General features: G+C 33.3%; 6 protein-coding genes and 1 pseudogene across 8 annotated transcripts in view; 2 read left to right on the top strand and 5 right to left on the bottom strand.

Annotated features, from left to right (window-relative positions):
• The window catches only part of LOC25486891 (RNA polymerase II C-terminal domain phosphatase-like 4), a 4845-nt gene extending 1186 nt beyond the window's left edge, over nucleotides 1-3659 (bottom strand). Inside the window, exons 1-5 of the mRNA XM_013608719.3 lie at nucleotides 3514-3659; nucleotides 2665-2741; nucleotides 2015-2112; nucleotides 1074-1254; nucleotides 128-417 (exon numbers count right to left, since the gene is read on the bottom strand). Of these exons, the coding sequence (XP_013464173.3) occupies nucleotides 128-417; nucleotides 1074-1254; nucleotides 2015-2112; nucleotides 2665-2741; nucleotides 3514-3659 (792 nt within the window). The remainder of the gene's footprint in view (nucleotides 1-127; nucleotides 418-1073; nucleotides 1255-2014; nucleotides 2113-2664; nucleotides 2742-3513) is intronic.
• Nucleotides 3660-9476: 5817 nt separating this feature from the next.
• On the bottom strand, nucleotides 9477-12239 carry LOC25486889 (protein GAMETE EXPRESSED 1). Its single transcript, XM_013608717.3, has 6 exons — nucleotides 11668-12239; nucleotides 10896-11483; nucleotides 10683-10809; nucleotides 10396-10582; nucleotides 10002-10149; nucleotides 9477-9880 (listed from the first exon to the last, which is right to left on the bottom strand). Exons 1-6 carry the CDS (start codon nucleotides 12141-12143, stop codon nucleotides 9619-9621), a joined length of 1788 nt encoding a protein of 595 aa, XP_013464171.2. The 5' UTR covers nucleotides 12144-12239; the 3' UTR covers nucleotides 9477-9618.
• Nucleotides 12240-24050: 11811 nt separating this feature from the next.
• Nucleotides 24051-120695, top strand: LOC11445788 (protein FORGETTER 1). 3 transcript variants are annotated; one of them, XM_039830623.1, is made up of 33 exons: nucleotides 24051-24549; nucleotides 25281-25346; nucleotides 25451-25624; nucleotides 25718-25848; nucleotides 26015-26091; nucleotides 104825-105006; nucleotides 105160-105237; nucleotides 105333-105465; nucleotides 107239-107299; nucleotides 107395-107476; nucleotides 108157-108282; nucleotides 108387-108530; nucleotides 108627-108726; nucleotides 108818-108949; nucleotides 110153-110209; nucleotides 110672-110745; nucleotides 110832-111001; nucleotides 111185-111278; nucleotides 111502-111599; nucleotides 111679-111814; nucleotides 111983-112089; nucleotides 114464-114559; nucleotides 114648-114735; nucleotides 114841-114961; nucleotides 115130-115232; nucleotides 115314-115437; nucleotides 115533-115610; nucleotides 115693-115811; nucleotides 116678-116731; nucleotides 116801-116903; nucleotides 118275-118403; nucleotides 119176-119287; nucleotides 120345-120695. In XM_039830623.1, the coding sequence occupies exons 1-33, from the start codon at nucleotides 24088-24090 to the stop codon at nucleotides 120374-120376; spliced, it is 3843 nt and encodes a 1280-aa protein (XP_039686557.1). In that variant the 5' UTR covers nucleotides 24051-24087; the 3' UTR covers nucleotides 120377-120695. The 3 variants fall into 3 exon arrangements, with proteins under 3 accessions (XP_039686557.1, XP_024632388.1, XP_024632387.1); XM_024776620.2 differs by lacking the exons at nucleotides 24051-24549; nucleotides 25281-25346; nucleotides 25451-25624; nucleotides 25718-25848; nucleotides 26015-26091 and adding exons at nucleotides 101616-101960; nucleotides 103124-103189; nucleotides 103288-103461; nucleotides 103555-103685; nucleotides 103856-103932 and having other exon boundaries at nucleotides 108821-108949; XM_024776619.2 differs by lacking the exons at nucleotides 24051-24549; nucleotides 25281-25346; nucleotides 25451-25624; nucleotides 25718-25848; nucleotides 26015-26091 and adding exons at nucleotides 101616-101960; nucleotides 103124-103189; nucleotides 103288-103461; nucleotides 103555-103685; nucleotides 103856-103932.
• Nucleotides 44541-44622, top strand: LOC112417589 (uncharacterized; annotated as a pseudogene).
• Nucleotides 54139-58975, bottom strand: LOC25486886 (putative disease resistance RPP13-like protein 1). Its single transcript, XM_013608714.3, has 2 exons — nucleotides 55022-58975; nucleotides 54139-54525 (listed from the first exon to the last, which is right to left on the bottom strand). Exon 1 carries the CDS (start codon nucleotides 58844-58846, stop codon nucleotides 55046-55048), a length of 3801 nt encoding a protein of 1266 aa, XP_013464168.2. The 5' UTR covers nucleotides 58847-58975; the 3' UTR covers nucleotides 54139-54525; nucleotides 55022-55045.
• LOC11419585 (metacaspase-5) lies at nucleotides 120631-122785 on the bottom strand. Its single transcript, XM_003595881.4, has 2 exons — nucleotides 122385-122785; nucleotides 120631-121642 (listed from the first exon to the last, which is right to left on the bottom strand). The coding sequence occupies exons 1-2, from the start codon at nucleotides 122737-122739 to the stop codon at nucleotides 120792-120794; spliced, it is 1206 nt and encodes a 401-aa protein (XP_003595929.2). The 5' UTR covers nucleotides 122740-122785; the 3' UTR covers nucleotides 120631-120791.
• A 1679-nt stretch (nucleotides 122786-124464) lies between these two features.
• Nucleotides 124465-125191, bottom strand: LOC11424682 (17.8 kDa class I heat shock protein). Its single transcript, XM_003595880.4, has one exon. It carries the CDS (start codon nucleotides 125065-125067, stop codon nucleotides 124543-124545), a length of 525 nt encoding a protein of 174 aa, XP_003595928.1. The 5' UTR covers nucleotides 125068-125191; the 3' UTR covers nucleotides 124465-124542.
• Between the last annotated feature and the right edge of the window lie 18988 nt (nucleotides 125192-144179).

The raw sequence follows: 144179 nt of genomic DNA, 5'->3' as shown, positions 1-144179 counted from the left end.
TTTATTTGATTATAGAACTGTGTTTAATTTGTTCATACATATAGGTAAAAGGAAAAATATTATGAGATTATCATCCACATAAATTAACTATCAGCAACTATTCTAATGAGTACTGACATGCACTCACCTCTTCTTTGTCATCAAGAATTAAGATAGAATTTTCTGTCCCCAACACAAGATCCAGATCTTTCACGTTCTTTTGAGTCCCATCATCTCGAGAAATTACCTTATCTTTGAAGTATTCCCCTTGAGGATCAAGCAGCCTGGCCATCTCTAACGAGTACCGCCGATCACCCATGGTGTAGATGTACATTTCAAACATTTCACTTGCTTCTTTAAGAAATGTGCGGACAAAGGGCCTCAACTTGGTCATTACTTGCACATGCTCCAACATGAAGAGGCTACCTTTAGAGATATCTATTGTTTCATCGTATACAAGTTCAGAAAGAAAGCCATAAAAACCCAGAACATCAGGTGAAATCAAGAAAGAGTAGTAAGAAAATGCACTCATGATGATGAAACATATAAATGAGTTTGAAATACCCTAATTTTACTAAAATGTAAGAATTTGAGTAAGTATTTCAATCTATTTAAAAACTTATTGTCGATATAGGAGGAGATGTAATTTTGAGGAGATGAATCTACTCTATATATAACTTATGATGTTCTATGTGATGATGTGCAGCATGGTACTTGCAAATGCAGAATAATACAATGATATCTGTCTTTTAGCAACCAAAGAACACGAACGAATGTTTATTCTGCAAATTTTTCAGTGTAATCGAAAACAAAGAATGCATAAAGCTTGTTGCAAACTTTCCAAAAGCATTTAACAGACACAACTGCAAACCAAGAAAGCTGTATAATGCCAGCATTTCAGCCTTTCAGCAAAAGATGAAAAAAATAATAAGATCGAGGTCTCATGCTCTATGACAGTAAGTTACAATGAAAAAATAGATGAACTTTAACGTCATAAAAACAAAAATGATGAGGAAATGCATTAAATCAAAACTTCTAATAAATACTAATGATGACAATTACGAAAAGAAAAGGTGCATCGGTTGGCATATTACCTTCTAGAGAATCTGTATGGGTTTTTAAATGCATTTCTTCTGGGCTCAAACGATGAAGGGAAGTGGTATTTAGCAGTGTGTGATCTAAGTCCAGAACCAAGCAAAGCTTTCTACGATTTAATAAATTCTTCACGTCTCTGCTGCGCACTCTAGAAATTTCCTTATCATCAAGTTTTAGTCCCTGAACATACAAAAATTTCCATATTTAATAATTTGTTGCTTGGATAAATTATGCAGAATAAATAGTTGGGTTGTGTATATGATAGGATACAACAAGAATTCAAAGGTAAAGACAAAAAAGAATTTAAATGATATTATATGAAATTTGTTTGAATCAATAGTGCTAAATTCTAGAGTGTCCCAATTCTGACTTACAACAATGACCTGAGCTCATCAAATCCTTAATCCTAATTCTAGTTGGCTACCAAATTATTCTCCCTCATCAATAACAGCACCTTGCTCGAGTGGTCTTGGTGAAAAATATGGGTCTTATGACTTGAAATATGAGGATGTCATAAAAAAAATTGTAGAACAAACTTACTCAAACAGGGTCTTATGACTTCATTCATGACTTAAAATTTAGTTAATTCCGTGTTATGGATTCGATTCAAAGATTTGAACACAAGAACAAATTTAATTTGTAATGCCTTATTGTGGTGTACTTTTATAGGCTCAATGTTTATATTTACTTATGGAACTTCTTTGTTGCAATGCGGTTAGCATGTACGAGGACCGACACTACCTATTGCCATCCTTAACCAACCATTCAGCTGTATGCTTATATATCAGGAATACTTGTTGGGCATGATCACTGAATCAGGAATCAGCTTTTAAACAAATATTTCAATTTGATCAATTGAAATAGCGACATGTGGCAACAACAACTATCCAAATCTATGTTATTAGTACCCCGCAAGATAATCATTAGAAAAAAATTGTACCTTATGTATATACCCAAATGACACACCAGATTCCCCATCCACCTTTTGCCCACAATGTATACAAATGCCTCCAAATGATCCAGGATGCATACATCCATCTACATTCACAGATGATACTCCAACAATTAAGTATTAATATAGAGAGAGTGAGAGAAAGGGAGAGTTACAACATTTTTAAGACAGAGTGACAAAGTTGTATGTGATTCATAATCATATTTTCACAAAAATTTGGAAGAGATTTTGCGTAATCTAAGAGCCTTTAGAAATAAATTTACGGTATTGTTATACAATGGACTAAAGAAAAGGTAGTATGAGGTGTGAAATATTTGATTGTGCATGCATCATTAGTTCATTTCTCTATAAGAAACAAAAGCCTCCGTAAATAAAAAAATCAATATTGTTTAATGATGAAGTGAAGGGGGGAACATATGCTTAAGAATGCAAGTCTAACAAGCTTAAGGCTGTACCAATGAAATAGTGCAAAAAAGCATTAAGGCAGAGAAACTGTTTCTTAAAAATGTTTTGGTTTACTTGCTCTTAAGGAGAAACTGTGTGAATAAATTTTTGGCAAAGTTACATGTACTTGATGTGGGATTGAATCTTGTTCCTAGCAAAGAAAATGAAAGAAACAACCACAACAATAAAATTACCTAATTTTTGTTCCGCGGTTCCTGCTGAAGTAGACGCCTTAGTTTCACTGGTGCTATCAGACTTAAGTCTTTTAATTCTATTTAAATTTGTACAATAAAGTGTAGCAGAGTGAAATTTGATCAGAAAACATGAATCAAAGAATACATTATAGTCTCTTAGACAAAATCAACATAAATAACCAAAAAATAATAGGAACCCTACAACCATATTTCTCCCATAGGTTGATGCTAATTGGTTCATAATTCCACAATAACAACAAGAATCAAAGTGTTTTCCTAATAGTTGGAGTCAAATACATGGATCAAACAACACAAAAATGTTATCTTATGGAACATGTCTAAAAATAGGTCATTTGAGTCCATATATCTCACAATAGTTTGAGCTATATAATTTTCTAAAACATTCCTTTATGCTTAAATGATTCACAAATCCACAAACCAAAAAAATAAGTTTTCACACAGCAGTGAAGATACATAAGCAAACCATAGCTAAAAACATGTTATCATTTGACTTAAGAAGAAATGACATAATTAGGTAATATTCAGTGTTCCTTTATCTCGTAATAAAGGCAATGCCTTAAATGTAATTGAAACTTGCATGACAATCTTTCATGAGGTTTTGGAAACAAGAATCACTCTATCAAAGTTGAGACCACTACAATAATAAACATTGTTCCTACTGAATAGAGTCATTGCACTTTATAAGAACCAAATTTTCAGATAAATTCATTTATATAAGCACCACAGTACTCTTTATCTAAACAATGTTTAGTCTTCTCACAAATCACCAAGGCAACTGCTTAACTAATATTGTAACACATGTAATATGAAATAGGTGATGGAGAGCACCTGGAATCTTGGCTTTCAGCTTCTTCATCTGACGATGAGTTGTCTGAACCATCATCATCTAGTTCATCCTCAAGCTTTTCAATTAACTCATCAGTACTGCCAGATGAATCGGTACTGTCAGGAAATTCTGTCTCATCATCACTCATCTGTATTACAGCCATCCAACAAAACCAAATCAGAAACAATATCGATAAATGAAGAGACTACAAAAACAAGATATAGCAACTAGAAAGCTGGCCCATCAAGGTGCAACTTTTCAACAAAGTCAACACAAGAAAGCATATAAATGTATGCAACCAAACAAGACAAACAGAATTGTGGTTACAGTAACAATTGAGAAACAGAAATCAAGGTACATATACCAAAAAGCGATCAGTCATCAAAGAAGGAACTGCATGATGCTATACAATGTCTCGGCAAGGGATGTAACACCTTATATCAATAGGGAAATTATGGAATGTGTAAGTCCCAAATCAGATGAAATTACTCAGTGAAGCACCTAAGTTGTTAGATTCTTTGGAATTCATGTAGTTGGAAAACATACATCCAACTTTAATTAATTCATGGGATAAACTATCAGATGAAATTCAATATTAATTCAAAGTAGTTTCAATGAATATGAGGAATTTCAATGAGAAGAGGAATCAATCATATAAGAAAGAAATTTCTTAATCTCAAATCAACAATGATATACAATTTAAAGGACTCCATGAAGTAGCTAAATTGTTACCCATTAGAACGGTCCAAAATCTTATCAATCGAAACATTCGCAGAAGTAAAAATCAATATAAATTTAAAGGACTGCATATGTTACAGAAACACTATGAATGAATACTCTTAAATATGAAATTTGTTAATTCTTCGCATAATACCTTTACTCGTAGAGGATCACCAAATTCCAAAGATTGCTTTTCTTTTCGTGATTCGACGCAGGGAAACTCGCTGTATACAACCAATTGAAAAGAAGAAAAAACACATATTCACATTTTCTCAAATCAAGATTAAACTTAAATCATTCCAAAGATTGCTCAAAAACTATTGAAAAATCGAAAAATAATATGCATCAAGCGATATTCAAATTTCATTCAACCATCGAAACTGCATTTTATCAAGAATGTATTCAAAATTTCTCCGTTTCAATGTTAAGAGAATCAAAACAACAAGGACTATAAGCGAAGATCATTCAACCACTGAAACTGCATTTTATGAAGAATGTGAGATCGAAAACGCAATTCATTGCAATATCAAGCAAGAATTGCACACTGTTATGTTACTGAAAACACAGAAAAACAATCGGAAATACCAGTGCTCTGAGAAGAATGATGTTGGCTTCTCCGGCGAGAATGCAGAGACAGTTACGGTGGTCCGGCGAGGGACGGTTACGGTGGTCGGAGAATGGCGCGGTTAGTTGAAGTGTTGGTGTTTGGAGGGAAAGGGTTTTAATATTCGATTATTTGAAAGTCGTGTTCGTTAACCGTTTTGAGGGAAATCCAATAAATAACCATATGACTCAACCCAACCGGTTCAAAATAAACTCGCCGGTTCACTCTTCTTTTCTTTTTACCATTCACAATCAAAACCAACTTATTTTACCATTCACATTTAAAAACTTTTTTATTAGATAAAAAAAATTGTAAATAAATAAATTTAAATTGATGTAAAATTAAAACAAAAAATACAAAAAAAATATTATATTTGAGGTGGGAATAGGTTAGGCTTGCTTATATGGACATACGACCTAACCTGCTAGAGCTGTCAAAACGGGCTGGGCCGTATGGGCCGGCCCGTTTACCCCGATTAAATATAGGGTTTGGGCCTTAAATATTGAGTCCGAATTTTAATAGGGCTTTTTAACCCGGCCTTAAAAAGCCCGCTACCCATTAGGGCTAGCCCGAACGGGCCGAGGGTAGCCCGCTAGCCCGCATAACAAAAAAAATCCTATAAATTAGATATATTTTTTACTTAGTTGATTATCAAAGTAATAAATAAAAGTGAAAATTCAATGAATTAGCATAAATATACATGTAATATAAAATTATATTTACTCGTTTCGTTATTTATAATTTTAAAGATCGAATATATAAATATCTATAACCATAACGTATCTAATTTATTTTAAATTGTTTTCCTCGCCGTTTTAGTTTACGACGTTTGTACGAAAATGTTTACGATTTATTTTTGTTCTAGGCATTATTTAAACATATTAAAAATATTATTTATAAAAAAAAATTTATAGGAGTATTTTATAGTACTTTTTAAAAAAAAATATATATATATATATATAATTTTTAATACGGGCCGGCCCGTTAAGCCTGCGTTCCGTGTAGGGCCGGGCTCGGGTATTATATTTCAAGCCCGTTTTTCAACTGGGCTTTTTGGCCCGGCCCGATAAAGCCCGAAGCCCATTAGAGCCGGCCCTAAACGGGCGGGACCGCCCGTTTTGACAACTCTATAACCTGCGAAAAATCCATTTCAGGATTTGATTTTTTTTTTTCATTTTTTTTCAATAGAGAAGGCTTAGGTTTGTTTAGAAGGATATTATTTTCATTTTTTCTTCTTGTTGAGCTCACAGCCATTCATAAGGGATTAGGATTAGCATTGGGATTGGAAGATTTAGTCTGTTACTTGGACTCTCTGCTGTCCGTCAATAATAATAATAATGCCAAGCTTGATTCCATAAAAAAAGTCTTTTAAATCTATCAAGTCAGCCTACCTAAGTAAATATAACAAATATTATTTATTTGATTATGTTTGATGAACACCCTTTCTTTCCATCAACCCCTTGTACCACCTTCACCTGGCATCATTTGCTTTCTTAGAAATTAATTTAATTTTAATTTATTTATAAGTAAAAGAAAAGAAAATTAAATTAAAAGAAAAATCAAACAAGTCGTTCCAGTTTCCCCACATTCTCTCTTTTCCTCTCTCTCTCTCTTTCTCTCACGACCAGTAAAACGAGCAAATCCATTTTTCTGTTCTTCTTCCTCTTGTTTCTGGATTCTGAGTTCACGGTGGTGCGATGATGGTGTTAGATCTGAAGCGACAGTGGTGGTGAGAAGGTTAGACGGTGGCTGAGAATGGTGGTGGTGGCGAAAGAGGATGAGAAAGTTGTTGTCTTTGGAGGAGAGGGAGGTCAGGACGAAGGTTTTGAGGTCGATGACGGTGGAGACGCATGCACACAGTCTTTTATGCATCAATTATAAATGATTACCATCATTACCTATGCACATAGCATATATCATATACCCCTACTTTCTGCAACAGGTCACTTTAGGTTGGTGATATGTGACTTAAGTTAGATTTTGGAAGATTTTGCTTCGTTGGAAATCTCCTAGCGGTCATCAGAAATAAGTAAGTGGCATGCAATTTTTTCTTTTGGTTAAATAGAATTTTCCTTTTTAGCCATTCTCTTGTTACGAGTTATACTAGCACAAAGTTTTTTCATTTTGGGGCGTCACTAACAAAATATATTTATTGTTTTTCCCCTAAACAAAATTCATTTATTGTTTTTTCCCTAGTTATATAAAAACCAAAAACTTCCTATATTTTTTTTAGTACATTCACATTAATCTCCCATCTTTTTTTTTTAAGAAACATTAATCTCCCATCAGTTTCAAATATGTTCAAATGACATAAGCTTTTAAACGGGTTAGTAATTCATATTAGACTTTCAAAAGGTCAAATTCAGGGAAAAGGAAATTGCTCTTATCACTTTAATTTGTGTTCCCACACACCATAAAAATACCAAAATACCCCCCACAATAGTTAACTGTTGCTCGGAAAATGATGTTGTGGAGCGATTTGGTATCTTTGCGGTGTGTGAAGAGCAAAAATGAAAGTAAGAAGAGTTGCTTTCCAGGCAATAATAAGCCTATGATAGGCTCCAAGTGAGATTTAAGCCTTAAAATTTTTCATAGAACAAACTATTAGAAAACCTAGGTCAGCCTAACATATTCGCACTCATATTCACGTCTCTTCATATATAAGTAGATTTTTATTTTTTAAATTGGTGAATGAAAAAAATTATTAATAAAAGTGACACTATCTTGTCAAAAAAAAAAAAAAAGTGACACTAATAATTATTTTTACAACTATCTTCAAGGTAACTTAAATCGATACTTTAAGATTACAATGCTAAATTTAAAAATTTATATGCATTTATAAGGTAATAGAATTGTTCAATTTTAAAAGTTTTACAAAGGATTTTTCATTGAAATGAAAGAATACAAACCCCCTCTAATAACACTTATAAGCAACTATAACTTTTTTAGATTCATTTAACAACGATGTATTTGTACTATATTACAGTCCAAATATACCAGATATTTAATGAACTCAAAAAAAGAATATTTGTTCGTAGATTTGACTAAATGAAGTACATATTAGAGTACGTAGTCTAGTGCATGGTGTTATCCGCTCTAAGCCAAACAATGCCTTACATGTCTAACTAAGGGGGTGTTTGGTTTGCAAGCAATAAGTACTGGACAGAACAGTACAAGACAAAACAGCACAACACAAGGCAGAACAGCACAGGATAAATTTTTTTATGACAATGAGTAATTTTTTGTTTTATACGATTTTTGGTATTTTAGACAACTTGTACGTAGAACAAAAAGTTTTGTTGTGGTTTGGTGAGGGACAAAAATATGAGTTTTTGTCATGTCATTTGCCTCCCGTTTGTCTTGTATCTGGAACAGTTTTACAAATCAAACACTGGACAACTGGAGTTGTTCTGTTCTGTCCTTCATTTTTTAACTCTTTTGTAAAAAAAAAAAAAAAGTGTAACGAACTCTGCTGAGTCATCACAAAGTAGCTAACTCATATTCTAATAAAAGAAAGAAACATTTCTATCAATTCTCAGATTTTAACTATACCGGAAACAATTCAATGAAAAACCATAGAACAAGAGTAATTGAAACTAAATTGTTGAAATTTAAAGAGAGAAGGGTAACTAAGATGACACCGAGATTTATTCTGATTCAGTCGCATATCCTATCTTGTTACCTACATCTAGTCCTCAGGTTTAATCATATGAGATTTTCATCCACAAAAATTGAATCTAGATATATAAAGATGGAGGAGATAGACTCACTAATGTGGGATGGGAACAAGGAGCTGGAGTGTACTTTTTGCCGACCCTGCCCCGTTGACATCTCCTGTCATCTGAGATATTTTGATGGTGGTGTTGAATGGCCTCTAGGTGTAGGACCTTCGTCGGCAATCTTCTTCTTTGACGGCAAGGAATAGTATTTGCGAACACACTCAATACTTAAATTTGTATTTGTAAGCATCGCGGATCTATTAGGTAATTTAGGATGAAATGTGTGCGTATTTGAACCAATGCCCCTGAGTTAGTATTTATGGTGTAGATTTAGAGTTTTTGTCCTTGAATCTTTACCTAGACAATTGTTAGCTGTAAGCAAATTGTGGAAGATATCATTTGATTCGGACTGGATGATCCAGATGGTTTGGACTGGACTGAATGCTACCATATTTGTGGGCGTTTTTGGTTCGCCCAATAACTTTCCATTTACGGTGGATGACACTGCCTTCGACACTGTCATTGTCGTCATCAAAGCCTCATAAGACTCAAATGGTTGTGATATTTTGCATTTGTTCTTCTGACAACTTCAAGTTTCTAAAATCCCCATGTTTTTCCCTTGGTTTCATCTCTCGCATTTTCAGCTTTTTTTTCTTCAATTTTTTATTTTGTGGGTGCAAATTATAAATTCAAAAATTGAGAACAATCAAACTAAAATAAGGAATTATGTTCATTTCAATTTGGTTAGAAGTTGTGAGGAGCAATCATGGTGTATGCATTGTCATCAAATTTTATCTCTACAAACTGGTTATAAGCTCAGTTTTCTAAGATGTTGCTCATAGAGTGAGTATCATTATTTAAGTTATTCTAAACTGACAACTTTAACTGAAGTGTGAGTGTCCAGAATGTCAACCTTCACATATGATCACATGCATACATATTCATTAGTATATATAATCCATAGTCATGAAAATACATTAAGGAAATAACTTGCTGTACATAGATTATTTCAAGTTTCTAATTACCAGTTCAAAATAGTAGTGTGCTTGTGGTGGTAAGAAAAATCAATGTAAACGATTGCGTGAGCGCAAGTTATAATTTTTTGTTGTGGAGGTTGTGATTGAATTCTCTGCAACTTCTTCTGGAATCACAAAGTCCGGATCATCAAGGCAATTGACATCATCAGGTAAATCAGTACCTATCAACTGAGACCAATCCACATAATCAGTAGTATCGAAATCCCAATTTGAATCCTTCAATTTTTCCATGTTGTTTATCTTATTAACTAGTGTTAGGAGCATTTGATGGTTCAACCTTTCATAATCCCTGCATGATTAGCAACCAATTCTCTATTATTATTTATTGTTTTTACAACCAAAATTGAAATGAGTTTTGGATAGATTTAAAACTTAGATATGAATGAAATGTTTATTAGTTGTATACTTACCTGTATGTGACAATAGCATACGTAAGTTGAGCCGAAGCAGCTACCGTAAAAAATAATCGGACCTTGTTTATTATCCATGTTTGTTGCTCTATGTCATCATTCGTTAAACGAATAATGAATACTTCCAAAAATAGAGCAACACAAAGCTCTGTAAATATAAAATCCATAACATGTTATGTTTAACCAATAATTATTTCAAGGTTTAAGAAACTAAAGACATAGTTTGCAAATTTGGCTACTCTAAAGTGAGTTGGAGAGCAGATGAGAAATTTAAATAGTTGACGAACAAATCAATGGTTGATATTATATGTACATGCATAACAAATCATGAATGATTACAATATCAGCCTTTAATTTTCTGGATTTAGGAGACAAACTCCTTGCTGGTACTTACCGATATAAAGTAAGGGTCGAACATTGTAGGTTTGCTTCGTGCTAGTCAACATAAAGATGACAAAGATTGATATCGCATAAATGAAGAAAGCTTTAATCACTCTTGATTCGAGCAACATGGCATTTTGCAAAGCAAATATTTTATCCAAAGCAACAAACATGGTAGCCTGTTTTGCTTCGAAAGTTTCCTATAAAATATAAGTAGAGATAAAGTATAAGTAGATGTTCTTAATCAAAGAAATTATTAAGGATGCATGTGTATAAGGATTCAACACTATAGTTGCAAACCTGAGCAGATAATATTGTTTTTGAATTTTCCATTAGCCGATCGTGAAGACCTTGCATCTGCTCTTGACGTTGTAAAAGCTCTTCTTGTTGCTTATGTCCATATTCAGAAAAATATTGTAGGCTTTTCCTACATTTCACCAATTATGAGGTTAACACTTTGCATAATATGATTTATGAATATATTACAAATTTATAACATTTAACCGATCCTACCTGCTTTCCTCCAGTGCTTTGAATTGAACCTCGTTCAATGAATTTAGTCCCTTGAGCGCGGTGGATTGTCCGTCTAAAAGTTCTTGTTGTTTTTCTAAGGAAACCCCTGCCATATTTCCAATATCTTCCGCCTTAGTTTGTAGAGTGTTCATCTTTGATGACATAGTATCTCCAACTTTGATAACTTCATTCTCAATCTCAATGGCTTCATCTCTTAACTTTTCTATTTCTTTTCCCAAATAACTATAAGATTCTTTGAGCAATGCTACACCATCCTCTAACTTCCTCTTCATGTCCTCTTGACCTTCTTCTAATTGCGATTGTGATGCTGCAATTTTTGTAGTTTGTTCGTAAACACTTTCGGAATGCCTTAATACCACATCAATATGAGTTTCAACATTCTTAACAGTTTGAGCAACTAGCTCTGTGTGACTACTAACCGATTCAAGAGAATCAAAAATCTGTTTTGAGCCTTGTAACAAATTATCTGATTTTTCTTCAATACTATCTAACTTGTCCTCGACATACTGAGCCGAACTTTTCAATTCAGTCACAAGTCTCTCAGTTTCATGTTTGAATGCATGTGTCCTGAAAAAGTAGACAATACATTATTCAGGTTGAGACAAAAACACCACTTCATAAAATAAATGAGATATATCACTAAGCGTTTTTCGTTCACTATTTTTTTTCTTGGACAGCGCAACAAAAACATAAACAAGAAAATCAAATGAAGAGTTAACAAATAGTTTGGTAAAAAGCAAATGCACTTAACTGTAATTGATAACAAATAGAGTTGGTTTCGAGGTAGAACTCAAGGTAAACCTTATGAGCGAAATCGTCCAAGTTTCTAAGGCATGTCGCAATTGATGTTTTCGTGTCACAATGAGGAAAGGAAACCCTTCCAGAATCCCTTTGAAAGCAATCACTTAGATGCCAAGCCAATCTCGACCTTTTCTCATCAGCAGCCAAAATTTCAGAACATCCAGCAAAAAGATGTTGATAAGCATTTTGCCAACAAGTATTTGATCCAACCATTTTGTTCTTAGCATTCTCTATTAGCTTCATTCCCTTTGGATCATTGAAAGCCTCGATCGAGAACTCAGCACTCGAACCTCTAAAACTTCCTTGGTTACCATAAGACCTATCATTAGAGTGACTCTCCTTATTTGATGAATACCAACCCCATGATTCACATCTTAATGAGAAAGAGACCAAAATAAGAACAAGAAGATGAACTCTAAGACCCATTTGAGAATTATCACACTTTGAGTTTGAAGTTCTACAGGTGAAGATTAAACCTGCATCAAACAAAATTGTAAATTAACAATATTTCAACATGCTACCAATTCTAACATACTACCAATTATGTTGCATACTTTTTTAGGTTGAACACATGAAAACTAAATATGAAGAAAAACAAGACATATACCAAATATGTTTATATATGGAAAATATATGCAATGATTTTTTCCAACAAAGTAAAAGTTGTTTTCTGTGCAATGGACCTAACAATATTCATAATGTTCTTGTGAGCAAAAAATGAAACAGAGAGCTAAAATTCAACTTAAAATAAAAAAGGCAAATTAAATCTCATTGTGATTTTCCAATTAGAGTAAAAATATATGAAGAAAACTATACTAATTTCCCTTGTGTATGTCTTTAATGAAAACAAATTAAATCAAAATTTTTACCTTGATAGGTACCAAAGTATTGATCATATGATCGTTAAATATCAAACAAAGTTGAAAGGGATCGGTGAAAAGGAATATATTATATAAAGAAAGTGAAACTTGGGATTCAAGGTCCGTTAACAAACAAAAAAAAAAAAGGAACTTGTAATTCAAGAAATATAAAGTGTTGTCCAAAAGTAATATATTTTTTTATATAAAGTCCAAAACTAAGTCATAAAACATTTTTCCTTATTTTAATTTTATTCTCTCAGCATGACATTTTTCCTAAGTCATAAAAGCAATTTTTTTTTTTTTTGAGGGATAAAAGCAAATATTTTCAGATCTGATTTGAATAATAAATTAAAATTAAAATAATTTACATCACTTGGAAGGGACTTCATATCCTCTGTAAATATAGTATAAAATCAAGTATTTTATGTACTAATGAATGATGCATAAAAATACAAAGAAATTATTTGTGTAAAGAGAATGAGTTCCCAATATTCATCATGAATATATTAAAGGATTTTATTTTATATACAAAGAGAAGTTAATATTTTTTTAAAAAAATAATAATGTTTTGAAGATATTGATCCAATTTCTATTAAACGATTACTATGTGCTGACTTTCAAAATACATGAATTATGGAATAAATTATATCATTGATTGATATTATTTTTATCCAATCATTTTCATTTATCATTGATATTCTTCATCATCAGAAAAAAAATATATTATCATCATTATTAGAAGATAGATTTCAATGGGCAAATAACAAGTAAATTAACGTTACGTAACCGTTGGTTTGCTGCTATATCCAGAAGACACCAAGAAGAAAGTACAAGAAGAAAAACAAAGATGGAAAATGAAAGTTTGGAATGAAACAAAAAATAAAAGAATTTCAAGCAAAACAATAAAAATATTGAAACCTGGAAATAAGAGTATTTTGCAGTTAAAAGTTCACATACAATTACGTTCATCATGATGCATGACCAAAGTAATAAATTATGCAATTGACAAAACTATACATTCAAAATCCCAGATGAAGAAAAATGAAGAGAAAAAAAACAACTTAGAAAAACATACCTGTAGAATGGAATGGTTGAATTGTGACAACATAGAGAGTGTTTTGTTTAGAGAGTTGTAAAAGATACTTGTGTTGCCAAATGAACCGTTGCAACCCTTCTGAATTGTGTCAACTTGCTCTACTTTAATTAAACCAATTTATTATTAATTTATTTTTTAAATTAGAGAAAATAGGATATTCACCAAAAAATCATTTTACATTGTCATCCAATAGCAACCGTGTATTTTGTTAAATCACCCATATACTCTTTTTTGTTGTACAAAACAACCATGCTTTAATAGTATGATATCCAGAAATAATCGATTGTTTTTAGATGTTAAAGTAAAATTAATTTACATACATAACATATTCATTAAGAGTGGTGCTGGTCATACTCTCTTTTTAATACTTTCTCCACCACTCACCTTTGTATTGGCTTATATTGATTTCATTTAATAAAAAAATGAGTGTTAAAAAAAGAGCGTCCTTAGCATATGAAACAAGACTACTCACAAAATTTCCTACAATCATTTATTTGGTTCGAACACATGTCCTATAAGCATGATCCCGATGTCTCTTAACTCCCCACTGCCTTCTCCATTAATTGATGATCAATCGGTAAACCTCTTCCACATCCATTATGGTTGGAACACGATGCATGTTTGTGTGTAAATAAATTGAAAAAAAAATATTCCAAAAGTAAATAATTTATAATTTTTTAAATATTCTGTATCATGTAATTCTCACAATAATTTGGCAATGAGCCGATGATGAGTGCTGAATAAAAAAAGTTTCATAAAATACTACTCATCATCGGAGTAATTAATATAAGGTTTCGGGTGTTCCTGTGAGCTTGGTTCAGTTGGCAGGGACATGCATTGCTATATGCAGAGGCTGGGGTTCGAACCCCGGACACCCAGTTATTCACTTTAAAAAAGGTTAATTCTAACCACTACGCTACTTGACAAAAAAATAAAAATATACATATATATATATATATATATATATATATATATATATATATATATATATATATATATATATATATATATATATATATATATATATATATATATATATATATATAAGGTTTCGGGTCATTAAAAAAATCACCATGCAACTCAAAGCTAGATCCAAATAGCAGCGGCATCGCGTGGTGATTATGTTGAGTGTGTCATCACCCGTGTATTAAAGATTGGTATATTTATGACTGTTCAAATATATAGTAATATATAATGTAATTCTCACCAAAATATATTGTATTCTTTATCTTTCGCTAATTTTTTTTCCTACTAATCCTCGTGAGCATAATTCGGTTGATGTAAAACATAAATTGAAATATGCAGAGAATGAGATTCAAAAACTCCAAACTTCTTACTTTTTTTAAGAAGATAAACTAGTTCATTCAAATTGGCACGGAGAAAATTGAACTAAGACGTTAAAGTCACTTATTCATCTTAAAGGTGAAAGGCTACTTGTCAAATAAATGTTAAAAATTTCTACTAATTTTCTTTTATCTTCTTTCAATGGGGTGTTTTATACGTCAAATAGTCCATGGACCGGAGTAAATGCAGAATTCGTGCTTCGAAGAGGACCGTTACACATCACAATCTTCACAAATCCTTACAAAGAAAACTTTACCCTATTACCCCTACATTGATACTTTCACCCCTACAAATTATCAAAAATAACAATATTACCCTTCTTGTCATTATCGCTGACTCCATAATGCCACCAAACTGATTTTTATTGATTTTATGAATCCTTCCCGAGCAACACATCTTACCACTATAAAGCAAACAACGCAAGGGAAAAAAATAGAAAACAATGTTTAAGTTTTCCGGTATATCTTCATAAATCGACAAGGATGGTTATGTTTTTCGGAAAACATTGTTGCACCAGTAAATCATAAAATAGGGCCACACTTGTAAACCAAAACTATAAGAAGGCCAGTTCCAAAACTGAAATCCAGAAACGTGACATTCAATAGGCTAAGTCATAAATTGACATGCCTTATTGACAGAGAAACTGATATCAGGTCAAGTGATTGTGGCATACTATAGCTCCAACTATAGATTTAAGGATCAGAATAGGAAGAGGAGACTTGTTTGGTTATCTTAGAGCCAGAAACCATGGAAGATGTAAGGGGTTTTATATCCTAAAGATTAGTGTTAGCAAGTAAATCCCTCGAGTATTTAGTCTGCGACAAAATGAGGCATCATGGCCGTATTTGTGACGGACCTAGCACTGCAAGAAACAATAACAAATGAGCAAAACTCATATGAAATAATTTGGAAGCACACATCCTCTGGAACTTGTTATATTTTTATACTATTTATTATATTTCAAAAGCTATAATTTTCATGCTTTATTTCATACTGATATGACCAAAAAATTAATTATGTTTTACTAGGTAATGAAAGTTAATTTCCAACGTGTTAATGCATTTTATATTCATTTCCATTACTTTTAAATAGTGTGGTTAATGTGTAACAGATTGGCTATTTATTAGCAACGATATTGGCATATAAGGAAACACGTTTTCCTCACTTCTGTTATGCTATCGGTATCAAAACAAAAGCAATTGGTTTTCTACTTTGCTGACTACCTCACATAAGAAAAAAGAAAATTTGTTTTCTTCTCCTCCAATTTTCTAATTCCTGAATAAACATCTACCTGATAAACTTATAGTTCTTGCTGTTCTGTTACCTCCATCACTAGGAGAAGGACCTGTTGTATCCTGGAAAGTTTGCGCACATTGAGGCGGATAAATCCAAGGACAGTCTTTGTGACGCCTCAGGTTAATACTAACGCATTCAATTTTGCAGGTTTACTTTCTAGTTTGTTTTGCAGAATCTGGTTCGGTGTTATTTGAAGTTGCGGTGGCTGCGGTGTTATTCGAAGTTGCGGTTGCTGCGTTATTACTTAAAGTTGCGGTGTTGCGGTTGCTGTTTACACATCAGGTACAAGAATCTTGGACAAGTTAAGGTTTGGCTGATTGGAAAATTAGTGCAGACCTTCTACAAGGTACACAACTTTCATTCAATAATTAATTGACGAAAATATTGCGTGAACCTAAATTGCCGTGAACTTCTATTTGTTATATACTTTATGAAATAGAATATTCACGTTATCTTATTTGGCTTCACTACACTGCAATTTAAATTATTATAATTATTATTATGGAATCTCCTTTGTTGAAAAGCCCTTACAGTAGAATTCTTAAATCAAAAATTGGACACATTATTGCTCAATATAGATACAAAGATGGAACTAGACAAGCTTATGATTCTCAATTGAATTTAGTTTTGTCAGATGATATACATGTGAATGTTATTTCTCATACAATACTTTCAATGAAGGAAAAACCATGGGTGCTAGACTCAGGCTCTACCTCACATATTTGTGCAAATAAAAATATGTTCACATCTTATAAATAGCGAAAGGAAAGGAACATATCATTTTAAGTGATTCGGGAACAGTTGATGTTCTTGGTATAGGAAAAGTGGATTTAAAACTTGCCTCTGGAAAAACCATATCTTTAAGTAATGTTTTATATGTGCCTCATATGAGTTATAATTTGGTGTATGTGTCTATATTGAGCAAAGCGGGTGTAACAGTCACTTTTGAATCAAACAAAGTTTTACTTTCAAAATGTGGGGGCTTTGTAGGCAAAGGATTTTATAGTAACGATTTATTTGTGTTGGATATCTCTACATTTATGAATAAAAATATTCCTTCTGCATGTTTGATTGATTCATATGATATTTGGCATGCTAGATTAGGACATATTAGTTCTTCATATGTTTTTAAATTAGATCGTCTTGGTATCATTTCTCTTGGTGATAAACAACATGATAAATGTGATGTTTGTGTTGAATGTAAATTAACCAAAAAGACAATGTCCACATGTGCAACGTGAATCTAATTTGCTTGATTTAATTCACACTTATTTAGGAGATTTAAAGCAAACTCCAACAAGAGGTGGTAAATGTTATTATGTGACTTTTATTGAAGATTTCTCTAGATACACTAAGGATTTATTAAGGCATAAAGATGAAGCGTTTGACATGTTTTTATCTTATAAAGCTGAAGTAGAGAATCAATTCAATAAGAAAATTAAAAGAGTTAGATCTGATCGTGGTGGTGAGTATATCTCTTTTAATGAATTTTGTCAAAAAAAAGGCATTATACATGAAATAACTCCTCCTTATTCTCCTGAATCTAACGGCGTGGCTGAAAGGAAAAATAGGACTTTAAAAGAAATGATGAATTCTATGCTAGTTAATTCTCATGCTCCAAATAATCTTTGGGGTGAAGCTTTATTGTCTGCATGTTTTTTATTAAATAGAATACCTCATAGAACTACAGGTAAGACACCATATGAACTTTGGACAGATTATCAACCTAACTTTAAATATTTAAAAGTGTGGGGGTGTCTTGCTAAAGTCATGTTACCTGAACCTAAGAAAAGAAAGTTAGGATCTAAAACATCTGATTGTATGTTTATAGGATATGCTCAAAATAGTGCTGCCTATAGGTTTCTTGTTTTGAAAAGTGGTGTTTTAGATTGCAATACAATTATGGAAACTAAGAATGCTGAATTTTTTGAAAGTATTTTTCCTTTGAAATCTAAATCTGAAGTTAGCTCTAAGCAACCTTTAGAAATCAATTTTGAAGGTCCTAATGAGGAATTAAGGAGAAGTACACGACAAAGAAAAGAGACATCCTTCGGAAGTGATTTTTATATTTATCTTGTTGATAATGAGCCTAAAAATTTTCATGAAGCTATTTCTTCTTCTGATTCAAAATTTTGGAAAGAAGCTATTAAAACCGAAATTGATTCTATTACCAAAAACAAAACTTGGATTTTAGTCGATTTACCTCCAGGATCAAAAACTATTGGTTGCAAATGGATTTTTAAAAGAAAATATAATCCTGATGGGTCAATCGATAAATACAAAGCTCGTTTAGTTGCAAAAGGTTTTTCTCAAAAAGAAAACATTGATTATTTTGATACTTTTGCTCCAGTAACGAGAATTTCCTCAATTCGGATTTTCATAGGTTTAGCTTCTATTTATAAACTTGTTATACATCAAATGGATGTAAAAACTGCATTTTTAAACGATGATTTAGAAGAGGAAATTTATATGGCTCAACCTGAAGGATGTGTAGTTTCTGGTCAAGAGAAAAAGGTTTGTAAACTCCTTAAATCTTTATATGGTTTGAAACAAGCACCAAAACAATGGCATGAAAAATTTAATCAAATTTTGATTAGTGATGGTTTCTCCTTTATTGAAGTTGATAAATGTGTTTACGTTAAATCTTTGGATGGAGAACATGTTATTATATGCTTATATGTGGATGACATGCTCATTTTTGGTACTTGCATTGATATTGTGATCAGAGCTAAATCTTTTCTTTCATCTCAGTTTGATATGAAAGACATGGGCGAAACAAGTGTTATTTTGGGAGTAAGAATCATAAGGAAGGGTGATAGTATAATACTATCCCAACAACATTATGTTGAGAAACTTCTTAAAAAGTTTGGTCATTTTGACTCTGATCCTGTGAGTACCCCTTATGATGCTAACTTTAAATTGGTGAAAAATAGAGGTGATCCTGTTAACCAGAATCAGTATTCTCAAGTAATTGGGAGCTTACTGCATCTGATGAATTTTTCTCGACCTGATATTGAATATGCAATAGGTCGTCTGAGTAGATATACTCATAACCTGAGTCAGGATCACTGGCAGGCACTTGCTAGACTTATGAAATATTTGAAAGGTACCATGAATTATGGTATTGTATATAGTGGATTTCCCGCTGTACTAGAAGGGTATAGCGATGCTAACTGGATCTCTGATTCAGATGAGACAAAATCTACTAGTTGTTATGTATTCACACTAGGTGGTGGTGCAATTACATGGAGATCAGCTAAACAAACAATCATTGCTAGATCAACTATGGAGTCAGAGTTTGTAGCTCTAAAGTTGACTGGTAGTGAAGCTGAGTGGTTAAGAAATTTTTTGGTAAGTATTCCTTTAGGAACAAAACCAACACCATCAGTGTCAATTCATTGTGATAGCCAATCGGCTATAGCTATTGCAAAAATATGGAACTATACCGATCGATTATGTGAAGTCAGAAGTGAATCTAGCTGATCCACTGACAAAGCCTCTAGGGATGAAATTAATATGTGGAACATCGAGGGGAATGGGACTTGAGCCAGTTGAAAACGACAAGTAATGGTAACCCAACCTTTGTGATTGGAGATCCCATGAAGAAGGTTCAATGGGAAAAACAAGTTACTTGTTAGTTCTGTTAGCACTGAAACTTTTTCGTCCCTTTCCTATGGTGTATGATATTGGATGTAAGAGTGTTAATCTATATAAAATTGATGGGTAAGGTTAAACGACTTTTAATGATTACCATAAGCCCTTATGGGTGGTGTGTGGTTGGAGCATGCACTAGATGGAATCATCTATATGAGTGTCAAGTGGGGCCGCTTGCATGAGACCGTGGCGGGTCTCTAGAGCATTCATGAATACCAGACACGCGCATGGCCTATTAGCGCACAACGGCGTAACAGCTAGATTTGCGGGGGTGTAATGTCATTGTGAGACCTCTAACACATAACAAGTGTCTTGGGTTCCATAGCTTGCTAAACCAATTCACTGTGTGTTAAGTCTTATTAGTCTAAGACAGGTTTAATAGCTTGCTATACTATTCCGATGCATTACATCTACCGATGTTTACTCAGGAAAATTCTTTTATTCATTCTTTTTAACTTTTGAAATATGTGGGGGATTGTTATATTTTTATACTATTTATTATATTTCAAAAGCTATAATTTTCATGCTTTATTTCATACTGATATGACCAAAAAATTAATTATGTTTTACTAGGTCAATGAAAGTTAATTTCCAACGTGTTAATGTCTTTTATATTCATTTCCATTACTTTTAAATAGTGTGGCTTTCCTTCAAAAAAAAAAAAAATAGTGTGGTTAATGTGTAACAGATTGGCTATTTATTAGCAACGGTATTGGCATATACAGAAACACGTTTTCCTCACTTCTATTATGCTATCGGTATGAAAACAAAAGCAATTGGTTTTCTACTTTGCTGACTACCTCACATAAGAAAAAAGAAAATTTGTTTTCTTCTCCTCCAATCTTCTAATTCCTGAATAAACATCTACCTGATAAACTTATAGTTCTTGATGTTCTGTTACCTCCATCATTAGGAGAAGGACCTGCTGTATCCTGGGGATTTTGCGTACATTGAGGCGGATAAATTCCAAGGACAGTCTTCGTGACGCCTCAGGTTAATACTAACACATTCAATTTTGCAGGTTTACTTTCTAGTTTGTTTTGCAGAATATGGTTCGGTGTTATTTGAAGTTCCGGTGGCTGCTGTGTTATTCAAAGTTGCGGTTGCTGCATTGTTACTTAAAGTTGCGGTGTTGCGGTTGCTGTTTACTCATCAGGTACAACAGAACTTTGTCCTTCAAAGATGCTTTCATTTTCAAATTTCACCATTCTTAGCAATTTAATTCGGACAAGTTAATTTGGTGCCTCCTTCAAAGTCATTGCTAGTTTGGAGATTAATGCATGACAAAATCGTTGTTGATGAGAAGTTAAAAGAGAGAGGCTCCAACTTGCCCTCAATTTGCAACTTTTGTTTTAAAAATGAGGAAACTTCATTTCATCTATGTTTTGAATGCCCTCTTGCATTCAAAATTTGGTGTTCGCTTGCTTCACTGTTCAATATTGCCATTCAAATTGAGTTCTATGATAGAGGTGGCTTAAAGCAGTGCAAATTGGTGATCAAATCTGCTTTGGTTATCATTTTCAAAATCATTTGGCGACCAAGGAACAATGCAAGATTTAATAACAAGCTCATCAATTGGAAGTCGGTTATAAATCAAATAATTTAGGGTTAAATGTGTTTTTGGTCCCTGTAAATATGTCAACTTTTCGTTTTAGTCCCTCTAAAAAATTTCTTCAACTTTTAGTCCCTTAAAAATTTTCCATTTTCACTTTTGATCCCTCCTTTATAGTAAACTCATATGTAGAATTTATTTTTAAATGAAATTTTGCAAAAGAATTCATAATATTATAACAATCTCTCCCAAAAAACATTAGAATTTTTTAACAAAACATGAATTTTTATATTTTTGAAGGTTAAAAATTCATATTTAATTTGTCTTTTGTTAAAAAATTCTATTTTTTTTTACAATATTCTACTCATTTCTGCATAATTTCATTTTAAAAAACAAAAATTAACTTAATAATAGGGACCAAAAGTAGTGACTGAAAATTTTGTAGGGACTAAAAGTTGAAGGAAAATTTTAGAGAGACTAAAACGAAAAGTTAGTATATTTATAGGGACCAAAAAGATATTTAACCGAATAATTTATAATGTTTCCAAAGAGCAACTCAAATTTGTCTGCAACCTCATCAATGATAGATTTTTTTTATTCTCAAAGCTTTCAAAGTAACAATTCACCCTAAGAGCTCCAATCATTAAGGAAATCATCTTGCAACCTCATTTAATCAACTAGTATTTCAGCTTGTGGTGGAATCTTCAGGGACGATCAAGCTTATTTCATTCGCTGTTTTGCAAAAGGATTAGGCATCTCAAACTCTATCATTGTTGAGTTTTCTGAGCAATTGAGATTCCCAGAGACAAGAAATGGAGAAGCATATGGTTAGAAATTGATTCCATGATGGTTATACATGATTTAAAAGTCGATATTCAGTGCCTTGGGAAGTAAGAAACATATGGAACAACTACATTCTTCAAAACATATCGATATGAATTTCATTGAATCACACATTTATAAAGAAGTAAATAGTTGTGTTGACAAGTTAGCCAATATAGGTTTAACCTTAAACAGTTATGTTCATTTGGAATTAAGGCAAGAATATGTATGGAATATACTAGGTTTGCCTAGTTTTAGATTATCTTCCTTTTCAAAGGGTTTTGGTCTTATCTCCCTCTCTTTTTTTGTATCAATCTTTGTTCCGTGATATATTGTATGAGAGCTAGCATCATGCTACTCACTTGGAAAAATATATATAAATAATTTCATTTTTTCATTCTAACTATTTATTTGTTTCTCATTCATTAAATGTAATTTTATATTATATCAAATTTAGCATAGATTTTTTCAAATTTTAAAGATGATTCATGTTTTAAATAACAAATAGATAATCATTTGATCAAACCGTTTATTTTAATAAATTTTATATAGTTATAAAGAAACATTTTTGTTTTTGTCTATATGTGCTCATTACTTTCATTCTAAATAACCATATCTTTAATACTCCCTTTGTTAAAAATTTTGAAAGATATTATATTGTTGGTATCGATGAAAAAATAAGTATAGTTTGTTATAATATGAAAGTATAAAATATCTATTATCTCTACCTATTATTGTGATCAAAATCAAATTAATTTTAATCAAAAGCTCATAAAAAATATCGTTGATAATGTATACATACTAACACCTCGTCTAACATTAGTAATAATCTATACTATATATAAAGAAAATAGACTTAAAATACATGAGTTTAGACTGACTTTTCATTACCTATTTTATCCTTCATTTAAACTATCTTATTATCTATTTCATCTTTTAATAATATTATTTTAAATTTTAATTAAAAAATTAAATCCCTTTAAAATAGGAAATATCTCCCTAAAATAGGAACAATATTATCAATGTTATATATGAAGAGGATCGAGATTTTTGACTGAATTTTTTATAATTCCAATTATACCCTTAAACAAAAAAATTTATATTAATGTTATATTGTTGGTGATATTAAAAATGATAAGAATTTATATTATATTTGATAAGTAACTATTGTTATTGAAAAAGATAAACATGGTTTTTTGGGTTTGTTACAATTTGAAAGTTTCAAATATTTCTACTTATAATCTTAATCAAAATAAAAAAAATTCATAAAATATTGTTCATAATTTACACGCGTTAGCGCAATAAAATAAGCGGCAAGAGAGATATGTATTAATAATAATAATAATAATAATAATAATAATAATAACAATTAGAGTATTCGGACGGTAAATCCAACTTTGACAATATTTCCTAGCTTATAAACTTTTGTAATTTTTATTTTTGTCCATGTGTGTATTCTTGTTGTTCCTTAGGGACTTTCTTTCTTAGGGATTAGCTAGATTTTGTTTGGCGTTTTTCTTTTTGTCCCCGTTTGTGTTTTTCTTGTTTTCTCCTTTTCCTTTTGCAACCAAAAACAAAACAACAAAAAAACTTTTTAATGAGTTAACTCACCGGAATTTCTTATAAATAGAATTGCCAATCTAATTAGAAACTCTTTTACTTTGCATAACCTTTTTCTCTCTTCTCTCTTCTCTCGTTTTTTCTCTTCTTTAATTCATCGCTATTCTTCTCTTTCTCACAACAACAATGAGTGGAATGAATAAAAAAAAATCACCGAATCTTGAACAACTTCGTATGGAACTAAAAACTAGAAGATACAGAAGACATAACCCATATACAAGACCCCAAACCCTAAACCCGCCAACAAAACCGTTTTCTTCAAGCTCAAGTTTCACCTCTTCAACTTCTCTCCCTCGCTCTTTTCCTAACAGAAAGCATCATCAACCACCACCGCCACCACCAAAACCTCCCGTGGCACGCAAGCAGCGATGTACCAATTGCCGGACTTGCTTCTCCGCACCACCTGGAGTGGTGCAGTTACCTTGTCCTATATGTCAAATGGCGTCGTCTGCGGTGAAAATCCAGTGTTTCCACTGTAAGGCGCTTGTGAAAGGACCGAGTGATTTGGTGCAGTTTCCGTGTCCGCTGTGTTTTGTTATTCTTGATGTTGGTGATGCTGATCGTAAACAAGAAGAAGAAGTTAACGAGGTGAAAAATTGCTTTGGATTTTTTTTGTGAATCATTTGATTTTGACCTAATTTTGTGCTCATGAGAGAGTGATTTAATTAGTTGTTCTTGATTTAAGTGATGAGTGTGTGTGTGTGTGCAGTTTATAACTTAATTTTGTAGCTTATAAAATAAGTTATTTTCTTAGGTTCTTGATTTGTTGCTTTCTAATGATTGTTGTATTGCTTAATATTTTTGTAACTTAAATTGATTGTTGTATTGATTAGAGAATGATTTTAGATTGTTTATCTTACTTAGTTTTGATTAGTTGCTATTAATTAGGGGATTGTTTGGAACTTATTTTGCAGCTTATAAAATAAGCACTTATCGTTTAAGTGTTTACGAATAAGCTATTTCTATAACACAAGATTAAATTAAGTCAAGCTTCGTTTGCATAATCTATAAGCTGTTTTTGTAAGCCATTTGGAGAGCTTCTAAGATGGAAATAGTTTCTAAAATGTCATCAGTTGTTTTCATAAGTTTTCCCATAGAAGCTCAAATAAGCAAGAATCCAAAAGAGACATTGGAAAACAATGTGTGTTGGAGAAGGATTTAGAATAAGAAATGAAAAGAAAATCAATGAATGACTTTGTTAATTTCCATTCAAGGGTTTGATTGATGTCGTTGGATATTTCAATTGTATATCTAATTATTTTTGCTATCCTTGTATTTGTATCTCATTTTTTTTTATCGTCAACATTAAAATATACCAGCTGGTTGAAGAAGTGGAGCAGGAAGAAGGTGATGGAGGTGTCGCCGGAGAAACATTTACAGATTATGTGAGTTAAAAGACTCTAGGTCTAGGGAGCAAGTTATGTTAACTTCGTTCTGTTAATTTATTGAATGGTACATTTAACTAATATCAACGTCTCTCGTTATACAGCGACCATCCAAGCTATCTATCGGACCTCCACACCCAGATCCGATTGTAGAGACATCTTCTTTGTCTGCAGTGCAGCCACCCGAGCCTACTTATGATCCAATGATTAAGAATGATTTGGAACGTTCAAAGGCTTTGTCATGCTTGCAGATTGAGACATTGGTCTATGCTTGTCAGGTTTCTCTCACCACATGATTGAATATCGATAATAAATAATTATATAGAATTACAATTTAATTTTCATAAGTGTGATGCTTCTTTGCATGGTAGAGACACCTTCAACACATTCCCAGTGGTGCTAGGGCAGGATTCTTTCTTGGAGATGGAGCTGGTGTAGGTAAAGGTCGAACAGTTGCTGGGATAATCTGGGAGAACTGGCACCATGGAAGGAGAAAAGCCTTGTAAGTTTAGGTCACAATTTGTACATGTAATCATGGGCATGCTTTTATGAATTTAGATAAACATTCACTTTTCAATGTGCTTTACTATGCATGCATACATGTTTGTAATTTCAACTTGCAGTTGATCTTTTAATTCAAATTTTCATGTTCCATTGATCTTACGCAGGTGGATTTCTGTTGGTTCAGACTTGAAGTTTGATGCGAGAAGAGATTTGGATGATATGGGTGCAAGTTGCATTGCAGGTATATATGTGTTTTGGGTTTGCAAATGAAAGTCCTAAGATATGGTTAGCTTTTTTGATAGTTTGATGTAATTATCATATTATTAACATAAACTTAATGCTATTAATCACCGATAGAAGGGGTTCAGTGTCAGTTGTAAAGGAATGAGTTAAAAGTTAGTAATAATGAAGTGAAAAGGTTATTGTAATTGTTTTTTCACTATTTTGTATATTGCAAGATTTATTATGCATTTAAATATATTTCTTTCTTGAATCTGTCCAGTGCATGCTTTGAATAAACTGCCTTATGTTAAGCTTGATTCGAAATCTGTTGGAGTTAAGGAGGGAGTTATTTTCTCGACGTACAGTAGCCTCATAGCATCATCTGACAGAGGTCGTACCCGTATGCAACAGCTTGTGCAGTGGTGTGGACCCGAGTTTGACGGTCTTATAATTTTTGATGAGGTATCAGACTTTTTAAAACGGATATCAATCCTATTGTCAATTGGTAGTTCCACTGTTTAATTTTGAGGGATATATTTGTTTAATCTTTATTGCTGAAGTGTGTCGGCTTCATTACAGTGTCATAAAGCAAAAAATTTGGTTCCAGAAAAGGATAAGAATCCAACGAAAACTGGTCAAGCAGTACTTGCTATACAGGTTTGTACACTCTAGTTGTGTTAATGTTCACATCAAAATGAAATAATCAGTTTTGAGTGTATGAATTATTCCAAGTTCTTTCTTTAAAATTTGACAGGCTCAACTACCTGAAGCTCGGATTGTCTATTGCTCAGCTACCGGTGCATCTGAACCTCGCAATATGGCTTATATGGTTCGACTTGGCCTTTGGGGAGCTGGGACTTGTTTCCCTGATTTTAGTGATTTTCTAGGTAGTGTTCTTTCTCTTATCTTTACTTTTTGCTTTTCAAAATATTAAGTTACCCTATAATTGTTTAAAGTTAATAAACAAGTGATGAATCCAGGTGCGCTTGAGAAAGGGGGTGTTGGAGCTCTAGAACTAGTTGCAATGGATATGAAAGCAAGGTTATAATAATTCTTCAAACATATCCACTCTCAGCCATATGTACCTATATGTATCTGAAAGATATATCTGCTTCATTTTCTAATTTCAGAGGGATGTATTTGTGTCGCACGCTTAGCTACAAGGGTGCTGAGTTTGAAATTGTTGACGCGTCATTAGATGATAGAATGACGGTATGGCCAACTAATTTTTTTGGGAATATTGATGGCAACTCTTTACTTGTTCTTTCTCTGTAGATAATTAAACGAAGAGAAAAAATATAATTGCCTTGCTTTATTGATAGTAATTACCATTACTTGTGTATTAAGCTATTGTTATAATAGAATTTTAACATCATGGTCTAATAGGTAGTTCAGATCTATATTTTGTTTTACTCATTCATTTGTCTTTTTAATTCAGTATTCTCATCTAGTAATGTATGTTCTTATCAATTTTCTTTTGAATTCAGTATGCTTGTCTGATTATGTTTTCTTTTTTTTTTCAAATATTGTAGCATGCATATAAAAAGGCTACAGAAGTTTGGGTGGATTTGCATGAGGAGTTGCTGTCTGCCATTGATTTATGTGCACAAGTATCCACCAACAATATTAATACTAGAAAAATATGGGCATTATATTGGGCAAGCCACCAGGTAATAAGTCTAAGTTGGTTCCTGGAGACAAGTTATTCATCTCTATTAGAAATTTATTATTTATTGAAGTTTTTCGATTGTCCCTTTTCCTTTTGAAACTGTAGAGATTCTTCAGACACTTGTGTATGTCTGCTAAAGTCCCTACTGTAGTGAGACTTGTGAAGCAAGCATTAATGGAAGACAAGTGTGTAGTCATAGGTCTGCAGAGTACAGGGGAAGCAAGGACAGAGGATGCTGTTACAAAATATGTGTGTATTTGAATCTATTTTCATTTAACATAAAATCATTTTTCCTCGTTTCAGCTGCATTATGTGTTATTTATTATTTTGTTTAGGGCTCTGAACTTGATGACTTTATTTCTGGACCTCGTGAGTTGCTGCTAAAATTTGTTGAAGACAATTTCCCGTTGCCAAAAAAGCCTGAAATTCTCCAAGGTATCTACATGCCGTGTTTTGTTATATAAGTTTCATTTATTTTCATAATTTTTCAATTATTAGTTTTCATTTTTAACTCTATTATAGCAGACGACGGTGTGAAGGAGCTTCAAAGGAAGAGGCACTTGGCAAGTCGTGACGTTTCAGGAAAATCTAGAGTCAGAAAAGTAGCCAAGTGTCAGCCTCCTAGTGATGCTGAAAGTGATGAAGAATCTAAAAGTGAGTTTCAAACAAATTTTTATTAAACTTTTGCAACTATCATTCTGTATGTTATTCTTCAGTTACATACGGAAACCCTTTCTCATGCATCAATGCCGACTTATTTTTTTCAGCCTTTATATGGGGTGAGAAAGGGTGCAGATCAACTACATTGATTTTCAAAAAGTTATTAGATATATAAAGATACAAATATTGTTTTTAAAATTCTCTAATTATTTTGTTATCATTTCTCAATGAGAGAATTTATTCAAAGAGGATATATGTGGAACCATTTGATTTTACCATTGTTTAATGCAGTTGTCTCTGGTCTTGAATCTTCCGACCCTGATTATGAGTTTCCGAAATATGAAATTAAAGAGGTAATTTTTTTATTAATTTTTCTCTGAAAAAACTTTCTTGAATTTCCTTGATGCCATATGCGTAGGATTCACATATTTTTCTGTGCAGGAAAGGGAAAACTTGTTGCAGTGTTCCCTCTGTGGAAAATACGCTCATCAATCATTCGTTCCCCCAATTGGTGATTTTGTTCTTGAGAAATGGGCTTGTGATTTGTGCAAGGATAAAAGTGACAAATATCTCCTTCCTGGACCAAACATAATTGAACTCCATAAGAGGTTTAAAACTTTTATTTGTTTTAATTTGTTACTCTGGTTTCAATGTCATAATTTATCATTTTATGACAACAACAATCAACAAAAAGTTAGATAAAAAGAAGAGTATGACAGCGATGATTATTTTCATGGGATTACTGCAGTTATGACACAGCCATGCAGTCTAGGCACAAAATATTAGAGAGGATTTGTGCTTTGGATCTTCCAAACAATCCGTTGGATGATATTATTGACCAGGTAATGATCATTTGTTTATTCATCCCCGTCTTCTTCTTTAATGGTACCTTCCCTCAACGATTCTTATCAATCATAGTTGTTTGTCCAATAGCAGTTAAGTAACTGCTATGAAAAGATGTCTGTAGAAATTTTATGCTGCATAATTAATGCTATACGCCAAAGTATAGTTCTTTACCGGATTCTATAAATGATTTTTTTTTTAATGCAGTTAGGAGGCCATGACAAAGTTGCAGAAATTACTGGAAGGAAAGGAATGCTTGTGAGGGCCCCTAGTGGAACGGGTGTGTTTTATCAGACTCGAAATTCGTAAGTTGCAAAATGTCACCAATACCATATCTACTTGATAAACATTGTTTCATGCTAGCTGAATTAGTTGGGTTTTTCTTTCCCTTTAGAAAAGATGTCACTGCCGACATGGTCAACATGAATGAAAAAAAGCTCTTTATGGAAGGTACGAAGTTAGTGGCTATCATCTCTGAAGCAGGATCAGCTGGCGTTTCGTTACAGGCTGACCGAAGAGTAAAAAATCAGGTAATCAAACTTCTTGAAATATTTCTATCCCTTGAATCACTATGTTCTCTCTGTCCTATTATTTTGATGGTTTTTTGCAAATAGTCTGCTCAGAAGCTAGTAATATTATACTATTTTGTGAACTTTTCAATTGTTTGTTTTATTCTTCTTTTGCTGTTCTTACCTTTGACCTTTACAAAATAGAAAAGAAGGGTTCACTTGACTCTTGAACTTCCATGGAGTGCCGACCGAGCAATTCAACAGTTTGGAAGAACTCATAGATCAAATCAAGTCTCAGCACCAGAATACAGGTCACTAAGAATTATTTATTAATTTGGTTTGTGAATTTCGCATAATGATAAAAAAGTTTCGTTGATTAAAATACAATAACTGAGAATATTGCTCCAGAAAATGTAACAATGCTTCATTGGTTACTATAAGATCAGAGAGAGTAAGGTCGAAGCACTTTAAATCTGATTTAAAATGGTTGCAGTGACGGTGCTGTTGTTTGACGCGATTTCATATCCTTATAAATTTTCTTCAGGTTACTATTTTCAAACCTTGGTGGAGAACGCCGGTTTGCATCAGCTGTTGCAAAGAGATTGGAATCCCTTGGAGCTTTGACTCAGGGAGATCGTAGGTATGTTAGATTCATCAGTTGTGTTTTCAATGAGCCAATATGGAAAAAATTTATTTATCATCTTAGTCAATGTCGTTCCCGACTTCCTGTGAACTTTACAGGGCTGGACCTTCGTTAAATGCATATAATTATGATAGCGAGTATGGAAAGAGGGCTCTAGAGCTTTTGTACGGTGGAATACTAGGAAAGGTATCTAATTTTCCTTTAAAATAATAAATCTTCATATTGGCTATATGTTTAATAAGAAATGAACAAGTCCAATCTATCAACTGATAATGTAATTATGTAGGATCCTCTTCCTGTTGTACCTCCAGGATGCTTATCTGACAGACCAGATACAATCGAAGATTTTATTATGCAGGCAAAAGCTGCTCTTGTTTCTGTTAATATTTTTAAGGACGACGGTCTTGGTAATCATTGTTTTCCCTTGTCTAATATTAGATTGAATATCTAATCAAAATGTATTTATGGTTTCATCATTTACTGATGTGAAGTTTATGATACCACAGTATCTTTATTTTTCCTCGTTATTAAATGTTGGCTTCTTATATTTAAAGGGGGTGATATGGATTGCAGCATGGATGATAAATATAAACGCAATATTCGTCGATTTCTTAACCGGCTTTTGGGAATAGCTCCTGAGATTCAGAATAGGTTTGTATTTTGTGAATGAATTGATTTGATACGTCAACTTTGAACATTTGGTTCAATACACTAAATTTTTGGGTATCAACAGGCTTTTTGAGTTATTTGTGAATATTTTGGATCTTCTTGTTCACAAAGCTCGCATTGAAGGTAACTTTGACACCGGCATTGTTGACTTGAAAGCTACCGTCATTGAACTGCAAGGGAATCCAAAGGTATTTATTTTCCTCCTAAACTTCTGGCTGCCAATCTTTATCGTATGTTATTGCATAGCAAATTTAAGACTGAAGATAAATTTCCTTTGATGCAGACAGTCTATGTTGATCAAATGAGCGGGGCTTCAGCTGATCTGTTCGCATTCACCTTGGATCGTGGGGTTTCGTGGGAGGTGCATATGCTTTTTCAGATGTTCTAACTAGTTAGTGCTTTACTCTAACATACATATTTTGCTGACATCATTTACGCATCAGTTGGCAAATACAATGCTCAATGAGAAGCAGAAGGCTGGATTTTGTTCAGATGGTGACGGCTTCTATAAGTCTAACAGGGAGTGGTTGGGAAGACATCATTTTATTTTAGCATTTGAAAGGTATCATTTCTAGTTTTTGTCGTCCTTGTTGTGTAAATATTCAATAGAGTTGAATTTGGTGACTTTTGCTTATATATGAGGCCAGAGGGAGTACATAATAAAGCTTTCTAGTTTCATTTACTGATGTCATTATGTTTGTTCTTGGTTCTGTTTCAGTTCTGCTCCATCTATGTGTAAGATAGTTCGTCCCACTACCGGAGAATCAACTCGGTATGTATTTGAGTTACTTGGCCTTCTTTTAGTTTAATTTTCTTGTTTACCCATTTTCTCTTGCAATTGTAGGGATATGAATCTGGCAGAATTAACTTTAAAATATTCAAAAGTTTCATCTTTGAAGGAGGCCCAAATTGGTTGGGAAAACGAATATGAAGTTTCATCTAAACAGGTATATATACATGTTGGTGTGCACTCACTCATTGGTCATGGGGTGAGAAACTATGTAGATTTTTCAAATTCACATTTTGACTTATTACTTTTGTTGTCAGTGCATGCATGGTCCTAATTGTAAGAAAGGCAAGTTATGTTCAGTTGGCTCAAGACTTCAGCAAGTAAATGTCTTAGGTGGTGTCATTTTTCCTATTTGGGGAAACGTATTAAAGGCGATTTCTAAGAAGGTATTTCACCAACTCATAAAACATTCATGAGAAAGAACATATTTTGCAGATGCTAAAATTATCAATTCGCGTATGATGTATCAATTTGTCGCTTTATGATATCCTCTATATCTGATCATATTTTGTGGAAATCGTAATAGTTAGCTTTTGTTGTGATATAGTATGACAAATAACTTTTTTAGTAACTTTTTAATGAAAATATGTGTTGATTTTGTTGAGCCTCTGGTTGATTGTTTACTCATTAAAGCATTATAATAGTCATTTTATCATATGCAAATTACTTCTAATTGCAAATAAAAATATGTACAGTCCCAACAAATTCTTAAGAGGCTACGTGTTGTTCGTGTGGAAACTACGTCAGATAACAACAGACGTATCGTAGGGCTTTTTGTCCCTAAAGAAGCAGTTGACACTGTACTTCAAGGTTTCTTTCTTTCTCTCTCCATCCTAACACCTTTTCTAAAGAGCACACCTGCACATGTACCAGCTTTGATGGGTTGTTTTCACAGAAGAAATATTTCCCATTATAATTTATACTATGTTCAAATACGCATCAGATAACATGCATACACATATGCAAAGGGCTTAAGAAGTTTTTCTTTTTATGATGCTATGTTTTCGATAGTTTCTGCTGGCTCCCAAAGGGTTATATCGATATATGCTGTTGGTGTGATGGAAAGTTTCAGTTTAGGAATGAATGCTTACTAGAATAGTTGATTCTGAAAAATCAGTGTCATTTTAACAATCCTCATAAAAGTCATGCCCAAACAGAAAGGATTGACTTTTGTTCCATGGGAAGACTTCAACATTAAAAACTTATAATCTTTTTTCTTAGTTATTCTTTGTTGCAAATATGGCTTAGAATTCTGTTTGAATTTTGGTCAAATTCTTTTCTCCAAGGTGATGCGTATACTTATATATTTGCTTTTGACATCTGTAGATTTACAATTCGTTATAGTACTGGATGATTGACCTGAGGCACCCAGCGTCTCCCTTTCGTGAAGATCACTAGCACTTTGTTTTATGTAAAGGCTTAAGTTTGTTGATAGATTTGCGGAAAGGAAAGATCATGTGCTCATTGAGATGCAACACAATTGTGCAATCTCCATTTCAATTTTTTGATTATATCATCCAGTTTTGTTTATAATTCAAAGTTGTATATCTTCATGGGTGATCTTGACATAGGGAAATGCTTACACACATTATTAATTTTTTGTTTGAAAAATCATATTCTACATATTATAACAAGAGGTAAAGTACATATTTCTTTTTTGTAACACTTATTGTCTCAAACTCATAATAGTACTTGCAAACAAACATAAGTTGTATCACTATCATAAAAGGAGCATCAACATTGTAGTCACTACAATAGATCCTTGGCATCTGAGTCTTGCCTTGCCTATGAAGTTTCTTTCGATTAGTAACGACATCTTTTCCTGCAATTATAGCATGTATGGCATATCTAAAAACTCCATAAGCTTCTTCAGAAATTCTAGTTTGACAACCAATTAGTAGAATTCCACTATCGACAATGTTTTCCTTAATTGATGTAGCAAATGCTGCTGGTGCGCTCTCCTCGTCATATTTGTATCTATCTATTATTATATTTATTAAATTAAACCCCCAATTGTCTACATGACATGTCACCTCACATACACAAAAAATCCTAGAGAGATTGAGGGGTTTGCAGAATTTGTTTCCCTTTCTTTGGTTACAAAAACATTATAGCTCCTAATTATGCACAAACCGCCTCTCCTAATTATGCGCGGGTCTAAGTCTAGTTCCCCGTTATTTCATTCAGTATATGTTTGAGAAGCTCTTGCGCAAGATTGTTAACTAGCTTCAAGATTCCACTATGACCTTGACTCTCACCACCATGAAGCTTGTACAAGACAAACTTAATGAAGTTCTTCACTTAAGGACTAGCATCTTCCCCGAAGATATATAAAATAGTGTAGGTTGTAGTTCTCCAATTTTTATATCATATTTCCCTGCTTTAGCATGTCAATAAGAGTTGAAAGAGGCATAGACCTATTCATTACATAGCTGTTGTTCACATGATGAAGTTCAACGTCTTTTTCTCCAATATCAGTCTTGTGGCACATGATTGAATATCCATACCACGAAAGACGGTATCTTTCACATTGCTGTGAAGGAAGTTTTTGAATCCTTCCTTTGTGCTTTCTGTTTGTTCCATTTCACTTCTATCAAAAATTATAATATGATATCAGAGTCTATGAATTCAGAGCATCCACCATTTATATTATAGACCTACCGAACAAGTAATTAGACTAAAATAAAGTTTTTAATTGAAATTATATCCAACTAGTATAGTGACCCGTGCCAGCACGGGGAAATAAAAAACTTTTTTGATCAAATGTATAGATTTTAAATTCGATATGAAAAAAATATCATCTTAATTTTGTATATATTTTGAAATATCTAAACATTGCATATAACGATAAAAATATTTAGATTATTATACTTGTACTAATTATTTGTAGTATAAGATGCATTCATTGTTAAACTTAGCATATGTAATTTTCTTGCAAAAATACGCCGACGTACTGTGTAATAATATTTGTTGACAAAATGTATTTTATTAATCATAAAAACTAAAAATTATGTATTTTTTTTTATATAATAGTCATTGTCACATGCATACACGTAGTCGGTAAATGCAAACGTTTAATTTTTACAGGTGTGTATAAATATAGTTTGGGCTACAGAAACATTGATTGTTATTTGTTTTTAATTTTTACAAAACAAATGGTCTAATGTAAATATTGTATTTTAGGGGTAACAACGATGTAAAAAAAAAGGTTCCGCGGTTTGTTAAACCTGAAAAATGAATTAATTAATAGTCAATGGCAGGAAGATCTGCTTATATAGAAATTGCATGTCTATAATGACCAGTATGCCTTACAAAGAAATTGAAAAAAAAAAAAAAAAAAAAAAAAAAACAACTTTCAATCAATGCGCAACTTTAGTTTTCTAAATTATAGCAACAACAATTCTAAAACATAACCAATGATCATACTTTTTAAAAAACTTTTGTAGAAGTAACTCGAGAGACAACGACATAGAGTTGCCCATGCGTGAACACGGGCTTAGGAAGATAAACTCCCACTCGAGATAAAGATTGACCCTGACTTTTATTTATTGTCATTGCAAAACAAAGCGTCAATGGAAATTATCCGCGCATGAATTTGAAGGGTAGTCCTGGATCACTCGGAATAAGATTCATCCTGGGAATGAATACCTTGGTACCTGCCCTTTTTCCTGTAATTACGGTAGCAGCTATCGTGCTCTTCCCTAGATGTGTAACTGTCAGCCTTGTACCATTACACAATCCATTGGCTTGATCGATGTTTCTCATCAGCATAACTGGACATTCCACCTTTAGTTTCAACCGGTGATTTGGAATTTCAGAGCTCTTAATACCATTAAGGAATTCCGTTGTGAACCACTCACTTTGGACATCAGAATTTTCACCCGAGCGACAAACATAATCAGAGTTTAAATACTCTTTCTCTTCACCTAGAATCAGTGACATCATATATTCGTTAACATGTTCAACTGAATCAAGCGTTGGTGTGAGTATTCCCCTTTCTTGGAAAAATAATCTTCAGGAATTTCTACCTTCATTTCACCATTCTCATCCGAAGCGTTGTTGCCGTTTCCAATTCAGAGTATCCACTTGCCAAAATTAGCAATTTCTTTCTGCTCTGCAGGTACCAAAGATGCACCCAATTTCATATTAACAGTAAGTCTCATTATATTAAAATAAGCACATATCTTTGATGAATTGATTGATGCATCAACAATATCCTGCCTCGTTCCTTTTCGGACAACAGGCAATATCTGCCTGATATCACCACCTAAAACTATTGTCATTCCACCAAATGGTTTAAACTCGTTTAGGGGATCATTCTTGGACATGATATCACGCATTGATCGGTCAACTGCCTCAAAACACCATCAGTGCATCAATGGAGCCTCATCCCAAATTATCAACTTTGCAGCACGCACCAGGTCTGCCCTAGGACTATCCTTTTCCATCTTAAGCGATGATGCCTCATAATCTCAATAGGGACTGTCAGCGTCGAGTGTGTGGTTCTTCCTCCTAGTAATAGAAGAGTCATTATACCGCTAGATGCAGCATTCAATACAATTAACCCCTTCGATCTAATAGCAGCCGACAATGTTTTCATATAAAGGTTTTTCCAATACCACTGTAACCATATAAGAAAAAGAAACCATCGTCGTCAGAACCAACGGACTCCATGATCTTTTCATGCACATATCTTTTTTCATCAATCAACATTAGTAACATATCAGCATGTGTCTTTTACAGTTCATCTTTGTTGTAATTTAGCTCATAAACGATAAGCTTGTTTGTGAAAGTTGGCATGTCTGCTGCATTTGGCCTGGGTATAGATTTGAAGTCAAGCGACTCTCCGTTTTCCTGAAGCAGCATTTCAATTTCAATCAAACAAAGGTTCTTAAAGTCATCGTCACCGATACGCAGATCTGTATATTAAATGTAAAGTAACGAAATTAATATTAACACCTTTGCATGCATTTGTGTTCACATTGAAGAGAAAGAAAAAATATTAGCTTTATATGGAAATCCTTTATATTTAAAGTTATCAGCCTAAAAAATGTAGAAAATGTTGAATGGTATCGTAGAGTTGGTAACTCTTAGTTTTTTCTTTACTATATCCTAAAAAAAGTACCTTTTAACTACTTAAACTACTCTAATCAGCCTTTAATATATCCTAAAAAACACACCCCTCGAAAACAACCCTGTCATCAAGGTTGGAATGTGCTAAATTTCTTAATGTGTAATAGTCTTCATATGTATCACCCTTATCCCTATTTTTTATTAGTGAAGTACTGTTTTGATTCTCACTTTAATTTGAACTCTTTGGTTCCACCAAGATTTTTTACTCCTAGCTAGGTCCAAAACCTATTAATTCTTCCAGTGTCTCTTTTGCTACTTTTCTAATCTCATATGTCATCTTGTTCCACGTATCATTTTCACTTCTATGTAGCTTCACACAACCTTCCTTCAAAATCTTTTGCAGAAAAACACTTTAGTTTTGATCCTTTAAATGTCACCACTTGATCCTTGTTTCCCAACCATGGCCTCTCATCTCCGCTCTTATCTTAACCCTTACATCCATAACCAATATTATATGTTGGATGGTCAAACTCTCTCCATGTAAAACTTTAAATTCAAACAAATATTTCTATCATAATTCCTAATAAGAAATAAATCTATTTGAGAACATGAAATCCCACTCTTGTATGTAATAAATTTCCTTTTTATTTTCCTAAAGTAAGATTAAAAGACAAAAAAAAAAAAAATCTAGGATGAATTTACCCAATGCATTTATCTCCCCAAGGCTATACCCTCATTCAAGCCTTTAAAACTTATTAAGCACTCCTTACATGCCCATTTAGATCCCCTCCTAGAAAAAGATTTTCTCCTTGTGGTATATCTTGAATTTAACCTTTCAAATTTTAACTTTAGAATATTCTTCCAAACCTACCTAAGATGGGTAGACACTCATAACATTAAAGATGTCTTATTTCCTTTAAAAAAAATAAAAAATAAAAAATAAAGATGTCTTATTAAACTATAAATTTGTGGGATACAATCAAATCTCACATCCTCTTTACATCCACAATATCCTTTTTCAATTCCTTATCCACAATAATGCATACATCATTTCTCAATCTAACTTTTCTAGTTTATCAATGCTTATATCTTGAACTATCTAATTCTTTCGCCTTTTCACCTACCCACATAGTTTTTTGCTAGCACATAAAATTAATCTTCATTTTAGTCATAGCGTCAACTATTTTCATATATGTGATCTAAAAAAAAAAAACACTATTTCCATATATGTTCAAATAAGAGTACCTTTATTCTATGTTCTAAAACAGATCATACTCTCATTAACTAACTTGATTACCCACACTCGTTTACAAAGATGTGGAGACCCTTGCTTATTTTTTACTGCATTCAGGCATTGATGTATCCATCCTTGCTCATTTAACATTGTATTTGAGCTATACAACGCGTTTCTTCTACGCATTGACCCAGTTTCACACTATTATATACCTGGTCCATGTCATAGAGATTTAAAGTGTTTCAATTAAATTCAAGTGTTCAAATTTTAATTAGTAGAATCTAGTCCAAGTCTTGAAATTTTTATAATATAGAATGTAATTTAATTATATATATTTTTAAGATTTGTTTAAAATAAAGTTACGTGTAATTATTTATCGATCAAACCTAATGAAACTTGATTGCATCGGGTAATAGATTATACTGAAAACCGACTCATCCCGTGAACACCTGTAGGCGTGGATGCTGAAGCATGTTTGCTTAATTTCTTTTTAAATAGTTATCATCATCCATAATTAATTTTTTTTATACCCATGACGATCACAAACTTATGTTTGCTTAAATTTCATTTTTTTTTTTATTGAATGATTTTTCTTACAAACGACGAAGGAATTAAATGATTGTATTTCCTATGTTAGTGGTCATTTACTATTGATTGACTTTAATTTCCTCATCAATGAAACTCTCTTCAGTTCTGATGAGATAAAACCGCAAGTGCTCGATTCTATCGAAGTAGTAAAAATAGAGTATCGTTCCGACAGGGAGTTATGAATTCAATTAACTTTAGATAATGATTGGACGAAATAGTTTTAGATAAAAGTTTGGATTTTTAATTACAAGAAAATAAAAGAAAAGAAAAGATAAAAGCCTTGGGATTATTGGTTCATCTAAATGACAAGTCCTTCACAAATCAAACTAAAAGCTTATAACTTTATGTTAGACCTAATTTCTCAAGACAGTTTCTCTTTTGTTCCTCTAGCAACCAAGCCTATATCGCTGATTTGATTACTATTAGATTTTGGTTCCTCTAACAACCAAGCCTATTTCGCTGACTTGATCATTATTAGTTCCCTTGAAGATCGAAACTATATGTCTCAAAGATTTCAAAGACTATTTCGCTGCCTTTGAAACCCTTGTCTAAATTCACTTGTTCGAATATCAAAGCTCCACTTTCGTTTTATGAATTGATATTTGAGATGATGGATAAACAATTATCAAAACCCTCCACTTTCGTTTCCACAGTTTGATAATGGTTAATCCATGTTAAAGCGGTGAATTTAAATAAGAAATTAGGGTTACATAAGATTAAGGCTTAGAGCTTGGTTTGATTAGGATTATGTCATTTAGACTTATCCAACAATCCCAAGACAAGAGAAGTCTACTCACTAATGTTCATCGTAGACAAGGAGAAGAAGAGAGAAAGCATAAAAGTAAATAACAAGAAAGTAAAAGAACTTTTATTAGAAAGACAATTGTCACATATTGCATTCCCAGAAAAGATGAATATTTGTGATGGCTAGCTACTCTATTTATAGTTTACATTCGACTTAAAATCTAAGCAATCACTAGAATGTTCCACAAGTAAACTAAAACAGAGTAGCTTAAAATCTAAGCAAAAGCAGCAAAAGTTGTTCTGGGAGGTGGCACGGCCGTGCCAACCTTAGCACGGGCCGTGCCAAGCTTCTGACTTTAGGGAGATATATTTTTGTCTCCGAATCTTCATATTTTCGTACCGAATCAGCTCCAAAACCCTTTTCTTTTGCTCCAAGACTCAATCCATCAAATATTCGTTTCTGAAATATAACAATATGCAATTGTAGTAAAATAGCTCGAAAAGGAAATAATACTAAAATAAAATAAACTTAAATCTAATTAAAATTAAACTAAATAACATATAAAAGTAGATAATAAATGACTCATCAAACTTCCCCACACTTGAATTTTTGCTTGTCCTCAAGCAAAAGGCATAGACATAGCAGCAACAAAAAGATTAATATATGACAATTCAAATAAAAGCTTATGTCTCATTCGAGGTTTCATTTCAATGTACACTAATCACAACTTCAAGTATTCCTTGTGAACTTATTCAACCCAACAACAAGTCTTAAGTGAGTGTGTGTGTGTGTGTAGTCCAACCCTTTTCTTGCTCCTGTATAAGATATATATTATGAGGAACAGGTTCTAACCTTAACACTAAAGTGACCGAGAAAAATCCTTTCTTCATTTCATATAAGAGAGATGGGAGTTAGCTTAGATAGATTTGAAAATTTAGATACTTGGAGGCTTGTAGATGCCTAGGGGCTATCATTTCACATTGGAAGTCCGTGAGGGGGTATCCTTTCCTCCAAGTTTCCATGATCACCCTAAGTAGTGCTACAACTTATTCATCTTCACTTAGGAAGTTCCTCTTTTTAGAGGGTTTAATTTAAGCACAATTTGTTTGAGAAGTCATCACCACATTTAGGAAGTCAGTGAGGGGGTATCCTTTCCTCCACGTGCTGGTGATATTCTCCTGCCCCATTTTGGTTTACACATTATAGCACATTAGAATTATTCCCACACAAACTTATACTACTTTTACTCTGAAGATTTTTAAGGGTCCAAGTTACCATTAAAGTTAGAACGTGTTCCTTAAAATACCTATTCATACACTTACTCAAGGATTGCAACTAGGTGCTTTTATCATTGGAGAATTTTCACAATAAAACTTGATGTGGGTATAGCAAGAACACTTACAACACAAGAAATCACTTTCATGTACAAGAAACGACCATTGAAGAGACAACAAAAAATTTATGTCATAATAAAACAATAAAAACAAGTTGCTTATTCATGCCTTTTACAATAAAACAAAACAAAAGAATAAAGTTCAAGGGAGTTTGGAAACACTACGACTAAAGACACTTTATTAGGCTCCCCCCATACTTAGGAGAAACATTGTCCTCAATGATTTAAAAGAAGAAGAAAAAAGAAGAAGAAGAAGAAGAAGAAGAATAAGATGATGAAGAAAGAAGAAAAGTATAGAAGAGTAGAGGAAGAGGAGGGCTCACAATTGTATTGAAGTCCATAAGGTGGACCTTGGAGGTGAAGTTGTTGCATCATGTTGATGAGATCAAACCGCAAGTGCACGGTCTTACCGAAGTAGTATAAAAGAGTATCGTTCCGACAGGGAGTAGTTCAATTTAATTAACCTTTAGAGATGATTAGAAGAGAGAAGAGAATTGTAAGTTGGGGTTTTTTTAAGCGTTTGAAAAGATAATAATAAAAAGAGCCTTGGGATCGTTGGTTTCCTCTAAATGACAAGTCCTTCTCAAACCAAAACTATAAGCTTATAATATTATGTTAGACCTAATTTCTCAAGACAGTTTCTCTTATGTTCCTCTAGCAACCAAGCCTATTTCGCTGACTTGATTACTATTAGATTTTGGTTCCTCTAACAACCAAGCCTATTTCGCTGACTTGATTGTTATTAGTTCCTTTGAAGATCGAAACTATATGTCTCAAAGATTGCAAAGCCTATTTCGCTGACTTTGCAATCCTTGTCTGAATTCACTTGTTCGAATATCAAAGCTCCACTTTCGTTTTATGAATTGATATTTGGAATAATGGATAAACAATTATCAAACCCTCAACTTTCGTTTCCACAGTTTGATAATGGTTGATCCATGTTAAAGCGGCGAATTCAGATAAGAAATTAGGGTTACATAAGATTAAGGCTTAGAGTTTGGTTTGATTAGGATTATGCCATTTAGACTTATCCAACAATCCCAAGACAAGGAGAAGTCTACTCACTCATGTTCATCGTAGACATGGGGGAGAAGAGAGAAAGCATGAAAGTAAATGACAAGAAAATAAAGGGAAAAGAAAAGAACTTTAATTAGAAAAGCAATTGTTACTTATTGTATTCCAAGTAAAGATGAATATTTGTGATGGATGGCTACTCTATTTATAGCATTTGTTCGACTTAAAATCTAAGCTATTACATTCGGGCTAAAAATAGAGTAGCTTAAAATCTAAGCAAAAGCAGCAAAAGTGACTCTGGAGGGTGGCACGGCCGTGCCAAGGCTAGCACGGGCCGTGCCAGGCTTCTGACATAGGGGAGACATATTTTTGTCTCTCAATCTTCATATTTTTGCATCCAATCGGCTCCAAGTCCCTTTCTTTTGCTCCAAGACTCAATCCATCCAATATTCATTCCTGAAATAAAATAAAATGCAATTTAAAATAAACTATCCTAAAAAGGAAATAATACTAACGTAAAATAAAATAAAATCTAAATAAAACTAAACTAAAAGGCATATTAAAATAGTCAATAAATGACTCATCACATGTATCGGAACATTTGATTGTTTTATTCATGTATTTCAATTGCCCCTTAGGACATCGTTTCTTAGCCCGATCATTTCAACACCTTATCTTTGTTGCTCGGTGCATGTTCTTTGAACTTTGGTTTGCATCCATGCCCACCGTTCATCATTATAGTTTCCACCGGCTTTTTGTGCATGGTGTTGTGCACCTACCTCCTCTTCATCACCACCATCATCATCACCATCATCTTGTACCTGTGGGTTAGTACCAACATAAAGCAAATTTTCCACCACCTCCGGATTAGTAATGTCCGAATTAGGTAGAATAGTCAAACAATTAGCTCTAATAATTCTCCATTCATATTGGTAATTGTGAGGTTGATGAGTTTAATGATGGAGATTGGTGAAGAATTTTTTTTTTTTTTTTGGGTTAGGGTTTAATGGTTTAGAATTTGGTGTTTGGATGGATGAATGTTGGTTTTGATTGGTGGTAAATGTTTGGAATGATGAATGGAGATAGATATGGAGGTTTAAAGGTTGATGTTATGGAGGTTTAGAGAAAGAAGTTGAAGGATGAGGGAAGTTTGTGTTTGAGAATGAAGGAAGAAGAAGAAAAGTGGAAAAAAATGGTAAAAGAGGGTCTGGGACCATGGCACGGCTGTGCCACTACAGGCACGGGCCGTGCCAACTTCCTGGAAGTTGGCGAAGTATGGCTAGGTTACAGGCACGGCCGTGCCATCATTGGCACTGGCCGTGCCAAGCTTCTGGACATGCAAGACTCAATTTTCTTCATTTTTCGCATCATATTTGGACAAATACCTACAAAACAAATTAAAACAACAAAAAACAAACAAAATAAAAGCAATTAAACCCGTGGGTTTCCTCCCACGAAGCGCTCGTTTAAAGTCATTAACTTGACAATCAAGGGGTTTCTCTACCCTATACCCAATCTTTCCCAAAGGGATAACGGCGTCAACCTGACATTCTCTCCCAAATCACACATGGCTTTCTCAATGCTTTCGGATCCTATGACACAAGGTATGGGAAAACTTTCTAGATTCTTAAGTTTAGATGGCAATTTTTTTGGAAGTATTTCAATAAAAATTCTAAATTGGTCATCTAACTTGGATTTGACAAAACCTTGTGCTAATGGATTTTTAGGCTCAAGAGTTGGTGAAACAAATGGCTTTTCATTCTCTCCTATAGTTTTCTCACTTTGAGGCTCATCACTTCCTATCTCTCCCTCATTGTTCTTAATTTTCGCAACGGGGTCCTTTAATTGGTTACCATCCCTAAGAGTAATAGAACTTATATGGCCTTTGGGGTTGGTTTCAGTTTGACCTGGGAAGATCCCGGTGGTTTGAGAGGAAGCAGTCACGTGTTGGGCCACTTGAGAGATTTGGGTTTCAAGTATCTTATTGTGAGTTTCTATAGAGTCTACCTTGGATGTGATTTTGGCAAGAGAGTCATTCAAAAATCCAGTTTGGTTTTTAAGCTCTTGGAGTTGCTTGGATTGATTTATAACATAATTTTCCATTAAAAATTCCAAGCTGGATTTTTGAGGGACTCTTTGGTTGTTTGCATAACTGGGTGGTGTTGTTTGTTGTCCAAAAAGATTTTGAGGGGTTTGATAAAAAAATTGGTTGTTTCTAAACCCTCGATTATATTGAGCATAGTTTACTTGCTCAGGACCTCTAACAACACTACCTAGTTGGCAATCAATGCCAATATGGCCAAATACACCACAAACTTCACAAGGAGGTGATACAGGAGCAGGTGTGACAGCACTAGTATTCATTGTATCAAATTTTTGTGTTAGTGCGTCAACCTTAGCAGTTAGATGATCAAGGGAGGAAATTTTGTACATACCTGCCTCTTTTTTAGAGGGTGAAGAAGCAGTGATGACTCTCTCACTTGTCCACTGATAGTGGTTTTGTGCCATGCCCTCGATCAAATCATATGCTGCTGTGTAAGTTTTATTCATCAAAGCTCCACCTGCAGCTGCATCAACATAAATTTTTGTGGTATACGAAAGACCATTATAAAAGGTGTGGATAATAAGCCACTTCTTTAAACCATGATGGGGGCAAAGCCTAAGCATTTCTTTGAAACGCTCCCACGCATCGTAAAGAGATTGACCATCTTTTTGAGTGTATTGAAAAAGCCTCGCCCTTAATTGAGCGGTTTGAGAAAGGGGAAAGAATTGGGTAAGGAAAGCTCGTCTCATTTGGTCCCATGAAGTGATAGAACCAATTGTCAATGAATGAAACCAAGCACTAGCTCTATCCCTTAAGGAAAAAGAAAAGAGGTGCAGCCTTACGGCCTCTTGGTTTGCCTTCAAAGTTCCACTGAGTTTTAGAAAAGTTGAAATACGAAAATTCGGATCCTCAGTGGGTGATCCGAAAAATTGATTTTGCTGCACTAAGGAAATAAGTGCAGGTTTTATTTCAAAATTATTACCCTCAATCGTTGGGTACACAATAGCATCGTATGGCTCATCAGAAGATGTGATTGCATACTCTTTGAGAGCACGTTCCTCAACCATATCGTTATTATTATGTGTTTGTCATCTTCTTTTATGTAAGAATCTTTCGATCTCGGGAACGAATTCACCAAGACTTTTGTTTCTTCGCATAAAAGAATGAGAACCCAAGAAGTTAACGGTAAAAACTAAGAAATAAAAAGAGGAAGAAAGAATAAAAATAAAGAGAAAGATTTTTTTTTTCTTTTCAGTCTAATCGTTAAAAAAAATTTAATCAAATTTAAATAGCTCCCCGGCAGCGGCGCCAAAAACTTGATGAGATAAAACCGCAAGTGCACGATTCTATCGAAGTAGTAAAAATAGAGTATCGTTCCGACAGGGAGTTATGAATTCAATTAACTTTAGATAATGATTGGACGAAATAGTTTTAGATAAAAGTTTGGATTTTTAATTACAAGAAAATAAAAGAAAAGAAAAGATAAAAGCCTTGGGATTATTGGTTCATCTAAATGACAAGTCCTTCACAAATCAAACTAAAAGCTTATAACTTTATGTTAGACCTAATTTCTCAAGACAGTTTCTCTTTTGTTCCTCTAGCAACCAAGCCTATTTCGCTGATTTGATTACTATTAGATTTTGGTTCCTCTAACAACCAAGCCTATTTCGCTGACTTGATCATTATTAGTTCCCTTGAAGATCGAAACTATATGTCTCAAAGATTTCAAAGACTATTTCGCTGCCTTTGAAACCCTTGTCTAAATTCACTTGTTCGAATATCAAAGCTCCACTTTCGTTTTCTGAATTGATATTTGAGATGATGGATAAACAATTATCAAAACCCTCCACTTTCGTTTCCACAGTTTGATAATGGTTGATCCATGTTAAAGCGGTGAATTTAGATAAGAAATTAGGATTACATAAGATTAAGGCTTAGAGCTTTGTTTGATTAGGATTATGTCATTTTGACTTATCCAACAATCCCAAGACAAGAGAAGTCTACTCACTAATGTTCATTGTAGACAAGGAGAAGAAGAGAGAAAGCATAAAAGTAAATAACAAGAACGTAAAAGAACTTTTATTAGAAAGACAATTGTCACATATTGCATTCCCAGAAAAGATGAATATTTGTGATGGCTAGCTACTCTATTTATAGTTTACATTCGACTTAAAATCTAAGCAATCACTAGAATGTTCCACAAGTAAACTAAAACAGAGTAGCTTAAAATCTAAGCAAAAGTTGTTCTGGGAGGTGGCACGGCCGTGCCAACCTTAGCACGGGCCGTGCCAAGCTTCTGACTTTAGGGAGATATATTTTTGTCTCCGAATCTTCATATTTTCGTACCGAATAAGCTCCAAAACCCTTTTCTTTTACTCCAAGACTCAATCCATCAAATATTCGTTTCTGAAATATAACAATATGCAATTGTAGTAAAATAGCTCGAAAAGGAAATAATACTAAAATAAAATAAACTTAAATCTAATTAAAATTAAACTAAATAACATATAAAAGTAGATAATAAATGACTCATCAAGTTCATTAAAAAACAATGACATATTGAAAGTGCTCATCCCACTTTTACTTTAAAAAAAAAAGAAGTTATTTTTTAGGACAAAAAACAGGTATATTTTTACTTTATTTTTCAGGAGAACGAGATGGTTTGCATGGTATAATATGAGTTAGACTACCCGTTGTACTCTCTTTTATTATGTATTAATTTCCTTAATAAAACTCAAACTTTTTTTTTTTTGAACAATTAAAACTCAAACATTTAAATATTCAATTGTCATTCTTTATCTTTTGATAAAATATCTTTTTTAATTATGATTATTGCACATTAGGATTATAGAAATCAATACTTTTTTAATGATTTCAATAAAAAAAACTATAAAAAAACAATAAAAATTAAAATTACTGTAAATAAAAAACTATAATAATCATTTATAGGTTTGTTTGAAGTCTAATTCGAAATGTTTTTGAGGCAAAATATCATATGATCCAAATATAAAATCAAACACGGTTAACTTTGACTTGGATGAATCTTTTGAAGAAAAAAAATCCAATCAAATATAATGCACTATAATTTGGATCAATATTTACATATCCAAAATAAAGTAAAAGAAAACTCTTTTAATGTTAATAATATAAAGGAACAATAGATTAATAGGTTTGATAAAAAAAATAGATTAAACTAATAAGTATTATTAAAAAAAAATTGGGAACCCTTTTCATTTCATTTTATCACAAGTTGATAAAATTTGACACACACACACATAAGAGTAAGATGAAGTATCAAAAAATTAAAATTAAAATTAGCAAATAATAGATTAATGTAATAAATTTGTAAAAGTTTAGTCTAGTGGTAAAAAGACATATCTTAGATATTAAAGACATATCACCAAATTAAATCAACTTTTGATAAAATGAAATTAACCGCTTTTCCAAAAAAGATGAATATAATTATTTTAAAAATGTCTTTAGGTTTAAATTTTTTAAAAAAGATCAAAGTATTTTTATTCATAAATATTTCTTTTTTTTTATAAAAAAGTTAGTAAACAAATAAATCAATTTATTCATAAAAAATTAAATACATTATACATAACAATTATTATTAAAATTTGTCATTAAGGATAATCTTCTCATTAAAGCTAATTATTATTTGAAATCTTATAATAAAATGACTTATTTGAAGACATCATTATTCATTAAGGAAAATATTCTCATAAAAATTAATGTTTATTCAAAATATTACAATTTGATGACTTGTTTAGGAAGTTTGTATCACGTTAAATTTTTTTTGGTTACAGAGGAAAATATCGCATTAATATATTTTATTAAATAATTATATTTTTATTATTACTTTGTTACTTGTATTTATTTGATTGGTTGTATATAACTTTTTTTTAAAGAAATATTGGTTGTATATAACTATTAATTATTATGTGAGAGTTCACCTTTGAATTTCTTACGTGAAAAGTGTTACCGAGGGTGCCGATAAAAACTCGTGAAAAAATAATCTAAATTCATGCACATGTATTAATATACTTGTATTATTCATGTACATGTGATATACAATAAATTAATAATTACAAATCATGAAGAAAAAGGGGCATTCACGACACGCAGCACTAAAATTTCCAATATAATATATACAATCTTCAGTTTCTTTGTCATTCTTGTATTTGAAAAAAAAATATTAAAGAAATAGTGCACTATTTCTTAATACACTAAATTCAAACGCCTCATTATCAATGTCTTTTGCAATGTTCCATCATATGACTCTTCTTCCTCATAAACGACTTTTTGTGCGCCACAATTTCTAATCACTTTGTCTCCTTGTCTAAACTAAAAAACAATAAAAGATATAAAAATAAAAGCTTTATGTAATCTAAATTAAAAATGAAAACGGCAATATATGTTTATTTTTTTATTTTTTTTTGGATAAGCAAGGAGAAAGGACAAACATCAGGAGACATCGTCGACATCCCAACTAGGTTGGCACCCCGAGACATCTCCATCCTATGCCGCCAGACTCGAAGAAAATTTATTAAAAAAAAAGGGGAAAAATAATTACAGAAGGAGGGGGGACTAGGCCAAAACCCTCCAAAAGAAACAAAGCCAAAAACAAAAAGAAAAAAGAAAACAGCGAATAGACAAGCAACAGATTACGGAAATCTGTAATTAGGCCAACCACTTCTGTCCCGAAAGAAATCAAAGCCCAGTGCTAGAGGAAGAGAATCTAGCCAAACCGCGCCTACCACCGAGTGACCCAGATTCGCCAAATAGTCGGCACAGCAGTTACCTTCACGGTAAATGTGAGAAGCAATCACCTGAGTCCCAAGATTTCGAGCATTGTGTCATCTATTACGTAGCAACACAGGCACCAATAAAGGGTTCGAGAAGATCATGAGAGCACTTGTCGAATCACTTTCCAACCAGAGATTCCTCCAACCATGGCGGGCAGCAAACTCAATGGCAAAAATCATACCCAAAACTTCCGCATTAAAAACCGACTGTATCCCAACATTACAGGCAAAAGCACCGCGAAACGTCCCGCGGTGATCTCGAAACAGCCCCCCACATGACGCATGTTCCCCAATTACCGAACCATCTGTGTTAACTTTCAACCATGGGGCGGTGGGAGGCTGCCACAAAACCGGTAAAATATCCTTAACCTTGCGGCAATGCGGTGACACCGCAAAAGAATCCAGCAATACAAAATCAGATGGTAAGCTGTGGCCTTTTGAAACATTTCCGGACATTGCAATAAGAGCGTGAATACGAACCTTGGCTGAATGTACAGAAGGTACAACATCTGAGAACCTCAAAGACAGAAGGGAGCCGACCGTAGAACAATCAATACAACAGTTCAGTTTAGCACCTATCCAAGACCATAAATGAGTGGCGAAATTGCATCTGAGAAACAGATGTTCCGAAGACTCCTCTGTAGCCATACACAAGCTACAGACCGATATCACTATGCAGTCGCGTCGTCGAAGATTTTCATCCGTCGGCATTTTACCGTGGTGTAACCTCCAAAAAAGACAAGAATGGGAGGGCGGGATAGCTGAGCTCCAAATCAATTCTGCCCAAGGCAAAGATGGAAACCACAGACACAAAAATTCAAACGCATGCTTTGAGGTTAGTTTCCCATCTAAAGTGTGCCCCCACACCAACACATCAGGAAGCGGAATTGTGGGAAGAGTTATATCATTGACAAGGTTCTGAATGTCTCCAACAGCTGTTAGGACTGCTGGTAGCCTCAAAGTGCCGTTGTCAATGACTTCCGACACCGTTCCTTGCAGATGAGCATGAAAATCAGCATCTAAATTAATTAAATCCACCAATGGTTCGCCCAACCAATTATCGGTCCAAAAAGAGATACTCTCTCCGGTGCCAACAACCCAAATCGAATTAGTCATAACAGTAGCAATATGAGACTTAAGTCCAGACCATACGGATGATTTACAATAACGCATGTTAGGATGACCATGAGTGAAATACCGACGCTTTAAAAGAGTTGTCCACTGATTATTCTTTGCTCGAAGATCCCAAGCCAATTTCAGAATTAAAGCTTCATTTATCAATTGTGTCGGCTTAATATTCAACCCCCCTTCAGCCCACGACCTGCACATAATACTCCATGAAACCGTGCATACCTTCCTCGTTAAAACATCCCCGCTCCAAATGAAGTTACGGATCCAGGAGTCCAGCAAGCGTAACAATCGTTTAGGCCACAAATAGATATGAAAAGAATAGACAAGCATCCCATGAACAATAGATTTTACCAGCTGCACTCTACCCATGATTGAGAGAACGGAGCCCTTCCAAGTTGCTAGCTTAATTTTAATGTTGTCCGTAATTGATCTGAAGTGTATGACTTTCGGCTTCCCTTGAAAAATAGGACAGCCAAGGTACATAAAAGGCACAGCTCCAACATTGAAGCCTAACAGATTAGCAACCATGTTGGTACGGGTAACAGACATTGAACCAGTATAAAAACGGCTTTTTGCGGTGTTGATAACTTGGCCAGAAACATCCGAATATTTTTTAAAAATACTGAGCAGCTCCCTAACATTAGTCTTCAGACCTGTGCAAAAAATCATGATATCATCAGCGTATAAAATATGTTAATGAGAATAAGAGATTAACATTTTTCAATCACATATAAACCAAAGTCTAAAAACAAAAACAATGAAAATTGAAATTATTATTCAAATAGGAGTCATAGAAAATAATAAGAAAATAAAGAACAATTCAACAAAAAATTTGAGTTTATAGAGACTTTCAGAAAATTTGTGTTGCATTTTCCATGTGATGTAAAACTTGTGAGTATCATAAACAATATTTATAGAAAAAATCATCATGTAATAACAATAATCACTCCCTTGATTTCTTCAAAAAATGTTTGTAGCCGAAAATAGAAAATTAATAGGTCATAAGGTTGTTTTTTTTTTTTTTTTTGTTCGGATTGCAAAGAAAGTTTCTCAATAGGTTGTTTAGTTTAGAAAATTTTAATCTGATTTTAATAACAATAAATTCCAATAACCCGTATTTATTTGGATCAAATAAAAAAGCTACAAATCAAGAGGAAATAATATCTCTTGCAATGTTTATTCGAGAAAGTTTCAATTTGATTTATAACTAACAATAAATTCCAAAACCTATTTATTTTCGGTCAAACAAAAAGAGGAACACATCTATGATAAACTAAAAAATCAACCTATTTATTTGGGTCAAATAAAAAAGCTGCACATCTATGAGAAAAATATACAATTTGATAGGGTATCAATAGGTCAATGTTACAATAAAATTTTGTATTAGATAAACTATTATTAAATTTATAAAATATAGATTTTACTACTTAATAAAATAAAAAATTCACGGACTGGCAAAAAAAAAAAATCAATTTGGTAGGGTATCAATAGGTCAATGTTGCAATAATATTTTGTATTAGAAAAATTATTATTAAATTTATAGATTTCATTGGTTCACAAAAAAAATCATCGATTGGCCAAAAAAATAACCCGTATAACATTATTTTTGTTTTGTTTTGAATAAACACTATTATACGGTATTGTTTTGAATAATAAGTGTTTTTTTCTTCTAACATTATTAATAAAAAACAAATATTAAATTTTATATTAAAAGTGTAACTTTTGCAACTTTTAAGAGATTAAATGCACAATTTTTTTTTTGAATTAAATTTTATATTAAAAGTATAACTTTTCCATATTTGTTTTGCAATCATTAAAATTAAAAATATTATAATAGCTCACATTATTATTGTGAATATAAAAATGAAACAATTTTACATTTCATTAAATTCTTTCAATATCAATACTTTTAATCAAATCGTATTTTTATTATTTGACATATATCAATGATTTGATCTCTTTGACATTAAAATATTTAAATTTTATTATTTGTTTTATTATAATACCTAAAATTAAATATTTAAATTTAAATTATTTGATTTAAATCCGTATTATTTGAATTCAAAATGTTTGATTTTTAATTTGATATGAAATATTTGAATTAGAATTGAATATGAATTTGAAAAACTTCCTTTTATTCATAAGCATTAAATACAAATTTGTGAGGTTGAATGTGGTGAGAGTATTTGTGAGGATGAATGTGGTGAGAGTATTTGTAAAAACTCATGAAAATGAATAGGTTGAGAGTGCCACATGTTATATGAATAGGTTGAGAAAAACATTTCCATAAAAAGCTATGAAATAGGTCCTAAATTTATATTATATAGATTAAAAGAAACGTTAAACCTTTGTTAACCAAAGATTTATCTAACCATAGTGACTTTCAATTATAAATTCAAATTACGTTGTTTAACAGGGTAAGTTGCGAGATTCTTCAAAAGAAAAAATGGGGCTAAGCTAAGAGTGATACTCCCTCCTCGTCCCAATCTTTCAAAATATTTCTCACCTCATTCTCCGCCATGAGGAGATTTTCGCTCTCGGCCCCATCCCTGCATATCCACTATCCACACATATCTTTGTGGAGATGCTATCAACATAAAAATATAGAAACTATATATTATCTTTTAAGGTGAATTTCAATTTACTTTTGATTTTATGGAGAATAATAGGAATAAAAGTAATTTGATGCTTTACTTTATTCTCTAAATTGTGTTATTTTTTAAAAATTTAAATATTCGGAAGGGTAGGTCATGGCAAAGGGGCATAATTTATATGCCCATTTCCAAAGTTCTATGACTCTGTTTGGTAAAAATAGCGGATAACTGATAAGCTAGCTGAAAGTTTATAGCTTATTGCTGATGGCTGATAGCTTATAGCTTATGGCTTATAGCTGATGACTAGTAGCTGATAAGCTACTTGAAGTGTTTGGTAAAATTAGCGGTTCAATTAGCTGATTGATGTAAAATTACATAAAAGGACATTTTTAATTCATAATAAAGTTTATATCAATTAATGTTTAAAGTGTTTAAAAATTAAAATGTTAATTTAATATTATTATTAAATTAATTTTTAATTCTTAAATTTTAATTTATATTTATTTTCATTTGCCCAAAAAAATTAGATATAAAGTGTAAAAAAATTTAAACGTAACAATAAATAAAATATAGTTTGTACAAATATATATATATATATATAACATATATAGTGAAGGTAACGTTCTCATTTTTTTTTGTTGGAGAAAATTATTGTCCTTGTTCTTACTCTCTACAATTATGATATATCACACAAAAATAACGTGTCATTTCGCAATAAAAAATGTGACATTAAATATTGAAATAGTCCAAAAAAAAAAAACGTAACAATTGTAACGGAAAAAAAAAAACTTAAACGTAACGGTTAAAAAATATCTTTTTCTATTGAGAAAAAAAAAGATTTTTCATTCATAAAAGAAAAAATAACATTCATATTTAAAACATATGTATTTTTATTTATAATATAATAAATGATTAAGGGTAAAAAATGGAATTTAGTTAGAATAATAAGGGTAAAACTGGAATTAAAAGTGAGAAGCTATAAGATATAAGCTCAAACGCTACTTGGAATAGCTTCTGAAAAATAGCTTATAAGCTCGTGAAATAAGCTATAAGCTCATGGTGAAAAAGTGTTACCAAAGAGAGTTTTTTTGTCAAACGAGCTTATAAGCTATAAGTTAAGAGCTAAAAGCTCTTTTTTGGGTGTTACCAAACAGACCCTATATGGTGATGTGGATATCTTTAGAGGTGAGGATTCTTGAAATAGGCTATTTAAAATAGAAGTTAAAGATTGGGTCATTGTGAAATTCACATATAATATGTTACGTCAAATTAAAAGTATTTTCAAAACTATACTAACACAGTTATTGTCCTCGAGAAAACTTAGTTAAACATAAACTTAAATCAAAAGTATTTTGACACACACATAAATAATAAAATTTAAAAGATAAATAATTAAGTCACGCCATTTAATAACATTTCACTTTTAAATTTTATTATCTATGTATTTGTGTTCAAATGAATTTAATTTAGGTTTGTCTCTCTATAAGAGTTGCTTGTTATCCTCTGTCTGATTTAATCATTTCATCTTTATGAAAATACAAATTCCTTACATTTATGGTCTTTTATATTACTCAATCTTTATGCTTTTTTTAAAAGGCTAAGTGAAAATATTAATAAACCAAAATAAACCCTTCTAGCACAAGATACACCAGAGGAAACTTACAAATCCAGGAATTGCACAAAATCAACCAGGCTGCAACAAGCAGCCAAAAAACAAAAAAATACAAGATTTACGAAACAACCTTTAAATACAACAAAGGGTTCATCCTCTAAGTAGAGTGATAAAAATTGAACAAAATGTAATACGATTTTAACCACCAGAAAATTTGGAGTTTAACCTTTTCGGATAAAGAAAGAAGTTGTTCCGTCCTATCATGAAAAATCCTTCCATTGCTCAATCTTTATGTTACTCAAACAAGTTTCCAATATTTAGAACCATAAATGGAAACCATACATTGGGCTCCTCTCAAATAAGTTCACCTGATACAATCATTTTTCTTCGATTCATCAAGTGAGCTGATTTTCATCAACTTAGGCTTTGATCTCCTGAAAAGATCAAATAAGCATTTTTCTTTAATTAGCTCCAAAGACATGATTGTCAAATTTTTATTGTTGTAGAAAAAGTTCTTTAGACAATTCCATTTAGATTTCAGTTTACAAAGTCAAAAAACAAATGATCCTGTGATAAATGTAGCAGTACAACATTATTCAACAAATGTGCATGAGATTTGATTCTGTGCAAATATTATAGTTTTCCAACATGACTTTGTAACATGACTGTAGTTCTATATCAAACTACCTAAACTACATCAATTGATTATGATAATTAAAAAACATGAAAAATATTATGTGTAAAAAGTATTAGAAAAAATTGAATTATGAGAGATCAAAGAATCTCATACAGAGGACACATCAAAAAATTAACCACTGAGAATTTGTCTTTAAAAAGAAAAACATACGTAGCAGAGGACCCATGAGATACTATGAACGTGAACACAGATAAACGCGTACAAAATACTAGAGAGGTAAAAGAAAAACGTACCTAGAACGGGAACACAACTTATCCTTATATTATGACTTGTTGATTTATTTGTATGACAGGGATGTGAGCAATTTTGGACCAATGTTCCTTCCTTTTGTACCTTTCTTCTAACAATGGGCAAGATGACATTTCCAGCATCTCAAGAGAGTCGGGGAGGCTGTCTTCTGGTAATGACTCAAGTTTCTCACAGCCATAAAATTGAAGATATTTCAGCGAGGAAGGGAGGCAGTTTTCTGGAAATGACTTGAGTTGTTCACAATTAATAAAGTGAAGATTTTGGAGAGAGGAGAGGCGTCGAAGCCCATTTCCATCAAAGGACTTCATTTCATAGAGATCCATGATTTGTAGAGAAACAAGGGAGATGGGTAGCAACAACTCCTTCATCAAGGTGTTAAATGTATCATGACCCTCTTTGATAGTCAATTCTGAAAGAGTGGTTAGATCTTGGAGACACCATTCCGTAACAGACGGTGTTGTTATTTGAGACCAAAGGTCAATTGATTGTAAGTTGGGAGGTAGACAAACACCTTCACAAAATGACAACTCTCGACAGTCCAGATACAACTGTTCAAGATCTGTGAGCGTGTCCATCCGAAGCTTCACTTTAAATAATTCAATTGAATCATGGGATTTGATTTTAAGTGATTCAAGGCTTGACGGCCGATGTGAAGGAGTTTCTGAAATATAAATGGAATCCACACTCCTACAATCGTAAATTTTAAGACTTTGGAGAGCAGGGAAACCATCAAGCGGAAATGATTCAAGTGCATCACAGCTATGATATAACTCAATGTTCACAAGTGATGTGTAATTGCTCCAGGTTTCAAGAGGTAGGAAGGATAAATTCTCACAATCTCTTATACAGATTGAATGCAATGAAGTTGGTAGACCACTTGAGGGAAATGTAGTGAGAGAAGGAAGAGAATAGAGTTTCAAGTGTTGAAGACATGTGCTTCTCAGAATCAATTTTGGCAAACCTAATAGCCCAACACAATTTTGAATCACTACATCTTGCATCATACAGGGAGAATCACTCTTAAGCAATGACAATATGGTCCTTTTACCAAGCCCATGGATATTAATTTTCGGTATGGACGACACCCAATGTAAAGTAGATGGTGTTTCCAATAGATGATAGCAACCTTTTATTACAATTTCTTCTATGCAAGGAAGGTTGCTAGGCAAAAGTCCTTTTAGTTTTGGACAATTATGCAACTCAATAGTTCTGAGTCGAGGAAAAGAAAAATTCATTCCTTCAAAGGGAAGCCATTGATTCCAATTTGGCATGTTGTTAAATTTTATACGCTCAAGGGATTGAAATGGTTGGAAGGAAAAATTGGAGCCTTCCTCAATCTGGACATAATAGTAATCTGGGCCAATTGTCTCCAACATTTTCATACCATGTATTTCTAGGTCCTTGAGAAAAGGTAGTTGTCCTAGGGGTGGAAGTGTTGGGCAAAATTCACAATTAGTTATGTGAAGGGACACCATCTTAGAAAATGAAGAGTCTCCCAACCAACTCGGGAAACTTGTCCCACCATACAAGTCAATTTTCAGGCTCTTCAGATTTATTGGTGGATGCAACATATCAAGCACAAATTTCACTTGTAGTGAATCTTCACTTTGTTTTCCCCAAAGCAACTCTAACTCCTCGATTTTCTCTTTTCTTTTCAAGTTGGCATCTTCTGCCTCTGTGGCATCAACGACATTATGCAGGTTCTTAATGGTAAGTTTTCCCTGTAGGTTTTGAAATTTTCTGAGCTCTTTGATACTTAACCCTACATGTCGCTTACCCACTACAAAAACTGTCAAAGTTTGGAGGTTTTCTAGTGCCACAATTTCCACAGGAAACTCACTTATGTTAGTCCCTTTTATATCAAGGTGACGTAACTTGACTAAATTTCCAATATGTAATGGCAATTCAGTGAGAGCCTCACAATTTGATAAAATCAAGGTTTGCAAATTGTAAAGGTTACATATTGTATCAGGCAATCTTTTGATTTTAGTGAAGGAGAGGTCTAAATACCGCAATTGCACCAAATTACCAATTGAATCTGGTAGCTTTGTGATGTTTGTATAATTTAATAGTGATAACACACGCAACCTTTTGAGTGTTGGTATCAAATCATCAATCATCTTAAAAGATATGCTATAGCCCCATGCAGGGTAAGTGGGTAGGAAGCTTCGCAAGCATTTGAAACTGTAGAAAGGCTTAAACTTCGTGAAATGGTCATACTCTTCTTGATTATATGAAACATGACGAACCTTTTCAGTGTCACCACATTCAAACCTGCAACAACTTTTTCCAGATACGATTGTAGCTAAATCATTGACAAGGTCATGCATGACAAACTTTTCCCCACGAGCATCATCATTTGATTGTTGAATTAAGGATCTGGATAGCAATTCAGCAAAGAAATCATCACCTAACTCCTCTAACTCTTTTCCCCCTTGAGAACAGTCAAGGAAGCCTTCTGCCATCCACAACAAGACCAATTGCTTTCTATCAAGTGGATAATCCTTTGGAAAAAGTGAACAATATGCAAAACATCTTTTCAAATGAGAGGGAAGGTATTGATAACTCAAATGCAAAGCTGGAAGAATATTATCATTTCGTAAGTTCCATACGTCGTTGTTCAAAATTGAAGTCCACTCTGTTATGTCTACCTTTGAACGTAGAACTCCTCCTAGTGTTTTAGCAGCAATTGGCAATCCTCCACACTTTCTTGCAATCTTCCTGCCAATTTCTTCGAGGGTTGTGTTAATACTATGGTGAAACTCTTTACTTCCCAATGCATGCTTTGAGAGTAAAGACCAACAATCTTCAGTTGATAGAGGTTCTAATTTATGTATAGGAAATGTATGTGCCACCTCTGCAACTTTTTGTTGGCGCGTTGTTATAATCACCATGCTTCCAGGTTTTCCATGAATGAAGGGACTTACAAGTTCTTCCCAATCACTATAATTGTCGTTCCACAGGTCATCCAACACAAACAAAAATCTTTTCTCCCTTGAGTTTTTCCTTAACTCAACTCGAAGGACATCAAGATTATTGGTATCCCAAGTTCTGGAAGTGACCGATTCAAGGAGAGATTTGGTTACTCTCATAATATCAAAATCCTCAGACACACAAACCCATGCCTTCAAATCAAAATGCCGTTGAACTTCTTTATCATTGTAAAGAAGTTGGGCAAGGGTAGTTTTTCCTAAACCTCCCATGCCCAAAATTGCAACAACACCTATATTATTATGGGTTGTGTCTCTCTCTGATAGCAACATATTCATTATTGTCTCTTTGTCATCCTTCCTACCCACCATGACAGATTCATTTACCACTGAACTTGAAGGTGTTCTACGAGAAACTCTAGCACTTTTAGTTTGCAAACCAAGGATATCTTTATGTTGTGCAAACAATTGCAGGCTTTCACACATTATCTTCATTTGAGAATTGATCTCTCTGTAGAAGCTATTAAAAGGAGATGAAAGGAAGTTCAACACCTGATTAGTTTTGTTTTGAGCTTGTGTATTCTCGACTTTGCATCGCAGGGAATCATAACTAATTTCGTTGAGCAAGTCCTCAACATCAAAGATAGCATCTTTCAAGTCATCAAGCCATTGTTTGACAGCAGGATTGTTGATCTGTTTCTCCTCTGCATCATCCAGCACAACCTGCAGAGTGAGCAGTGTTGTTTTTAGCTGCCTCAAGAGTGAGACATTGAGCTTGGTGTTTTTGATGTAATCAAGAAACTGTGTTGAAACAAGTTTCTCAACTAAAGTCTGAACAATTGCAGAGAGAAAAGCTTCTCCTATCATAGCTGCAGCCATCTTCTATTGAACTTGTAAGAAACGTCTAGCTAACAGCGGAATTTTGAAGGAAATCAAAAGCTATCAAGATTCAAGGATAGAAATTATTTCATCTAATGTGAATGAATGGATAATTGTGCTGTTTTTGAATGGTTGGTGGTGGATATTACAGTCAGGGAAGGAGTACATAATATCATTTAAATATATTTTCTTAAGGCTTTCTTTGGGAGTTTGGATGGGAAGGAAAGGAAAAGCTTTGAGGGGTGCAAAATATGAGGAAAAATAGAGAAATCTTTCAAAAAAAAATTTAAAAGAATATTAGTTTTTTAGAGAATGATAATTTAATGCATATGATTACTTTATTTTTAATTTTAAAAATATTATAACAACATAGATTAAATTTGAAAAATTCTTATTAACCCTCCAAAACCCCCCAAAACCCTCCTCCAATACAATTTTGTAGTTCCTCCAAATGAGGAGGGTTTTGTATCATGAAGAAAAGTTAACCCCTCAAAATCCTCCTCTCCCATTTTCCTTTATTTCTTCCACTTGCTCATTCTTTTTTTCCCAAACCTTCCCCTCATTTCTCCTCCAAACTCACAAACAAAGTCTAAGAGAAACAAATTAAAGACTCAAGAGGAACACCACCACAGTCAATGCATATTGTAAAAGCGTAGACTCAAGAAGACTCACATACATGTGAATGAATAGTAATAATAATAATACTCGTTTGTTGGCTCATTAATGAATAATGGTAGGTGGTTTGTCTCTTCAAAAAAAAATAGTAGGTGGTTTTGTCACGAATAAAAAATATTTAAGCATACTTGCGTAAAAGAAGAAAAATAAATAAAAAAGAATTTACTCATAATATTGAATTATTTTTTCTTTTAATATTTTTAATTTATGCGTGTGTTTAATCATAGTTTAGGGTGAAAGGAAATTGAAGGATGATCATTTTAATGCTACTGAACCGTAACGGCTACTCAAGGTAACCCCACCCAGCCGTAACCGCCAAATTCCTGACCGCCTGTCATCACCGGCCCTCATCGGTCAACCTCCTGATGTGAACGGCCTCTCTTTCCATCCTAACGGCCTCCGACCACCCATTTTCCTGGCTTGATTAGAAGTTAAATAAGCTTATTGTCAGTATTGTAAGTAACGATTTCCAGAATTTCAGTCTTCTATATTTTGTGAATTTGATGATTTTCTCTCCTCTGTGAGATGTTGTTGATGTCTCTCCTTTGTGAGATGTTGATGGTTGTCTCTCCTTTGTGAGAAGTAGTATATTCAGAGATCAATTAAAAAGAATTTCATTTCTGTGTTGTTAGGGGTTCTGTTTTTTGTACGCTCTAGTTGCTAGTGTTTTTAAAAGGTTTTGAGGTCTATCAACTAATTGTACATTTGGGTATTTGTGAGTCTGCTTATCTTGGAATTGTCGAGGTTTGGGGAATTCGCGTGAGCTTTGAAGGTTTTAATTGATAAAGATCCTAGGTGTGTGTTGTAACGGCCTCTTTGAATTATTTAATTTATTTGATTGTTTTAATAGGTTTAGAATATATTTATATGATTATGTGATTTATTAAGTGGTTACTTTTATTATTTAATAGAATAAGTGAGAATTATGATTTAATTGGAGTTTTGGGGTTAAATGAGAATTAAGTAAATTAAGTGGGAGTTAATTAAATATTGGAAGATTATATTTACTGAGAAAGAGGAGAAAATAGGGTTAGAAGCAGTTTCATGTAAAAACAGTTTTTGAGAGAAAAACCAAGAGAAAGCTAGGAGAAGAGCCAAGAGGGGAGAATCTGATTTTTGTAGAGCTTTGTTCATAAATTCAAGGTAAGGGTGATGCTAACTCTCAATAATCATAGTGTATGTAAATTCTGAAATTGATTTAACATGTAGTTGTTTATGAATTTGGGAATTAGGGTTAGAATGTAGAATTGAATCGTTGGAAGAAGTAGGTAATCTGATGGATTAGGGTGATAAAGGGTGTTTAGATTGTAGATTAATCATGGACTAAGTCCCTAATCAGTTTTGGGGTTTGGGTTGATGGAATTGGAGTTTTCGTTTGAAAAGTCGAAGTATAAACGTTTTGCAAATAAGAGATTATGTGAGGTTTGGGAAAATAATTTTTGGGATGGTTGAGACTTGAAATAGCTGTAGGTTATGATAGAGCCAAGTGTCAGGGAGTGTAGGCGAAAACGGCATCAAAATCCATTAACGGTTGGAATTTTACGCGCGAAATGGTGAAAATCGCACTTTTTGAGAAGCAGATTTCTGGACCTGATGATGTTAAAACGTGTCACGATTTGGCAAGCGTGGCACGATTTTGTTGGCCGAAAGTTCAATGGTTCTTGGCACAAAAACGTGGCACGATTTTCTAAAATCGTGACACGATTTTTGTGAATCGGATCCTTCCTATTTCACTATTTTTCACCCCTTTCCGCTTTGAACTGAGTTTTGGTGTAAACATGAAAGTTTTAGATAATTTTGTTAGCTTTCCAATGGATTTGGTTTGACTTGAAAATGATTTTTAGTTTTTGAGATATGATGAAAATACTCCAAGGAGGTCTTAGTGAAATCTTATGAAAATTCAGCACAACCATTTCTAAGTTAATCCAAAACTTATGGGATAATTCCAAAGCTCAAAACTAGAAGTACTAGGAGTTCAATTAAGGTGTTTAAGAGTATTTAACCTATATTGTGAGTTGGTCATTGGGGTAGAAACGAAGTTGTTTATATTACTAATGTTGTTCAGAGAGTCTGAAATTAAGATGATTAATTTGAAATTAAGATGATTAATGTTGTTAGTAATGTGATATACTTATACATGCATTATGTGGAATATGTATGATGTTGATGTTGTGGTTGTTTATCGTTAATATTTATCATACCCTAAATTTTGACCACTTTTCTCTATTTTTACACATTTTGTTCGTACTTTTAAAACCGAAAATGTCCATCGTTTTAGACGAAATTTCGGCAGAGATACCCAATTTTTGACCTAAGAATATATAATAGGGGTACATAAGTGTGTGAACGAAGTAAGCACTAGAAAAAATTTATTTGGAAATGATAAATTAAATAATTAATTTGGTCATTATTAAAAAGTGCTTTCTTGGTCCCCAAATCTAGAATATTTTGGTAAGCAATCTAATATATTTTAGTGCTTGATCTGAAATATATTTTGATATTCAATAATATATATTTATGTACTGAATAACATATTTATGTACTGAATAATATATTTTTGTACTCAATATGATATATTTTGGTAGGCAATCTAATATATTTTAGTGCTTGATCTGAAATATATTTTGATACTCAATAATATATATTTATGTACTGAATAATATATTTTTGTACTCAATATGATATATTTTGGTAGATAATTGGCATATTTTTGTATTAGATGAATTACTTGTTCCCAAAGTTTCTCACCTATTAGTTGTGAAGTTTCTCTATAAATAGAGGGCTCACACAATGCATTCTGGACTCCGAAATTCACAGTTGATGCTTCCTGTGCTTTTTGCTCTCTTCTCCCTTCTTTGACTTGTGTTGACGTGTCTTTGTTCTTTTTCTACTCCTTTCTGTCCCTTTCAATTTCAAGGTATTTATTTTTTTATTTTGCTCTTATGTTATAAAAAAAAATACTAGACTTATTAATCAAATGCTTTTTCCTTTTATTTTCTTAATCAAATGCTTAATTGAATTAATATTCATACTAGACTTGATTTTCTTGTAATTAAAATTTGACCAACCTCACCTTATTTTCTCTCATGCCTTGAGGCCTCTTATCCCTTCTTAAAACCATTTTCTAAAATTTAAAATCAACCAACCCACCAAAAAGAAACTTTTTAGGTGAACTACATTGGTTTTGATCCCTTTTCTTTAAGGGTATGTAGGCAGAGGACTTTTATCCTTCCAAATCAAATAAAAATAACCAAAAACATACTTCTTCTCCCTCCATTCTTTCACTTAGATTTTTAGGTAATAAATTTTCAAGTAAGCAAATGAATTTAGCACAAGATAATCTAGGTAAGAGGTTCCTATGGGATACCATAGATGCTTAGGGTGCTAGCACCTTCCCTTCGCGTAATCAACCCCCGAATCCAAAGTCTCGATAAGGGTTTTTACTCATTTTTTCCCTTCCCACAAATAAAAATTGAGAGTTCAAAGATTGACGATTCAAATCAATTAATGGTTTGACATCCAAAAATCACGAGCACAATATTGTTATGATGTGAATTGTTTGTGCTGTTAATGCTGATGTTGATTATTAATATCATTGAGTTGACCAAGTTGTGGAGTAAGTCATAATTATTTATCCACAGTTGTTGTTGTCGTTGTCTACGTTGTCGTTGATGTTGCTGAGTTGTATGTTGATATACACAAATGTTGAGTCCATTGCATACTCATTTAAGTTGAGGGATTGATGCCCTGTAATGTATATTTATACATATTATGTTGAGGGCTTGATGCCCTGTAAGTTGAGGACTTGATGCCCTGTGAGCCTAGTTACGCTCAATACGTTGAGGGCTTGATGCCCTGGTTGGTACCACATGCATGATTAAGAAGTTGAAGTTGCATATGTTGAGTTGTCGTTGTTGTTGGTTGCATTGTCGTTGTCATCGTTGTTGTTGAGTGAGTTGTTGTCGTTGCTGTTGATTGAGTTGTCATCGTTGTTGTTGAGTGAGTTGTTGTCGTTGTTGTAGAATCTTGTTGTTGTCGTCGTTGTTGGTTGAATTAGTAAGTGTTACTAAAGTTAAAGAAGTAAGAACATTATTATGATGATTTGTTGTTGTTTACATTATTATAAGTTGATGGTTATGTTGTGTTGACTATGTTATTATGAGGTGATGATTATGTTGTGTTGTCTATATTATTATGAGAAGATGTTTATGATATGATGAATTATGTTGTTATACAATGAGGTTTATGATGTGATGATTATGTTGTTATATGATGAATTTACATGATGTGATGAATATGATATTAACGTTGACTAGAAGTTGATTGATGATTTAATGAAGTACTATACGAAGAATTATTATTATAAATTGATAAAGTTTAAGTTGTTAAATGTAATTAATGAATTATATGCTTATTATTATTGTTTGTGAATCTCACCCCTTCTGCTTGGAAATGTTGCCCTTCGTATGGGTAACTTGCAGGTGATGCAGAGTAGTAGCTGTTAGTTATTGTACACATGAGTCTTAGGTGCTCTGATACGTAACGGGATGGGGATCTTTATTGTTTTCCATATATTACGTGATTTATTATGACTTTTATGTTGAAGACTGTTTAGACTGGATTTTTATTAAGTTGTTTAAGTTGAGGCCGTTGTGCCAACATGATGTTTTATTAAGATATTTTCCGCTGCATTGAGATTTAATTTTGATATTATGAAATGATTGAAATAAATAGTAATTTTGCTATATTTACGTTTGAAAGAAGTGTAGCATTCCGTTTAAGGTGTTTTACTCTGATTTATGCTAAAAAAATTCAAGTTGAAAAAACGGGGTGTTACATGTGTTTCTGTCAGAGACTAGAAGGAATGATGTTGAAATGAACTCTTTTTATAATTTGAATGGGTTTTCGGGGATTTTGTCAGTGAGTTGTTGAGGGGAAGGTAGAAATAGAGCTGGCTGAAACACACAGTTTTAGTAAATGGGAAAAAACAAAATAAATAAATAAATAAGTAATAATAATAATATAATATATAAAACTTACTAGACACACGTGAGTAATAACAACACACATTCACATAAGAAGAAAAAAAAAGTCTACCCTTTCCCTCATTCTTACTTGGCTATCAATGAGAGGTAAACTCCCTAATTGAAAATGTTTTACACTTTATTTTGAGTCGAGAGAAAAGAGCTATCCGTTATATGGAGCCGCCCCATTGGAAAGGCCACCATTAGGAGGAGAGGGCTATTAACGAGATGGAGCTTGTTCTCGATTCACCCATTTTGATTATTTTCATTAAATTGAGTTTACTATACTTCAAAAGCATTTTGTTTTGAGTCGAGAGAAAAGAGTTATCTGTTAGATGAAGCTACCACTAAGAGAAAGGCCACTCTTAGCAGGAAAGAGCTATCAACGAGATGGAGCTAGTTCTCGATTCACCCATTTTGATTAGTTTCACTAAATGGAGTTTTCTATACTTTCTTTAACACTGTGTTTGGTAAAGTTGATTTATGAGAGAGAGAGAAGTAGGTGAGAGAGAGAGATACAAGAAGTAAAGCCCTACACTCATCTAGCAACTCCTCCTCCCACTGCCATAACCTACGTCTCCACCTCCACACCTTCCCCCACCGCTCCGAAGCAACAGAGAGCAAGTCGGTGACAGACATAGACTTATTCTCTGTTAACTCAAACAACCGCCTAAACCGCACACAAAGAGGAGCCTCCCCTATCCACCTATCAGACCAAAACGAAGTGTCAACCCCATCACCAACTCTCCTCAACACCTGATCCTCAAACCACCCGCTACCACCATCGCCTACCCTATCCCTAAGTCGCCTCACCTCCGACCACCAGCAAGAAACACTCCGGCCCCCAACCTCCAACCTGCCACCTATTTCGCCATACCTGGCGACTAAAACCCTATACCACAAACCACCTATGTCCACCAACATCCGCCAACACCATTTTCCTAACAAAGTTAAATTAAACTCCTTCAACTTCCGCACCCCCAAACCGTCATACTCCTCTTTTAAACAAACAGTTTGCCAACTTAACCAAGAAATTTTCCTATTATCCTCACTCCCCCCCAAAAAAATTTAATTAACAACACTATGGCATCCTCAAAACTACCATTGTTGAAATTATTAAGTAATCGAACAAAAGAAGAAGAAGAATTTATGTTTAAAATGAAATTTCAATTGAACAATAGTAGGAGAGTATTTTAATAAAGATGTTTGGAAAAAGAGAGAATAAGCCATGTTGTTGTTATGGGAATTGAAGAAATTGAATGTGTAAGAAATTTGGAGTGATGGGTATGAAAAGATATTGAGGAATATGCTTCATATGATGATGAATGTTGTTGTTTTCAAGATTGTTAATGATTTTGAACAATTTAGTTGATGTTAATCATCCACCATTTCCCTAATTTTTTTCCTTTTTCAACAAAAAAAATGTTTTATTTTTCTTTTGAAAAAAAATCTAGTAGTGAGGGTCCACTATAAAAGTGTGCTCTCTATTTGATCTAGAGGTCGAAAAGTGCCTTTCCCATGGTGGGAAAGAATTCCTTCTACCCACCCTAAATGCCACCTGACTTACCCCTTTATCTTATATTTTTTTTTTCAGATTTACAGTCAACTTAGTGTAAGTTTCTAGAAGATTAAAGATCCAGCAATGTCACTCTTTGGTAGGCTTCCTCTCTTTGATGAACTACTCTTTTGTATATGCATATCTTGAGTCATTCATGTATCTGTAGCTATTTGTGTAACGATTTGATGATAACTTTTGTGACAACTTTAAATTCTTTTTTATTGTTCAAAAGTAATAGAGAAAAAATGAATAGAGATGATAAAAATATCGTGTAAATATGAGTAAAAAGAATGGTCTAAAAGTTATTATAAAATAATTATAAGATAGTGTTAGATATAGCAAAATGGAGTTAGTGAATGTGTTCCCGAGTGAGGTGGCAATTTAGTGTCTATTGGATGTTATAAGAATTTGACTCACTTAAAAAAAAAAAAAATTGATTAACAACAGATATGCTGTGTTTGCTGGCCAGGTGCAACTTTGATTGGCTACTTATTATTTTGCGGCCTCTTGTGATAGAATTGTTCGGGACATATAGCACTGCTCATACTTATACAAACATCATTACTCTTTTTTAAAATAGGTTTAATTATTCTTTTGGTCCCTTAACTTATTTTTTGGTTTCGTTTTGGTTCCTTAACTATTAAAAGTTTCGTTTCGGTCCCATAACTTATTTTTGGGTTTTCTTTTGGTCCCTTAACTATTAAAAGTTTCGTTTTGGTCCCTTAACTTATTTTTTGGTTTCGTTTTGGTCCCTTAACTTATTTTTTGGTTTCATTTTGGTCCCTTAACTCTAATACATTCATCCTAACATAAAGGACCAAAGTGGTTGACGGAGGAAGAGTTAAGGGACCAAAACGAAACCAAAAAGTAAGTTAAAGCACCAAAATGAAACTTTTAATAGTTAAGGGACCAAAACGAAACCAAAAAGTAAGTTAAGGGACCAAAACGAAACTTTTAATAGTTAAGGGATCAAAACGAAACCAAAAAATAAGTTAAGGGACCAAAAGAGCAATTAAGCCTTCAAAATATATCATTTAGTAAAAGAAGGTTTGAACGTAAATGACATTTCAAAACACAGACTTGCTAAGAAAATATGATATAATTACATGGACCCCAGGCTGACACATTCTCATTCAATTATGGGCTTAGAGAAAATAATATTGTGAATTGTTGTTATGTGAGGTCATTTTCAATTATTTACCCTTCCCTTGCCCCCTTTAAATAAGATTATTTATAAAATTTATGGATATTAACGTTGTTAGAATAATAAATTTGTCACGGATGTATGTGATTATTATTAAACTATTTTTTATGTATAAAATATATCTAACATTAACTTTTCATATTTTTAAATACATTGATAATACTATTAAAGACTATATTTGACAAAAAAAAAAAAAAAGAAGTAATATATAAATTTGTAAATAGTTTTATATTTAAAGACTTTTTTTTAAATGATATTACAGTTAGAGATGGAGGGAAGGAGTACATAATATCATTTAAATATATTTTCTTAAGAGAAACAAATTAAAGACTCAAGAGGAACACCTCCACAGTCAATGCATATGCTAAAAGCGTAGACTCAAGAAGACTCACATACATGATACATGTGAATGAATAGTAATAATAATAGGGAAATGCTAACCGGTGCCCCCGGGACACTGATTAAGGATATAAAAAAGGAAATTATATATTAGTTAATGCATTGAAATTGTGTAATTAATTTATAATAAAGTCAAAAATAGTTTCCTTTTATGGTATGCTTAACTAGTGTCTGGGGGCACCGGTTAGCAGGACCCATAATAATAATACTCGTTTGTTGGCTCATTAATGGATTATGGATCTACATCTGACAAAATAATAAGTATATAAAGAAAGAGTTATGATACATAGCCACCCTTAGGTGGCAATACACCCCTAGACACCCACACAAAAATCTGACATGTGGTCACGTGGACCTCGAACAAGCACATTTTCTCTTTCCTCTTCTCTTCTCTCTTCCTAATATACAGGGTGTAAAAATGTGTATGAAAATTAAGGGTGTATATGTAACATTTTCCATAAAGAAACGTTGCACACGTAAATGCAACTTGCGTGTACCATTTTGGTAACTGGTCAACTATGGATGAATAATAGTAGGTGGTTTGTCATGAATGAAAAATATTTAAGCATGCTTGCGTAAAAGAAGAAAAATAAATGAAAAAGAATTTAGTCATAATACTGAATTATTTTTTCTTTTAATTTTTTTAATTTATGCGTGTGTTTAGTTATAGTTTAGGGTGAAAGGATATTGAAGGATGATCATTTTAACGCTGCTGAACCGTAATTGCTACTCAAGAGTAACCCTACTCAGCCATAACCGTCAAATTTCTGACCGTCTGTCGTCACTAGCTGTCATCGGTCAGCCTCTTGATGTGAATGCCCTCTCTTTCCATCCTAACGTCGGCCGTCGCCGGTGCCGCCGTGACCAGTGGTTCATCCGACCACCCATTTTCCTAGCTTGATTAGAAGTTAGAAAAGCTTATTGTCAGTACTGTAATTAACAATTTCCAGAATTTCAGTCTTCTATACTTTGTGAATTTGATGATTTTCTCTCCTCTGTGAGATGTTGTTGATTGTCTCTCCTTTGTGAGATGTTGCTGGTTGTCTCTCCTTTGTGAGAAGTAGTATATTCAGAGATCAATTAAAAATAATTTCATTTATGTGTTGTTAGGGGTTCTGTTTTTTGTACACTCTATATGTTATTGTTTTTAAAAGGTTTTTGGGTATTTGTGAGTAATGATCTGCTTATCTTGGAATTGTCGAGGTTTGGGGAATTTGCGTATAGTTAGAGCTTTGAAGGTTTTAATTGATAAAGATCCTAGGTGTGTGTTTCTGTCAGAGACTAGAAGGAAGGATGTTGAAATGAACTCTTTTCGTAATTTCAATGGGTTTTCAGGAATTTTGTCAGTGATTTATCGAGGGGAAGGTAGAAATAGAGCTGGCGGTCTCTCGTTGTTGTGGAAGGAGGGGGTGGAGGTAGAGGTCCTGTCTTTCTCTCTTCACCACATCGACTTTCTAATTTCCTTGGAGGAAGGAGAGGATAAATGGAGATGTTTTGGAATTTATGGCTATCCGGAATCTCATGAGAAACACAAGACTTGTGAGCTTATTGATAATCTTGCTACAATAAATAACACATCAAAGTGTGTTCTTTTTGTAGATTTTAATCTCATTCTTAGTCGAGATGAAAAGGAAGATTGCAATTTTGGGAATTCTTCTATAATTTCTTTATTCCGAGACACTCTTATGAATCATGGTCTAGTGGATTTGGGGTATGAGGGAGACAAATTCACATGTCATAACTACCAAGATGGTAATGCAAATATTAAGGCAAGACTAGACAGAATGGTAGCTTCTCATGATTGGCGGTTCACTTATCCTACTGCCTCGGTCTCTCACTTGACAAGGTACTTTTCTGATCACATGCCTCTGTTGTTGAGACTAGGGCCCCGAAAACCAAAAATGAGAAGACAAAGAATAAAAGTACTACATTTTGAAGATTGGTGGTTACGAGATAGACACATTACTGATGCAGTTAAGGAGGGTTGGAACAATGAAGAAAATAATATTCACAACAAAAATTCTAGTTGTGTAAAAGATCTCACTGAGTGGGGGAAGGATGGATTTGGAGATATCTCTAAACGAATTGTTAACACGAAGAAGAGACTTGATGAGCTTAATGGTCGGTCTAGACAAGATGGGATTATTATCGAAATTAGGAGACAACAGGTGATATTGGATGATTTGCTTGAAAGTGAAGAAATATGGTGGGCACAACGTTCAAGAGCTATGTGGTTGAAACATGGCGATAAAAATACAAGTTTTTTCCACCAAAAAGCGTCTCAAAGGAAAGCTAAGAATTGGGCAGAGACCATTATTGATGATCATGGGAAAGTTTTCACGGATGAAAAAGAAATTGCTCGTGTGCTAAATAATTTCTTTCATGAACTCTTTACTTCAAGTAATCTAGAGAGAATTGATGAAGCGGTTAATGTTTTCCAAAACAGGTTGTCAAATGCCATGCGTGAGATTTTAGATGTTGAGTTCACAGCGGAAGAAGTGTTTTGTGCTGCCAAAAACCTCAAACCGCATTCAGCTCCCGGTCCGGATGGAATGACAACTTTCTTTTTCCAACAAATCTGGAGTATCGTAGGGAAAGATGTAACTACATTCGTGCTTGGTGTTCTCAACAACGGTGTTACTCCAGGTATTGTGAATCAAACTCATATTTGTCTCATTCCCAAGATAAAGAAGCCTAGAAAAGCAGGTGATTTCCGACCTATTTCTTTGTGTAATGTGGTTTATAAAATAATTTCTGAAACCATTGCAAATAGATTGAACATTATTTTCCCTGACATCATTGAGAATTATCAAAGTGCTTTTGTGCATGGAAGGCTAAATACAGATAATGCGTTATTGGATTTCGAACCATTTCATTGGATGAAAAATAAAAAGAATGGCAAGAAAGATTATGTGGGGATAAAATTGGAAATGTCTAAAGCATAGAGTGGAGTTTTCTAATTGTTGTACTTGGTTCTATGGGATTTTCGCAGAAATGGTAAAATCTAATTTTAAACTGTATTTCTTTTGTTTCTTTCTCCGTGCTACTTAATGGTAGTCCTTGCCAGACTTTTTCCCTGCAACGTGGGTTACGTCAAGGGGACCCCTTATCACCTTATTTATTTATTTAATGTGCAGAGGTATTCTCAGGTCTCCTCACTAAAGCACAAGGGGAGAATGTGTTACATGGTCTGGAAATAGCATGAGGAACCCCAAGTATAAGTCATTTACTCTTTGCAGATGATAGCCTTATTTTATGTAGGGACACTTTTCAGAATGCTCGGACGATTAACAAGGTGCTAAATCTTTACTAAACAGCTTCCGGTCAACTCATCAACTTATACAAGTCTGAAATCTCCTTTAGCTGAAATGTTCTTGAAGAGAAAAAAATCATGTTCCAAGGTTGGATGTAAATTAAGGCTGTGGAGTGTCATTCAAAATACTTGGGTTAACCAGCTTTTGAGGGGAAGACAAAACATCAAGTGTTCAAAACATCGGGTTTGGAAGAAGCTTAAGGGGTGGAAAGGAAATATTATGTCTTTTGCAACAAGAGATGTATTGATTAAAGTTGTGGTCCAAGAAATCCCTACCTATGTAATGAGTTGTTCCAAATGGGTAGTGTGAGCACATTGAAAGTATGATTAGTAGATTTTGGTGGGGTAGCAAGCAAGGCGAAAGGAAAATACATTGGATTAGATAGGATGAAGTATGTAAAAACAAGAAGGTTGGAGGAATGGGGTTCAGAACTTTCAAAGAGTTGAATCTTGCGATGTTATCTAAGCAGGGATGGCGTATATTGCATAATGAAGAGTTATTGCTTTCTTAGTGTTTGAAGGGTAGATATTTTCCAAGAGGGGACTTTCTAAAAGCATCAGTGGGTTTTAATCCCAGTTACACTTGGAGGAGCATAATGCATGCAAAATTTGAGGTGATTGATAAAGTTGGTGTATGGAGAGTAGGTGATGGAAGAAATATCCGAGTGTGGAAGGACAACTGCTCCCTTCTCAATATGGTCACAAAATTTGGACTCCTAAACCTCTTGACTGTAATGTAGAGCTTGTAGCTTATCTGTTTAATGAAGAGAATGGAGAATGGAATTTCCAGCTGATAAATGGTCTCTTTCTCCCGTTTGAAGCGCAAAAAATTACACAAATCCCCGTTTCAAATAAGCAGTCGAGGGATATCTTCACGTGGGGGCCCGACAAGAACGGTTTTTTATCTGTTAAATCTGCATACAATTTTTGAAAAAGAGAAGTGAGGTAATTAATTCCAGCAGGTCTGTTGAAGTGAGCGAAGAGCCGGTGTGGTCGAAGTTATGGAAAATCTAAACAATACCTTGTCATATTCAGTTGATGTGGAGAACTCTTCATGGGAAACCTCCAGTCAAGACAACTCTTTTTAAACGAGGTGTTAATTGTCAACCTATTTGCAATTTATGTGACCAATATTGTGAATCCATAAATCATCTTTTCTTTCAATGTGAGTAGAAAAGGTATTATGGTTTGCCTACCCACTTGGAATTACAACTGAGTTTATGCCTGCACCTATTTCCTTTGTGGAATGGATTAAAAATATTATTAAGCAGGGTGATGATGAAACAAATAAGCTGATTATGGCAATTTGCAATGAGATTTGGTTTGTTAGAAATAAAAAGATGTTTTGAAGGAATTAATGTGCCAGATCCGGTTGTGAGCTTGAGACATGCAATGCTAGCGGTCCAGCAGTACAATAATTCTAGTGAGATACTGATGCAAGTGCAGAATCAAGGTTGTCCCATACCTACATCAAATGTACGATGGACGGTCCCTCCACCTGGTTGGTATAAAATCAACACCGATGCAGCTAGACAGAATGAGGATGGAACATGGGGACCGTCAGCAATTGTTAGGGACTCTAAGGGTGTTGTTGTTGCTGCAGCATGTTGGAAAACAACGATTCTTCCAAATTCAGATATGGCTGAAGCTATGGCGATGAAAAAGGTGTGGAATTCGCAAAGGATATGTTATTTTTGAACGTGATTGTTGAATCTGATTCGCAAAATGTGATATCTGCTGTCACAGTTACCCAATCACCTCTTTCATACATGGGTACCATTGTTGATGATTGTAAACTCTTAGCATGTCATTTTCAAAATTTACAATTTGTGCACATTAGGTGTGAAGCCAATCAGGCTGCGCATTATTTAGCAAAATACGCATCATCTCATCATGAGGATGTATGGATTGAAGATGCTCCTAATTGTATTGATGCAGTCTTGGTGTTTGATTTATTGTCAGACACCTTATAATGAAATTTTTTTCCTTGTAAAAAAAAATCATAGTTTATTTGTGTTTGTGACCAAGTAAGTTTTCGTCTATTCATAGAAACATCGATGAGGATAAAAAAAAAATTAATTAGAAGAGTACAATTATGTGTCTATGAGTTTAACTCAATTGATAGACACGTTGCATATTATTGAGAGAATCATCCTAGCTTCCTTGCCTCCTCTCGATCCCACTCCAACAAATCGTTTCGTGTAGTAAACTTCTGTTTGATGGTAAAATATTCTCGATGATCAATAGAAACAACAACATTTGGAGGTACAACAACTGGAGAAGCATCCTCTACTTTTGCATTGTCGGAAGGAATGTCAACTTTCGGTGGAGGATCCTTGGCTTTGACATTTTCCAAATCATCTATAACTTCAAGTGCAACAGCCGACAACACAATAGGAGATTCAATCTCATGTGGCAATTCATTGTAGGCATCAAAGTGAACATCCATTACTGAAATAGTGTGAAAGCGTGGTAAAAAATTGCAACCAGTTTCTATATTTGTGCTTTTCGAATTATAGAATCCGAATAACCTTCCTGGTCTCCGGATTTTAGAATCCGATAGTGCTAGTACAGATTCATTGACGTGATCAAAAGGAAAGCGCCTAGAAATTAAATAAAGGAGGTTTTATATAAATATTACCTTTGCATTCAGACGAAAAATGATGTTGTAAACGCCCCTTGATGACCAGATTATTACTCCAAATCACGTTTTCGCTCAAAATGGTATGTGTAGGGAGTGTTTGGTGATAAAGGTGGTGAACTTCTACTACGTTTTGGGCAAACCTTATATAATAGAAGTTTTTGGATTATACAATCTGAAAATATCGAAGCATTTTCCCGCTTTTTTAAAAGTTGGTTTTTCGAAATATAGAATTCAAAATATCCAAATAAAATCCAGATTATACATTCCGGATGTGGCTTCACCCTACTTTTGTCAAGGATGGGTCTCAGTCATGTTTGTAACGCCCTAGTCGTTATTTTATTATTTTTAGAATTATTTAAAGTCTTTTGTGTGTTTTTAATTAATATATGTGATTTATGTGGTGTGTAGTATTTATTTATATAATTTATTTAATATAAATAGAATAATATGAGTAATTGAATTATTTAGGAGGTTGGGGAATAATTAGAAATTAATAGTAATAAGGGAGGTTTTAATGAAAAAGGGGGAGTTATAGTTTTGGAAGTAAAAGGAAAGAATAAGGAAAAAGTCAGAAAACGGTTTAACGTGAAAACAAGTTGAGAGGAGAAAAAGCTAAGGCAAGGAGAGAAAACCAAGAGAGAAGAACTTAGGAACGGATTTGATGTGCTTTTTGTCTCTGCAATTCTAAGGTAAGGGTGGGATTATCTTTCAATAATCTAATGTATAATTTCTGAAAATTAATCTAATGGAATAGTTCTTGGAGAAAAAATTGAGAATTAGGGTATAATGCTAATTTTGAAAGAAAAGGTGTAAGAATCATGTTGATGTAAAGTAGTTTGATGTTTTGTATGATTTCTTAATCTGAAATGTTGCTATGTTTAGAATTGGAATGAAATTAGGGATGATTGAATGTTGGAATGAGTTGGATTGATGTTGTTAATGCATAATTTGTGTTCCTTTCGGTGCCTAGTTGTGTATAGGACCTGTAAACATTGCTGGAAAACGTTTTGGGTGATCAGGGGATTAAAATTGGATTTTTGGAGTGAAGAGAAGTCTGAAATCGTAAGTTTTCATCCTGCCCAGATGAGTGATCGCTTAAGCGAACATCCCATCGCTTAAGCGAGCGATCAAGATCGCTGCCCAGAATTTGTTGAAACCGGGTCGCTTGAGCGACCCGTGAGCGAGCCGTAAGCGAAGAACACTTTTAGATACGACATTGTGTTCGCTCAAGCGAACTGTGAGCTAACCGTGAGCGAGCGAGAACCTCAACCTTTTGTGTGCTGGTCGCTTAAGCGAGCTACCCTTCGCTTAAGCGAACTGAGCCTTAGTCAGCCTCTTTCTGAACCTTGCTTCGTGCACTAGGGGACCCTTTTGAGTATTTTTAAATGTTTCTTTTAGCTTGTATAACTCTTGTATAGGCATCAAATCCTACTTAAAACGATGTTAATTGATTGGTTAATTTTATGAATTTTGGAAGATGTTGAAGTACTTGAATCAAGTGAATAAACATGTTGCATTAAAGGGGTGGTGAGTCATATAAGTACATATGCATTTGTTGTTGAGTTGTATGTAGATATACACAAGTGGAGTCAGTGCATAAGCATAAAAATGGTGAGGACCTCGGTCCTGGAACGCCTTGTCGTTCAAAGCGGTGGAACACTATGTTGTTCAAAGCGGTGTTAATGGGAGGACTCATGTCCTGATAAAAAGAATGCTTTAACCATTCTATAACGGTGAGGGCCCCGGCCCTGATATGGTACCACATGCATAGTTGCATTTGTTGAGGAGTCTTAGTGGAGTTGTCATGTCCTGCATGAGTCTTAGTGGTGGAGTCGAGTTGTTGCATGAGTCGTTGTTGTTGGTTTTTATTACCATTTGATGTTGATGTTGTTAATGATGATATACTTATATAATTGATGAATTATTATGATGATAGGGTGTTACATTCTTTGATGTTATTATATATTAATATTATTGTTTGAGAATCTCACCCCTTCTGCTTGAAAATGTTGCCCTTCCTATGGGTAACTTGCAGGTGATCCTGAGTAGTAGGTGGTAGCTCAAAGTGTCTAGGGCTCTGATACGTGGGATGGGATTTTGTTGATTAATTTCTTTCCTATGTATCAATTTTTGAAACACTGTTGTTGTAGCCCTATGGATGATTTGGTTTCTTTTGATGAGGCTTTTATGCCAAGAACAATTATTGGAGTTTATTTTAGTTGAAAAATATTCCGCTGCATGTTTAATGATGGTTTTGTGAAGAATGTTTAATTAAATAGATTTTTATATATTCTATTTAAGAAATTTTGATGACGTAGTGTGACATGCCCGTTTGGGTTTTACTCTGATTGTTGAAATATTATCATTTAATTGATTTTGGGAAACGGGGTGTTACAATTTTGGCCTTGTTTTGATGCGTTTTGGATTTTAGAATCCAAACTTGATTCGGAATCTAAAATCCAAACAAACTGTAATTTTGAAGAGGAAAAAAAGGGTGTGCGAGAATATAATAAGGTGGGAAAAGTAAAAGCCTAAAATTTAAGCCCACTAGTTGAAAAAAATTATTTTGGCTCAACCCACTGTATACTCTATTTACTTGTGGGCCTAATATCAAAGTCCTTAAAGGCCCTTATCATAATTATTTTTTTAAAAAAAAAAAATACTGACTTCGGCACCACAGTCGGACAACCACCATGTTGCCATCGGAGCGCCGCCGTAGAACCGCGTTGAGAGCCGCCGCGTGCCGTCGGGGAACCGTGCAGTCGCCATCGTCGGTAACTAAAGATTCGTCTTGGGTTGTCGGAGTGTTGGCGTCGGACCATCCGGTGCTCCGGTGTTAATTACAACAGTCAATTAAAAATCTGGAAAAAGAAAGAAAAAAGAAGAGAAATTCTTTTTAACAATTAGAGCTTTTGGGACTTTCGGGGCAATTGTATATTTAGTGGTCTTAGTATATTTGGGGCCTATGTGGAAGAAGACCTATTTTATCTTGATGCTTTTTAAGCCTCCTTAACATGTGGGTTGGGGCTCAAAAGTTGAAGCTCGTCAAATTGACGGCTCTACGTGAAAGACAAACTTAATCAAGTTATTCACTTTAGGACTAACATATTCCTCAAAGATACAAGGCTTAAATATGATTTTCGTCCATGTAATTTGGGTCCGTTTTGATTTTCGTCCCTGTAAAAAAAAAAAGTTTGAAAAACATCCCTGTAAAAAAAAAATTGTTTGATAAAGGTCTCGGGCCCCACATTTTTGATGATATGGCATGGCTTTTGCCACGTGGCAGTCCACGTAACTAAAAAATTAAAATTATTTTAAAAGTTTTGAAATTTATTTTTTTAAATTAAAAAATATGAAAATAAATTTAAAAATCATTAAAAAAATTCGGAAAAAAAACAGTTAAAATTAAATTTTCGACCATTAATTTTTTTAATTTGAAAATTATATATTTTCTTCGTATTTTAAAAAAAAATTAAAAAATCATTTCATTTTTTTCGAAAATTTATTTTCAGAAATTTCAGATTTTATAATTTTTTTTAAAAAAAATTTTGAAAATTATATAATAAAAATAATTTCAGAAAATTATTTTAATATTTTAATATTTTTATATTTTTAATTTTTTCAGATTTTTTAATTTTTTTATATTTTTAAATTTTAAAAGTTTAATATTATGTGGCAAAAGTTGTACGGTCAGCAACTGCCACGTGGCAAAAACCATGCCACTTCAACGTTTTAGCGGGGTCAGGGACCTTTTTCAAACAATTTTTTTTTATAGGGATGTTTTTCAAACTTTTTTTTAACAGGGACGAAATTTTAAACGGATCCAAATTACAGGGATGAAAATCATATTTAAACCAAGTGTAGGTCTTCTCCAATTTTTATGTCATCTTTCCCTGATTTAGTATGTCAACAAGAGTTGAAAGACGCAAAGACCTACTCTTACATATATATGGACCCCATTTTAAAGTTCCTTTAGTTTTTCTCCAATGTTACTCTTGAGGCAACTAAATGAATATCCATATCACGAGAGTGTATCTTCCACATATATGTGAAGCATGTTTTTGAAGCATGAGGATGATCCTTCCTTTGTGCTCTCTTATATTAGCTCATTTTCTATATTTTTCTCTCATCTATAAGTTTTATCAGAAATTATCGTATGATATCAGAGTCTATAAATTCGGACAACCCACCCTTTATATCCACCAACTAAGCTTAATAGCGATGGACGTCAGAGAGTGTATTGAAAAAACTAAGTATCACATAAGCTAACGATAAAGTTTTACTTGAGTTTAGAAAAAGAGACACTGTCCACATTAAAAATTGGTTTCATAAGATTGAGTTAAGCCAACCTAAACTCCAAAATTCTTTCTTAATTTTGTCTTTATCATTATTCTCATTTCCTTGCGTTCTATTTGGGGTAACCTTCAATAACCTCAATTAGGGGTGGTAATAGGCTAGGTTGTCTGACATGGGCCTACGACCAAGCCTATTTAAAGCTAGTTTGGCTCAGCTCGTTTAATAAAAAAGTTAGGCTCAAGCTTTTTATAAATCTTATTTAATTAAAGGGAATGCTTATTTAATAAGAAATTTTGCATTGGAAAATGTACCAATTTATTTCACAAAAGATTAAAATTTAATGTTTTTCAATAAATATTTGCTTTTTATAAGCCTAGGTTAACAAAACTCTAAATTAATAACCTAGGTTAAAGCTTACAAAAAAAAAAGCCTATTAAGGCTATCAGGTCAGCCTATTAAGATTTTTATATATAATATCTCTTCCATTATTAATATTGTTGAATTTTTTTGTATAAATTCAAGCCTTCATATGACTTGGTTATTCATTAGCAGTTATATTTGTGTGATTAGACCTTCATAAGATTTCGTTATTTAGTAGTAGATATATTCGTGTGTTTTAGGCCTTCGTAAGATTTGACATATTTAGTTGTAAACTTATAGGTATAGATAGGCATTAGTGTAAAATATACTTTTAAATAGGCTTTCAAACTTTATCGATCCTTTAAAAAGGTCATGTCAAACCTTAAGAATGAGTCTATGATGGGCAATAAACTAGATTCAAGCGTATACGTTTTGAAGTAGGTCAAACTTAAGCTTTAAAAAGCTCGGTCCGGCCTAGCCCATTTCCACCCCTAACCTCAATTCATGTGTATTTTTTCAACGGATTTTATCCATTTAGTTATTTATTATTTTTTTCGTATTCTTTGAAAAATAATTCCTAAATGACACTCAAAATCATTTATACAACTTTTCTGCAACAACATTAGATTGACTGCTAATTCTTGGATCAGAGATTTTGTTATTTTCAAGGCTTTCAATGTCATCAACAACCACCCTATGCTTACCATAATCAAAGAAATGATATGGCAATTGGCAACCTCTTTTACTAGATTGGATTAAATTTGATACATATGATGCTTCTTTGGGAAACCCTGACTTATATGCTTGTGTTGGCTTTTTTAGAAACTGCAACTATGATTTCTTAGGAGTATTTGCTCTTAATATGGGAATTTCTGATGCACTTGAGGTTGAATTCATTGTTGCCATGATTGCTATGGAGACTGTTGGAACAAAATGTGTTTCACAATAAACCTTAATGAGTTTTGATGATAACAAGGTATTAAAAATTGTCAATTGGTTATTGCTAATAATTGTTCAAGTGTACAGGACCAAAGGCAAGTCAAGTAATTTCAATAGGTCTTGGAAGAACAATGGAGAGCAAAGGAATTCGAAGCATCTGAAGAAAACTGCGTCTGAAGCTAAAGTGCTTTTGAAGCTGGAGTGCTTCTGAAGTGATGACGTCATCAGAAGCAGAAGCTCATCAGAAGCAGAAGATCATCATAAGCAAGGTTTTCATCAGAAGCGAAATCACCACCAGAAGTTACATTTGATCAGTAAAATTCAACCTGAAGATTCAAATTAGCTGTTTAACATTTCAACCTCGTCTAAGAAGAACGAAGAATTGAAAGGGAGGTATCAACGGTCATTTGAAGAGCACTGAGTACTTATCCTTCATTAACAAAGTTGACAAAGTACAAGTGTACAACCACTACCTCCACTACTCTGTTCTTGTCCACGCTACAAGACAAGACAACAGCTATGCCTGCAGAATTGTTCCTTCAAGATGGGAATGAATTTGAAGCTAATTCTTCAAAGGACTACACCCAAATCAGACAAAGGATTGCTGGTGAATGATCAAAGGAACTCAACGACTCTTTAGACGTGCTAATCATCTCAACGTCTCTTTCACACCTCTATATAAAGGAGTGAAGACTTGAAGATTGTAGATAGATATATACAAGTTAAAAAAGCGTCAAAACTCTGTCAATTTGATTCAACAAAGCACACTGAATTTCTGCACTTATTTGATACATCTTAGAAATTCACAAGTCTAGAGTCTTTATTGCATTGTATTGAGAACACCACTGATTGTATATCAAGTGTTCAAGTCAAACATATTTCCCTATATTTTTTGTTTGATCAGAAGACTCTTGCCTACGTGCTTGAGCATTAGAAAACTCTTGCTTAGTGCTTGAGCATTGGAAGACTCTTGCCTATGTGCTTGAGCATTTTGAGAAGTCTCATACTTAGAGAGTATTGAGCATTTGTAATCTTTGTGATTATAGTGAAATCTCCTTGGAAGTGCAAGGGGGACTGGACTACTTCCGTTTTGTGGAAGGAACCAGGATAACTGCTTGTGTCTTATTCTTCTTTTTTCTGCTTTGATCTTATCCGCTGCATATCTGATTCTGGTCATTACATCAGAAGCATTCCCAAACTGCTTCTGAAGTATTATCAGAAGAAGTATTTTTGAGAGAAAAAGAAAACACAATTCAACCCCCCCTTCTTGTGTTTTTCTCATCTTCAATTGGTATCAGAGCTTGCTCTGTTATCATAAGCTCTTAACCGTGTGACAGATCAAGATCCAAGAAAAACATGTCTGATGGAGAGGAATCAACTACATCTATAAAATACAATAGTGTCAAACATGACTATGATACTACTGAAAGGAAATCAGATTCTGGAAAAGCTCCAAAGTTCAATGGAGATCCAGAAGAGTTTTCATGGTGGAAAATCAATATGTACAGCTATATCATGAGATTGGATGAAGAACTATGGGATATTCTTGAAGATGGAGTTGATGATTTGGATTTGGATGAAGAAGGAGCTGCTATTGACAGAAAGATACACACTCCTGCTCAGAAGAAGCTTTACAAAAAGCATCACAAGATCAGAGGGATCATTGTTGCTTCTATTCCTCGTACTGAATATATGAAGATGAGTGATAAATCCACTGCTAAGGCAATGTTTGCATCACTCTGTGCCAACTACGAAGGAAGCAAGAAGGTTAGAGAAGCAAAGGCTTTAATGCTAGTTCATCAGTATGAGCTGTTCATGTAACACCCCGTTTTCCCAATATTTAAAATTTCTTTAAAAACATAACATTTATCAGAGTAAGCATCAAGCAACGGGATATCACATATAACGTAATCCAACAGTTAAATAATAATTTAACCAATATCTTAAACATTTGCAGCGGAAAATCTTAACCATAATTCATGAAACGTTTTGGCACGCAGGCCCATCAAATATCTCAAAAGAGTTAATCAAAACAGTAAATATTCATGGCAGTTCACGTAAAAGAATGAAGCATATTATAGTATTAACCCCATCCCGTTACGTATCAGAGCGACCTAGACGACACAGTGAGGCAAGGTCACTCACAGAAGCAACTGCACACTAAGCACGATCACCTGCAAGTTACCCATACGAAGGGCAACATTTTCAAGCAGAAGGGGTGAGATTTCATAATAAAATAACATTAATCAATGTAATTGCGAATCATAAATTAACATCATAATCATTCCATTATTAACTTTGCATAAATGCTAAACAGTTATCACGTAATCATATATCCAATCATTATAAGCAACGTAACATAATCAATGAACACTTATCACGTAATCACATATCCATTCATCATCAACAAGGCATCTTAATCATGACAATGTGACAATTCTCCTAGACTCCTTATATGCATGTGGTACCAATCGTCATCATAAGTATTAATATACTTTAATCGTGCGGAGGACAAAGCTCCTATAAAACATGCGGAGGACAAAGCTCCTAATTTTCGTGGTGAGGACTAAACTCAATGATATGCTATGCATGGACACATATGAACAAAACAACGTAATCACTTATCAACATGCATCCAATAATTTGGAGCTAAACTTCATCATATAATTATGCACTTAGTTAAATAACGGAAGCAGCATAAACAGGTCACATAACAAGATGATGTCATTATATCAAAGCACATAATTTGTATCATTATCACATCTTCTTATCTTGCATGAATATACAATACAATAGTTCATATTCAATTAATATTAATATAACTTAAACAACTCTACAGTCTGCATTAAACGACATCACTAGGTCTCATTACCAGTTAGGGGTTCACTCTTGATCAACAAGTGCGACACAGATCGCATAAACACATAAACAAGTTCATCCTGGTTGTACTCGCGAGGCGAGAGTACTTACTCGCCATGGCGAGTACCACTCAACTCCCAAACTAAGGTTGTTCTGGGTTCCCTCTGATCCTACATTCATTCCTAATCAATACTAGGTATGTTCAGGCACTCATAGGCATACAAGGTCCAACTAAAAAGGTCGAAACACGAAATATGACATGCACTCTGCCTAAGCTCGCGAGGCGAGGAAGGGTTGCTCGCCATGGCGAGTTGCACCAAACAACTCGCGAGGCGAAAGAAAGGGGCTCGCGTGGCGAGCGATGAAGTTCATCACTCGCGAGGCGAGGATCATCACTCGCCGTGGCGAGCGATGAACAGAAGCACGGGCAGACTAGGGTTTTTCTCAAAAATCCATCACACAACATGGTTCAAAGCCTAATTTTGATTCCAGAATTCATCCTAAACATATTCTAAGGTTAAAGGACGGTTCTTTCATTAATCTAACAAGTTTTACCGTTTGATCATCAATTTTTAGGGTTTTGACCTAATTCCAAAACTTCTCTAAATCAATCCTAACTTTGTCAACTAATCATCAGAATTACAGTAATTAACATTATTGAATTATTAGTCTCACCCTTACCTTGTATGAAGAAAATCGCAGCACTCTACCTTGGTTCCTCTAGACTTGGCTTTTTCTCCCTTTTCTCCAAAAACGTACGTACAACAAAATGTTTTCTAAAACTAGGTCTAGCCTTTTTATATCTCCTCTTAATTACTTATCTTATCTCACTTTCATCCCCAAAACTATCTAAAATATCTAAACAGCCCTCAACTAAATATTTTTCAAATCTTTATTTTATTTAACAATAAAATAAATTCTCTAATCTTATCAAATCCTCCAAAACTCATAACTTAACACGTCATCAATCAAATCATCAAAATCACCACAAATCATCAAAACATATCAAAATCATATATATATTATATAATTATAATATAATTGCCTAAACTCGATTAAACGAAAGTGGGCGTTACAGTTCAAGATGAAGGATGATGTACTCAAGATTTCAAACTTTAGTATCTGGACTACAAATACTGAAGAAGAGCTATGTTACATCTGATCATGTTAGCAAGATTCTGAGAAGCTTGCCTTCTAGATGGAGACCCAAAGTAACTGCCATAGAGGAAGCTAAGGATCTAAACACTTTAAGTGTTGAAGATCTTGTCAGTTCCCTCAAGGTACATGAAATGAGTCTGAATGAGCATGAGTCCTCTAAGAAGAGTAAATCTATTGCTCTACCATCTAAAGGAAAGTCTTCCAAATCTTCCAAAGCTTACAAGGCTAGTGAATCTGAAGAAGAATCACCTGATGGAGATTCTGATGAAGATCATTCTGTGAAGATGGCCATGCTGTCTAACAAGCTTGAGTATCTGGCAAGGAAGCAGAAGAAGATTTTGAGCAAGAGGGGTGGCTATAAGAACTCCAAGAAATAAGATCAAAAGGGGTGCTTCAACTGTAAGAAGCCTGGTCATTTCATTGCTGATTGCCCTGATCTTCAGAAGGAGAAGTCTAAAAGCAGACCCAAGAAACCAAGCTTCAGCTCTAGCAAATTCAGAAAGCAAATCAAAAAGAGCTTGATGGCGACCTGGGAAGATCTGGACAGTGAATCTGGTTCTGATAAAGAAGAAGCAGATGATGATGCAAAAGCAGCCATAGGGTTAGTGGCAACAGTATCATTAGTAGCAGTATCAGAAGCTGAATCAGATTCAGAAGATGAAAATGAGGTATATTCCAAGATTCCCAGACAAGAACTTGTTGATTCTCTAAAAGAACTCTTATCACTATTTGAACACAGAACCAATGAGTTGTCTGATTTAAAAGAAAAATATGTTGATTTAATGAAACAACAAGAAACAACTCTATTGGAACTGAAAGCTTCTGAAGAAGAACTCAAAGGGTTTAACTTCATATCAACAACATATGAAGACAGACTCAAGATTCTTTGTCAGAAGCTACAAGAAAAATGTGATAAAGGTTCTGGCAATAAACATGAAATTGCCTTGGATGATTTTATTATGACTGGCATAGACAGAAGCAAAGTAGCTTCTATGATCTACAACACATACAAAAACAATGGCAAAGGGATTGGATACTCTGAGGAGAAATTCAAAGAGTATAGTCTCAAGAGCTACTGTGATTGTATCAAGGATGGATTGAAATCCACCTTTGTGCCTGAAGGTACTGATGCTGTAACTACTGTTCAGTCAGAACCTGAAGCTTCTGGTTCTAAGGCTAAGATTACATCAAAGCCAGAAAAACCTTAAGTCTAAGGTTATGACAAAATCTGATCCTAAGACTCCAAAGATTAAAATTCTGAAAAGATCAGAACCTGTCCCTCAGAGTCTGATTAAACCAGAATCTAAAATCCTAAAGTCAAAGGATCAGAAGAACAAAGCAGTTACTGCTTCTGAGAAAACAATACCTAAAGGTGTTAAACCTAAAGTATTGAATGATCAGAAGCTACTCAGCACTCACCCCAAGGTACAAGGGAGGAAAAGTAAAACCTCCAGAACTAACCCAAAAGGACCCATGAAGATATGGATACCTAAATCTGAATTGATTAAAACTGCAGGTGTGCCTAAGGGCAAGAGAGAAACAAAAGTCATGGTACCTAGACAGCAGGTGTTCAAGGCATATGACTGGAGAGAAAGCTTTGTTCCTTACCCTTACCATGAAAGATGGAGGAGAAGTGAAGTTTGGTGGCAAGCAAACTGGAAAAATCATTGGTACAGGTACTATTGGTAATTCCTCCATTTCAATAAATAATGTGTGGCTTGTAGATGGTCTGAAGCATAACCTATTGAGCATTAGTCAATTTTGTGACAATGGGTATGATGTCATGTTCAATAAGACCAACTGCACACTAGTCAACAAGGATGACAAATCCATTACATTTAAGGGAAAGAGAGTTGAGAATGTCTATAAGATTAATTTCTCTGATCTGGCTGATCAGAAGGTAGTTTGCCTTCTGTCAATGAATGATAAAAAGTGGGTATGGCATAGAAGGTTGGGACATGCTAATTGGAGATTAATTTCTAAAATTAGCAAGTTACAACTTGTCAAAGGATTGCCTAACATTGATTATCATTCAGATGCACTTTGTGGTGCATGTGAAAAAGGGAAAATTGTGAAAAGTACTTTCAAATCCAAAGACATTGTATCAACCTCCAGACCCTTAGAATTACTCCATATTGATCTTTTTGGACCAGTTAACACTACATCCTTATATGGAAGTAAATATGGATTAGTCATTGTTGATGATTACAGCAGATGGACTTGGGTAAAATTCATTAAAAGTAAAGATTATGCATGTGAAGTGTTTAGCAGCTTCTGCACTCAAATACAATCTGAAAAAGAATTGAAAATTTTGAAAGTCAGAAGTGATCATGGTGGAGAATTTGAAAATGAGTCATTTGAATCTTTTTGTGAAAAACATGGGATTCTCCATGAATTTTCTTCTCCTAGAACTCCACAACAAAATGGGGTTGTAGAGAGAAAGAACAGAACTTTATAAGAAATGGCCAGAACCATGATCCATGAAAACAATTTAGCTAAACATTTCTGGGCAGAAGCAGTTAATACTTCATGTTATATTCAAAATAGGATCTATATCAGACCTATGTTGGAGAAAGCTGCATATGAACTCTTTAAAGGAAGAAGACCCAATATCTCTTACTTTCATCAGTTTGGATGTACTTGTTACATTCTAAACACTAAAGACTATCTGAAGAAATTTGATGCCAAGGCTCAAAGAGGAATCTTTTTAGGTTACTCTGAAAGGTCAAAGGCGTACATAGTGTATAATTCAGAAACACATTGTGTTGAAGAATCTATGCACGTTAAATTTGATGATAGAGAGCCTGGAAGTAAAACTCCAGAGCAAAGTGAAAGTAATGCAGGTACAACTGATTCTGAAGATGCATCAGATTCTGATCAACCTTTTGATACTGAAAAGAATTCAGAAGCTGAATCAAGTCCAGAAGCTGAACCTAATCCAGAAGTTGAGTCTATTTCAGAAGCTGAAACTAGTCCAGTAGTACAGAACGAAAATGTTTCTTAGGACATTCAAGATAACCCTCAGCATGTGGCTCAACCGAAATTCAAGCACAAATCTTCACATCCTGAGGAGCTAATCATTGGAAGCAAAGACAATCATAGAAGAACAATATCTCACTTCAGACAAGAAGAATCTTTGATAGGATTTCTTTCAATAATTGAGCCTAAAACTGTTGAAGAAGCTCTCTCAGATGATGGATGGATATTAGCTATGCAAGAAGAGCTAAATCAGTTTCAAAGGAATGATGTGTGGGATCTGGTACCCAAACCTAATCAGAAGAACATTATTGGAACAAAATGGGTATTCAGAAACAAGTTGAATGAACAAGGAGAGGTAACCAGAAACAAAGCTAGACTTGTTGCATAAGGATACAGTCAACAAGAAGGCATTGATTACACTGAAACATTTGCTCCAGTTGCAAGATTGGAAGCAATCAGGTTACTTCTATCCTATGCAGTTAATCATGGCATAATATTATATCAAATGGATGTCAAGAGTGCTTTTCTTAATGGTGTCATTGAAGAAGAAGTGTATGTCAAACAACCTCCTGGGTTTGAGGATCTTAAGCATCCTGACCATGTTTATAAACTTAAGAAATCACTATATGGCTTGAAACAAGCTCCTAGAGCTTGGTATGATAAACTAAGTAATTTCTTGATTAAAAATGATTTTAAAAGAGGACAAGTTGACACAACACTCTTCAGAAGGACTCTTAAGAAAGACATTCTGATTGTGCAAATATATGTTGATGATATAATATTTGGTTCTACTAATGCATCTCTTTGCAAGGAATTTTCTAAGTTAATGCAGGATGAATTTGAAATGAGCATGATGGGAGAATTGAAGTTCTTTCTTGGAATTCAAATCAACCAAAGCAAAGAAGGAGTATATGTTCATCAAACAAAATACACGAAGGAGCTTCTGAAGAAGTTCAAGCTAGAAGATTGTAAAGTGATGAACACTCCAATGCATCCAACCTGCACCTTAAGCAAAGAAGATACTAGAACTATAGTAGACCAGAAGCTATACAGAGGTATGATTGGTTCTCTGTTATACCTCACTGCATCTAGACCTGATATTTTATTCAGTGTATGCTTGCGTGCAAGATTTCAATCAGATCCTAGAGAATCTCATTTAACTACAGTTAAAAGAATCTTCAGGTATCTGAAAGGAACAACTAATCTTGGACTCCTGTATAGGAAATCCCTAGATTACAAGTTGGTTGGATTCTGTGATGCTGATTATGCTGGTGACAGGATTGAAAGAAAATCAACCAGTGAAAATTGTCAATTCCTGGGAGAGAATCTGATATCCTGGGCAAGCAAAAGACAAGCAACTATTGATATGTCTACAACAGAAGCAGAATACATTTCAGCTGCAAGTTGTTGTACACATAATTCATTGATACTGAGCATCAATGGGCTGATATATTTACAAAGCCTTTATCTGTTGAAAGATTTAATTTTATAAAGAAAAATTTGAACATGCACTTTGTGTCTGATTAAAAATTTGCTTGTCTCTGAATAAGAAGTTTGGTTCTGAAGTCTATTCAGAAGCATCTGGTCCATCAAAAGCTCTTAACTGAGGTTCTAAGGAAAATGTGCTTCTGAAGATGACGTCAGCACTAAAACTTCAGAAGCTGTATTCTTTACTTCTGAATAGCAAGGCTAGTGGGATCGTTGGCAGTTACTTTTAGTAACAGCTGTCCCATTAACCAAAGGGTAGTTCTCTGAAAAGTTTCTGACGTGGTCTATTTGTATTGGAGTATAACAAAAAGGGCAATGATGTTTTATATGCTTTTAAACGTACTAACACGTGCCCCCAATTTGTCATTAATGCTATGTTTGTTTGTCTCTTTTGAATTGCAAACGTTTTACTAAAAACACTTAAACAAACACACACTACTCACTTCACAACTCACACTTTCATTTCATCTTCAACCTTCTCTGCTAAGAAACTCTTAAACCCTAGAAAACCATTTCGTCTTCTATCAATCAAATGGCTTCATCTAGTTCTGCACCTGGATCATCATCAAACATGCAACAACAAGAGGCTCCTGCCTACGAGATTAAAGGAAGAACCATGTCCTTGGAGGAATGGGAATTGAAAATCCAGTCAGAAAGTCCGGTAGACTTCAATTCTTTGGCCGCTCACAACTGTGACGTTGGAAAATTCTACGAAGCTCAAGGCTTGGGGAGTTACTTCAACTTTTTGAACGGTCCAACTTATCAAACACTGGTACGACACTTCTGGTCAGAGCCAGCATCTACGACAGAGAAGCTGCTAAGGTTGAAGAAGATGAGAAAGTTCTTCTCAACCCAGAACTTAAAGGAAAATCCAGAAAGGAAATGGGATTGGAACCATTTTCTCAAACTGAAATTAGGTCAAGCATCATGGGGATTCCAGTCCGCATCACTGAGGATGTTATTGCTTTCCTCCTCAGAAGGCCAGTAGAAGGAGAATACAAAGCTGGCATTACAAAAGTCAAGGAGAGCCCCTGGAATGACATTGTGAATCAAACTCTCTACAACAAGGTCAAAAAGTTTGCTTATTCTGATATGAATGCGCAAACCAAAGTGATGCTGAAGATTCAGAATGACAATCTACTACCAAAAGGTGGTGGCAGTGATCAGCCTTCACTGGAGCACAAGATCCTTTTACACTTCTTCATTACTGGTGTAAAGGCAAATGTGCCCAGATACATTTTTAGACATATGGTTCAACAGCTCAGAGAGAGTCAGCTGAAGAATAGGTGCTGGGTGCCCTATGGGAGGCTTCTCTCTGAAATCTTTCATCAAGGAAATATTCTTAAACTACTGAAGGAAGTAGACTTCTTCACTGATGAACAAAAGGGAACTGTTAGAGGGAAAATCATCAATGGAGAAACTCTGAGGTTCATGCGTCTGATTGATGTAAAGGATGTCAAAAAGCTGAGCACAGATATGACAGAATCTGATGCTAAATCAGCTTTGATGCCTAACTTTCCTCCAATCTGCAAGCAAGATCCTTTGGATGTTCAGATGAACTACATCAGGGAACATTTTGAAAGGACCAAGGAGAAAATCAGCTTAAAGGATGTACCTGAGCAGATGTATGGAGGAGCTCTTCCTATTGCCAAAAGCAGGAAGACAAAAAGCAAGGCCCTTTCAAAGGAAGAATACTTGGAGGAAGAAGCTCAAAGAAAACCTTCCAAAAGGTCAAGAAAAGCTGATCAGGTTGAGGTTGCAGCACCAAAACCCAAAAAGGCTAAGTCTGCCAAAACTGAAAGCTCAAATGTTCCTGCTTCTGAAGAAGCTGTTCAGAAGAAAAGAAACAAAGAGCCTGAGGTTCAAGCTGATGCTAGGGAAGCTTCTCTTCAAACTATCAGGAATAAGAGAGAAAGAGGACTAAAGACTGTTCAGGAGCGTATGAAGGAAGCTTCTGATCAGCTAAGGACTGAGGAAAAGGAGCCAAGCCCTAAGAAGGCTAAGAATACTGAGCCTATGGAAATGCCTTGTTTCAGACCTACCCCTGAACAAGAGCAAGCAGCTAGGGAATATGCTGCTGCTGAGATAGCAAGGAGGAAGCAAATGAAAGCACAGTATGAGAAGCAAAGAGATGAACAGCTAAAGGCAGCAGGGTATGTGCCTGCTCCTGAAACAGCTGCTGTTTTTGCCTCTTTAGCTGCTGAGTTTGAAGAGTAAATTGTTAAGGAATGAGCAAATCTGTTAAAACAAGCTCTGAAAGGTAAGCATGCTTCAGAAGCAACACCTTCAGAACCAGCATCAAAAGCTCCAGAAGCTGCTCGACCAGAAGCTCACTCTTCAGGTACTAAAGCTAAAATCAATGTTCAGATTCCTGACTTTTCATCTTCACCCTCATCATCATCCTCCACTGACTCATATGATGTTCCTCTGAGTCAGCACATCAACAAATTCCTCACAGATTTCAAACCAACCAAACTAACAGCTGATGGAAGAATAGATTATGAGCAGACACAAATTGAATTCTCTGAACAGAGGATAAAAATCTGTGAAAGGTTCAATTTGTCTGCTGATCATTTCTTCCAACCACCCTTGATTGAACCTGTTAGTATCCAACACCCAGAAACCAACCCTGTAATCAACCAACAAAATAACCAAACTCCACAAAGAGCCACTGAAGTAGCTTCAGAAGCAACTACTTCAGAAGACCCCCAACAACAAGAAACCTCAACACTTCACAACCTAGAAAAACATCTAGGAGGTGAAATGAAACCAACACCCACAAAGGCCTCTAAAACAGTCCCTGAAGAGACTGTTTTGGAAAACCAACAAACAAACCCCCAAACTGAAACTCAAACCATCCCAGAGCAAATTGTTCCTGAACATACTGTTCCTGAACAAGGTGCTTCTAACCTAGAACAAAGTGTTCCTGAACAACATGTTCCTGAACACATTGCTTCTGACCAACAAATTGCCTCTGACCTACCCCAACCTAACCCAGAACAACAAACAGAAACCCTTAACCAATCACCAACTAACAATCAAACTTCACCTGAACAACACACAGCTTCTGACCAACCTTCTACATCTCAAACAACCATCCCTGAACCTACACCCATCCCAGATACCATTCTGGAATCTGAATATATTGATGAACAGCTCATAAGGTTAAGTGATGAAATTCAGAGACTGATTCTTCTCAGAACAGTTCTTGTACCTCCAATTCACTTTCTTGACCAATGGATGGATCTGAAGAGTAATTTTAATGAGTTGCTGGATCAACTCAGAGAAAAATGCATCACAACTCATTCTGATATGCTGAAGAAGATGTTGGATGAACTTCATGAAGCTGCAAGAGTGAAAGAGCTAGATTATGTACCCTTGTTAGCCAATACTTCTTTCTATCCAGAAAGTGATTACATTTCAAGGGATGACAGAATTCGTCAAGGGCTGAAAAGAAGACTTAGAGCCAAGGAAGAAATGGTAAACAAGCAACAAGAAGAACTCAAGAAGCAGTCTGAGCAGATTAAGTACTTGATGGAACAAGTGTCTAAACTAGCCAAACCTTAGTTGCACACCAATCTTTGCTTGTTTAGATTTTGTTTTAAGTATTAATTTGCTTTGACTATGTACTTTGACTTGCTTATCATTGCTTCTGAAACAATTGCTATTAATTACAAGTTTTGGCTCATATTATAATTGCTGTATTTTAATTTGTTTTTGCTCTGATACGTATGTTAATTACAGTTTTTCTCATTGGGTTACACAAACTCTTTCTTTTGTTTTATTTACTTTTTGTTGATGACAAAAGGGGGAGTAGTTGTATAGTATTTTTAGGCTCTGAGCCCCATTAAATTAACTTTATTAAGTTAACTTTTTGCTCTGAACCATTTTTCTAAACTTGGTATTTTTTTTAATACTTCTGATATTTCATTATCTTGTGCGCATTTTATTCAAATTTAATTAATAAGATCTATTAGACTCAGGGGGAGCTTACAAACCTCTATCCCAGAAGTCAACTTGTTAATTAGATCAACAACAATTGAACATTTTAAATACTATTGTTTGTCATCATCAAAAAGGGGGAGATTGTTGGAACAAAATGTGTTTCACAATAAACCTTAATGAGTTTTGATGATAACAAGGTATTAAAAATTGTCAATTGGTTATTGCTAATAATTGTTCAAGTGTACATGACCAAAGGCAAGTCAAGTAATTTCAATAGGTCTTGGAAGAACAACGGAGAGCAAAGGAATTCGAAGCATCTGAAGAAAACTGCGTCTGAAGCTAAAGTGCTTCTGAAGCTGGAGTGCTTCTGAAGTGATGACGTCATCAGAAGCAGAAGCTCATCAGAAGCAGAAGGTCATCAGAAGCAAGGTTTTCATCAGAAGCGAAATCACCACCAGAAGTTACATTTGATCAGTAAAATTCAAACTGAAGATTCAAAGTAGCTGTTTAACATTTCAACCTCGTCTAAGAAGAACGAAGCATTGAAAGGGAGGTATCAACGGTCATTTGAAGAGCACTGAGTACTTGTCCTTCGTTAACAGAGTTGACAAAGTACAAGTGTACAACCACTACCTCCACTACTCTGTTCTTGTCCACGCTACAAGACAAGACAACAGCTATGCCTGCAGAATTGTTCCTTCAAGATGGGAATGAATTTGAAGCTAATTCTTCAAAGGACTACACCCAAATCAGGCAAAGGATTGTTGGTGGATGATCAAAGGAACTCAACGACTCTTTAGACGTGCTAATCATCTCAACGTCTCTTTCACGCCTCTATATAAAGGAGTGAAGACTTGAAGATTGTAGATAGATATATACAAGTTAAAAAAGCGCCAAAACTCTGTCAATTTGATTCTACAAAGCACACTGAATTTCTGCACTGATTTGATACATCTTAGAAATTCACAAGTCTAGAGTCTTTATTGCATTGTATTGAGAACACCACTGATTGTATATCAAGTGTTCAAGTCAAACATATTTCCCTGTATTTTTTGTTTGATCAGAAGACTCTTGCCTGCGTGCTTGAGCATTAGAAGACTCTTGCTTAGTGCTTGAGGATTGGAAGACTCTTGCCTGTGTGCTTGAGCATTTTGAGAAGTCTCATACTTAGAGAGTATTGAGCATTTGTAATCTTTGTGATTATAGTGAAATCTCCTTGGAAGTGCAAGGGGGACTGGACTACTTCCGTTTTGTGGAAGGAACCAGGATAACTGCTTGTGTCTTATTCTTCTTTTCTCTGCTTTGATCTTTTCCGCTGCATATCTGATTCTGGTCATTACATCAGAAGCATTCCCAAACTGCTTCTGAAGTATTATCAGAAGAAGTATTTTTGAGAGAAAAAGAAAACACAATTCAACCCCCCCTTCTTGTGTTTTTCTCACCTTCAGAGACTCTTTATCAGAAAGTATTGTATTTGATTTGGCTAGAGATAAATTCAATGCTTGTTTCCTTGGCTTTCAGGTCTCCTAAAAGTGTTCCTGGATATTTGAAGAATAGATGGAAGAATAATTTTAAATCTTGAGAGAGAGAGAGAGGAAAATTCATTGTGCTGACCAAACTTACATATTTAGGGCTAGCTCAGATTTCATATATTTGGTGGAACCCTTTAGCTGTTCAAATTAGAGAAGATTGTGCTAAAAATATATTAGGTCTTCCATATTTTAATTTTCTAATACCACTTGAGGGTTTTGGTTAAATGTCCCCTTTTTTATTGTACTTCTTCTCTTTTACTAAGCGATTAGCCTAGCCCATTACATTTTCCTATAAATGGAACTCCCACTCTAATTAGAAATTTATTTGCATAATATAACTACTTTTCTCTCCTCCATCTCTAGTATTCGTAATTTCTATTTGTTGCGTAGTAAATGTGAGTTAGAAATCTCATAATATTTAAAAAAATAGAGGTTGATTACTTTATAAGTGAAAGAACTCATACATATTTTACCTTAAACTTTTAGACTAAAATGCGGGTCTCTCTCTTGTATGGTTGCTTAGAGCCAAAGGTGGATGATCATTGGGCTCCATGTCGTGATCTAACATTAATTGATTGATTTGTTTACTTTTGTCTTAAACACCATCTTGGTCCCATATATCTTTTATAGGGTTTATATCGGTCTCTTATTAAATAAAAAGTGCATTAAGGTCCTTTAGTTTGATTAAATGGTACCATATTAGTCTTCACCATCCATTTCAGGTTAACTATGTTAGGATGTGTATAAGTGGCAGATGAGTCATCTTCTTCTTCCCACCTCTATTAATCAAGATTAGGGTTCATTGGAACCTATTTCTCCCTAGTTACTTCAATCAAAATTAAGGACTGCATTCATTTTCTCCCCCCATCAGATATGAAATGTCAAACACATGAGGTTCATCATCTTCTTTTCTGAAATCGTTGAGCAATGTTGTTAAGCGTGGATCAATGACGAATTCACAGGGATCTCTCACATCAAAACCACGTTGGACACAAAAGTATTGGTGTGGCCGGGGTTGGAACTTGTTTTGGGGTTGTCCACTTTAGGGTAAAATCATGCTTTCTTTCATAATCTAATTTTATTGTTGTTAATTTTCCCCTATACTGCTTTTAGAATTTCCTACTGGCCCCAAAAACTAACACGGTTCTTTTCAACATGGTTTTGTCCAGAAAGTATGCGAGTGAGGACAAAGCATGCTGAAAAGATCCGTGTTGGTTTGTGGGGTCATTCGGAAATCCTAAAAGCATTCCTGGTGTTACAAATTGTATTAGAGCATAACACTTCAGTATGACGTGGTTCATCGATGAACCAAGCGGAAGTTGACACTAGTGAGGGTGAGAAGTAGTGACTGGTGCACAAGACATGACAATGAGTGGCTCTTGACAGCTTTTAGACGAACTAAATTCACATCAGAATTGGAGGTATTTTGAGACCGTGTTAGGTATGTGATGAATGATTTAAGGAAGGCTTGTAAGAACTCTTTGGTACTACCTACATCGACAAGATGCATCTTCCATTTGGTAGGTCAATGTTAAGAACTTCATCGTTAAGCGTGATTGACTTAGAACAATTTTTAGATGAGGAAAACACACGTTAAAAAAGACTCGTGTTTGTTTGTAGGGTCAACCAATAATGTTAAAAGTGGTATGGATTTTATAAACAAGGACAAAAATTGGTTGAAGAAAGGAAAAAAGGTGAAGAACACGAAAAAGAATTAATGTAGAAAACAAACTGATTGATGCATTAAACCAAACAATTACTAATCAAACTCATAAGATTTCCACACTTGAGGGTGGACTAATGACAACAATGAAGTGGATAAAAGTTTGGGGAAATTTTAGTGCTGTTCTTATAATTGTGTTAATGGCTAAATTCATGTGTTGATCAGTTATATAATATGAAGTACTTTGATCTGTTATCTTTATGACATTGTAGATAAGCCAACACCCATGAAGACGACTTTCAGAAAAGAATGAAAAACATATGAGTTATGCTATATGGTACGAAACAATTTGTCGTGCATGCCACACGAATGCACACTTAACTTTACAAACTCTTTGTCATAGCAAATAATTCTTATTTCTAGTGCCACCGCCAAATCACATATATACTTGCCGTCATCTTTGACACCACCATTGTCATGTTGCATCCCATTGCCATGGCTTATACAAAAATCATGAGAGAGATCAGAGCGCACAAAACAGATGAGAGGTAGGTCGTGGCAAGGGGAGCAGAGCACTGTAGCTTAAAAAGAAAAGAAGCAGGAAGAATAAACTCAACCAGTTGAAACAAAAATAAAAAAGGTGATTACCGAACAAAAGGAAGAATGAGGAATATCAACACTTGTGGGTGTGGGAAATAAGATGACATGTTATTATTCATATCAAGATATCAAATAATAAATGAAGAAGCTTTCAAAGTGAGGGATTTACACCGAGAAAGTGAAGAGATGCAGAGAAGAGGTAAAATTAAAAATTTAAGTGAAAACTTGCCTCAGTTGAGACAACAACGCTTGCTCAAAACCGCGACAATAGATACGAAGACGAGGATTCCTACTAGTTGTGAGGGAAGTTGTCGATTGAGATTTACCAGTGCCTCTGGCCATGTCGTAGTGAAGGTGGAAATGTAGGAAGAATGAGGGTGGAGTTTCGAAAAAAGTAACGATTTCTTGTTCAGTGAAATTGAATGGAAGTATGCAACAAGGAATTAGTTGAAGATTAAGGGTTGGACAACACGTTAGGTGGGATTGAAAAGCAATTAGACTTTCAATATTTCTTCCTCCTATGTCTCATAATTATGGTTTCTTTAATATTTTTTTCTTTTTTTCAAAATAATTGTCACTTTACAATATCTATGTAAAATTTATTATATTTCTTTTCCACTATTATACATTTATTTAATGAATTTCATCCGACTTAACTACTCCACTAACTACAATTAATAAAAGTGTTTTAATAAATATGAAATTCTGGCAGACTAGCTTTCAGATGTTTTATACGATGTTTCAACATCAGATACAAACAGAATGTCGAGTACGATGTTTTAACATCGAGCTAGCAGAAAACAGACAGATCAAGGCAAATATAACGGATGTTGAATTTTAGCGTGTTAATTAGAAGTTGTTCTATGTGATGTTTCAATTTCAGATGCACAGACAGCATATGTTCCATTTAAAGTTCCAACATCACGCTAGCAGTAAGCATAAACAAAACAAAAAAATAAAAGGCAGGAAAGTAAAAAACACATAGAGTTTGTTAACCCAGTTCAACACAACTTATAACACCCTAAATCCCGACGTTGTTTTTATTTAATAATAAGTATATATTAAGATAAAAAGGATGTTACATTTCTTCATTATTCTGTCATACAATAAATAAGTAAATAGTGCATCGTACTTAATAATAGAAAATGCTTTAAATAAAACTTCATAATTCAAAGACATCAAATTCTTCATCAGCATATGTTGATGAATAACATAAAAATCATGGTTCTTTAACGTCATAAAATAAAGACATTCAACATTTAACCCCAACCCAAGTGTTACAGATCAGAGCACACATTTATTCGACTACTCAATGATAAAGATAAATAGATACAGAGGTATATTCCCGTTGCCACCTTCTAAGCGTTCCGCAAAGCTAAATCTCCTCTTCCTGTGTATCTGTACCCTAGGAGTACAGACACCAAACACACAAACAACAGCAAGGGGTGAGAATTCACATCATAACATATCTTAGGATTCATGAGAAATAAATTGCATCATCACATTATCATAGTTACATCACCATTTTATCATCAGCCACTCTACATAATATTTACACCATTCACTTCATATAGTCATAAAAACACATACATCATAATGCACACGAACTGAACATTCACATCAATTCACATCATTCACACATACCACATTTTCGTCTATTTACGACTTATATGCAACATGCTTCTTCCCTAGACCTACATGCATGCCGGTACCGGATCATATCGTCATAATGATGTAAGTCAGAGGTATGTTACTGAACTTACATCCGTCATTCGTCATTATGCAATATGATATGATGCATGAAGACACACTCAAGACATCATTTAGAAGACTCACAAACTACATAACATCCTTACGTCATAGTCATTCGTCATTTTTCATCATACGTCATTCCACATCATTCGTCTTTAACGTTAACAACTTTATTTTACATCATCACCTTACGTCATTAGTAACTCCTCAATAGTCAACGTCATATATTTGTATACTCATGTCTAACTCTTGATTAGCTTACATGCGTCCTCTACATCTTTTACCTCTAGGGACACATTATATCCTTCATTCTCACTCTTTACGACTTTCATTATTCCATTCCTCATACAGTATAATGGTTTCCATCTATGTGACTAGCTTATTAAGTTTTCAAGATCTTATCATCATGTATCAGTTCATCATTATTGTCGTCTACTACCCTAGACTTCTGTCTTCGTATTCTTGGTTTGCTATAGTTCTTGTTTTTCTAATTATTCTTATCTTCACCTTTATTCTCCTCTAATACTCTTGATACTCGTCTTATTTAAAATACATTATGGCTTATGAAACTACTCTCATGGCCCTTAATTAAAGCCCTCCCAACTAAGGATCACTTCTTTTATTTTAACTTATATTTTGACAGCATCACATTTTGACACTTGCTGTCAAAATCGCCTAATGATCAGTGGAATCGCCTCATGATTTTGACAGAATCAGACATACTGAAATTACAGATTTCTGTCGGAATCGCCTCATGATCTGTGAAATCGCCTCATGATTTCTACAGCATCAGACATGCTGAAATCACAAATTTTTCTGCGATTTTCTACCATGGGAGCCTCCTTGGCTCCGTTTTTCTACTCTAAATTCACCAAAATCATACCTAATCTTCACCATATTATTACCCTATCGTTAGAACATTAATTCTTCATTAACCTACCAGATTATCCACTCTTTTTAAGACTAAAAACTCAATTCAAAACCTAAACTAGTTCTCCCTCAATTCTCATCTTTTAATTCATTCATCTTCGTTATCTCATTCAAATTAACACCATAACAGCAATAATATATTAAAATTTAATACAACCCTTCCATCATGGATTAAGATACCCTAAAGTGCAAAGAATCTCCCCCTTACCTCGAATCCTTTGAAAAATATGGTTTTGGCTTGACGTTGTTGCACTAGGGTTTTCTCTGCCTCCGCTCTTCTCTTCTATTCTTTTTCACGTTCAGTAGATACTGAAACTTTAGATTGTTAATTCTCTATTTATACTAGGGCTAGCCTCCTACTATTGTTCTTTCTATTCTATTTCCTATTATTTTTACTCTTCCCTCCCCCACTTAGTTATTTTCTTCATTCGACACCTCCCCCTTTCCTATGTTATTTTATTTATTTGTTTTCCTCCTCATATTGTCAATCCTCCTAGTACGTCGTTAGCCATCGTAATCCATTATCTCATAGTTAACATATATATATATTAAGCATCATAACATCAATTTAATCTTAAACTCAAGAATTTATCTAACTAGCATAATTCACCAATTAAATATAAAATTTGGCCGTGGCCCATCCGGAAAAATTAAAAAATCAACAATTATAGGTCTATTTTGCGAGATTTTATGCAATTTCGTGTCGGTTTTATGTTTTGGTTGATCCAAATTTCTACAAAGTGGTGTAGTGGCCCACCCAAAAATTTAAATAATTCAATTATAGGTCTATTTTGCGAGATTTTATACAATTTTATGTCGGTTTTAGGTTTCGGTTGATCCCAATTTCCGCAAATTGATGTAGTGGCCCACCCGAAAAATTTAAATAATTCAATTATAGGTCTAATTTGCGAGACTTTAAACAATTTTTCAAAAGTTAATTTTAGTGGCCTACCCTGACATTTTTTTCTGGCTCCGCCACTGCGTACATCTGGGGGCTACCAAGCCAGGAAGGAAATCCACTAGTGTAGTCCTTATTCAATAGCTCTCAGCAAACTCCTCGTTTACACTATATGACCTAGGACCTACCCGTATAGATTTCAACCTAGGAACTCCTAGATCTGAGATCTCATCTCACTATCCTAATGGTCAGTCACAGCCACTGTGACCTATCATACCTAAACACAAACTCAAAGTAGAAGTTACCTTCCAACACAAACTACCTAACACCTTGTTTCACAACTTCGGTGTAGTGCACAATCTACCTATCTCCTTGCTTCACAGCTTCAGAGTAGTGCACATGAGTTTACAACTCAATAAACAGTCCTAGACTTGCATCACAAACGATACAAGAGAAGAACACACATGGACGACGACTCAAAACCCTTAAAATCTATTCTTTTATCAATCGATGGTTTTGATACATTACAACTCAACTAAAGGTCCTGCTCAATGCATCAAGGTGATATAAAGAAAGGCTCACAAATCAAGCACAAGTTGAAACCTTAATGACTCAATTCAATAACATTGAAATCGTGAATAAAACTAGGTACAAGTCTTCCTTATATAGCCATTCAAAGCATGAACATTTTCGTCAGAGGATAAACATATATTTGTATCAAATATTCTTTTCAGAAATATATTGAAACAAATATTCTTTAGAAAATATATTTTTCAAAATCTCTTTTGAAAATATATTTTACAAATAAATATTCATTGGAAAAATATCTTTCTTATGGATACACATATATTTGAATCAAATATTCTTTTTAGAAATATATTGAAACAAATATTCTTTAGAAATATATTTTTTAAAATCTCTTTTGAAAATATATTTCACAAATATGGTAACTCCTAAAAAGTAAGAACGTCTTTATGAACCGCCAAACACACCACCAAGGAATCCTAAAATATTGTTTATATTTTAGAAACAAATCTTCCAGCTGATTCTGGACAAAAACACGTTGCTTGGTGAACAAGAAATAGGGTGAGGTTTCTTTAATAAGATAAAGATTGTGTAAACCAAGCAACATAAACATGGCACAATGAACCGTGCCAAGATGTTGGAACATCGTATTTAAGAAAATAGTCCTACTTTAGTGTAGTACTCAATGTAGATCAGAGACTAATTTCATAAATGAATTTTTTTTATAAAGGGACCAGCAGAAGCCTTGAGAATATTTTAGGGGACTAAAATCAAATGTTGGTATATTTATAGAGACGACCCATGTTTTTAAGAGTATTTAATACATATTAAATATTTAACAAAAGTTAGCGTATATTGATGAAGAAATAATTAATCTACTTTAAAATTTAAAAATAATCTTACAAAAAGAACAAAGAAAAAAACTAAGAAAAATTTATAATTAGGGACGAGGCAATACTAAAAAAGAAATCTACACAATAAGAAATTAAAAACAATCAATGAAAAACTCATTCAAACATTTCATCAAACACTTGATGTGCAAATTATACATAGACTCTGAAGATCATAAAAATAACCCTAAAATTATAAATCATATACTCTTACTAAAATAAAAAAATTAATCATATACTATAACATAAATCATTCAACTTATGTTTAACATAATTTTTTTTGTTATAACGTAGAATTTAACAAAATTATTCAACTTATATTTACTCTTAAAATAAATCATATACTCTTATTAAAATATAAATATAAATATAAAACACCAAATTAAAAAATAAATCTAAAATTTTAAACTATAACATAATGATCATGCAAACATTTTAACTAAATTAATCAACTAACATCTAATCTAAAAATGATTTATAACATGTAAATCTAATTAATAACTAAAATAAAAAAATAATATAAAACACCAAATTAAAATATATTCCTAAAATTTTAAACTATAACATAAACATCATACAAACATTTTAACTAAATTAAGCAACTAACCTTTACTCTAAAAATGAATTATATTATGTAAACGTACTCAAAAACTAAAATAAAATAAATCTACTAAAAAATAAAAACATTTATAACAACTAAAATGTAAGTTAATAGCATTATAATTACTTAGTTGTGATTTTGTTGAATAAATTTGGTTTGGTTTTTTAGAGAGATTTGAAAAGAAAAAAAAATGGAAGATGAGATGAATAATGGATAAGAGAACTTCTGCTAGATTGTGAGAGAGATTTGAAAAAACAAATTGGAAGATGAGATGAATAATTGATGAGAGAATTTCTGTCACATTTGTAGCAGAAGATCCTCGGCAGTTAACCACCGGAAAAAACCTCGGCGGTTAACTACTGAAGGGTATTTGATTGGATAAATTACTTGTGTTTCTTAGCCAAACCAAATGTTGCAATAACAATTTTCACATCAAAATGAGTGAAAAGAGTAAAAAAAAGTTACTGACCATCATCATCGACTCTTCAACTTCGTATAGCCAAGAGGAAAACTTCACGCATATATATAACACCAAACCCACCCGCTAACAAAACAATTTTGGCGCTCACATTTTACAACCTCTCAACTTCCTTCTCTCCCTAACAGAAAATGAATCGCCAACCGCAACCACCACCACCTTCCACCGCACGCGCGCGTTGCGCCGGTTGCCGGGCCTACTTCTCCGCCGCGCAAGGTGTGGCGGAGTTACCTTGTCCGAACTGTCAAATGCCGCATGTGTTCTTCGTTGACTCTTCCGCAGTGAAAATCCGGTGTTCTTCGTGTAAGGCGGTTGTGAATGCTCCAAGTAATCTTTCGAAGTTTCCGTGTCCGCAATGTCATGTGAGGATTGATGTTCATGCTGATGTTGAAGAAGTTAACGAGGTTTTGTGCTTTCATTACTTTGTTTTTTACTGTAGTTGATATTTTGACCTAATTTTCAGATTGGGGGAATCTTATGGAGTGAAGGTTGTGTTGATTAGGGAGTGATTTTGCATTGTTTATGTGACTTTGATTTGATTAGTTGCTGTTGAGTTAACTGATGAGTGTGTGCTGTTTGGATCTTAATTTTTGCAGCTTATAAAATAAATGCTTATGAATAAGCTATTTCTTAGGGTCCTAATAATGATTGTTGTGTTGCTTAGAGAATGATTTTAGATTGTTTACGTCACCTAGTTTTGATTAGTTGATGTTGTTATTATGATTATATATATGGTTTACGGTGGCTATCAGGGGCTTGTTTGGAACTTATTTTGCAGCTTATTAATTAAGCGCTTGCTATTTCTATAACACAAGATAAAATGAAGTCAAACTGTTTTTACATAATATATAAGCCATTTTTGTAAGCTATCTTGGAGAGTTTGTGGAAATAAGCTGAAAATAGACTCTGAACCTGTCATAAGTTGTTTTCATAAGTTTTCCCAAACGGTGTCACAGGAGCTAGATATGCTCCAGAATCCTAGAGAGACAGTTGGAAAACAATCTGTCCAATAAATGTGCTGGAGAGAGAGATTCTAATAGAAACCGTAAAATCAACAACTGATTTTAAACGAAAGGCTCTACAATGGATATTGATGAGCTCAAAGGCTCTCCAATGGTGAAATGTAGAAAACGCAAGAGATAAACCCAAGTTCCATGAACTCCTAGCAGAGCTAGGCCCCTAGACCAGAGAGGAACTCTCCTAACAAGTTTCTAACAATATTCGTGAATGAGTTACACAATACCCTTCCCTCTCTTTTATAATAGAAATATCCCTAAAATCAAGGAAATATCTCAACTAACTCTTATTGCCTATACTTCTACAATCTTTTAGAATGTGCCTTATCTTAGTGTTCTATCAGTTTCTATATAAGAAACTAAAAATAAATCAATGGATGACTTCGTTCTCCGTTATTTCTATATTTTCTTCCTTTCTTTTATTTCCCTATGGAATGTGTTTGCAAGTTTCCTTTTAAAGTTATTGTCTTTCTATTTTTTCCTATCCTTGTATTTGTATCTCATGGTTTTTTTTTTTTTTTTTTTTTTTTGTCAATATTAAAATATATCAGCTGGTTAATGAAGTGGAGCAAGAAGAAGGCGATGGAGGTATCGCCGGAGAAACATTTACAGATTATGTGAGTTAAATACTCTTGGGAGCAATTTATATTAAACTTTTTTGTGTTAATTTATCAAATGGTAGATTTTACTGATACCAACGTCTCTTGTTATGCAGCGACCATCCAAGCTATCTATTGGATCTCCACACCCAGATCCGATTGTAGAGACATCTTCCTTGTCTGCAGTGCAGCCACCCGAGCCTACTTATGATCCAAAGATTAAGAATGATTTGGAACGTTCAAAGGCTTTGTCATGCTTGCAGATCGAGACATTGGTTTATGCTTGTCAGGTTTCTCTCACCACATGATTGAATATCGATAGTAAATAATTATAAATAATTACAATTTAACTTTCATATGTATGATGTTTGTTTCCATGGTAGAGACACCTTCAACATGTTCCCAGTGGTCCTAGGGCAGGATTCTTTATTGGAGATGGAGCTGGTGTAGGTAAAGGTCGAACAGTCGCTGGGCTAATCTGGGAGAACTGGCACCATGGAAGGAGAAAAACCCTGTAAGTTTAAGTCACAATTTGTGCTTGTAATCATGGGCATGCTTTTAAGAATTGAGATAAACATTCACTTTTCAACGTGCTTTATTGTGCATGCATACATACTTGTTTGTAATTTCAACTTGGAGTGGGTCTTTTAATTCCTATTTTCATGTTCCAATGATCTTACGCAGGTGGATTTCTGTTGGCTCAGACTTGAAGTTTGATGCCAGGAGAGATTTGGATGATATGGGTGCAAGTTGCATTCCAGGTATGCTTTTTGGGTCTGTAAACTGAAGTCCTATGATATAATTAACTTCTTTGGTAGTTTGATGTAATTATCATACCGTTAACATAAAAGAAATGGTATTAATCAGGGATAGAAGGGGTTCAGTTTCAGTTGTTAAGGAAAGAGTTTAAAGTTAGTAATAATATTAACGAAGTGAAAAGTCTTGGGTGTGCGGTGCCACTTCAATTGTTATGCTACTGCTACATACTCCATCCGTCCCTTTTTATAGGACTATCTAACAAAAATCACAGATATTAAGGAAAAAATGTTGGAGTAATAAATTTGTTAGAAATGTTTGTGACTGTTATTACCAAATTACCCTTTGCGTATAGATATATTCAATGTTAACTTTTCATATTCCAAGATACATTGATAGAATTAATAAGGGGCATATGTGGAATAAGAGTAATAAAAGCATTTATAAATTTGTAGATGGTCTTATATTTAGGGACAATTTTTTTTTGCTTTATAAACGATCTTGTAATTAGGGACGGAGCGAGTATATTGTTATTAGGTTAATGGAACCTTTTTGAAGATTGACACACACATTGTCATTCTAGGACGCTTTCCTTCCAATTGCAGATACTGCAAGGGACCGGAGAGCTTCACTTTTTTAACATTATTTTTTGTCTCTTGCGTTTTCTTGTATTTTTGTTTACAATATAACATATCCTCCTATTATTTTTTGCTTTCTTGTGTCTAATAATTCATATGTTATCCAAAAAATAATTTTATCTGATGTTTTGTTGGCTTCCTTGGTTAATTAAGAGTCTTCTTTGATTGTTATTGTAATGCTTTTTCTTCACTATTTTGTTTTTGTATATTACAAGATTCATTATGCATTTAAATATATTTCTTTCTTGAATCTGTCCAGTGCATGCTTTGAATAAACTGCCTTATACTAAGCTTGATACAAAGTCTGTTGGAGTTAGGGAGGGAGTTATTTTCTCGACATACAGTAGCCTCATAGCATCATCTGACAGAGGTCGTACCCGTATGCAACAGCTTGTGCAGTGGTGTGGACCCAAGTTTGATGGTCTTATAATATTTGATGAGGTATTAGGCTTTTTTAAATGGAAATCATTCCTATTCTCAATTGATATTTCCACTGTTGAATTTTGAGGGATATTGTTATTAAGTGGTATTTTAAGTATTCAATTTATATTTATTACTCTTTATTATTGAAGTGTGTGTGTGGCTTCATTACAGTGTCATAAAGCAAAAAATTTGGTTCCCGAAAAGGATAAGAAGCCAACGAAAACTGGTCAAGCAGTACTTGATATACAGGTTTGTACTCTAGTTGTGTTATTGTTCACTTCAAAATGAAATAATTAGTTTTGAGTGTATAAATTATTCAAAGTTCTTCCATTAAATTTTGACAGGCTCAACTACCTGAAGCTCGGGTTGTTTATTGCTCAGCTACTGGTGCATCTGAACCTCGCAATATGGCTTATATGGTTCGTCTTGGCCTTTGGGGAGCTGGGACTTTTTTCCCTGATTTTGGTGAATTTCTAGGTAGTGTTCTTTCTCTTATCTTTTCTTTTTTCTTTTTAAAATAGTAACTATGACTATTCATCTTTTTTCTTCATATTATCTTTTTCCTTATTTCAAAAAAAATATACTGATGAAAGAAGATATGCTTTTATATAGTTGATCATGTGATTTGGTCACCTGGCATATAAATTATGACAATGTTCAAAGTAGTTCAAGTGTTTTTTTTTCTTGATTTTTAATTTTTATGCAACATGCTGCACGTGGAGATAAATACTCATCTTTTTGTATCAACTGGCACCTGTTTGTGTTTGATATAAAAGGATTATTAATGGGACTGTTTGATTTATTTTCCATTTTCAGTTGGTCATAAAAGGGACTGTTTGATTTATTTTCCATTTTCAGTTGGTCTTTTTTCATCATTATAAAAATAACTCCATTTTCATTTTGTTTTTTATATTGAAAATTTTCTTCAGGAAGTGGTGAAAATAACACTTCCTTCTAACAATTTTGTGACAATTTTGAAAACAAGGTAAAAATATGTAATGTAACATTTTTATTTTACTATGAATTTGAAAACATCAACTGAAGGTGAAGATAAGAAACTAAGTAAACTGTTCTAATATTTTCAGTTGTATTTTCTTCATGGCTTTGTTGCTCACCTCTCGCTTTTTGCATGTATTGACCGATAAGAACTTGATGGATATATAAATTGTTATTTGGATTATTAAATATGGGAAATATATTTATTGGGAATAGAGTGCATGCACAAATTTGCTTATATGTTATGATAACCTAACAAGTCTTGTTTATGGGCTGTATAAAAGGATTATTAATGATTACAAAATTTACGTCCAATTACTTCAAACACGACAGCATATCTAGCATTTACAGCACTCTTTAATCTGGTGAATAGTATTCCACCATTCTAAGTTTGTAAGCGAGTTGGCTGTACTGTTATGTTAGGTTGTCAATTCATGATAGCGGCACAGAGCATCTGACCCCAAAACTTCGATAGCAGTATAGTGTGTCGCAGAATGACTGCTATTATAATATCTTGGGAAATGTTGACCAGTGCTCGCAGGGCACTAGTTAAAGAAATATAAAAGTAAATGTTTTCTTGAAAATAGTGTATTTTACTTTTTGAAATTTCAAAAAGTGTTGCTTTTAATGTTTACTTTTTGAACATGACCCTAATATCTTTAATATTTATTAAATAATAAATATTATATATATATTAATAATAATATATATACACACTAAATAAGTTTTATTAAAATATTTATATTCATGATATATATTGAAATAGTTTTATTTTTTGTTTCACTTTATTCCTTGATTAGAGTTTTTTTTTGTTGATAGTTTTTTTAGAGCATTTTTAAACCATATAAACATATCTTTCATATAAATTATTTTTTCATATATACATTTTTATTTTTTTAATCATATTAGAGATTAGAGACAGAAAACAAAGCAAACAGTTGAAAAAGACACAACGTGTCGGCCTTTTTAACAAGTAGGAAGCAAATGGACGCGCTGAAGGTGCCAAGGGCTGCAAAAAGGCCAAAAAGATGGACCACACTGAAGGTGGTAAAAAGGGAGACAACAATATTACAAAATATACGCCTAATAACTACAAATGCGACCACATATATGCAACATTTAAGTTCAACTTACTACTGCTGCATCACATAGAGCATTTTAGATATTTTTGTTGTGCGCATATATACCTGTACATGTGGCCATTGGCCCTTACCCTGTAATTGTTTAAAGTTCATTAACAAGTGATGAATCCAGGTGCTCTTAACAATGGGGGTGTTGGAGCTCTAGAACTAGTTGCAATGGACTTGAAAGCAAGGTTATATAATATTTCTACAAACACATCCACTCTCAGCCATATGCACCTTTACGTATCTGAAATATATATTATTCTGCTTCATTTTCTAATTTCAGGGGGATGTATTTATCTCGCACACTTAGCTACAAGGGTGCTGAGTTTGAAATTATTGACGCACCATTAGATGATAGAATGATGGTATGACTGACTAATTTCTTTGGGCATATGGATGGCTACTCTTTACTGTATTCTGAAGTTGTAATTGTCTTGCTTTGTTAATAGTAATTACCATTAGATGCTCTTTCATTTCAATAATTTCCTCTATAGATAACTAAATGATGAAAACTAAATTCCATCACCAAACTAGCAGTCAATAGTTGCTGGCATGGAGTGGGGCAAAGGCTCTCAACTCCCCAATGTTTGTGGCTGAATGTATTTGTCGGGGTAGAATGCCATAGTTGCACCTGAGTATGGCTCGAATACTACTATAGTAGTTTATATAATGGCATCCAATCCAGAAACTTCATGTCATAATAGCTTCTTTTGCCTTCTCCGTTTCTTCAAAGATATAGCTCATGCCTGATTTTGTTTCACCAACCACAAGAATGGGCACTCGAACACGAGGAGCCATGACTTTTAGACTAAAACACAATTCTAAAATGAGCCACAAGGACAATTTTCACCTCCTGCCTTCCCTAAGCCTCTGATTCTCTTTCAATTGCTACATCAGTCTTGTGTATTAAGGCTATTCTTGTAATAGAATTTTGACATCATGGTTTAATAGGTAGTTTAGATCTATATTTTGTTTTACTCATTCATTTGTCTTTTGAGTTCAGTATGCTCATCTGATTATGTACGTTTTTTCTCAAATATCCTAGCATGCGTATAAAAAGGCTACAGAAGTTTGGATGGATTTGCGTAAGAAGTTGCAGTCTGTCATTGAGTTAATATCTGACAAAATTAATACCAGACAACTATGGCGATCATATTGGGCAAGCCACCAGGTATTAAGTCTAAGTTGTTTCATGGAGACAAGTTCTTCATCTCTATTAGACATTTATTATTTACTGAAGTTTTTGGATTGTCCCTTTTCCTTTTAAAACTGTAGAGATTCTTCAGACATATGTGTATGTCTTCTAAAGTTCCTACTGCAGTGAAACTGGTGAACCAAGCATTAATGGAAGACAAGTGTGTAGTCATAGGTCTGCAGAGTACGGGGGAAGCAAGGACAGAGGAAGCTGTTTCAAAATACGTGTGTATTTGAATTCATTTTAATTTTATTTAAAGCTTTTTTCTTGCATTTCAGTTGCATTATGTTATTTATTTACTTACTTATTGTTTTGGGTAGGGCTCTGAATTTGATGACTTTATTTCTGGACCTCGTGAGTTGCTACTAAAATTTGTTGAGGACAATTTCCCATTGCCACAAAAGCCTGAACTTCTCCCCGGTATCTACATGCCGTGTTTTGTTATATACCCTGTATTAACATTAATAATTATGCAATTATTAGTTATTATTTTTTTTTAATTTTACTATATAAGATGACGGAGTAAAGGAGCTTCAAAGGAAGAGGCACTTGGCAAGTCCTGATGTTTCAGGAAAATCTCGAGTCAGAAAAGTAGCTAAGCGGCAGCCGCCTAGTGATTCTGAAAGTGATGAAGAATCTGAAAGTGAGCTTCAAGCTTTTTTTTATTAAACTTTTGCATCTGTCCTTTCTCCTAATGCATCAAATCAGGCTTATTTTCAGCCTTTATTTTATATGGGGGTTAGAAGGGCGCTGATCAACTACAACAACAACCAAACCTTTTCCCACTAAGTGGGGTTGGCTAACATCGAACAAATTACGCCATAATGTTTTATCATAAACCATATTTCGTCCAACTCATAAATTTCTAAATATATCTTAATAACTTCTCTTATAGATTTTCTAGGTTTTTCTCTGCCTTTAGTGATTTGACTATCCTCCATCTGATCTAGTCTCCTTACTACATAATATATAGGTCTTCTCTCTACATGGCCGAACCACCTAAGCCGATCAACTACATTGTTTTTAAAAATTCAATTTATAAAAATAAAATTATTGTTTTTAAAATTCTTTAATTTTTTTTTTGTTATCCTTTATCAATGAGAATTTATTAGAAGAGGATATATATGGAATTGATCAAAAGTCAAAACAGAAGCACAATGGGCAGTTAGCTTCTACTCCCTCCTTCCCAAATTGTATGTCACTTTAGAAAAAAAATTTGTCCCAAATTGTATGTCACTTTACAATACCAATGAAACATTAATGTTACTTTTCCTATTATATCCTTAACTATTTATTACTCTTTCTTTTTTCAATTCTTTCATTTATCTTTCCCATATCATTTATTAAGGACAATTTTGTAAAACAACTCATAATATCTCTTTTCCACACAATATTAATTACATTTCTTAATATGTGTGAAATGCCCAAAACGTCATACAATTTGGGACGGAGGGAGTAGTTGTTTTGTTTTTTCCATTGAATTAAATTGGGTAAAAAAAATTTGGCGACCATGGTCTGATCTTTTTGGTCATTCTCTCTTCTAAATTTGTTGTGTACTATAACTGCAAGAGGAAGAAATTGGTGCTTTTCTGTCATACTTGAGCACAGTAGTACATTTCAGCTTATTTCGGCCATTTTGGCATGTCATTGCTTATTATTAATAGAGGGAACTATTTATTATAATGTATAAATAAATAATTACATGCTGTGGTTTGTGAAGATCTGCTGTAAGAAAGCTTGTTATTGATAATATCTGAAGTTTTGATGAAGTGTAGTGTTACCGTGTTAGTAGTATTCAGCACAACAACACTGAATGATTTTTGATTTCACCATTTGCTTGATGCAGCTGCCTCTGTTCCTGAATCTTCTGATTCTGATTACGGACCAGAAGGGAATGAAAGTGGTGCGTTTTCTGTCTCGTGTTATTTAAGATTAACTAGTATATCTCTTGTACAAAAGTTGTCTTGGGGGGTTGGGTAGCTCAACTGGTTTGAGCTAAGGGATAAAGGAGTTAAGGAGTTAAAAGTCCAGGTTCAAGTGCTGGCAAGGAGAAAACTAATATAACAATTAACATACTAATATTTGCCATTAAAAAAAAAAGTTGCCTTTGGTAAAAAAATTTCACCCTTTTTGTTATTCTGGTTTTGTTTTTGTTATCATCAAGAGCTATCATGCATGTTCACATGCTTGTTGTTGTGAGGCTATCATGCATGTTCTCATGCTTGCTATTGTGAGGAACTGCTAACAAAACTGTTTATGATTTTAATGTCTGAAGTTCTTTTAAAATATTGATGGTAGTATTCAGTACATAAAAAATCGTCATGAGAACCATTTGATTTTAGTATTTTACCATTGTTTGATGCAGCTGCCTCTGGTCTTGAATCTTCCGACTCTGATTATGAGGAGTTTCAGAAATGTGAAATTTGCAGCACTGAAGAGGTAATATTTATTGATTATTCTCTGAAAAAACTTTCTTGAATTGCCTTGATGCCATATGTGTAGGATTCACATATTTTTCTGTACAGGAAAGGGACAACTTGTTGCAGTGTTCCCACTGTGGAAAATACGCTCATCACTCATGCTTGGTGCCACCAATTAGCGATTTTGTTCTTGAGGAATGGGCATGTGATTTGTGCAAGGATACAACCGTAAACTATCTCCCTCCTGGAACAGATATAATTGAACTCCAGAAAAGGTTAAAACTTGTATAATTTTTTTTTTAATTTGGCACTCTGGTTTCAATGTCATATTTATCATTTTATGTTTGATAATTTGTTTGACTTTGGCACCATTTGTTGAATCAACAAAAGTTATTCCACAAAAAGTTAGAAATCAAAAGAGTATGACAGTGATGAATATTTTCGTGGGATTGCTGTAGGTATGACACAGCCATGGAGTGCAAGAAAAATATATTAGAGATGATTTGTGCTTTGGATCTTCCAAACAATCCCTTGGATGATATTATTGATCAGGTAATTGATCATTCGTTGATTCATCCTCATTTTCCTCTTTAATGCCACAATCATTTTTAACATCATTTTGTTAACTGTCACCTGGCATATAGTTGTTGGTCAATGGTAGTCCAGTAACTGCTATGAATAGATGTCTGTTGTAGCAATTTTATGCTCTGCAATTAATGCTAAAGGCCAGAGAATAGCTCTTTTAATGGATTCTATGAATGAATTTTTAATGCAGTTAGGAGGCCATGACAAAGTTGCAGAAATTACAGGAAGGAAAGGAATGCTTGTGAGGGCCCCAAGTGGAACGGGTGTGTTTTATCAGACTCGAAATACGTGAGTTTCATAATGTCACCATATCTAATTGATAAACATCAATTCATGCTTGCTTAATTAGTTGTGTTCCTCCCTTTAGAAAAGATGTCACTGCCGAGATGGTCAACATGAATGAGAAAAAGCTCTTTATGGAAGGTAAGAAGTTAGTGGCCATCATCTCTGAAGCTGGATCAGCTGGTGTTTCGTTGCAGGCAGACCGAAGAGTGATAAATCAGGTAATCAAACTTTTTGAAAATATTTCTATCCCTTGAATCACCAGTGTTTTCTGTCATTATTTGATGGTTTTTGCAAATATTCTGCTCAGAAGCTAGTGATATTATCTTGTGAACTTTTCAATTGTTTTATTCTTTTGCTGTTTTTTCCCTTTGACCTTTACAAAATAGAAAAGAAGGGTTCACTTGACTCTTGAACTTCCATGGAGTGCCGACCGAGCAATTCAGCAGTTTGGAAGAACTCATAGATCCAATCAAGTCTCAGCACCAGAATACAGGTAAATAAGCACTGTTAATATTTGGGTCTAACTCATCCTTACAAAACCAGCTTGTATGGTAAAGAGTGCCACTCTTTATAAATTCTTTAGAAGAGTCCTATCAATCCAATGTGGTACTTGGGTTTTTCTCAGTACACGACAATTAGGAAAAACCCAAGTCCCACATTGGATAGATAGGACTCTTGATAAGAGTTTATAAAGAGAGACACTTCTCACCTTACAAGCCGGTTATTAAGGATGAGTTAGACGCAATTTCAACATGGTATAAGAGTCTATTGATTCAGGCCACCTACCATTTATACACGCACCAAGCCCAATAGTACTGGGCGTGAAAGGGTGTATTGGAAAAAACCCAAGTCCCACATTGGATAGATAGGACTCTTGATAAAGAGAGGCTCTCCTCACCTTACAAGCCCCGTTTGTATGGATGAGTAAGGCCCATTTTCAACAAGCATTATTGATTAATTTAGTTTCTGAATTGTGTATAATGATGTACATGCATCACCTGTTTGCTTTGCCTCTAGTGAATATCTAGCTCACATTAAGTGCTTTTTAAGGTTTTTGAACATACTAAGCATAAATTTTGTTTTTGAGTGTACTAGTTTTCATGATAAAATACTCGGTACTAAAGTAGTTAGCCATATTGACATACAATAAATGAAAGTATAGCTCCAAAAAAAGTAATTAGTGCTTCATTGGTATTTTAAAATGACAAATGATGAGACAAGAAAATATTACAAATGTGTTACTTAATATTAGACGGAAGGATTACAAAAAAAATGGTATATTCACTATGAAAGAACAGAAAATGGAAATGGTTTTTGTAACGGTACCCAGAGAGTACGATTCTTCTACCAAAGTCCAAGACTCATCTGAGATAATATTTAATTTTTCGAACTATCTATTTATTCCTTAAATTATCACCCTCTCCATTTTAGTCCCTAAACTTTGCAAATATAAAAAGTTGTTCTTAAAGTATATAAAATTCGTAAATTTAGTCTCTGCTATTTATATTTTAGGGACTAAATTGATGTATTTCATATACTTTAGGGGTTACTTATTGTATGTATATAGTTTAGGGACTAAATTGTAGAGGGAGTGGTGGTTTAGGGATTACACTAATGGTTGGGTTTCTTGATGTATTTATATAGTTTAGGGACTAAGTTGTAGAGGGAGTGGTGGTTTAGGGATTAAACTGATGGTTGGGTTACTTATTGTATTTATATAGTTTAGGGACTAAATTGTAGAGTTAGTGGTTGTTTAGGATTACACTGATGATTTATTTTAATTGAACATGTGTTTCCCCAAAAAATGCCTCCCCACTCTCTCACCAATTCTCCATGTCATAAAATTTCCTCGCTGTCCCCACCTTGTAGAATATACTTTTCAGTATAGGAAGCTTGCTATGACACAGGTTCAACAGTCAATCCTCGTCTGAATCCTTTAAATCATTCAGCCCTAGGTTTCTATCTAGTGTGAACTGTATGATAATATGTAATGGAAATCTTTTTGAGCTATTCCCTTTAGTCTCATATATTAGCAGCAAAAAGCTCAAATTTGTTGGTCTCAAATAGAACCAAAATTCAATTGCGAATGCTATAATTAGTGCTGTTATTCCCAATTTACCCTTGATTGAAATCAATATTTGTTTTTCCAGCTTTTGATGTATCCATGAAATTAGCATGTTTCCCACGTCCATTATCCAAGAAGCATGAATTGTCTTTGGTCATAAGTCCAAGGGTAATGAGAGAGACCAAAATACTTGTATTGTGATTGGTTTGCAATAAATATAAAGACAAGGGGAAAATGGGAAACATTATTTATTAATTTCCGTTGCTTAAATGCAATTAACCAACTTTCTTAAAGGTGTGCATTTGTTTTTCCGTTGGTTAAATATAGGCTGAATTGCATGTTTGGTCCCTTATGTTTATTTTAGGTTTTAAGTTGGTCCCTTATGTTTTAAAAGTTTCAAGTTGGTCCTTTATGTTTTTAACAGTTTCATGTTGGTTCAAAACGTTACTCACATTAGAACAAGTTAGCCCCTTCCAGGAGACCAACCTAAAGACTTGTATTGTGATTGGTTTTGCAATAAATATAAAGACAAGGGGAAAATGGGAAACATTATTTATTAATTTCCATATTGCTTAAATGCAATTAACCAACTTTCTTAAAGATGTGCATTTTTTTTTCCGTTGCTTAAATATAAGACAGGTGTGGATTTTTTTTCCCGTTGCTTAAATATAAGATCGGAGAGAGTAAGAGAGAAGCACTTGAAATCTGATTTGAAATGGTTGCAGTGACAGGCGCTGTTGATACTCTACCTAGATGCTACACCTGCTTGACACAATTTCTTATCCTTGTAAATTTTCTTCAGGTTACTATTTTCAAACCTTGGTGGAGAACGCCGGTTTGCATCAGCTGTTGCTAAGAGATTAGAATCCCTTGGAGCTTTGACTCAGGGAGATCGTAGGCAAGTGGGATTATGAGTTGTGTTTTCAGTGAGCCAACATGGATAAATTTTAACATCTTAGCTGATGTTGTTTCTGTGTACATTACAGGGCAGGGCCTTCGTTAAGTGCATATAATTATGATAGTGCTTATGGGAAGAGAGCACTGATGCTTTTGTACAATGGAATACTGGAGCGGGTAATTAATTTTTGTTGATAATAACAAATGTGCATATTGACAATAAGTTTAATAAGAAATGAACAGGTCCAATCCATCTACTGATAAAAGTAATTAATTGTGCAGGATCCCCTTCCTGTTGTACCTCCAGGATGCTTATCTGACAGACCAGATACAATCAAAGATTTTATTATGCAGGCAAAAGCTGCTCTTCTTTCCGTTGGAATTTTTAAGGACGACGGCCTTGGTAATTCATTGTTTCCCCTTGTCTAATGTTAGATTGAATAGGTATATAATAATGGTGATATCTAATCGATGTATATTTTAGGTTTCATCATTTACTGCCGTGAAGTTTATGATACCACATTATCTGTGTTTTTTCTCATTATTAAATGTTGACTTCTTATATTTAAAGGAGATGATGATATGAATTGCTACATTGATGATAAAAATGATATACACAATATTGGACGATTTCTCAACCGGCTTTTAGGAATAGCTCCTGAGACTCAGAATAGGTTTGTAATTTGTGATTGAAATGATTTGATACTTCTACTTCAGCATTTGGTTGAATTCACTAATTTTTTCCGTATCAACAGGCTATTTGAGTTATTTGTGAATATCTTGGATCTTCTTGTTAATAAAGCTCGCATTGAAGGTAACCTTGATACAGGCATTGTTGACTTGAAAGCTAATGTCATTGAACTGCAAGGGACTCCAAAGGTATTTATTTTTGTCCTAAACTTCGTGCTGCCATTCATTTTCGTATGTTATTGCATAGAAAATTTAAGACTGAATATAAATTTCCTTTGATGCAGACAGTCTATGTTGATCAAATGAGCAGGGCTTCAACTGTTCTGTTCACATTCACCTTGGATCGTGGGGTTTCATGGGAGGTACATATGCTTTCTCAGATATCCTAACTAAGTTACACTTTACTCTAACACACACATTTTGCTGATATCATTTACGCATCAGTTGGCAAATACCATGCTGAATGAGAAGCAGAAGGTTGGATTTTGTTCAACTGGTGATGGCTTCTATAAGTCCAAGAGGGAGTGGTTGGGAAAACGTCATGTTATTTTAGCATTTGAAAGGTATCGTTTCTGGTTTTTGTTGTAGTTGTTATATAACTATTCATAACATAAAATAAAATTACACCGGGAAAACGTCATGTTATTTTATTTTGATATAGTTATAACTTGTGTGGTAAATTTCCTTTAAGCTTGAGTGGTCCTTTTTCCATCATAACATAAAATTAAACCTGAAGTATTGCTCTATTCTATCTACCTCACTTGAATCCTATATATTACATGTATCTCTATTTCTTTGTTATTGTACTAGTTGGACCCTTGATTTTCATCCCAAAAGTATACCTTAGCTACATTTTGCATTTCATGAATTCTATTTTACTTCTATTAAAACGACAACCATTTGTTTCCAATACTTACCTTCACAGCTTTAACTGTCCATTTACTTATTTTCTCAACTCTTCAACTAAGGTTTTGTTATATTTGACAAATATGGATTGTGACAATATCTCTTGGACGTGTTAAATAAACACGTTTACCACCGAAATAAGAGGATAAGGGCTCAAAGGGATAAATTTCTTTTGGCACAATACTAAGAAAGGATCAGAGAAATTAAATAAAGTTATTCGTAAATATGTATTTATGTGTGTGTGATTGATTAGTCTTTCAATTTCTGAATCCAAGCAATACATAGTTACTCATGATGAAACTGTAGATGTTGAGGGATGCAATCCCCAGTCAATTACTTCCTCCGGCCTTATTTATAAGCAAAAGTTTTTGCTTCACACATTAAGAAATTAGTTTTATTTACTAAAAAATCATTTACTATAATAGTTATCACATTACATTTGTTTTGTGACTACACGGAGTACATAATAAAGCTTTCTGTTTTCATTTACTGATGTCAGTATGTTTGTTCTTTTTTATTTCAGTTCGGCTCCATCTATGTATAAGATAGTTCGTCCTCCTACCGGAGAATCAACGCGGTATGTATTTCAGTTACTTGTCCTTATAGTTTAATTTTCTTGTTTACCCATTTTCCCCTGCAATTGTAGGGATATGCATCTGCTAGAATTAACTAGAAAATATTCAAAAGTTTCATCTTTAAAGGAGGCCCAAATTGGTTGGGAAACCGAATATGAAGCTTCATTTAAACAGGTATGTCTATCCTAATTTATTTCTCGTAATTGTAACTTCATGCAAGGAAATTAATATAAACAGAGTACATATTGAGATATTAAGTATTTAGGAATGGGAATAATCCCTTGCAGTAAGAGACTAGCTTACAGTTGAGACTAATCTGAGTATGGAAACCAGAACACAAAACAAAGCAATAGGAAATTATAATAAAAACAGAATGATAGGACTCCTCCCTGAGACCAGCAGGTCTGCCCAACCAATTTTCCTAGTATGTCCATTTCCAAATGGTTATCCATATTGCACTTCCCCATCCCCTTAATGACACCTGTTCCCTTCTAGTTATCTCTCAAATGAATTATCCCCCTCTAGCTGGACCCTTCCCATCATCATTCTCTCATAAACGTTTGGCTTAAGTGCACTTTTCACCCCTATCTTTTGCCAATTGTGCGATTTTGCACCCCATGTTTTTAAACGAGCGATTTTGCACCCCATCTTTTTCCCCCTTTCTGATTTGGAGGCCCCCCATGTGTTTTAGTGATGATGTGTATGATTTTGATGACGTGTCTTCATTTAATGTTTTCCACGTGTGTAAATGTAATTTTTAAAAGACAAAATTGATTTTGGAAATTAAAAGAAAATGCAGATCTTGTTAAAATAAAATTAAAATTAAAATTAAATAAAATACAAACAAAAACCAATTACAAAAATAAAATTAAAACAAAACCAATTAAAAAAACCTAATTATTTATTTTAATTTTTTTCCATATGGATTTTATTCATAGATTTTTTTTTAAACAAAAAATATCGATTACCGGTTCCGTTCATGGTAGAGCTGTCAATTTTTTTCCCTTTTTTTTTGGTCACCAAATTTTTTTTCCGTTTCTTTTAATTTCCAAAATCAATTTTTTGTTTTTTAAAAATTACATTTACACACGTGGCAAACATTAAATGAAGACACGTCATCAAAATCAGACACATCATCACTAAAATTCATGGGGGGCCTCCAAATCAGAAAGGGGGAAAAAGATGGGGTGCAAAATCGCTCGTTTAAAAACATGGGGTGCAAAATCGCACAATTGGCAAAAGATAGGGGTGAAAAGTGCAATTAAGCCTAAACGTTTAGGCCTTCATCATTATCTCTGGGCCTTCTCCTATTGGAAGACATTGTTGCTTGTTCATTGTTGTGAACTTGTGGCCTAATTCGCCCATATGGAACGTAACCATTCATTTATTAGCGATTTTACGATAAGATAAAGTTGTATTCTACCTTGTTGTATCATATATAGAATTTAAAATCTCATTTGCATGTGCATGTTAATGTGCACTCACTCATTTACATTTTTCAAATTCATATTATCTCACATTTTGACTTATTACTTTTGTTGTCAGTGCATGCATGGTCCCAATTGTAAGATTGGTAAGTTCTGTTCAGTTGGCTCAAGAATACAACAAGTAAATGTCTTAGGTGGTGTTATTCTTCCTGTTTGGGGAAACATAGATAAGGCGCTCTCTAAGCAGGTATTTCACCAATCCATAAAACATTCATGAGAAAGAACATATTTTGCAGATATTATAAATATTAATTTTTGTATGTTGTATCAATTTGTCAATTTTTGATATCTTTTAGATCTGATTGTTTGAGTTTTTAATTGGTGCTGTGGCAGTGTAAAAATTGTAAAAGATATCTTTTGTTGTAATATAATATGATATAAGTAACTTTTATAGTAACTTGAACGCTGAGACACTTTCTTTTCATGAAAAATGTACTGATTTTGTTGATACTCTGGTGGATTGTGATAGAGCCCAGAGTAATGAGGATGTGTCACGTGATAAATTGGTACATATAGTGAATCTAAAGGACCTAAGACTTGGTTTGTATATTCTAGAAGGGGCAAGAAGGGAAATTGTGGCTAGTTGTTATAAGATGGTGACGTGGTCAGAAAAGGAGAGCACACAACTACTTCCACATTATAAGGAGTGAAGGGGAAATGTGAGAGAGTACCCTTGATTATTGTTAGAACGTTAGAATGAATAAGCAGCTGTAGCCTGCTTATAGGAGCTCTGCTCTGGTCAGAATCTAGGAAGAGATTTCCATTTTGCTGTAATTACTCCATTAATCGTACATCAATAAAGCTCTCTTTATCTTCTCTCTGTTATTATATTCTTTATCTGTTTTCCATAATTGATCCATATCAGAGTGTTAAATCACTGGATCATTATACTTTGCTTAAATTGTAACAGTCATTTTTTCATGCAAAAGACTTCTAACTGCAAATAAAAATATGTACAGGCCCGACACATGCATAAGAGGCTACGCATTGTTCGTGTTGAAACTACATCAGATAACAGACATATAGTAGGGCTTCTTGTTCCTAATGCAGCAGTTGAAACTGTGCTTCAAGGTTTCTTTCTCTCTCCACTCCTTCCACCTTTTTTGAGAAGCACACTTGCACATGGACTTGCTTTGATGGTTTGGTTTCATAGAAGAAAATGGAAATATTTCCCATTACAATTGATATTATGTTCAGATTTAAAAAAAATGCTGTTCAATTGATATTATGTTCAGATTTAAAAAAATGCTGTTATCATGCTTATCAATCAATAACTTAAGGACCCATTTGGCAGTCAAGATAGGGTATAGACAGATATGATAAGATAGTTTAATAAGGATATGGATATTGCTCAAATATACAAATTTAAATCATCAAGTACTGCTTTGCCTTTAGGTGTGGATTGCTAAAAGAAATTAGCGCATCAATTAATCATCCAAAGTTTAAAATACAAAAGAAGCCTAAGGGTGTCTATAATTCAAAGATAATAAAATCTTAAACTAAAATTTTTATATAAACCTTAGTCTTAGTAAAATTTCAATTTTCTTAAACTGGATATCCGATTTAGGTAAAAACCTTAGAAGGAAGGAAATGTTTCAATTTCGTAAATAATATAATCATCAATTTTATCAAGAAATCCTAAATTTATTTTGCACATACAATCATGCATACACATTTGCAAAGGGATCAGATGTTTTCCTTTCTGCAATTGTTTCTTATCTATAATTTCTATTGTTTACAAGAATGTTAAAATTTATAATAGGGCTCCTGCTGGGATATATCATTATATGATGCTGTAACGGCAAGCTGTTTCAGTTTAGGAATGAATGCTTACCAGAATAGTTTCTTTTGACAAGCTTACTAGAATAGTTGATTCTGAGAAATCAGTGTCTATTTGACAGAAAAATTCTCATAAAGGGAATACTGTTTCTTTTTCCTTTTATATTTTTGCAACAATAAGACACATGCCCAACCAAAATGGATTGATTTTTTTTCCTAGGAAAGACTTAAAACATTAAAATCTTAATATTCTTGGTTGTAAATATGGCATAGACTTTTGATTTTGGTCAAATTATTTTCTCCAAGATGATGCGTATACTTATATATCTGCTTTTGACATCTTCTGTAGGTTTATCATACGTTATAGAACTGGATGATTGACCCGAGGCATCAGTCTTTCCCTTTTTTGAAGATCACAAGCACTTTTTTGTTTTAGGTAAAGGCTTAAGTTTGTTGCTGAATTTTGAGGAAATGAAAGCCGCTGTTCTCATTGACATCTAACACGATTCTGCAATCTCCATTTCAATCTTTTGATTACATCATCCAGTTGTGTATAATTCAAAGTTGTATATTTATATGGGTGATCATTGAAATAGGAAAATACTATAGATGGCTTTGCTTTAACATATGATATATGAACTCAATTGTCATATGCTAGACTTCATTATTTTTTGTTTGAAAAATGATATGCTACACATTATAATCAGATATAAAATACATATTTCTTTTGTGCAACATTGATTGACCCAAACTTATTAAAGTACTTGCAAACAAACTTAAGTGTACCATTATCAAATCAGCATATAAAAGAAGCATCAACATGGTTGTCACTACAATAGAGCCCTGGCTTCTGACTGTAACCTTGCCTATGAAGTTTCTTCCTAGCCTTCAATATAACCTCTCGATTTGTAACTACACCATCTTTCTCTGCAATTATAGCTTGTATAGCATTGCTAAAAGCTCCATAAGCTTCCTCAGAATTTCCATTAGGACTTGCATCTGCTGAAGTTTGGTCAGTTTGGCAACCACTCAGTAGAATTCCACCATCAACAATGTCGCTCTTAGTTGATATAGCATATGTTTCTGGTGCACTCTTGACTGGGTTTTCGTACTCCTCATCACTGTCGTGCAACTTATATTCAAGAAGCCCTTGTGCAAGATTGCTTACCAGCCCTAAAATTCCACTATGGCCTCCACTCTCACCACCTTGAAGTTTGTTCAAGACAAACTTAATGAAGTTCTTCACTTTAGGACTAGCATCTTCCCCGAAGATATCAAATAGTGTAGGTCTTAGTTTCCCAATTTCTATATCGTCTTTCCCTGTTTTCTGCTTTAGTATGTCAATAAGAGTTGAAAGAGACAAAGACCTATTCTTGACATAGCGGTGGTTCACATGATGAAGTTCAACATCTTTTTCTCCAATACCACTCTTGTATTGATGGCACAATTCTGATGGAATTTCTGTATCCACAGCCCTGGGAAGGAAGTTTTTGAAGCCTGGAGATGAATTTTGTCCTCCTTCTTTTGTGCTATCTCCTATTTGCTCTTTTGCTGATTCAATCAATCCACCGCTGTGGCAGGAATCTGATACGATTGTGATCCTACAACTTTTAGGTACTTTTTCTACAAAATCCCTGAAATCTTCATCTGTTTGACAACCAAAATAATTGTTAACATTTCTTGACAAAGAGTCATATCAATGAGTTTTATTTTGCAGAAAAATTGTTATTGGTTTGCATTATACCAAGTTAAAAGATAAGATTACAACAAAATTTAATAATACTATTATTTTGTTAAATCTATATTACGTTATATATTATATTTTTTGTTGCTGATTTCTAGTTTTTTTAAAGGTAATTTATAGTTGCTTGTTATACTATATATAAATTGTAATGTTATTATAAGATTAAAAAAACCATAGAAAACCTGTACGAAACAAAAAACATAGAAAACATCCAAGATTTTATTTCTCATCTGCTATTCAATTTCAAGTATTTCTAAAAAAAAAAAAAAAAATCAATTTCAAGTAATCCTTTTTTTTTGGTACAGCATTTCAAGTAGTCTTTAACTAGAAGAATAAAAGTGAATCAAATTATTATTTTTTTTAATTCATTTTAATGTTCTAGTTTTTTTTTTCCTTAACAATAAAATGAATTAAAAAGAATAATTCGATTCACTTTTAGTTTTCTTAAATGAAGATAACAAAAACATAAACAAGTTTTTGATTTTTTTTATTTTTTAGTTTTTAATATAATAAACAAGTTTTTCTTAAATCATACAATCTTGGACATAATTTATACTTCCCTGAAAACAATAATAAATTTTAATAGCACCAGTAGTAATAGCAGAGGACATAAAACATTAGAAGAGAGTAAGAATGAATATTAACCAGTAATGAGATTCATATCTGTGGGAACAATGCACTCATCATAGCCAGTATCATCGTCCTCCCCGGTCTCAGCAGGGAGACGGGTGCCATGACCACTATAGTGGACAAAGAACACGTCACCAGGTTGAGCCGATCGAACCAACCTAGACATGGCAGATCGAATGTTCTTGCCAGTAGGTTGGGTGTAAGAATGGTCTGTGTCAATAAGAACAGTGATATCCTTATCTGAGAAACCATATTTGTGAATGAGGCATTTGTGCATCCTCCACACATCGTTAATGCACCCTTTTAGCTCAGCCTTTGTTCCTGGATAGTTGCACCCTATCAATACTGCCTTCTTAGCCATTTCACGCATGCAACTGGTCACCTCTCCAATCTCTCCCTTATTATCTTTGAATTTTAGAGAGGGAGGAGGCAATGGGTTGGTATGATCATTGGTGTTATATTTATACTAAGAACAACAGGAAAATGGAATTTGTGAAGGTTTTTATCATTTGTATTTAATTAATAATAAAAAAGGTTAAAATTAATACCCTTTGACTATTGGGTGATTATATGGAAACTGGATCCTAATGCTTTTAATAATTTACCTTTTTTTTCTTTCAAAAAAAATAAAATAATTTACCTTTTTTTTTTACTCCTTAATTTATCTTTTTTCTTTTGACTCAATTTAATGATTTCTCATAAAAGAAGTTTTTTCTTTTACTCTAAAAGAAATTATATTTAAAATCCGGATTCTCGACAGTTTATAAAGGATTTACAACAATATCAATCAATCGCAATCCATACATCAATAAAAATGTTTTGATTTTAATTATAATCACTTTTAAATTTACATTAATTTTTTTTAAGTAAAAATTTAAATTTTCATATTAACTGTGTATAAAAAAAAAACCATACATCATCCGGTTACTAATATAAGCAAAAATCCATATTTTAGATTCATTCAATAAATGATTTATGTTGTCTACAATAATGGTCACATACAATATCAATTGAATAAATCTATAAAGATTTTTGCTTAGGGTGTACTCATTAATAAAATGAAAACTATCATTATCTTATGACATTTTGAAATAATAATTTTAAATGTCAATATATTATATATTAGTTTACATTTAACGATTAATGAATTGATTCAACTAATAAATAATTTGAGTCCTATAAATAAGTGGTCAGCTGTTCGATTCCTGACTCTCACGTCTGAAAAAATTTGCTAGGGAGAAGAAAATCCATCTTACGTGTCTCACATGATAGAACCTATATTAGTCGTTGATAAACGACAATTAAAACTTCCTACTTATAACGTGATAAAAAAAATAAAAAAAATTAACATTTACTTATATTTTGAGTCCAAAATGTTTAAATACTTTAATTTTCACTAAACATCATGGTCCTAACAAAAGTTGTTGGTGCACAATATGCGTGAGTGCTATAATTTTTGAGATATAGAGTTCAATTTCTATTGATAAATATGGTGTGGAAAATTAATTTTTGGGATCAGATATCTTGTTGCATCACACATTAAATTGGAGAGACTTAGTTGGATTTTTCTTCATGAAAATTATAATCCAAAGATAATTTTGTTGCAATTTAAATATTGATGATTAATTTTAAATAACAATACAATCAAATATATTGTCTATTTTTTTTTTAAAAATAACCCTAATTTAAAAAATAAAAAATATTTTTTATTCTCTTGCACGTATATTGTGCATGCTTACTTATTATGTGTTCATCAATAAGTTATCAATAAATTGATCTTACTACAACGTCTTTCAAAAAACAAAAATCTTTTTCTTTTGGTGCATTAATTTATGTTTTTCTTCGCAAGTAGTTAGTGAATCAAGTTATATTGTATGACAATGTAACATTAGATGCTTTGTTAGGTTCGTACATAAAGGATTCTTGTTGAAAATTAAGAAAGATTGGCATACTATAAGAAGATTCAAAAGCTTAACTATATGCTAATTAGGACGACATAATTAGGACTATATGCTAATTTATTTATTATTTTTATTTTGGAGAGGACTAAGTTGATGAAGTAACAATCTTTAAAAAAAAAACACAATACTTCAATCAAATTTTTTTCGCAGAAATTACACGACAATTAATTTACAAACCCTTCACCAAACTCAACACATTTGGATGAAAAGTTCTAAGCTTTGCAACAAACAAAACGTCCAATTCCTTTGTGAGAAACCCCTTCACCATCATCACCCCCCTCTTCATAAATATGAACCTTCTTCTTGTGTTGATGCTTGTTCTTCTTCTTCTTTGTCTCATCCTTAACCAATTTTATAGTCAACACTCCATCATGCATTGAAGCCTTGACATCATCAACTTTTGCATTCTCCGGTAACCTAAATTCCTTCATGAACACACCATTGTTCTTTCTCTCCTTGCAATGCCACTTGAGACTCTTCTCTTCATTTTCTTCTTCTTCTTCTGGTTTCTTCTCTGCTTTGATGCAGAGTACTCTGTTTTCATGCAATTCAAGCTTCAAATCCTCTTTGGTGAACCCGGGAAGATCGAATTGGAAGATATGGGAATCACAGGTCTCCTTCCAATCCATTTGGGTGTTTGATTCATATCCCAATGAATCTGAATTTAGTTTTAGAAAAGGTTGGAAATGATCAAATGGGTTGTTTTGGTTAAACAACAAGGTTTGAAACAGAGACATGTTTTTCTGCTCTGTTTTCCTCTGTTTTTTTATTTGATTATTAAGGTAGCTGTTTGTCCTCGTATTGGTTGCTATTTCTCATGAATAATATGTGTATATATAAGGTGTAATTGCAGCATCTTGAAAATTCTAGATTCGGAAGTAATGCTATGAATGATGAATTTTTTTATAATTAGAGATGTCTCGGAGTTACTAGAAATTTGGAAAGTGAAACTTCAAAATAGTTTTTTTTTTTTTTTACTATTTTCAGCCATACACTTCAATCTTTTTTCCTGGTTGTAGCCCCTTTTCTTCATTAAAAAAAAAAGTGTACATATTTATCTTTAATAAAAACTACTCCCTCGGATTATATTTATGAACAAAAAACAATTTACCTAGATTTTTATTGAATAATTGAGAATTTTAGTCTATATACAAATTAGATACATTAATTATCTAAAATATTGTGTTTCGCTTGTAAATGTGACCAGAGAAAAAACTTATTTATTTTTGAACAATGGCTTATATTTAAAGACAATTTTACGATACGTATGTGAGACAAATCTTGAATCATGCACAAGTTAGTTTCTACTATTGAATCAAGAAACCTTAACAATAAATTAAATGGTATATGATGTAACTTCATAATCTAATAGTAAAAAAACAATTGTGTATAATACAAAACCATTTTATTTGTATATGTTAGACTAAGTCTATGTTTAAAATTATCAAAACAAAACAAAAAATTGCTTATATTTAAAATCGGATGGAGTGGTTTTTAAGAGTTTAATTTTCGGACACTGACAGCTTGCATAGGTCGTTTGGTGTTTGTCTCGTGCTAATAAGAAATTTTCATTAGTAATTAAGGTAATATTGGGCGTGGGTTCAATCCCTCATGTTATATTCAAGCAAATGAACCACTATACATGTTAATAATTTTGTTAAATGTTTCGTGTTTCATTTTCCGTGAGTTGTGGCCTCTTGTTCGAGGGTGGCTAGGGGTATTTGGGGCAGATCCGTTTGACATTCATGATCATTTTCATCAGTTTACTTATTTGTCAGGCGGTTCGGCAACAAGAAGATCTTTTATGCAACTATTATGGCTTTTATGTGTTTGGGTTTTGTGGTCAGAATGTAATAACAGGTTGTTTCAAAACAAAGTGACATATATGCATCAGCTGGTTGAAAAAATAAAAATACATTCCTACTAGTGGATGAAGGCGGCTAATGATGTTTATGTGTTAGGTGTTCACAATTGGCTTGCATGCCCTCTAGATTGTTTGGGCATTTGTTAGTTTGTACTTTTTTGTGTGGACTTTTTGTATAACTTTGGTTGCATTTTGTTGGCACATCTTGTGTTGACAATGCTAACCTGTTTTCGTTGGTATATATAATTCATTTTTGCTTTTTCAATTTTTTGAAACTATTTAATTATATTCCATAGATATTTGGCACCCCCCAACAAAAATATTCAAGATCCGCCATTTTATTTACATATTTGGTTTGTAATGCAACAACATTACAGTGTAATTGTTCTATCAACTTATTGAGAATAACAGACATTTCAGGTGTATCCTCAATCAGCTTAGTAACTAATTCAACATCATAGCAACCGGCCACATCCCCTTCGAAGTAAATATCGAATTAATTGACAAACATATTATATCGTTTGTCAAATTCATATCTCTTCTTCTTTTGGCTTGCATATTGGTACTCATAACGAGAAGTATGTAGACTGCATGAACATTTGAAAAGAGTAGTTGTTTGTGAGGTCGAGGTCATGACCATGGCAATGTGGTCCATACAAAAAGGGGGGTCTTCTTTTGTATGTTTGATAGCATTGACTTGCAGTCCAGAAGCCATACATAAGGATGGTTTGTGATTGCAGTCCAGAAGCCATATTTACATCAGGACATGTTTTGGGCTCATCCCGAATTTGTTAAGTCGTTTAACAATTTTCCGACAATTATGACTATGAACTCCACATATTAAACCAACATGTACATGATGTCATTGTTTGAGATAGTTGCTTTTGCATTTCTGATGGCCGAGAAAGAGGACAACTTTCTTGGTTATTAATGTTCCGCATTTAATATAATTATATGTCTCTCTTTCGGCAATAACCTACTTTACCTTTCATTTTGTTTTATTCTGATATTTGCTATTTCATAAACTTTTTTTTGAAGTTAAACAAGTCTGAAGATGTACAACCAAGAAAATTGTTTAACTCAGACTTACACAATGGATGATTTGAAGACACAACTTAACAAATATTTTGTCTTCTTGGGGAAAATCATACTACATATCATTTAATTGTACATGTACCATGTATAGAACTTGATGCGGATAAAGAGGAAGACATGTGAAAAATGGTTGATTATCCTCGAGTTATTCATGACAATAGGGAAGCAAAATTTATGTTTAGGTCGATGGTTGAAAATAATGTTTTATATCTTTGTGTTCATTCCAACTGTAGCTGCCCATGTATTGTTGTGTGATGTGTTGCTTAATGCTTCACTTTTGTTGAATTTCAAACATTTGTGTAATGTTAACGTAATGTTGAACTAATTTAATGTTATTGAATTATGAAAGATTATGTAATGTTGTTGCTTATGACTCTGTATACTTGGTGTATTGGTTGTACTTCCTCTGAAATTGTCGTTTTGAATTACAGGTCATAGACAGGCTGAAAATTTCCTTGGTAGAGATTACAGCATGCACCGGCTGCATAACGGACAACAACGGTAGTTAATTATCGTTGCGACCATCGAACGGTAGTTAGCTGCAGTTTGAGGTAAAATGGTAAAATCCTTGTGTTTTTTTAGGAAGTGGGGACATCAATTTTCATGGTCTGAACCCCCTCCATTTGGACCGATAAAACTTTATTTGTTGAGTAGAGAAACATCGCATACAGAAAGCAAAAAGTACTATATGCAGCAATGCTTAAACACAAACTTATTTCTAGTTACATAATTTTACCTTTTGGTAGCAATCAGAGAATATAATTATGCACCTTATACTCTGTCAGAGAAGACTCAAGCGTATAATTTCAGGAAAGATCAACATAACGAAGTTTGTTTTGGTTAGATCATGATGAAGATATGTTTTGTCTTGCTAGTCCTTACTCCTTAATATTCATTATTTTCATATTTATTACAATGTATTTTTCATTATTAATCTATAATGTATGGTAACTTTGGTTTTCTAATTTGGAAGATTAAAACAAATTCTATGTTTATGCTTCAACATGGTTATAACTATCAAAGTGATGTCTAACATTTAATACATGTGGTATTATGTAAATTGTACTTTGATATATTTTTTTTTTTTTTTTATGGTTAATTTCAAACAAGCTGTAATTGGATATGTAGTGATCAAAGCTTATGTGACAAAGCTAGCTTTTAGTTTGTTCTGAACTTCTGTTGTGTCCACTACAACTTCTGTTTTAGTTTGAGAGTGTATGAGCAAAAACAAAGGTGTTAATAGTATCATCATAACCACACCCCTTACTTGCGCTATAAATATGAAGTTCTGTTAAAAAACAAAAATTGGCCACACGGTAGACAAAAAAAACATGCCGTAAAAAATCTCATAGTCTTAAATATATACTAAATAGTAAAAATAATAGAAGATTTTTTGCTATGAAGTAAACCGATATAGTGAGAGCAATATTTTTTTTTAACAAAAGTAAGTGCAAAATTATGTGTGTTATAACTTTTTATATAAAAAAAGTTTAGTTGAATTGGGTTCACAAGCTCATGAAGAGAGATATTTATATGATATCAATCAATGAAATCATCGTGTTGACGTTGTGAGTTAAACTCATGTCTCTACGAAATATATATCAACTTCTTACCAACAAGATCAAACATCTACTGTCACCAATTTTATAACTTTTTTCACACACAAAACAACAATTTTACATAAATAAGGTGTATATATATATATATACTACATAAAGAATTATATTAAAAATGATGAGAAGCAAAAACTGAATAGAAGATTATAAATGTTGGAGAAATAACAGGGCAAAATGAAGCATGATGGTCCAGTTATTTAATGCATACATGTTTCAATTAAGCTTTGATTGTCACCATCCGGACAATGATGAGACACAAGCTCTGCATGTGAAACCATATGCATGAATAAATTCAGGTCCCAAACAATACCATAGTTACTACAACATGTCACATAAAATGGTCCTAAATGGATCATATTCTAATCCAACTTGTTATATTATCCGTTAGTTTGGTTTTCTTCTTTTACGTACAAATGTATCAAACAATTTTTTATTTTAAGCAATGAAACAAGTGGCATCAATAAAGATTAGTCATCACAATTAGATTGGTATGGACCAACCAAAAAAAAAAACATCAATTAAAACAAAAAATTAGGGTAAACAAAACTTGTGTCTCACCAAGTGTAGCCCCAACCCCAAAAGAAGAAAAAGTCTTAAATTGCATTGAAGAAAATATTGCCATAAAATTCCACTTAGAGAAGTTGAACAGCCAAATAAGACTCCAACCAAACCAACATCTTTTTGAAAAATCATATCAATAATAAACACTAACCAAACAATTGTGTTCAAGTGGTTAATGAGCTCCAATAAAAATAAATTGTTTAGGAGAACTTAATTTTGATTTCTAATTGAAATAATTCTTAGTCAGACTTTACTTACTTTCTGGTTGAAATCCAGATTACCGTGATCTCTTTCCCATGAGAACTAGAGGAATAACACCAAAAAATATCAATAGCAAAACACAACTGCTTGCAATTTCGCTTGAAAAACACAAATGATACCACCACCTATATTAACCTTGATCCAAACTACAAGGAGGAGTAATCCAACTCCTAAAGAATGATACAAGATTTGCAAGGATAATTACCTACTCAGAAAGCCTTGGCAAAGAAGAATTCCTTCATAGAAGACAGCATGGAATTCTTTGTCAAATTACCACCAAGAGAAGTTAAAGTTATAACCTAGTTAATAGCTAATTGGAGGGAGATATGACTATTTTAAAATATGATGATGATGATGGTATTTATACAAAACAAAATAACCTAAAGAACAATATGACTATTATATTGCACTTGTAAGAACTTCACAAATTATAGGGATCCTATTTATTTTGCAAATAAAGAAGAGGCTAAAGTGCACTTTTCATCCCTTAAGTTTTAAAATGTTGCGATTTTGGCCCCCTATGAAAAAATGACAAAAGTGACCTCATGTTTAAGGAAATATGCTCTTTGGACCCCTAACATAAGGGAAATATGATCTTTTGACCCCTTATCATCTCAAAAAGTTGTGATTATGGCCCCCTTTTTTGGGAACGTAGCGTCTTCTCAACAATTTTGAGACGAAAGGGGCCAAAATTATAATTTTTTTAATTGGGGGCCAAAATCGCATCTTTTTGAAACTTAAGGTTTGAAAAGTGCAGTTTAACTTAAAGAAAATTAGGTTTAGCAAAGAAAGATTACTTTTTCAGCGCACACCTTAGAATTTTAATCAACTCTAGAGTTGCTTACTAAACCTAAACAATTTCTATACTAGTTCTTCAATTTATTATCAAAGAGATTATAGAAAGGGGCATTTAAATTGGGTTAATTGTTTAGAACTACTTCAATTTATTATCAAAGAGATTTCTTCCTTGAAAACATTATATAAAGGGATGGATGAAGAAAAGACATAAGAAAAAAAAAACCTAACTATAAGGAAAAGGAAAGCACAAACCATATTTCTATACTAGTTCACATCAACATATTGACACATCTAGTTCTCCCGTTATAAAGAGATTTTACATTCATCACTTGAAGAACTTAATCCACTACAATCAAGTATTATGGCCGCCCCACTAGAAACCTTCTAGTATTCTGCACAACTTATGTCCGCCTTGTTGAGTGAGGAGCCGAGTGTTTAGACGTACCTTGTCTTTACCCAAAAAGGGTTTGCAAATATTGGGCAAGGTTACAAAAAGATGAGTTTTTATTTGAATGATACAAAGTCGAGCATAGAAATTTCATTTTTTAAATCAAACTAGTTACAAACCCGTGCTTCGCACGGGTTCAATAACGTATTCGATAAAAAAAAATCTTCGAAAGAAGAGATATTAAAACGACGGAACATTGTGATTCATCATAAAATATGTATGAGCTGATTAAGAGAGCATATAATTAGTTTATGAGAATACAAATTGACATAATATTTAGGATGAAAACAATTGGAACCAATAAAGAAACTAATGATGTGTGAATTTACATATTATCCAAAATTATAAAAAAGAGTGTTGTTGTTATAGAGTTACCAAAAAAGGATTGATACCCATATTTACATCAAATGAAATCAAGCAAAGAAGTAGCATCGGTGAGTGAATATAATTTAGTCTAGGATTAGAGTTAAGGTGATCTGTTGAAAGTGCGGATCATGAACACCAAATCTTTATTTGGGAACGATTTGAACGTGCATATTTTTAGGTGGCTTCTCTAGATCAAAAATAAACTTATCACCTACCTCTAACATCTGTTCTCGGCAAATTTGAACCATTGGCCGCCTAAGTATTTTTTATAACTGGCTCTCTTTGCCGTTATCAAGCGACACTTATACCTTTTTTGAGCTTGCGTGTCGATGGGTGTGATTGTTTTCCGTGTTCCTTTTAGAAATGTTATTGATATCTCATTTGAAAAGTGTTAGGTACAAAACAAATTGCAATGTTAATTAGAAGTTATATATATGTACATTTCTAAAACATTTACCAAAACATTATAAAGATTTGCTGTAGGAAAAGAGCATGTTTTATTTTGTTCAAGAGATTAGGAAAACAACATTATAATTAACATGATACTAATTGGAACCAATGAAGGAACCAACAATGTGCAGATTAATGTTACATAATAGTTAGGTTTATAAAAGAGATTGCAAGTTTCATAGACTAACTAAAAATGATGAGGTGACACTAACCACACCTAGAGCTGTTAAAAATGGACCGGGCTCATGGGCCGGCCCATTGGCCAATGTTTTTGGGCCGGACCGGGCCTAAAAAACTAACCAAATAAATGCACTCGGGGTTTTTCAGCCCAAGCTCATTTGGGCCATACAAAATTTGGGCCGGGCTTTGGGCCGGCCCATTAGCCCATATTTCATTTTATTTTTTTAAAACATTATCAACTAATTTAAAATTTATTAACAAAAAAATATTTAAATAAATAAATTTAATAAATATGGATGAATTTAGCTTACAGTTTAAAAATTTTAAAGTTTATAAATTATTAATTTGATTTAATTGAAAGAATAATCTAGAGTTTAATTATTATTCAATGTTAATATAAAAATTATTTATATTTTTATGTTCATCCAATCATATTTTAGCAAAAAAAAATAATGGTGAGTAACTAATACATAAGAAAATACATAAAAAAAAATTAAAAAATAAAACATAAACGGGTCAGGCCGGGCTCTAGAATTCACAGCCCAATCATAAACGGGTCGGGCGGGGCTGACCCATTTCTATAGTCGGGCCTCTCGGGCCCGGGCTGGGCCGGCCCATTTGACACCTCTAACCACACCCCATCAATAGAAAATTACTAAAATGCCCCTCCTAGGAGCAACTCTCATAATACAATCCAAACTGGTTAGGATTGAATTTAGTTGTTTTCCAAATAGTGATGCAATATGTTTCCTAACACAAAATATGCACATGAAATAAAAAATAATGCAAAATGTATTTTTAATTTGTGCGTAAAAAAACTCAAAGCATGTTTGTACATAAAAAAAACAGACATTGACTAAGTTTATAAATTCAGCAATTGGCCTAACCTGAGACAGTTTGGGAAAATCATTGTACAAAGTACGTTGAGAAGAAGTCGAACTCTGACTTAAGTTCTAACTGAAGCTTTGACTCTGAGCTTGAGAAGTGTTAAGGTCACGACAATAATTCAAGAAACATGGTCAAAAAACAATCAAATCGGATTGTGAAATAATAAGTTACTATAACACTGTATTGTGAAATCATAATGCAAACTTACTAAGTCTTAAACTTCTTAACAACCGGATGATGTAGGTTGATGAGCAGCCTCGAACCTGACCAATTGTTACATATATTTGGGTTGACATTGACTACAAAATGGAAGCAAAGAACTCAAGGTAAATAGATGGTAAATGATAAAGCTACGGAGTATTTTTCCATAGTGTTACATCAACTATATTCCCACTACATAAGGAAAGATATTTTTTTGGTCATTATCAAACTTATACAAAATTCTATCATCTGATGCTGACAAAATAGAAAATAATACCTTTTCTATTTTGCAATGTTTAGTTTTTTTGAATAAGAAAAAGATATGCATAGTTTTTTACGATATAAAGGTGCAATATATATATATATATATATATATATATATATATATATATATATATATATATATAAAAGATAAGCATAATTTTTTTAGAAATCTATACCTTTTTTGAAGAAAAGACATCTACAATTGTACTTTTAATTAAAATCAAAATTTTATAAAAATTATACGCATTAGCGTAACAAAAAAACAGACACACATAAAGTATTACTCTAAACGCTAATATGTGTGTCTGTATATTTGCGAGGTTGAAGAAATAAAATAAAAATATTTTGTATCATTGAATGAAACCTGCTTTAAAAAATTAAATGGAACGTCTAAAAAATTAAATGGAAGAAAAAAACATATTGAAATATAATATTAGAAAATAAAAGAAAAGGTTCCCAACGTGAATTGAAGAGAGATGCTTGTGAAATAAATTGTCGGAAAGTAGTTTTTTGAAGTAGCATTCAACAACTTTTGGCCAAAGCTCATTCTATTCAATTTTATGCATTAAAAAAAGTACCTTTTTTTAGTAAGTACTTAATTGATATTGTACTTGGCCTAACTTCTCCTTAAAAATGTAGAGAAGTTGAAGGAAAAAAAACCGGGTCAAACGGTATCTTAATCTCCCACAACGGCAGTGTAAAAGCAACTGAATTTGGGAGAAAAAAAATTAGAAAATAGTTAAAAAAAATAAAAATTGAAAAATAGTTAAAAGTTATTAAAAATATAAAAATTATAAAATAATTAAAAAAAAATGGTGAAGGGCAAAATGGAAAATGCACCCTAAAAATGATGAGGTGGCACTAACCACACCCCATCAATTGGAAATTACTAAAATGCCCCTCCTAGGGGCAAAATGGCAAAATCCTAAACTTAATTTTATAATATAGTAAGTAGATATCATTCACGTGTATGAAAACAACCGGATTGATTTACCTCATGAACTAATAAATCTCAATAGAGAGGATCGCATTTTAGCTTCTTATATGTTATAGGCTTCTTCTTTTTTTAATGTATCATTCTTTATAGAATATGAATTTTTTCTCTCTTTTCTTTTCTCACCTCTCTTCGATGGATGTTCAACCGAACCATCTAATGGTGACTAAAGCCATATGATTTTCCGCTCATAAGACTTACTTATTATGCTCATTGATGAGACTCGAAAAGATGATAATGAAAATTTTGGAGCATGTTAAAATGTTAGCGGTAGAAAGTAATCGGTCTAGTTAAAAATTTGTGAAAGAGTCGTCACCAAATGAATTTATTCTTGATATCAAGCCAAAGAGAGGATTTAACGTAGTTAAAAATAGGTTTTTTTGCCTAAAAAATCTATTTCATTAGAAATTGTCTAGTCTTCATCACCAGAGAGCGAATCCCATGGAAGCTTTAACATCAACACTTAATTAAGAGATCTTAAAGATTTGATACCATCATACCAAGGTCACTTGTGAGCTAGTAAGAGTGCATAAATTTCTCTAACAAACTATAACCAACCACCTTTGGAACATTTACATCCCCTGACCAAATAAAATTCAATGACTTAGTAGCTTGATAAAGAAAGACAAGAGGAGATTTATTTATTTTTGTAACACTTCTTTAGTAATTCAAATATTTGGCCTTCTATTGGTTAGCATATCAAGATTAAAAACCAAATTAAAAAAAAAAAGTAAAGAAAAGAAAATTAAAGTCAATATAATTTATCATATGCTATAGATTCAAAAAGAATCATGTGCTCTCAACGGTAGCTTGATAAAGAAAGACATAGGGGTATAAATATAATTGTACGAACAAAGTAAGGTACAAATAATTAAGCTAATGCAAGGAAATTGTACCTTTTTGGATCATTATGAAACCATAACAAACAAAATAATGTAACCTTCTTTTTGTTTTGATCAAGACAACTAAATATTCCCCACACACATTATGTTCCTCAGCTCTACATGTTTGACATCCAACATTGCCAGCCTCAAATGGCCTGCATTTCTTCTAATGGTGGAAGAGTATTAGAAGATAAAGAAAACACAATTTTTTGAGTGTGGAAAAAAAATTATAGACATATAACTAAATTTGAAATAAAGGTGCACAATGAGACAATAGTAAAAAATTAAATTGAAATGTGCGGTAAATACAACTCAAATGGTAAAAGATTATCATAATATTTGATATGTTAAAGCATGAGTTTGAATCCACAATAACGTGTAATACTCATATTCTTCACTTGAAGTATCTGTTAAGTTCACCACTACTTTTTTTTAATCACTAAAATGGAATAATTGAAAATGAGATGCTTCTAGGAAATAATCATCATGTGACTAAGAGATAGGAATAATCCTTGCACGAGTTGATAGGTTTTACAATATAAATCTGTAAAGAAAAAAGTTGTGTTTGGTTCAATTTTGGAACTTAATAATTCAAATGGAAGCTTCAAGGAAATGTGAATCATGTACTATTTAATCCTTAGAAAGAAAAACAAGATTAATTGAAACAAAAAATGGCATGGCGTATGCTGCAAATAGCATGGCATAATATAATTGGAGGATTTTCCACTAAAAAATTAACATGTCATATTTTCTTTCGACAGACATGACATACTTTATGACATTTTTATCTTGGCAGTCATTATTAATCAACAATTATTGAATTTTGAGGTCGTTTGTTCATAATCATCCACATGGGATGTCTCAGTCATTGGCTAAAGATGCCAATTTAAATCGATGCCTAATTTTGGAAAGGTGTGAGTGCATTATTATGTGCTAAACCTATTAATACGTAACATAATAATAAAATGGGTCATGGAACGTATGGGTACAAATTAAGGATTTCAAAAAAAAAATTATTTGAAACAAATGATTTTTTAAACATTTTTTGAACAAGAATTTCGAAATTTTAAGTTATTTAATGCACAATTTCTAAATCAGGACTAGTAAAACAGTATACAAAATTGTACCAAAAGTAAGATGGTATACAAATCTATAAATCCATTGGACAACCAATGGCGGATCTTGAGTTTATTTATCGGGGGTGCCAAATATTTGTAGAATATATAGTAAAACGTTTTAAAAAATATATAATATTGTAAACTGGTGTGATGGTACAATTTCATGAATATAACATTAGGTAACATTAGAGATGCTGGTTCAAATCCCACTAGAACCTGACTTGCTTAAGAGACTGCATGACTGCTGGCACCTGGGGGTCTCTGAAGAGATCCGCTCCTGTGGACAACTATTTGTTTTGCTAGTGATTAATGTAGGAGACTTGGATTTGGGGGAATTAGTTTTGGAGCCGAATTGGTCTTTCAAAAATCAGAGCTAAATAGTGTCTCAATCTTCTATTTTGCATAGTGATTAATGTAGGAGACTTGGATTTGAAGTTATGAAAATTGATTGTTCAATTATAGTGAGAGCTCTTGTAAGGCTGGTCTTGGAGGGGTAAGAAAATTACTTGGGTTAAGCCTTTGAAATTTGTAAACTAAAGTGTCAGGGTGGTTAGGGTTTAAGGACCCTTAGGTGATGAACCTAAGCTTTCTAGCAAAGTAGAGTATGTGACTCTTGGTAGATTAAGGAGATCTGTTGGAGGAAGATTTTCATTTAGATTACTAGTTAAAAACCCGTGCTTCGCACGGGTTCAATAACGTATTCGATAAAAAAATTCTTTGAAAGAAGAGATGTTAAAACGACGGAACATTGTGATTCATCATAAAATATGTATGGGCTGATTAAGAGAGCATATAATCAGTTTATGATATTAGGAATTGACATAATATTTAGGATGAAAACAATTGGAACCAATAAAGGAACCAATGATGTGTGAATTTACATATTATCCAAAATTATAAAAAAGAGTGTTGTTGTAATACCCATATTGACATCAAATGAAATCAAGCAAAGAAGTAGCATTAGTGAGTGAAGATAATCTAGTCTACGATTAGAGTTAAGGTGATCTGTTGAAAGTGCGGATCATGAACACCAAATCTTTATTTGGAAACGACTTGAACGTGCATATTTTTAGTTGGCTTCTCTAGATCAAAAATTAACTTATCACCTACCTCTAACATATGTTCTCGGCAAAATTTGAACCATTGGCCGCCTAAGTATTTTTTGTAACTTGCTCTCTTTGCCATTATCAAATGACACTTATACCTTTTTTAAGCTTGTTTGTCGATGAGTGTGATTGTTTTCCGTGTTCCTTTTAGAAATGTCATTGATATCTCATTTGAGAAGTGCTAGGTACAAAACAAATTGCAGTGTTAATTAGAAGTTATATATATGTACATTTCTAAAACATTTACCAAAGCATTATAAAGATTTACTGTAGGAAAATAGCATGTTTTATTTTTCTCAAGAGATTAGGAAAACAACATTACAATTAACATGATACTAATTGGAACCAATGAAGGAACCAACAATGTGTAGATTAACGTTACATAATTGTTTGGTTTATAAAAGAGATTGCAAGTTTCATAGACTAACCAAAAATGAATTTTTGCCAATACTTACATCAGACAAAATGAAAAGAACAAATGACATCCCAAAGTCAAGATAGTTTATGACTACAGTCCAAAGCGATACGTCAAAATAGTAGAAGTTAAAATAGTTCAACAACAAAGATCTACTTTGGAACAACTCGACTTTGCAAGTTCTTCTGTGACTTTTCGAGATCAAAGATGAGCTTACCACCTTCTTCCATCACTCGTTATCTGCAGAAATTGAACCACTGCCCACCCAAGTAATTTTCATAGCTTGCTCTATCGGCGGTAATGAGATGACAATTATACTGTCTCTGTGTCTGGTCATCAATGAGAGTGATTGTTTTGCGCTTTCCTTTCATAATTGTTCTTGACACCTCGTTTGGGAAAGGCTAAACAGGAAAATAACTGCAATATTAGTCTAATGCATATTTACATAGATAAGATGTATGCGAATATAGTTACATATAATTTATAAAATAAAGGTAGCATAACTGATTTTAAGCTAAAGAAAATGTAACATGGCTTCTAATTTATCATCTTATTATCTTCCTATAAAGTCTAGATAAATGCATGCATGTACATTATATGTACCCCGTTGACCAATTAACATTGTTGAAACAAATGGAAATTAAGCATCACTTCCGCATGTGCATATATAGCTAGCACCAATTGACATTGATGTCTTCGAACATTTGGTGCAACTCTCATAATACAATCCAAAATGGATAAGATTGAATTTAGTTGTTTTCCAAATAGTGATGAAATATGTTTCCTAAAACAAATTATGCACATGAAATAAAGAATAATGCAATATGTATTTTTAATTTGTGCGTAAAAAAACTCAAAGCATGTTTGTGCATAAAAAAAGCAGACATTGACTAAGTTTATAAATTCAGCAATTGGCCTAACCTGAGACAGTTTGAAAAAATCGTTGTACGAAGTACGTTGAGAAGAAGTCGAACTATGACTTAAGTTCTAACTGAAGTTTTGACTCTGAGCTTGAGAAGTGTTAAAGTCACGACAACAATTCAAGAAATATGGTCAAAAAACAATCAAATCGGATTGTGAAATAATAAGTTACTCTAACACTGTATTGTGAAATCATAATGCAAACTTACTAAGTCTTAAACTTCTCAACAACCGGATAATGTAGGTTGATGGGCAACCTCGAACCTGACCAATTGTTACATATATTTGGGTTGCCATTGACTACAAAATGGAAGCAAGGAACTCAAGGTAAATAGATGGTAAATGATAAAGTTACGGAGTATTTTTCCCATAGTGTTACATCCCACTACATAAGGAAAGACATTTTTCGGGTCATTATCAAACTTATACAAAATTCTATCATCTGATGTTGACAAAATAGAAAATAATACCTTTTATATTTAGCAATGTTTAGTTTTTTTTAATAAGAAAAAGATATGCATAGTTTGTTACGATATAAAGGTGCAATATATATATATATATATATATATATATATATATATATATATATATATATATAAGATAAGTATAATTTTTTAGGCATCTATACCTTATATATATATATATATATATATATATATATATATATATATATATATATATATATATATATATATAAAAGATAAGCATAATTTTTTTAGGCATCAATACCTTTTTTGAAGAAAAGACATCTAATATTTTACTTTTAATTAAAATCAAAATTTTATAAAAATTATACACATTAGCGTAACAAAAAAACAGACACACATAAAGTATTACTCTAAACGCTAATATGCGTGTCTGTATATTTGCGAGGTTGAAGAAAGAAAATAAAAATATTATGTGTCATTAAATGATAGCGTAAATAAAAATATTTTTGAGGTTGTTATGATTAAACGATATTTAAATTAAATATATAAGTGATAAAAAGATAATAAAATTTCTTTGAAAAAAAGGTAATAAAATTAAATGGAACATCCTTTAAAAAATTAAACGGAACGGCTAAAAAAAATTAAATGGAAGAAAAAAACATATTGAAATATAATATTTGAAAATAAAAGAAAAGGTTCCCAACGTGAATTGAAGAGAGATGCTTGTGAAATAAATTGTCGAGAAGTAGTTTTTTGAAGTAGCATTCAACAACTTTTGGCCAAAGCTCATTCCATTCAATTTTATGAATTAAAAAAAGTAGCTTTTTTAGTAAGTACTTAATTGATATTGTACTTGGCCTAACTTCTTCTTAAAAATGTAGAGAAGTTGAAAAAAAAAACGGGTCAAACGGTATCTTAATCTCTTACAACGGCAGTGTAGAAGCAACTGAATTTGGGAGAAAAAATTAGAAAATAGTTAAAAATAAAAAAATTGGAAAATAGTCAAAAGTTTTTAAAAATATGAAAATTGGAAAATAATTAATAAAAATCGGTGAGGTAGCACTCAACCAAGCAATACTAAAAAAAATTATATGCATTAGCGTAACAAAAAACAGACAGACGGACATAAAATATTACTTTAAACGTTAATGTGTGTGTGTGTATATTCGCGAGGTTGAAGAAAGGAAATAAAAATATTTGGTATCATTAAATGACAACGTGAATAAAAATTTTTGTGAGGTTGTGATGATTAAACAATATTGAAATTAAATATATAAGTGATAAAAAGATAATAAAAATCTTTTGAAAAAAAGATAATAAAATTAAATGGAATTGTTCAAAAAAATTAAAATAAAATAAAGTTAAATGAAAAGAAAATATATTGAAATATAATATTAAAAAATAAAAGAAAAGGTTCCCAGCGTGAGTTGAAAAGAGGTACTTGTGAAATATATTGTCGAGAAGTAGTTTTTTAAAGTAGCATCCAACAACTTTTGGCCAAAGCTCATTCCATTCAATTCTATGCATTAAAAAATAATCCCTTTCTAGTAAGTACTTAATTGATATTGTGTTTGACCTAACTTCTCTTTAAAAATGTAGAGAAGTAAAAAAAACAACCGGGTCAAACGGTATCTTAATTTCCCACAATGGCAGTGTAGAAGCAATTGAATTTGGGAGAAAAAATTGGAAAATAGTTAAAATAATTTAAAAATATAAAAATTGGAAAATAGTTAAAAAAAAATCAGTGAGGTAGCACTCAACCAAGCAACACTAAACAAAATTATATGCATCAGCGTAACAAAAACACAGACAGACGGACATAAAATATTACTCTAAACGTTAATGTGTGTGTAAATATTTGCGAGGTTGAAGAAAGGAAATAAAAGTATTTGGTATCATTAAATGACAGTGTGAATAAAAATATTTGTGAGGTCGTGATGATCAAACAATATTGAAATTAAAATAATTGATAGTGTGTTTGACCTAACTTCTCCTTAAAAATGTAGAGAAGTTGGAAAAAAGCTGGGTCAAGCGATACCTTACTCTCCCACAATGGCAATTTAGAAGCAACTGAATTTGGATGAAAAAATTGAAAAATAGTTAAAAAAATAAAAATTATAAAAGTTATTAAAAATATAAAAATTATAAAATAATTAAAAAAAGGTGAAGGGCAAAATGGGAAATGCACCCTAAAAATGATGAGGTGGCACTAACCACACCCCATCAATAGGAAATTACTAAAATGCCCCTCATAGGGGCAAAATGGTAAAATCCTAGGGACTTATCTTTATAATATAGTAAGTAGATTTTAGGAACTAGGTCCTTTGAAAAATTAAGCATTTTTTAGGAGCAATTTACTCGAAGTGTTCTCGAAAAGCATCATAATTTGAAAGTCACGAATGGGCGTATTTTGATGTCATTTTCGAGAGGAACTTTTTAAGGAAAGTGACCTCAGACGTTTGAACATCTGGTTGTTAAGTTATGCAGTTTTTTGAGGCATTTTGCGAGGAAAGTGTCCTCGTAACGTTAAACAAGCTAAATGTTGCAAAATATAGTTGTTATAGCACACCATTTATAAAGCATTGGCTCCCCATTTTTTTGATACACTATCTCATTTCAATTTTTTCTAATTCGTACACACTACCTTAATCAAATAATTTTTTTCTTGTCAATCTCCGACATATTGTCTCTATTTTCATGATCTCTTGTGCGGTTATGGTTGTCATTTTTTATGTTTTTCATTCGATTATCACTACTAGGGTTTGGAATTGGGAATGAAAGGAATTGATGAAGGTGAGGTGATGGCGATAGGAGAGGAATAAAAATTGGGACTTTTGAGAAGTGAGACTGTTGGAATGAAGGATCTATGCAGGTGAGGTGGTGAACGTGAGGAAGAATGAAAGGGAGAAGTGTGAAATTGAAGTGTTTTTATTTTTTTTTATTTTTTTTTACTACCTTAGTTTGCTTCTTTAAAGAATAAAATAATTATTTCTTATTATAAAAAATATTATAAAAAATAAAAAAGACAATCCAAAAGTATGACACGGGTCCTTCAAAAAAAAGGTTTGAGCGGGCATTGAAAATATTGGTGCAAAAATGAAATATTTCAATCTCATTTCATTAGACATGGAGTACAGAGACAGAAATAATGAGAGACAGACAATTTCTGTCTCTATCAAAAGTTTGACTATTTTAATAATTATTTGACCAAGTAGAGACGGACAAAGAGACAAAACCAATTAGACATGGAAACAAATTGTCTCAGAATTCCGTCTCTGACTGTCCTCTTATAACAACAAATGCTAAACTAGTACTATATAGAGATGGATTTAGAGACCAAAAAATTTTGAAACATAAATTTTCGTCTCTAACTATCGTCGCTAATTCGTAGATTGATCAATCTAAGGATTTAGATGCCGACTTTTGAGAAATATGCTCACCATTATTACAGACTTTTAAGAAAGTCCTTTGAATTGTTACTTGAAGAGTTGCCTTATTTCCTTTAACCAGGTCTCCTTCAATTTGTAATAAATTTCTTGATTAAAATATGCATGAATATATGAATAAAAAACTAACTCATACTAATATGAGTTTAATTTTGTATAACTTTTTTTGTAATACTATCACTAAATTTGTAATTTTAGTGATAGTATTATTATTATTATTAAAAAATATATACGTTTAAGTAAGTTTTGTTGTAAGTTAGACTACTACATATTAAAACATAAGTTTTGTTATAAGAAAGGTGTATAAGTAAGTTTTGTTGCAAGAAATATGTTAAAACATAAATACTATTATCAACGTAAGTTTTGTTGCAAGTTAGATACTACATGTTAAAAAAAAATCTATTGTAGTTAAACTTAATCTAGAAAATTCTGTTAGAAAATTATCTACAATTAATTATGTTTGTTGAGAAATTCTTATTTGTGACCTGTAGTGCAACGAGAAAAAAAAACTAATTTGAATGACAGCGTTTACAGAGAGTTGTGTTGGAACAAAATAAATTTAAACAATATCTCTTAAGTTTTGATGATAACAAGGTATTAAAAGATCAATTAGATATGTTAATATTTGTTCAGTGTGTAACACCATAGACACAAAGTATACAATGTCTTATTAAAGTATTGGTTCTGAAAGAACAAATTGAAGAGCAAAGATTTTCAAGAGAAAGTTTGTTGCAAATCTAAATTTGAAGAAATCAAACTCTGATGACTACCCAGACTCTGGAAGTTGTAAGACTCTGAAGATCAACTAGAAGTTGGACCTCAAACTCTGGACCCCCAGACTCTGGAAAGCTGATGAGCAAAGGAGCATAAGCATTGGATGTTAAGCTTTGATAGTTCTAAAGATCAATCACAATGGTTCTGGAAGTGACAAAAGGTCGATGGATGTCAATTTCATTAAAAGACAATGAAGGAAAACAATGTACAACCACTACCTCCACTGCCTCCAACATTCCCATGTGCATTGTACGAAGCTACAACTGTGTCTCCATTGAAAAATAATGGTTAATTCAATATCAAAGAAAGGATTCAAAATCATTCCTTCATAGGACATTAACCAAATCAAGCAACAAATCAATGATGTATGATCAAGCTTCTCAAATGACTCTTTGATGAGTAATTTAGCATGATGGATGATATGGTTGGGAACGTTTTTGGGGTGACTCTTTTCTACAATGAGCGTCATGAAGTTGAAATGCTCTTTACGAACAAGTGCAGGATTTTTACTTTTTTTTGAAAAAAAATAAAAGGAACCATTGTTTGGTTGGTTGTATGCTTCTAAATTATCCATGTTTTTCAGACTTTTAACTACCACGTTAAATTGGCATGTCTCTGATCAATTTTTGAAGTTCTTCTTGAAAATGAAGTTGGATGCGACTCTTGTAAAAGATAATGTTTGGTTGGTTGTATGATTTTAAATTATCCATGTGTTTGATCCTTTTAACTACCAAGTCAAATTGGCATGTCTTTGGTCAGTTTTTAAAGTTC

The sequence above is a fragment of the Medicago truncatula genome, chromosome 2 (assembly GCF_003473485.1).
Source record: "Medicago truncatula cultivar Jemalong A17 chromosome 2, MtrunA17r5.0-ANR, whole genome shotgun sequence".
In the NCBI taxonomy this organism is placed as follows: Eukaryota; Viridiplantae; Streptophyta; class Magnoliopsida; order Fabales; family Fabaceae; genus Medicago; species Medicago truncatula.
Note: the sequence above shows the minus strand (reverse complement) of the source record. Positions and strands in the feature narration are given on the sequence as shown.

Excerpts from the sequence above, each read along its gene's own strand:
- LOC25486889 (XM_013608717.3), bottom strand. The coding sequence starts at position 12,143 with ATGGGTCTTAGAGTTCATCTTCTTGTTCTTATTTTGGTCTCTTTCTCA. Across the intron at positions 11,484-11,667 it reads TCTATTTGTTATCAATTACA|GACACATGCATTCAAACATG; the intron begins GTTAAGTGCATT and ends CTACTTTTTCAG. Across the intron at positions 10,583-10,682 it reads AAACAATATTATCTGCTCAG|GAAACTTTCGAAGCAAAACA; the intron begins GTTTGCAACTAT and ends TATATTTTATAG.
- LOC11445788 (XM_039830623.1), top strand. The coding sequence starts at position 24,088 with ATGAGTGGAATGAATAAAAAAAAATCACCGAATCTTGAACAACTTCGT. Across the intron at positions 111,002-111,184 it reads ATAATTGAACTCCAGAAAAG|GTATGACACAGCCATGGAGT; the intron begins GTTAAAACTTGT and ends GGATTGCTGTAG. Across the intron at positions 111,600-111,678 it reads TTTTATCAGACTCGAAATAC|AAAAGATGTCACTGCCGAGA; the intron begins GTGAGTTTCATA and ends TCCTCCCTTTAG.
- LOC25486886 (XM_013608714.3), bottom strand. The coding sequence starts at position 58,846 with ATGGCTGCAGCTATGATAGGAGAAGCTTTTCTCTCTGCAATTGTTCAG.
- LOC11419585 (XM_003595881.4), bottom strand. The coding sequence starts at position 122,739 with ATGCGTGAAATGGCTAAGAAGGCAGTATTGATAGGGTGCAACTATCCA. Across the intron at positions 121,643-122,384 it reads AGATATGAATCTCATTACTG|ATGAAGATTTCAGGGATTTT; the intron begins GTTAATATTCAT and ends GTTGTCAAACAG.
- LOC11424682 (XM_003595880.4), bottom strand. The coding sequence starts at position 125,067 with ATGTCTCTGTTTCAAACCTTGTTGTTTAACCAAAACAACCCATTTGAT.